This window comes from Anas platyrhynchos, chromosome Z (genome assembly GCF_047663525.1).
Source record: "Anas platyrhynchos isolate ZD024472 breed Pekin duck chromosome Z, IASCAAS_PekinDuck_T2T, whole genome shotgun sequence".
Classification (NCBI taxonomy): domain Eukaryota; kingdom Metazoa; phylum Chordata; class Aves; order Anseriformes; family Anatidae; genus Anas; species Anas platyrhynchos.
Window position 1 is genome coordinate 19401070 of NC_092621.1, and position 106618 is coordinate 19507687.

Consider the following 106618-nt stretch of genomic DNA (forward strand, 5'->3'; position numbering starts at 1 on the left):
ACTTGTGTCAATAATCTTTCATTTACTTTTAGAGGATTTGATAGGAAACCAAATTAGGGAAATTAGGGAAAATCAATAGGGAAATCGATTCCCTAATTAGGTAGTTTTGAGTGATTTGTGTGAGTAAATGGTATGTTATCAACCCCCTTGATCATTTCTTTCACACAGTGAAGTTAGTATCTTTTGTAGACAGGGTCTTCATTCTCACATGCTTATAAACATGTGTTTTGCCTTCATTTTACACTTCCAGGAGAGACACAGCATCCAGTTGACCAATGTTGGTACAGATCATATAGATTTTAGCAGACTTCAAAACTGGTTTAATTTCAAGAGCAAACCCAGAGTGTGCATATCATACAATCATAGAATCTTAAAATCATAGAATCATAGAATGGCTCGTGTTGGAAGGGATCTTAAAGACCATCTAACTCCAACCTCTCTGCCACAGGTATGAATGTCACCCACTAGATCGGGTTGGCCAAGGCCCCATCCAGCCTGGCCTTGAGCACCTCCAGGGATGGGGCATCCACAGATTCTCTGAGCAACCTGTGCCAGGGCCTCACCACCCTATGACTGAAGAATTTCCTCCTAAAGTCTAATCTAAATCTATCCTCTTCTAGTTTAAGAGTATTCCCCCTCCTCCCATCATTATCTACCCAATAAAAGAGTCCTTCTCCATCCTTTTTATAAGCCCCCTTTAGGCACTGGAAGGCTGCAATGAGGTCTCCCCAGAGCCTTCTCTTCTCCAGGCAGAACAACCCCAACTCTTTCAGCCTGTCTCTATAGGAGAGGTGCTTCAGCAATCTGATCATCCTCATGGACCTCCTCTGGACTCACTCTAGCAACCCCACACCCTTCTTGTGCTGGAAGCCCCAGTCCTGGATGCAGCACTCCAGGTGGGGCCTCACAAGGGCAGAGCAGAGGGGCACAATCCCCTCCCTCCACCTGCTGCCCACCCCTCTTGTGTTGCAGCCCAGGATGCAGTTGGCCTTCTGGGCTGTATACCTTTAAACCAATTTAATCTGTGCAGAAACCAGTTATGAGGAGAGGCTGAGGACACTTGTGTTGTCCAGTCTGGAGAAGAGAAGGCTCAGAGGTGGCCTCACTGCTCCCTGTAATTTCCTGAGGAGGGAAAGCAGAGGGGGAAGTGCTGGCCTCTGCTCCCTGGTAACTGATGGCAGAACACAAAGGAATGGCACAAAGCAGCACCAGGGGAGGTATGGACTGGATATTGTGAAAAAATTCTTTACTGTGAGGGTGGCCAAACACTGGAACAGGCTTCCTAGAGAGGTGGTTGATGCCCCATGCATATCAGCATTTGGATAATGCTCCCAGTAACATGATTTGTCTTTTCGTAAACCCTAAAAAAGTCAGGCAGTTGTACTAGATCTTTGAAGGTCCTTTCCAATTGAACAGTTTCCTCTCCTCTCCTCTCCTCTCCTCTCCTCTCCTCTCCTCTCCTCTCCTCTCCTCTCCTCTCCTCTCCTCTCCTCTCCTCTCCTCTCCTCTCCTCTCCTCTCCTCTCCTCTCCTCTCCTCTCCTCTCCTCTCCTCTCCTCTCCTCTCCTCTCCTCTCCTCTCCTCTCCTCTCCTCTCCTCTCCTCTCCTCTCCTCTCCTCTCCTCTCCTCTCCTCTCCTCTCCTCTCCTCTCCTCTCCTCTCCTCTCCTCTCCTCTCCTCTCCTCTCCTCTCCTCTCCTCTCCTCTCCTCTCCTCTCCTCTCTTCAGCTTGCCTACACATGAGAAGTTTCCTTCACACATTACTTTCAAGATACTTATTGTTCTAGGGAACTGTAATATGTATTTCCCATCAGAACTTTAAATTTTGATCTCCAAAAATGTCTCTGGTAGAACCGCTTTTACTTTACAGGTTCTGATAATATTCAAATTGTAACTGAAAGAATATTGAAATTCGGCATGGCCAGTCTGCATTTACAAAACACACAGCTTTCAGAGCTAAATACGTGCAGTGCTGTATCTGTACAGTCATGATTCATCTTCTCTGTCTTCCTCAGAGAAGTCCCTGCCAAGTTTCGCTGCTGGCAGTTTTGTATAATAAAAAGATTTGAAATCAGTATGTGGTTGGCAATAACTACAGAAATAAGTTAAAAGATCCCAGCATGTTATTTATTTTTAAAATGTCTGGACAGTTTTCTTTCTCAAGTCAGTAGCACAGATCACCCTTTTTGTGTCTTGGGCTAGGCTTCTTCCAATTGCTGTTTCACAACTACAGTTTCACAACACTGAGGCAACAGACAAACTTGTCTGCCTTGGAGACAGTCATTGCTACCAGTTTACATTTCCTTTCAAATACTGCTGGAAAATTATGGTACAGGGGGGTTGCTACAAAAATACTTGTTAGTATCATTAGTGTTTAGTTAGAGATGAGACTAAACCTTTGACTGTATTGCAAGAATTGTGTATGAAGCATCATGGTTAAATCTTGATCCTGCTTCAAATGTCTCACCATTTTTTATCAAGTACAGAAAACTTGGGTTTAGCCACTTTGTGGGAGGCAGACAGGATAGCTCAGGTAATGAGGAAAAGCTTAGCTGACAGTGGGCATATCGTTAACATGAAATCCCAAAGAAAGACAGATACTGCTCGAAAACACATATCCTCTGCCTGGTGTATCTGCCCTGCCAAGTGGCTGCATTTTCCTCATGGCTTCCCGGAGTAAAAGAATGGCTGCTGTGCTGTGCTGTCGTACTGGTGTCACAGGCTTGCAGTGGGAGGTGCCTTGGGATGCCTGTTGATGTCAGTATATTTATAGAAAGGACTTGTCCATCCTTTGCCTGTGTCCTGCTGTGCTGCACTGTGCTGGCCCTTACAGTCCTGTTTCTCTTAAGGACAGAGGATTTCCTGTCTCCTCAAAGCAGGCAGGTATGGTGATTTGTCTACAGACATTAAAATGACTGTTTTCTCATTCCTTTTGTTTACAAACGGCAGCATTTAAAGTCACAAATATGAACAGAATTGTGGTGACAGTCATCTGTATTGCCTTCTTCAAGGTCTTTGATGTTGCAGTCCCAGATAATTTAATTTCCTCTGTGCATCATGTCTTCAAGTCAGTAAGACTTTGAACTATATTTAAATGCATGTAGTCACAGAATTTATTTACATGGTTCAGATGATGGGGAAGAAATGCTTCTGGTTTTGAGGGCTCTGTCACTGTGCTATTGCATATACAATATGTTTGTTTTCAGATGGTTCATAAAATGCAAGCAAATTCTGATTCTGTTTTTTACCCCTCTTTACTGGTCCTTGTGGTAGGGTAGAAGGAGGCTTAGAAGAGACTTGGACAGAAATGAGAGTGATGCCTCAGTGTGTCCCACGGTTCTCTTGCAGGTTAAGCTGGGCTGGGCCCAGCCTTTCTGCCAGCCAGTGTTGGCTCTTTTCTCTTCAGAGGCAAGGGACCTAGCTACTTAACATGCTCTGTGCCAGCACACCCTGCTCTCAGCTGCCTTCAAACCCTGCCCATCCAAATTTTCCTAGCAAGGCAGCCACAGCAGGCAGAGCTGGATGTCAGCATTTCCAGGGACAGCCTGGACAGTTTGCCCTGGAGAGTGTATTGATGTGAGGTGAGGAAGGCTATACAGAATGACCAGAAAAATTCCAGGTCCCCTAGGCCTCATCCCAATGGTTTCCTACTGGACTCTGCTGGGGCTTTGTTGTGCCAGGGTCTCCTGCAGTTGCTATCCTTTGCACACACTTGCTGTGGGCAGCAATGAGGATTTCATTGGGAAGATCTGCTGCGGAGGATGGGAAAGCTTGTAGAGCCCATCTGACAGAAGGTGACATTATTACGGTTGGGACAGCAGGGCAGATCTTCCTGTAGATAGCAATGACTGAGTACATATGTAGGCAATAAATAGACCAAATGTCATTGCTGTATTAGAGTCAGGCTGTGGCTGTACATCAGGACCTTGTCAAGAGATAATGCAGCTTTAAAGGTTATCAGCCAATGCCCCTTGTTGCTGCCTCCTGGGCTAGAAGCAGCTGTCCCCTGTGTTGTGCCAGTAGCTGTAGCTGTGGCTGTTCCTTAAATTCAGTATGCTTACAATCTGACTCAAAAAAATATGAAATGAACGAAAAGAGTGACCTTTAAAAAAGGCTCTTATTCACCAGGGGAAAAAAAAAAACAAACCTCAGGACAGCTGACAAGGCATTTATTGACAATCTTATCGGCCCACTCCCCAGTTGTAGGGATGGCTGAGATGCACATGAATGAGCTGCTGAGCCAGTGCAGTATACAGCAAGATTTGAAGGTACATGCCAGTTTGTAATCTGCATTTCTTGGGCAGCCGACCTGTGAGCAGCTCAGTGATCTGTGTATGGAGAGCAGTGGCCTGAGTTGCCATCCTCTGCCATGCCACGTCTGCTTGGGAATGAGCACTCTTGGCAGAGGTTGCTGGGATTTTAAGCAGGGTCATTGCATAACTTCGATTTAGACAAGCCTTAGAGGAGACAGAATAGGCACAACTGTGGGGACAGAAACTTTTGGGATGCTGAGACCAAGCTGCTGGGCTCAGACATTTGGTAATGTCTTGAATAGATCTGCTCCCCACAGATTAGTCATGTGCAATGGGAATCCAGTTTGGACACAGATAACCCAGATCAGAGTGCAGGATGTGAGTATGACACAGCTTGTGATTCAGAAAGCTAAAAGAGAAGAATATATGTATCCTCCAGTGCCAATATTTGGAGGTTTATTCTTCCAAAGCTTTCTGGATTTTATGCTGTGGAAAAACAAAACAAAACAAAACAAAAAAACAACCACCACTGTGCATGGAAAAGAAACAAACACAAAAACAAAACAACGCAAACTAACTAAATAAGTAAGTAAAAGAGACTAATAAGAAACATAAGTTTCTTAAGTTTAAAATGAAAAAAAATATAGCTTTCTTCATGGACAAACACTTAAGGAAATATTAAATGTGAACAGCTACAAACCCATGGCCTATTCCTACAAATACTTATTTGTGGTAAGTTCTTCCTCATGTATATCTGCATTTCCTGCACTGCATTCTTCTTTAAATATACATTGTCACAAAGCCTGCACTTCCTTATCCCTTCTGAAATAATTTCAAAGTATCTTCCAGATGTATCAAGCCATGCCAAATTCATGAGCTGACAGTTTCCAAAGCGTTCTTCATTTGAGGTTACTATGTGCAGTTATGTTAAAAGATTAAATATTATTTTTGTAGCAACAAAATTATTTGACGTACAGTCTTGAAAAAATGCATAATATCTATCTGTTGCTATGTATATCATTTTATTTTTCAGCACAAAAATCCCAGAATTTTGAATGTGTCTTCTTCTTAGCATCTTGCTACTTTTTTATATCTGAGGTGATGACTTCTAGAACTGTAATATAACCACAATGAATCCATGCTTAAGAGGAATTCTGAAGTATGTGTGTTAAAGTTGTCTGCTCCTAACTTTTTGATTATGCACACATATTTCTTCTAGTAAGATATTTTTTCTGTGAATGAGCTTATCAGGAGACACCATTGGCTTTCACTCTAAGCAAAATAATTTTGATAGCTTTGATAAATGTCCATCCTAATTTGGATTTATTTTTGCTCCAACAACTGTTCATCATGCTGACTAAGTGCCCTGGGAAAACTGAGCAATGCACAAAGATTGGTTGCAGTTGTATGGAGACAGATAGAAATGTTTGAAACTGAATATATTTTAGTTGCTTCCAAAGGAGCTCCTCATCTGGTTTAGAATGATTTTGCCCAAAGGTTACTGCTGTGGTCAGAGTAAAAAATCCCTGTGAATTAGAGGGAGCCACGACTTCACTTGTCTGTAAGTGATCTCCAGAATCTTGTGAATGTGACAAGTAACAGACCTGAGAAAAGGTATTCCGCCTGCAGAAGGATTTTCTCATTTCAAAATTGGGCTCACTTTTGAATTTGATTATTTTTTTTTACACTCCATGTGAAAAATCTGAGGAAAAATTCATCTGAAATCAACACAAGTATTTTGTGTGGATGAGATGTTTCATTTCAGGTTTAATTGCTATGTGATTAATTTGCATATTATAATATAAAATAAATAACTATAAATATACAGAAAAAAATAAGTTAGAAGACAGAAGAACAGGAGATTTACACCTCATCAGAATCCTTTAAGGTCTCCTTTACTCAAATGAAATTCAGACAAACAACCATGCCAAACACTATTTTGGATGTGATTAGACTTCTGGTTAGAAAACTTTTCCCTTAGCTCTTTCTGCTGGCTCTAACTAGCAGTAATACATGGTAGGTATATAAAAATGGTGTGGTAGCTACATGTTAGTTATGCCCCACATAGCATATAATGTGGAAATTATGTTTTCTTTTGTTCTTGCTTTTTCCCTTTGAAAAAAAAAAAAAAACAAAAACTGTCTTCCAGTTCCAGTAAGGTATTGATGAAATGAGACTGTGGTTTCTTTCCCATCTTAGGCTCCTTCTGGCAACTTGGTAGCCTTTAAATGCCTTTAAAAGTACTGGACAAGCGGGTAAGACAAAGAAAAAGGTTACAGATCACAGTGCCTGTGCTGATCTGCAATTTCTCCCTTTTTTTTTTTTTTTTTTTTTTCCATATGGGAAATAAGAATACCAGAATCCAGAAAAGGATGAAGTATTATTTATAACAAGAACTCAAAAGAACTCAACCTGTTCATCTGTGAAACTGTGCTAATGACTGTGACCTATCCATAAATTTCTTCAGCATGTCCTTCTATATAATAGTTAATCCCCCCCCCCCCCCTACACATACACACAAAAAAGACACAATATTTTTTCTCCTACTATAACAGACAATATATTGTAACAAATCAAGCATTTCTATTTTTCTGAGATCATGACTTTTACTGACTTGGCATTTATGCAAAATCATCCATTCTCAGGCTCTTTCAGATGTTACAAGCCAACCCAAATGTAAGACCCATTGCATTCACACCAAGTATAAAATTGCAGGACTGCTGAACTGTTGTTTGGAAGGACTCTCTTGAGGTTATCTAGTCCAACCTCCTGCTCAGAGCAGGACTACTGCCAACATTAAATCAGGTCAGCTATGGAGCTGTCTCACTGAGCCTTGGGAACCTCCAAGGATGGAGATTTCACTGCGCCCCTGTATCCTGGTCGAGTGACAGAGGAAGATGGTTTAGCATTAAAAACAAAAATAACAACAACAACAACAACAACAAAAAACCTGCTAGCAGTCCAGTGCCTGATAGCTCAGTGTTAGTACAGCCTCACTGAAAATGTAAGCTAAATTTATCTCTGCATCCTGAAGGCAGGATGGAGAGTGGGGTGATGTTTCTATACTTGCTATGCGATCAATCATTTTTATTGCTTTTTGTTAAATGTGTTGTATGCTCTTAGTTTGTCCTATTTCTATTCTGCTACAGTGCTATGCTTTGGCTGTTGGATGGTATATTGATCATTTGAATGAAGCTTTGGGTTGAATTTTCTGTGGCCTTAATGTGATAGGGGAGAAAGCCTCCAGGAATTTTACAGATGCTTCCAATACCAATTTCACTGGCAAAAAGTAAGTTCTTAGAGATGGAGACTCTATTAGGAGCCATCATTGTGTAAAAACATTTAAAAGTGAATCAAATAAAACATTTTTTTTCTCCAAGTTGATTCTGATTACCTTGTAGTCAGTGTAAATCACTGGTACATCATTACAAGGTTAAAAGAAATGTGATCCTCAAAGCACACCCACAGCAGGACAACTTGGAAAACCCATGTGGCTTTGTGGCTGAAACACTGAATCGGGCAGACACAGATTTTTATTCCCAGCTTTCTATTTGCCCACAGTAGGCAAACCATTTCATCTGTTCTCCATCTGTGAAATAGAGTAAATGGCAGTGACCTACTTTATAAAGTGCTGAGATCTATTGATGAAAAAAAAAATAAACAAGAGACTTTGATGATACTAAATGAAAGTTGTTTTTTTTTTCTTTTTTCTGTTTTTTTTTTCTTTTTTCTTTTGTTCCCCTGGGAATTACTCAGTGATGCTCTGAGTGTTCATGCAAGAGATTGCTCTGATTTAAAAATCCTTTAGAAGCTGATTCAGTTAAATAAGTGCAACTTCTGTGATACAGGCAAGACCAAAGCTCAAGCCTGAAGCAATAAGTACAGGGGAAAGGGAACGTATTTGTAGATAGTTCAGGCAGTGCAAAGCAAAATTATCTGAAGCAAGCACTTCAGTCACAACCAGTTCTCACTGGCCTTGACCACCTCTCAGTTTAATGTGGGATCGTTCCATATAAGTGACTGTAATGGCAAATGAGATCCATTTTTTTCACCTGAAGTTCACCCGTGTGTCATCCTGTGCAGCAATATAAACCATATTTGCAACTTTCAATAGATTGTGCAGGAGGACAAATAAAAAGAACTAAGGAACAACCTGTGCCAGACATGGACTTCCTAGTATATTTTAAAGTAGGGATGATTCATTTTGGCAGCAGTCCAAAGCCTGGGGGGAACTCAGCCTGAAGGATAGATGGTGTTGTCGCTGTCATCCTTCCTCATAGTTTTGTCTGGAACAGCTTAAGAGCCTTTTCAGCAGAGCATGCTGAATCAACTCATTCTTGGCCAGCTCAGTTTGCTTTTTGCTGAGCCCAGTGCCAACAAAGAGGAGGGTGTGACCACCGCAGCCTCTTTATTCTGCAGACTTCCTGCCCCCTTTGTCATGGTTTCTACTACCTGGACCCAGTGAAAATTCAACTATGTCCATTGTCCCATGTCTATTGTGACTGGAGTTGCAATTTCTGTGGATGTTCCCAAAGTGCAAAAAAGCTATGCGATTCACTGTGACATGGTCACAAAACTCCTTCTCTAATCGTGTTATCAAAAATTATTAGGGCTAAAAAATATTAATGTCTTTCTTTTCGGACTGTAACAAGAACAGGAAGAAAGTAAAGTAGAACACAATGGCCTGGGTGAATTAATTCAATTCTGGATGATTTTCTATAAATTTTAAGGGGAAGTGCACGTGCTTGCAACAAAGAGAGTTAAACATATTCTGCATTAGATGAGCCTCTAAGGATTCCAGTAAGATTATTCAAATGCTTGAATCCAAGAGAAACAGTGTCTAGCCAACCTATCTTAACTGCAATCAATGACATTTCAGCTACGAAGCACTGACCAAAACATCAGATCTTTCTTTTCAAAACACTTACTGCTGAGGCAAAGAGGCAGCCCAAGCCATGACATGGAAGCCCCATAATTCGATCATCTCTCCAAAAGGAGATGTGCTTGTTCCTGATGACTAGAGCAGACGGTCTCATCCTATATTCAGCTTAGGCCATGAGTTTTCTGTATGATGGTAAATTGTTATGCTTGGTTGTGCTTTAGAAAGTACTGTCATCCACATAAAGTTTGGATGTTCAAAGAATGGCAGTGTAAAATCTGCAGGTCAGCCTTAAAAGTTTTCCTCAAAATGAACAATTTGGTCAAGTAAATAGATATCCACATCAATGTTAATGCAAAATGCCACATGCTGTCCATTAGACACATGGTATGAAAGACAGTATTTTTATTTTATCTTTGCCTGATTTGGAAAAATACCTTTTTTTTTTTTTTTTTTTTTTTTAAGAGGTTCTTCTAAACTTGAACTTCTTACAGGGTTGAGATCCAGAACCCATAATTTTGGGATCCAGTCAAGAGAGGGCTTTGGGCATATGTTGCCTTCACTGGGCTCAGGAACCTTAGCAGGAAAGGTAACATCCTTCTCCAGGCACCAGACCACAACTGATGCCATAGAAAAGCTTAGCTGAAGATTGCAGTGCTAAGGAGAAGTGGGCAGATTTTGTCTCTTCTCTGCAATTTCAGAAACTTCCTCTTTCCTCTTCTAGACCAATGAATGCCAAAATAAATCATATAGTAAGCTTGGGCTTACTACCAAAATTTTCATTCATATTTTCCCATCTTCTGCAGCTAGACTAGAATGTGAGACATCAGTGGAATTCAGACCTACGACCTTCTGAACATTCACAACAAACCCGCTTTGAAAGCATCATACACATCAGTCTCAGGACAGCTTTTGTTATCTTTGGTGTGGTACCATTACTAAAATAAGGTGGTAGGAATGTCTTTCCATGTACCAACACAGACAACAAACACCCTCAACATCGTTCTGTAACACACATCTGACATCAAATCTACTTTTGGCTATGGTTTTAAATAAATTAATGGCTTGTAAAGGTAGTCCATGTCTCACATATGAACCCTTACTATGCCAAATAGCAGATATCTATCTCATGCCTTGTTGGGGGCAAGGGAAATAGAAATGTTTGCTTTTCATAGCTGCAACTTTGGCTTTCATGACATCATCAAAGTGCATTGGAATTTGTCTTCTCTTCTTTCAGTACTTTAAAAAAAGAGGGAAGGAGGAAGGAGACAGGAGTTTATGTTACATGCCTTTCTAATATGTTGTCATTAGCAATAGTTTTAAAATGAAAAATAAGACCTAAAGAAAATTTTCAGGAAAAAAAAATGTGCAAAGATTTTAGCATTCATTGACCAATTAACAGACCTGCTCACAAAAGTTAGAGAAATAACTTTGTTTTATGTTAGAGATAAATGAGTTGCTTTAACCACTCATTTTAGGGAAAATGCTGGATTTGAAAAGTAAGATTTTTGTCTTCCTACAGATTCTACAAATTGGCCACATTCTTCCTTCATAATTTTTCAGAAGTGGTAATTTTCTTCAATTTCCTTCAAAGACTGGATAGATTAGGATGATGAAAAGATGTGCTGTGATGTTCTTTAATTTTTAGGTTCTAGTATAGCACTTTACTCACAACTCAAATCTTTTAAACTTTAAATGGGAAGCTTCTGGTGGACACAGAAATATATACCTGACCATTGTCTTGAAGCTGAAGATTCCTCAAACCCCAAAACCAAAGCTGAAAATCACAAGAGATTTTTGGAAATGAGGAAAATAACAGGGACTCTACTACTCAGGGAGAGGAATGTCTACTGATCAATGATGCAGTCGATGACTATCTATTAAAATCTAATCTGTAGGATAAAAGAATAAAGGAACCATTAAACAGAACTATAAGGCTGTTCTAATCTATAAAGATAAAAGTATCTTTTCTTAGGATTTAAGTACCTTTTTTATGGTTCAAGGTCTTTAATGTCTCCCTGCAGCTTAACTGACATGGAGAACTGAGCTTTCCTGATACTTAAAATAAAATATTGCTGCAATTATATGAGGGTGCTTTCACTGGATTAAAACCAAATAAATCTGAGTTCACTGAAAAAAAAGGGGGTTGGGGGGAGAGAGAAGGAATATATACTGCCACAATTCACAGTAAACATAGAGAGCTATAACATGTAAAGGAAATTGGGAATAAATCAGGAAGTTTTAGTTTCAGGAAGCTGAAAATAAAAGGAGGCATTATTTTCTTTTTTTAGCTTCTTCATCCCATGTTTTATTTTTACATTTATTATCTTTCCATATTTAAAATGCACATGGTACAATCCACAGGGTGCAAGAAGTTATTTGAAAAGGGCCTCCAGTAGTTCTTACTGTATACTGAAAGGTACGTTACCGCCCTAAGAAGGATCCTTTGTTCTGGTTAAATAAAACAAACAAAAATAATCTCACAACTTCTGTGCCTAATATGTTTATGTCAATACAAGTTCTTATCTAGGATAGAAATTAAAAGGAAGATTGTTCTTTTTAACATAAAGCAGATAGTTCACACAGCTTTATGATTAAGACATTAGAGACTACATAAGAAAGCTAATATAATGAACTTGGTGTTAACATCTGTAAATAAAATCACCTCCAAATCTTGTGTCATGGATGAGAAGCTAGGAGTGGCAGCTCAGTTTTGCTCATTTGCTAACAAAACTCAAGGGAAAATAGTGACATGCATATTTGAAATGATCTGACTTGCAGTGTTAATACCATGCATGATAAACTCAATTAAGGCAATGTTATTGAAAAGCTGTTATACAACTCACAGAAAGTGTTTTACATGGTTAGTACATTCAACAGTGGGTGGTCAGTTATATTCTTGAGACTTGTATGCTTTTGTTCAAAATTTGAAAAGATTTGGCCTAAACCAAAAAAAAAAAAAAGAGGAAGATAGGCAATCTGTCAAAATAAATGATATATCCTACCTCAGCAAGAGCTATGTTAATGCTCTCCCCCAAATCCACACAAACAGCACCTTCTAGGTCATTCCTAGCTTTTGAAGACTTTTCAGAGAGAAAACACCGAGCAAGTAAAGTCAGCTCAGTTTCACACCCTCACAATGTTTCTAGGTTTAATCAGCTAGGTGAAATGAAATCATGAACATCAAAATTGCAAAGTGTATATAATATATAAAATCTATTAGGGAAGAAGCACATATATATTATACATATATCTACAGTATATGCAAATTTATATTACAAGCAAATTAACATTGTGTATGTCAAAGATGATCAACTAGTACATCTATTTTCTGTGATTTCAGTATCTAACAGAAGGAAGGTAAGTATGTAGAAACCAGTGGATTTATTTACTTATGATTTATTGATAGGTGAGATTCATTAGTCTCTATAAACATCATAAAATATGTAAATGAACTGGGTGCAACAAAGGAAGCTATGATATAGGGCAGTAAGAGCTCTATGAATGATAAATGAAACACAGAAACAGCAAACAAATTCAAGAAGTAAGTTTATACCGTGGAATACATAGCATATTTTTTGTAAAATCTTTTTATCAATAAACCAGATCTCATGTCCACATCACCTTTAACTTTAAAGGGTGTTTAATATAGATAGTAGCTTGTGACTCTGTGATCAAGTGGTTCTGGAAGCATTACTCTCAGGGATTGCCACTTGCACACAAACAAGAAAGTAGTGTTGGTCTTACTGTAATTGCTGGAGGGAATAAATTACTGAAGAACTTAGGAAAAATATTAAGTAGCCTTTTCTAAAAGGTGGCTATAATGAAGATTTGGCTGTTTAGACATAAAACTACTTTTAAGGTCTGTAGACTCCTTGCCACCATTACAGCAGAAAGAAATTTGATTTATTTCTGCCATTGTGCCAGAAAATTGACGGGCTTGTCATGGAGGGATCACATGATGAACCAGACACTAATGTCACTGCTGAGTTTTGTTGTTCCCTCTGACAGCTGTGAAGGCCTTGGCAAAGTGTGCTTGCTGGATTTATGAAGAGGAACAGCACTGCCACTGCTGCTAGCCATCATGAATGAAAGCATACAGACAGCATTACTAGAGGGGCCGGGTGGAATGAACAGAAATAAAAAGGCAGGAGAAAATGTGTCAGGCAGGATGCCATTCCTGTACCCAGAAATGATTATTCAGTTATGCCCTGGCTCTGGAGAAAGCAAGCGGGGTACTCTATGGAGGGTGTTCTTGCCAGTTCCTTCCCTGTCTGGTCATTCTTAAGGGAGGCAATTATCCAGAAAGGCAGCTGTCAAGCTGTGTGCCTCTAGTCTCCCTTCGTCTACAGGATCCTCATACAGCTTGTGTGGCATGTGCTGAATATATCCATCATGCAAGACTGTTGGTTCACAGCCCACAGCCATGCTGTGACACACTGAGAAAACTTGGCCTCACTTCTGTGTTTGCTGTTGGTTGGATGTTTATGCTGTTGTCATGTTGCTGTCCTCCAGTAACTGCAGTTTATTGTTGGTACTGTATGATTTGCTGTTGGCAGAATAAGGATGAAAGAACAGCCGGCAGAGGAAAAGAATACCCTCAGGGTCCTCTTTGGTGTGAATGAGGAAGTGGTCCTTCTTCCATCCTGACCTTTACTGCTCCCTTTCAGTAGGTAGCTATATTGACCTTTGAGACAAAAATGTGATTAAAGTTCTTGCATTTGTTCTGTAATAATTTGGAAATCTGTAGCTTCCAACATGGGACAGCTTCTATGGTGTATTAAGAGCTGTGCATATTCCCTGTGCCTTTGCCTCACAGAATGGAAGAAGCGCCCAAACTGAAAGGGTTGTGACCAGCACTAGTAGCTTTAGGGTAAAGGAAAATGAAGCTATTGCTAGAATCCATAATCTGAAATAATGCAGTTGTTTTCCATGGAAGAAGGAACTGATAGTGGTGCTTAAAACCACTCAAAAAAGAGGTAAGTGCTGATCAAGGTGAGAGCTAGGTTGTCAATTCAGTAGTCTGGAAGAATATAAGAAAAAGAGTTGATGGCTGTAATAATTTTGGTAGTTGTTCCCAAGCATTGTATGAGAAGAGGTTTAACAGGTCTTGCCTACTTCATTGTTACACTTCCTGTGAGCAAGGGATCACCTGGAAACTCAATAGTATCAAATCCATCAGCCTTTTGTCACGCCTGAGGCACGTAAATATCTTAGCCTGTTATAGTTGGGAAAATTTGGGCAATTAAAGGGCAGTGACTTATTTGAGGTCAGAAAAATCCTCTATAGCACAGCCAGCAAGAACATCCAAGTCAGATGTCAAATTATTAATATTATAAAAAATAACTGAGACGACAAATATAACTGATTTTAGTAGTTTATGCAAAATGTACTAAATAGCAAGAAAAAAAGTTTAAAGCAGCAGATAGACTTTTGCTGTACAAGGACTGTAGTCTAGATTGGGAATTGTTCCATTTCTCACCTGTCTGTCATATTTAGATTGCAAACTCTTTAGGAACATTTCACCTCTTTGCTTTAGATAGCATGGTGCATAGACCAAAACGTTTGCCAGTTCATGACTAGAACACAGAATCACTTAAAGGTTTGCGTTAGAAGGGGCCTTAAAGATCACCCAGTTCCCCACTGCCATGGGCAGGGACACCCCCTACTAGAAGGTGCAGTAGACGCTACAGCCAGAGAACCGACAACTCTAGTGAACACGGCTAGACAGTACAGGACTGTTAGAAGAAATATTAATTCTCATTCAGAATCAGAGAACTGTGCTTTGGCAGAAAAGGGAGGTTGTATATACAGCTATTTTCATATACAATGTGTTCGACACCTAGGTCAAGATGTAATCTTGTGTCTTGTGGACCCAAACTATTTTTAACAGTTCAGTTGTGTGTGAACGGAAATGTGAGAGAAGAAACCTTTAAATGCATTTTGCATAGAAATCAATGCTGAAATCGATAGGTAAACTAAAAAGAAAAATAAATAACAGTAAGACTAGACATTCCCAGCATCTAAAATGAAGACAGAAACATCCCTGTAACAGATTCTGTTTCTCCCTGGCTTTCTCTCTCTTGAAAAGTGATATAGCATCCTGATTTTCTTAAGTGGAATAGCTTCTAAAAGGCACACCTGTTACATTAGGAAGTGAGCATCAGCAAGATGGCAAAGCATTTCTAAAGGCAAGAGAGATGCCAGCATATTTTCAGCAGGTCTGTGGAAACACGAATGAAAAGGACCTCAGGCTCTATGTCCTCATTTAGTTGCTTGACTTCTCCATTACACAGAGGAATAAACAGGAAAGGATTATGGCTCAGGAGCAGTTCTGCTTTCCCTTTCTCACAATGGAAAGAATGAATGGAAGATCAAGGTGGGGATAAGTATTTCTCCACAGAAGAATAAGGCAGGGAGAATCTAGTCTGTATACAGTATTAGCACTTTCTGCATGTTTAGTCAAGACCAGAAGCTATGGACTGTGTTATCTCTCATATTTATTCTGTTCGTGGATGATGATGCCTACTTTATGTATTCAGAGGCATGGCAGATTCCTATCTCTAGCGTGTTGAAAATTGTTGGTTATTCATGACACTGTTACAGGTTTTATGCAACAAGGAAACTCCTTGGCTTGCAAAAACTTAGTGTGTTCCCAAACAGAACTTTCTTTGTGTACAACGGTTGATGTTCCAAATGTTGCACGATGCTAATTTGAGGCCAAAGGCTTCTGTTTCATAACAAACCCTGAGTGCCGCTACTTACGACTTAGGGGAAATTGGCCCACTGGAAACTGCTAAAAGTCTCATATTACCCTCCACAACTGTATTCTAAATTGGAACCTTGGAACTCAGCACTGTGACAGACTGAGAAAGAATATGTGCAAGAGGTAACTCAATATCTTTCTGGGTTCCTCAGTAAGTTTTATGGTGGTTTGTTTTTTGTTGTTTTGTTTTATTTTCTACAATCAGGTCAACTCCTTCAATAAATGCAAAAAAAAAAAAAAAAAAAAGACATTTAATTTAGAGCAGATCACAGGAAAACACAGACCTCTGAATATTCAATTAATGATTGCAAAATTTAGTACTTCTAACAGAGCACCTGCCACACAGTATCTCTCTATTGTACATAAATCTGTGTTGAATACAGGCCTAACATTATCTAGCATTCTGGAGTGAGGCATGGGAGATGTCTTCTCATTTGCCACTGTGTTCCCCGAATCAAGGCAGAGTGGAGAGACATCCATCTGAAACAATGGGACGAATATAAGTATCAGAGCCAAACGTAATTTATTAGTTGGATTTTAGTCAAAAATCAGGGGATAAACAGACCTTATAAGGCATGCCTTGTATCAATACATAAATAGTAAAGTTTGCTATTTGACTAGCTGCTAGATTGCCTTTTGCTATCCCCAAAAAGTAACTCAAAACCTTGCTAGTGCAGGCCTTACTCAAATGGCAAAGCCATGTCTTAAGAGGAATGGTGACTGCATCTGTTCGCATGCAGGTGCCTCACACTACCCCTGGATTTCATGTTTTGTCCTGTTTTTCTAAGCTGCTTTCCAGAAACCATTTCACCTCAGTGCGCATGCACATTCCTCAGTACCCAAGTCCACTCCGACGTTTTGCCTCAGATTTCCTGTGTTTCCTTCTCCTGTAGGCTTTCTTGGAGCCTTGGCACCTGGGAGAGCTGTGCCCTGTGATTCTGTCAGACCAAAGGATCTCCCAGATCTAGTTTTATAAGAGATTTGCTCTTTTGTTCTTCTCTCTATCCCTTTCTAACCAAGTGATTGCTATTCAAAGCTGCTATTCTCCATGTGACCTGCATTTAGTACATTTGTAAAGTTGTTTTACTTCTTTTCGGAATACTTCAAAAATGCAGTATGTTTATTTTTCTGTGAATGTGATTTTACAGCACAGAGGAATATACAAAAAAGGTATAATTGTGCACTGTTGTTTTATTCCTGTTGAAAACTACTGCACATGTAGGTTACACTGCCAACAACTGGTAATAATTTGAGTTCATTTCAACCATCTGCCTCAGAATTTGCATGCAACTAATCGCCTCCTGCTTCTACAAAACAAATACTTTTCTCTGCTCTTCCCACACTTACTAACATACTGACTGTGACAATATGGCCTGCTTTAGGAATCCTGCAGAAAACCGTCCCTAAGTTACCCACAGTCGAGGCTCTAAACAAGGAAACTATCAAATACTATATTTATGAAATTCAGAATGACTCTTCCTTTAACTGCACAACCCTGAGCTGCACATTACAGGAGGATATTTAGACGACCCGTTTATCCCAGAGGTGCCTTATTTACAAGGTGACAATGAATGCAGCTGACTTTTGCACAGCATCTTTCACTGGGAAAACTTTGGTAAGGACAGTTGCAGCGTGGCATCTGGATGGACCGTCCAAGTGATCCACTGAGCGTGACCTTGAGGCCATGATCGTGCTGATATCAATCTGTAATTACACGGAGCAGCATTTGAAACACTCTCCTCAGGCGTTTTGTCTTGCGTGTTTAGAGGGAAGTAGCTCTTGTACTATGCTTGTGGCAACCTCCAGAGAGGACGCTACGTTTGGGTCAGCATCTGACCGTGTAGGTTAATGCAGATTGTGCTTCTGTTAGGAGCAACTTCTCGTCCAAGCTGCTTAGCGTTGTACTGGGGGGGCACACAGCAAATTCTGCACAGTGTATGTGAGATACTCTAAAGAAGCGTGGTTTAAGTGGTGCTGAGGGCACAACCACCCTGCCTGTGGCTGAGGGGAAAGGCAGCAGCCCGTGAGGGCTCATGGCCGGCAGCAGGTACCCGCCCCTCCCCCCCACCTCCCCTCACGGGGCGCGCCCCGCCAACGGCCGACACCTGCGCGGGGGCGGGCGGGGCGGAGCCACCCGAGGCCCCGCCCCCCCCACCCCGCACCTACCGCCGGCCGCCCCGCCCCCTGGGGGCCAATCGGCGCCCGCTCCCCGCTACGCCGTTTGCGCAGACAGCGCCGTTTGCGCAGCGTGAGGGGAGCGTTGCCCCCCCCCCCCCTCACCCCCCCCGCCCCGTCCCGCTCCCCGTGAGCCCGATGTGACCCGCCAGAGAAAATGGCGGCGGCGGCGGGCACTCGCGCCTCGCCGTCGGGACTGTCCGCCGAAGCGGCCGCCGCCGCCGCCTCCTCCTCCTCCTCCTCCTGCGGGAGCCCGAAGGGCGGCGGGGCAGCGGGGGGGAGCGCGGCCGCCAGCAGCAGCAGCAGTACCAGCACCAGCGGCAGCGGCAGCGGCGGGCCCCTGCGTGAGGCGGGCGGCGGCCGGGAGCAGCGCTCCGACTGGCGGCGGAAGCAGCTGCGCAAAGTGCGGAGCGTGGAGCTCGACCGGCTGCCCGAGGCGCCCCTCTTCCCCGCCTCGCCTTCCTCCTCCTCCTCCTCTTCCTCCTCCTCGCCCTCCTCCTCCTCGCCGGAGCCCCCCGAGGCGCTGCTGCTGCTGCACTACCTGCCCGGGCCGCGCTCCGGCCCCGCCAGCCCGGCCGCCTCCCCCAGCCGCTGCGCCGAGCACAGCGAGCCCAGCGAGCCGCCGGCCGCCGAGAGGAGGAGGAGGAGGGCGGCGATGGAGCCTCCCCTCGCCGCGAGGTGAGGTGACAGCGGCGGCGGGACGGGGACGGGGACAGGGGTTGTGTGTGTGTGTGGAGGGGGGGGGAGAGGCTGTGGGACGCGGAGGTGCGGGGCAGGAGGGTTGGGAGGAGAGGAGGAAGGCTGTGAGGAAGAGGAGGCTGTGAGGAAGGCTGCGAGGAGGGAGGCTGTGAGGCAGTGCCCCCGCAGCTGTCAGCGCCCGGTGCCCCGCGGCTTGCCCGGCAGCTGGCTGCGCAGCGCTGCTGCTCCTTCCCCCCCCCTTTCTTTTTTCCTTTTTTATTCCTTTTTTTTTTTTTAAAGGGACTTCTGGAAGGTCTTGAGGCCGGTTCGCGGCCTCGCGATACTGCCGGACTCTTTTTTTTTTTTTTTTTTTTCTTGAGGCTTAGCCATAGAGAGGGGAAATCCCACCGCACTGCCCGTCCGCGCTGATTTCGGAGTGAAACGACGTGGTAACAGCGAAGCGATAATTAGCGAAGTGATAATTAGCGAAGCAGCGCAGCCTGGGCACTGCCTTCATGCCGTTGCCTTCGCCTGCTGGTCGCCACCAGCCCCGAGCCCTGAGGTGCCTGCCATGTGCCCTCGCCAGCTCGGTGAGGGTGTGAGGCCGATGGTGTGGGGCTGGTGATTCCTTACGGGTGCCTCCTAAGGCGCTGGGTGGCTTAAGGACTCGGGGTGAACATCAAGAGACCTGTTTTAATGAGAGGCCTTACTGCTTGGCTCGTTGTTCAAACCTCGTAAGAAGTGTGCTTCCCGGTTTAACAGATGGCGTGTGTTCTTTATGGTTGTGTCTTATGCCGGTTAAACCTTAAGGATATATTTTAAAGGTTAACTTGCGTGGGAAAAGCTGTAGTCAGAGCTGGCTTCTAGACCAACGTCCTATTTGTATGAATTCTGAGCTACTTGGATGAATTTTGGTCAGCGCCTAGGGCAGTGAGAAAATACTTGATGTGGAGGGGTTCTAGCAGATAAGAAGTCCCTCTGCGGTTATAGAAAGATTAGTGGAAATCTGAAGTGTTTCAGGAAGGTAAAAAATCACGTACAGATTTTAGCAAGTAACTTAATTCTGACTCTTTAGCACCATCTTTTCCTCTGTCAAGTCATGAAGGTATAATGAACTGTATCTTGTAATACAAATTGTTGATTTATGGCAATATAAAGAGGGAGTTAGGCTGAATATTAGAGATTCGGGAAGGTCAATGTATGTCACATCAGTGCAGGAATATTGATTCCATCCTTGCTAGTCAGTCCCAGGGCAGCAATGACAGAGCAGCATTGGAATTTTTCCTTTCGCATGGACAATTTTGCTTACTTTAAAGTACCTACATTTGGACAAGTTAGTGTTTTGAGTGTGCGTGCAAGTTATAACCCTTCTCCCCCACCCAAATGCTCTCTCATGTTTGACTAGGAATGTTCACAAATCACAGAAGATGGTAAATGGCAACTGCTTGTCTCTTATTTATTTATATGTCTCTTCAGAGAGAGGCTATTTTGAATTTATCATGAGTATGGTTGAAAATACATGGCAGCGTTAATTGTAAGTGTCCTTCAGAAATACTCTACACAAGGATTTAAGGAATATCTCAGTAATTCTGTATGTCCTGTTACCAGTAAACAGATGTTAGATAAGTACTATTTTGTCAGGCTATATCAAGAATTTAAAATGTCTCTGCCCTTGTTGTGATTTCAGTAACTTGTTCTAGCCAAAGGAGGGGGTTATTTGTTTGTGAGTTATGTGAGTATGCAGTTAGCATATTACATGTTAAATAAGTCAGTACATGCAGTTGTTACCCAGACACTTATTAAGAGGCAAGCTGAAGGACGTGATCAAAATAATGTGTGGAGGTTTTCTGTTCTGGTTTTAAATAGAGCAGTTATCCTCTCCCATAAGGATCTACTGCTCGTTAAAAGATACTGTACTTGCTCCAAAGTCCCCTTGTCAGTCTTTTTGGTATTACAGTCACTTACTTTCTAAATAGATTTTCTGTTTGTGCGGGAAGACCTGCATGAGCCTTAGAATGAAGCTGAAAAGGGAAACTGACTCTGCTGTTAAGTCATAAATGTAAATATTACCCTTTTTCTTCAGTCTCTCAAGCACTCTGTTTGTCACAAGAGCAGATCACATTTTCACTAAAAGCTGTGACATTGTAAGCTATCTCTTTATATCACTGTAGGAGGAGAAGGGAGTTATTTTACTAGGAAATGCAGCTTCCACATAAAACATTAGAACCTTTTATTCCATGGCAGTGTATTGATTTGGTTTATATAAATAGGTCCTAACAATGAGTTCAGTGGTAACTGTACTAAGATTTCTTGTAACTTAAGCTGTAACTTCTGATTTGGGGGGAAATCCATGAAGGCAAAATGCACCTCCTCCTGTGTGATCTTAACGATGTTCTTTTAAAACGTTCAGACAGTTCAAATGATGTTTATTTTTGTCTAATATTGGTGTTGGTAACTTACTGCATTCCTGGGTGCAGTGTTGGTTATGCTACCATAACCTCATTTTTATAGAAACAAAAAGCAGGAAATGCTGTGATTTGTCTTCTCTTTATACAGTAACCATGCACTGTGTGACTTGCATGAAAATTTCGTGTTCCAATTTCTGAATGTATGTGCTAGATACAGCAAGCTTGTGGGTTCATCTGCAAGAAAACCTGTGTAGATATTTATGCTGTATTATCTGCAATTCCTGTTTGGCGCCTGCTAGAGACAGTAAGAACACAGTGAAAGCAAAGTTTCGACAACAAGTACAGGAGTACTGGTAAAAGCTTGCTGGTCTGGGGTTTGGTTACAAATTGTAGCACCTTTAAAGGAGCGCACGAATGCATTAACAGAGCACTGGTTTGGGCAGCGAGGTGGGAACAGGGTGAGCAAGTTCCGTCAGAGCACAGCCTAGCGAAGGTTTGATTTTTCTTTTTCTTTCCACTGAAATGATACTTGTCTTGGCTTACGTTGTCAGATCGAACTTACAGGTAAAAATATATAGCTGAAAATAGCTACAGTAAATAGGCTAATGTAAAATATAATCGTGTGTTTTATTGCTTTTCATAACTCTTGATATTTTTCACTGGCTGCTTAAATAAGCCACCACATTTTCTGCTTCCAATTTAAGCTGAATCCTCCTGTGAGAGAAATTCCACCTCCTACCTCTTCAGTGCTCTGTGGCTCGAAAGTATTTTTGGAAGAGGGTCACCCTCTCCCATGTCTGATTTTTATCACTCTTAGTTATTGCAAGTGATAGGGTTCTGCTTAAATGGCTTGATCTGCTATGGCAGTTTCTTTGTTCCTATGCAAAGTAAATAGATTGTAACTAACTAATCTGGAGCTTTCTGTCTGGTTGGATTTAGTGATACTAAAGATCCAGTCTTCACTGTCACTGAGGGAAGTCTAGGTGCTGTTACTGAGATGGATACCTGGGGGCAGACATGCAGAACCGGGCCTTTCCCAAAGCTGCGAGATGTTCTGTCAATTACAACACATCTTTGATGATCAGTTTGTCCTTCTGTAGATAGATTTGAACCTCAGAAGATCTTCTGGAGCGCTGATGCATTTGTTATTGTTTGAAGTCAGAGTAAAGGTAATGGTGCAGCTGTGCAAGAGTTTATCCTGGTGCGTGAGAGGATGAGGTGGGAGTAGAAGCAAGCAGCTAGGGGTGGGGTGACTGTGGGAATGCCGCTGTTGGCTTTTGCTGGCTTCCAGTATTCGTGAAACTTGGCTCCAGTTTGCTTAAAATAGAAATTGTGCGCTGCCACGTAATTGTTCTTCAAACAAGCTTTCAGAGGTAGTTCTTAGCAGCGGCTGTGATAAGAGAACGGATCTGTCGTGAGCTCTGGAGTTTCTAATGCTAGTCTCGGTGTTCTCGGAGAGCTCAGTGAAAACCCCAGGGTCGTCTTGTTTTACTGTCTATCTGCTCTGCTCTCACTTAAAACTCTAGAATTACAGCTCATTCTTTTGCTCGAGACAAAGTGGACAGAAACCCTGTAAGAGGAGGGCTTCGTTACTTGTCTCTGGGTGACTAGGCGAATCTTGTTAAATGGTATGTGGCTTTCTGTTGCTTCCCTCCCTTTTTATCTTTATCATGCTGCCTCCAAAAAGCTTACTAGTTCCTGCTTGACCACCGTGCAGAACTTGGGAATCCTGCTCAGTGGTGAATCTTCTTGATTTTTTCTTTTTACCCTGTAAGATAAATGGGGGGGGGGGCGGGTTGTTTTTTTTTGAGGGGATGTGGGAGGGGTTGTTTGCATGGAGTTTTTTGTTTGTGGTTCAGGGATTTTTTTGAAGATTGATTTTTGTCGGATCTTGACTGAAAATTGTCAGGGGAGGGGGAACAGCTCTTTTGACTTGATGCTTAAAAATCATCTGAAATTGGGAATTGTTTACCTTCTGCCTGGAGTCTGACATGGCTTTTGAAATGTATTAATACAACAGTAATGATCCCTCACCCCCCCCCCCCTTAATTTTGCTCAGAAATACTTTCTAATTTTTTGATAGTGCTTGGTGTCCAATGGCGATGGACTTGAAGGTGTTTGCAAAAAGAGTTTTGCTTCTTTTTCTGTAACCTTAGAATATCATTGAGTATTCCTGTTTCTCTGCTATGAGATGAGATGGGAATTGAAGTCACAACCTCAGTTTCACACTTTCTCAGTATATTTCTTTTGTATCCCTTAAGTGTAAATTATTTGTGTCATTGATGGAAATCTTACATAGTCCTGCATGTTCTCATCTCCCTTGTCCTAATATTCTGGGTTGTAATGGAATAGCCACTAATGTACTTATTACACCAGGGGGCTTATGTCCTTCCATAGTGGTTCTCATCAATATATTCCATATCATTTATTGCTGACACAATGCTGTTGATAATTAACCACTTTATCCAGGGTCACTGTGGAAGATGGGAGTGAAACACTGGAGAAATGATTGTGTCTGCTAGTCCACACTGACATCTAACCACATCTGACGTCTTGTTTTCTGTGCTCTTTTTCTTTTTCAGAGCATCCTGTCATCTTGCTTTTGAGCAAACAGAAATGAGCTTTTGCTCAGTTGTCAGCAGTGATGATCAGGTCACTTTGTGAGCTGTTAGTTAACCCTCAGAGGTGTGCAACTAATACTCCTTGTTTTAACCCACAAACACGTATTGCATTTCACTAGTTATTTCTGTCAAATAACACTCTTACATCCTGAGGGCTTTTCTGTATATCCTAGTGACCACTATGCTTGTATCTTCAGAATTGTTCCTCTTGGATACTGTTGAAGAAAAAAATCTAATGTGTGAAAATACTCATTTGAGAAACAAATTTATTTTCTAAACAAATTCAGTGTTACCTCCCTGCTACTACCAGTAAATGTCTGCAGACTTGTTTTAAGTAATTCTGTAAATAGGCAGCTTCAAAGGTTAGTAGGTAATCAGGTCTCCCAATTACCTACAGGTAACATTTACCTGTATTTGAAGAGGCACATGAAATGCAAATATCTGAGTTGTATGATGAATCTTGCAATGACCTCCCATTTGCAGTTCATGTAGAGTTTACTGACCTTGTCAGATTAATACACTCTAGCAGGCAAGTGTTTGTTTATTGTCATGGTTAAGACAATATTCTAATTGTTTTGAATCATGACAGAGTCCTTTAATTTCTGGTTGCTAAATGTGTTCTTTGAAAACTCATTTGTAGTCAGGGACAGTTCTTTCAGTCTATCAACGTCTTGCACTTTTTTTTTTTTAATTTTGTCATGTTTGTAGACTGCTGAGTTGTTTGGTATGATACTAATATTCCTTCCAATTTTTTCCTCTTGTTGTAGGTTAACTTTACAGTCCTGATTACATATCTAATGATAAATGTTCCATTAAAATGCATCTGAAATGTTTGTTTTTTTTCCACTAAAGTAAATATCAGTACAGATGCCTAGCCTATGACTAAAGACTTGTTTGCTTAATCTGCGAAAATATTGAAGTTGTGATTAGTACAGAAACTCACTGAAATAGTGCTAGTATGTTCTTAAAAAAAAAAAAAGGGAAGTATCTGCCATATTAAGGATCCATAGTGCTTATTAATTTTGCTGATTTGTTCGTAAAGTAAAACATATGTGATGGTTCATGGAGTTGTATAAAGTTCATTCTGAGGAATTTCAAACCCCAAATGGAAATGTGAACAGCTGGGTTTTAAACAGAGGGGCTGGATGAAGTTCCTCTTAAAACTCCAACGTAAATATCAATATGCAGAAGTTTGTTTTCAAAAAGTTATTTCAATAACATCTTGTATTTCCAGCAAATGAGGACTTCCGTAAATACAGAACAGACATTACTTTGTTGTATGGGTTTTTTGTTTTGTTTGCTGTGTTGTTGGTTTTGTTTTCAAGCTGTAAGTTCTGCATTTATTTGTAATCACCGTTTCAGCACAGTAGGCTTCCTGTGCTCTGCAGGCACATCAGATGCCCCAGCCGGTCGGGAGGGCAGGGGCAGTGTGCTTTCTGTGAGGGTTTCCTTCACAAGCTATGGAAAGTAGTTCGTCCATGCTGCAGAGGAAAGTGCAGCCACTCTTCCATGCCTGCCCTGCAACTGTGGCCCCAGGCTGCTGGGCAAGCAGAGCTGTCTTTGCCTTCCAGCCTCCAAGGGCAGGGCAGGAATCTCCTGCACCGGTACCTCCTGCTCCACGTGGGCCCGTTCGCGCCCTCAGACGTCTTCCTGAAGTTAACTCAGTTCCCATTTGGTGGCCTGGCAAAAACTTGTTCTGAGTCAGAGCTGTGTGTTTCTTATTCCTCCCAGAGGTGCTAGCGAGGAATAGCAAGGGAAGAGGTGGTGGAGCAATGCAGGTTGCTCTCTGTTTGTTTTAAATCAGCGTTACAGGAAGAGGGAGGGGAAGGATCTCCCTCCCCGCCTTCTGTAGGAGAGCACGGAATGGCCCTCCGTAGGCCACGCGGATCTCAGGCAGAGACCAGCACAGATAATCTTCAGGGCTGTCATTGTGGGAATGCATTGTGCCAAACTGATTCGGAAAAGGTTGGGTGACTGTTTTATGGTTTCTCTCCCTCTGAAAACTGTTACGCAGAGTGACACTGAAACTGCCTCCTTTGTGGAAGGCAGGCAGACAATCCCCATGAAGGGACTGAGTAATGAAACGTTTCGGATTAAGCTAAGAAGCCTTCCATCTGTTAAAAGTTGGAAGGTGCTTTCATGTAAGGATGTGTTAAGTATTATAAACTGACATATGCTGATATCTTCAGCAAGCTGAGGGAGGAGAAATATTAAGGACTGGCAGAGTGTTTAGTTCAGGCGATACAGGGCAATTTAGAATTGGAGTAGTGCCTGGCCATTGCTTTTGCTTTCTGTTGGAGGTCAGCTTGCCTTTCTGTTGTCTCTGACCCTATCAGAGCTCTGTAAAGTGATGGGGGAACAGCAGGTCCAGTAAGAGAGGATCAGCAGGCATTAAGGAAGCGCTCTCTTCTACCCCTGCTTGGAAACACCATCATCTGGCTGCCTTTTCAGAAGCCAAAGGACTTCAGGTCCATTCAAAAGTGTCCGTGTTGTCAGTAATTTCAGCTTTATTGTTGGTAGTGAAGGATTCAGTTCATAACAGAAATAAAGCTTTTTCCTTTTTCATGTATTTCAAAGGCAGGTGGGTCAAGTGACTTTCCTGGAAATGGAAATCATGGAGGAAGGGTTCAAAAGCAGCAGATCAGAAGAATAAACAAACAGAAACTGCTTCCTTGTACCTGAGATACGCATTACTTCACACGCTACTTCAGCCCAAAAGAATTTCTCGGATCAAGCTTTTTTTTTTTATTAGGGATAAAAATGAAATCAGCGCTTGCAGACTGCACTCCTAACATATCCTATGAATCGTGTTTCACCTCTACAGTTGAAGCTAGATGTCGCCTTCTGAAGGGGAAACAAATATTGGAAGGCTTTGAGCTGAAAGCTGCCCTATGAGATGTCCATGAGAAAGGTCTTGATGCCATCTCATTCGAGTACTTTCTGTACCATCAACTGTTGGTGGTGGTACCTTTCCTTGACTGTTCCTGAGATACTTACTGTATGTGATGCAATTTTACTCATAACATCGCTAGCCTTTAGGAAGACTCTAGCATTTCTCAGAAAGGTACTGTATTTACCCAAAACTCTTTCCCATTTTAGATGGTAAACTAATTAAATTGTTTAATGTTCATCTTCCTGAACTCATTTAGAGTATAATTATATTTGGTTTTGAAGTTGCCAAGTATAATTGGTAACTTATGTTGGAAAATTTTGAACTATAGATGAGCTCTTTAGAAAGTTGTTATGTGTACATACTGTAAGAGAAACAGCACTAATGTTTCTTCAGTCTCTTGAGCATGTGTTCCTGCATGTTCAGGTACAATGGTAAGCCATCTTGTCCCAGAAAATATGCTGAAGTATATAATTCCCCTCAATACCTCTGCAGAAAATTAGTATGCTGAAATGTTTGCTTGTTATGACTTGCTCAGCACCACACGTGTGTGGCAGTATTTTAGTTCTGCTACCAGCAGTGAAGGTGCCCGATGAAGCCAGTTGGAGAAGGACAATGGTTTCAGTATTTTGAAATCAACTATGTATGAATTGCATTCCTATATTTTAAAATGTACTGCAAAAGGGAATAGCTATTCAGTGCCAGGGCAGGCCACTTGGAGACCCTGGGAATCTAGTCGGCCAGGAAGAGTGCAGCCAGAGAGTTTAGGTTTTTGGCTTCCTTTCAGCCCACAATGTGGACTGCTGAGGAGCTAAGAGGAACCAGTAGGAAATCTGCCAGCTTTTACCATGTAGACTAAGTTCCATAGGGACTTCATCAAATTGTCTTTGACTTTTTTTGATTTGACAAACGATTTTAAAAAACGAATTTCTTTCCAGGATGCAACTTGTCTGTACTCATAAGTAGTTCCATTACCTTTACTCACAAATGTAGAAACAATTGGGAGCTAAATAACCATAAATAGCTGGGACCTAGGGGAAAACACAGGTTTTAATCTTGTGATTGAATCTCTAGTAAAGCCTCTATGCAATTGTGGTGCCTTATTATCTTGTTGTTCTTTGTAAGCAAGTGTCCACTTTTCATGTATTTCTATTTGTGGTGTTGGTGCCTCAGGCTGAGATAAAGCAATGTGTATCACTAAGTAAGTGACCCTTTGCTAATCTGTGTTTCATTCAAAGCCTGATCCCAACTCAGAGGGAAATCAGAACCAAATTACCACTATGTTCACCTTGGAGTGGCATGTGACTCTTGTAGTGTTCTGGATGAATCTTCTCCGCTCATCAGCCCCACAAAGCTACTGGCAGCGGGGTTATGCTAGCGCAAAGACTGCTGTGCTCACAGTAAGTGCTGTGCATCTTGCAGCACTCAGCTGTGAAAAAGCTTGGTATGGGCCTTACAAGATATGGGTGCTTATCAGAAAGAGACAGACTTTCTGTGATGCTTCAGGTGAGGTGACTGTTGCATATAGCCAGGGCTTTCATGGAAGAACTTTAAGCGTTGAATTTGTGATTCAGACTAGAAAACGGCTGTCAAGAGTAGGGAACCAAAGGCTTGAGGACAGAAGTGTACCTGGAAGAAGATGAAAGGAAGTAGAAGAGGTAACACATTAGATGATGGGATACCAACATGAAGAAAACATGGGGCTGGGTCTGGAAAAAGAGAAGCCGGTAATTGAAAGACAGAGAATAAGTAGATGAATGAGTAAGCTGGAGGACTGGAAGGCAATTAGTTGGAGAGGGTGCAGTAGGAGAAGCCGTTGTCCTGAGAGGAGCTGAAAGTGGAAGAAGGGAGCTAGAGAAGATCAAGCGAAGGCTTAGAGAGAGAGAGAGAGAACACCAATCCACTGAATTTCAGAGAGGGAGATGGGAGTACACACAGAGACACATGCATATATGGCAAAGAAGCTGGGAGAGATCTCAGAGGGTGACTGAAATAAGAAAACTTGGGAGGAAAGCACATGCAGAGCTTGGTGGAATGAAGGGTGTAGGATCTGTTAGCTCAGCATGTGTTAAAAAGTGCAGGACCCCATGCTTTAACAGAATCTCTGCAACCAAATGTGTTTAAATTTAGGTGCATTTATCACTGTAAGGCTGCTTCTGCTAGACTGTGCTGATAGTGTTTTGATATATGCCGATTTGAGAACTTTAAAATTACGTTTCTGCCACACTTAAAACCCTGATTCAAAAGATACAACAGTGAAAGTTGCCAAATGAAGAATATGATTGTTCTTTTTTTTTCTTGTTCTCTTTTTTGTTGTATAATGCACCTAGTACCTCTTCAACTATGCTTTAGAGGCCCTACAGTTTTTGAAAAAAATACTCATTTGCTTTTTTTTTTTTTTTGTTTAATGGGAAATTATTCTACTCTGTTCCAATACAAGTTTATAAGGGAAAGACCACTGTACAAATTAATTCTTCTATTACCATTTGTACAAAGCTCAAATCAAGTTTCTCTGATCTTAAAGCTGAAATGTCTACACATCTCCCTGATTTGCACAACTGGTAAGTAGGTAAATTGGCTTGGAACAAAGCCAAGAATAGATGAAGACCTGATTTATGCAACTGCTGCGTTTTAAGATCTGTGAAACCATCTATGCAAAAGAGCTGTACAGGTTATACTAGTGGGACCAGATGTGCTTTGTCTCCCCTCTGTGGGGAGTATATAGCTTGTGATATAGGAGCTGGTATCTTAAGCGTGACATGCTTTTTTTTTTTTTAACCTAAATAATTCCAGTAAATCTTGTGGGGAGAAGATACCATTGCCTCTAGATTTCAAAACGCTTTCTTGTGCAGCCAACGTGATGACAAATTTATGGTTTGGTGGAGGCACAAAGCAGGCCTATGGATCTTGCCCTAAAGAAATGCTTAAAACTAGTTTTTCTTGCTTGAAACCACAAATATCAAGTGGGTAAGCATAATTACAGTTGAATTTCTCATTGTAGTTAGGATTATTAGCCAAGGTTTACAGCATTTGTCAGTAATAATCAGTCTATCCAATCTTTCTTCATGTTTCTTTACAATCAGTTTCAGAAAATAAAGCAATTACATGGAACTTGTTCTTTTTTACTTGTAAGCTCACTTGAAAGAAGCAACATCATGCTTTCCCTCCTGAAGGTCCAGTGTCTGCTTCATTGGATTTCTGAGCCTTATTGTGGTGAGGTTTGCATTTTGATACCTAAAAGGAAGTGGGAAATGATGCAATCTGGGGCTAGCACTGTTACTCCCTTTCCATGTTCAAATAAATGGCATGTTTTTATAACTGGGAGTGGAAAAAGCTGGCTCTCGTGAGGGAAATGGTCAGTATAGCTAGTTCTTACTATGGCAATTTTTGATAAGGATTTGTTGGGTTACTGTATACTTCTGTGCAGTTGTTAAAATAATCTATAATTACATGAGTAAAAATGTTTAACTCTTTCAGTTTAACTACGTTAGTATTTCAGAAGCTGTGAATGAGCAGTTGGTAGAAGTTGTGAGTACAGTGCTATTCTGTAATCGTACAGCAGTTTTTCTGGTTTTGTGTAGATGAGTGACTCTCTGGCTAACGCTTAACCCAGACATACTATGCAAGTAAGTGGAAAGGCTCTCTTTAGAACACTTTCACCACTGTGCACAGGAAAGGTCAAAGAGATGCAGCTTGAGTCCTTTATTTGAATGTTCACATAGTATGTGTTGTTAGAAGTGTTAACTTAAACCAACTGTGCCAATGTCTTTGGTTTTCCAGGGTAGAATTATTTGACGTTACATCCTTCATTTTTCCTGCATGATCTGGACTGAAATCAGCCAATTGTATTTCAAAGGCTGAATCTTCTGACATCCAAGTGGACTTGGGGGGGGATGCAGTGACTGTAGTCATGGATTCTGCAGCCCATTGCCCGTAAGTTTAGTGTAGCAATTAATCCAGTGAGGGATGCTGGTCTTCAGTGACTAGTTCACAGCCAGGCCAATTCTAGTACCTGGTCTAAGATTAACCTGTTCAGAAAAGTATTTCCATAAACAGTCCATTAGCATGGCACAAGGGCATGATTTGTTTCATGCACAGACTCACTTCCACAGCTAAGGTTCCATCAGTATTTCCTGGAAACTAGCTTTTATTTTTGCTTTCTTGTGTATGTGGTGTATTTTTGTCGTGGTTTGAAAAGCGCTTAATGCACCTATTCAAAGAAATGAGACTGCTGCTTTCTCAGTTAAGTTATTGTCCCATTTCTGAGAGACTGTTATTGTGATATAAGTCCTCATGGTAAGAAGTAAAATGAGTCTAAGCCATCTTAAGTCATCACAAATGTTTGTTTTAGCTTTAAATATTTTGCTAAAACTTAATAAGGAACTTACCTCTGTGTTAAAGCAAATGCTTTTTTTTACATCTACACCAGAATAGCATGCTTTTCAGTGACTTTAAAATCAACATATTTCAAATGTTTCAGTGACAGTAGTTAAACTTCTATGCTTTCTATTTATGCATTGATTTGACAACATCCCTCTTCTACTTGCTTAATACGTGGGAATGCCATTAACCTAATGCAGTAAACCTCCAGAGTTCTAAGGTATGGATTCTTTGCACTTTTTCTTTCATGGTGGAACTTACATTCTGTAGCAAAGTAGGAAGAGTGAAATTGGGTTATGAACACAGCGGGGTGGTCAGAAACAGGACTATAAACCAGTACAGCTGCCAAGTTTGCCAGACTGCTTGGTAATCGTCTGTTTAATTTGTTGCTTCTTTATCCGTTCATACATTGCAGCACAGCTGATGAGTAAAAGCTGTCTTAGTGGCACCTCTAGGAGAACATTCAGATTCAGTTGTTGGTATTGATTTCTTCTGAGTGAAGGAGGACCTCAGAAACGAGGGGGATATTTTCCCCTTTGTAGAGCTGGTGTGCTTCTATTTTCCCACATTTTTGTGGGTGTTATGTTGCTGTAGTAGATATTGCTGCTTCAAGTCACAATCCTTTTTGTAGAGATAAAGAAATATGACTGAAAGAGATCATCAGTAGTGCTTAATTTGTGTGTATGCATATATACTTAAATTATACAATATACATGCGTTCCCCACCCCATGTCATGCATTAGTTGTAGTGGCAGAGAGGGAACATATGCATTATATCTCTGAGGGTTTTATAGAATCATAGACTGGTTTGGGTTGGAAGGGACCTTAAGATCACCCCATTCCACCCCCCTGCTGTGGACAGGGACACCTGCCACCAGAGGTTGCCCAAAGCCCCATGCAGCCTGGCCTTGAGCACCTCCAGGGATGGGGCATCCACAGCTTCTCTGGGCAGCCTGTGCCAGGGCCTCGCTACCCTCTGCGTAAAAAAAATTATTCCTAAAATCTAATCTAAACCTACCTTCTTTCACTTTAAACCCATTCCCCCTTGTCCTGTCGCTCCACTCCCTGACAAAGAGTCCCCAGCTTTCCTGTAGGCCTCCTGTAGGTACTGTGAGGCTGCCGTAAGGTGTCCCTGGAGCCTTCTCTTCCGCAGGCTGAACAACCCTAGCTTTCATACCGGGGGTATGTAACCCCAGGCTTCACACTGTTGAAACAGTTAATCAACTCTTCATGTTAAAAATTTGAATTGTCTGACTCCAAAGCTAAAATTTTAAGTACCTGTTTGATCCTTACTTTAAAGTTATGCATTGTATGTTGTCGCAAACATTCCAACTCTTACTTTTTTTAAAACAAAATGCTAAGTTGTCTTATGCTCCATCAAAATTAAACTAGCTGATAGTACTTCATACTGCTCTTTGAGAAAAGATTTCTGAAGGAAGAGAGCTCATAAGTGGTTTTGCCATGATTGTTACCGTTACCAGTGGAGTGTGCTTCTTTCTCAAACCCTGTGCCTTTTTGAAGTATAATGAACACCACTGATTGTACACATCAGAGTTTGGCTCCTTGCCTAGCGTGTTTTGTAGGAGTTCGGTAACATGAAAGAATCTAGAATGTTCACATGACAAGGTGGAAGAAACGAACATTTCATTTAAGAAATTATTTCAGGTGTTGATAATATTACTATAATTAAATTATCTTCTCAGTTTCAGAAGACTTTTTCCTGACCTTTCTCATACCCTACATAAATATTTTAAAAATACTTAAAAAATATTTTTGGTAATGGTAAATTTGGTAAAAATCAGGTGTATTGTTAACTGAAGGCATTAGAAGGCTGTCTGTTCAGGTGAGATAGTGTTGAACTAGGACATTTTGGGGAAGTCAGAACAACTCTAGCCATACTTTACAGAGAATGAAATGAGCTACAAAAGCCTCAGGTGCCACTTCTGTGAATGTACAAACTACAGTAGTCGTGAAATACTGTCCAGCTTTCTTGAAGGTATGTTCTAAGTACTTGTTCTGGTAACGGGTACTCGGCTTCTTCTACCTGTGAAAGAAGGGGTAGTGGGAAACATGGGTTGCAGGTCTTCCATAAAGTTTCACCATATATTAGGCTCTCAATTTAATTCAGCAGGACAGATACTTATTTAAAGGTAGGGTGGAATATTGTGCGTATTGATGCTGGTTCATTCTGGTTATATAATCATGTACAAAAGGATAGAAAGTTGTTAAGACAAGTGACCTTAGGGCTCTTTTATGGCGGTGGTCCATCCACAGGATATGCATTTGTCTTTCAGTTAAAGTTAGCAGATCTAATTTTAGTACACGATTTGAATGAGAGGAATAATCATCATTAGCTTTGTTCTTTTTCTAAGTACCAGTTCCCTACATTAATATGTCGAAGTTACGTTATAGTCTAGTTCAGTACTGTTTGGATATCAGTAGCTACAACACTTTTTTCATCTGTGTTTTGTTTCCTTTCAGTGGTGATGCACAGAAATTAGTTTCAGGTTTTAGTTGGTATTTCTTAAAGGCAATTGAATAAGTAGCCACTTCAGTAGTCTTCTGTATTGTTGAAATGTCTGTGTTGGAGGTGTTGTGTAAGAGAGACTTTCTTGCCTGTTTCTTATCTTTTAATGCATTGCTTAAAAAAAATAAAATCCTTCTTTGGGGTAATGCTGATCTCAATATGGGTTCCATTTTTAAATCCTCACAGATTGTCAAAGGGTGGACAGCAAGCAATTTAGTGAGGTGTTTTACTTACGGCTATTCCTGAATAAAATATCTATGAAATTTTTGGAGGAAGGCTTATAAGACAGGTATGAAAACCTGATCTTTCCAAATAAGAGTGTGTCTTCTTGAAGATAATCAGTTCTTCATTTTCATTTCACTAAAGTAAAACAACTATGGCTGTTTGCCACTGACTGTTAAAACTTAGTTGTTGACTTAAGGGGACAGTGAGTTAAATGTAGTGAAAATAATGTATGTAACAGTAAATTGTCACTTTAGTAATGGAGGAGATGTATAGGGTTTTCTCCTTCACAGCAAGTAGCAACTGATGAAAATGTTTTGCTTTCATATTACACCTTAATAGATGGAACTGCTGTGAGTTCGTGCTCCTTGTTTAATTTTTCTCATATAGTTTGATTTTCATTCATTGTAGTTTCGTTTTCCCAGTAGCTAGGCTTTTTTCAAAGTAACTGTCATTTCCTTTTCATTTTTTTGTTGAAAAGTTGAAGTTGGAAGTGATTAATGATCTTCCAAGCATAATGCCAAAATTCTCCTCATCTCCGCATATATGACTTTTTTGAGATGCTTTTCATTAAACTCCTGTTTTTGAAGAGAAACTATGTGGCTTCATTCAGCAATTCAAAAACTGGTAAGGCTTTTTTGAATGCACATTAATGTGCCAGAACTTGTTACTGCAGGAAGAAATGATAACGTGACTTCTAAAAGACATAAAAGATTCAGCTGTTACTAGTTTAATGTCCCTTAGACTGTTAAGTTAAAATTAACTAGGGAAGTTCTGGGAACCAGAGTAAGACACGCTTGGAAGCACAGGTGCACTTATTCTTTCTGGCTTTAGGACATCATGGTATTCAAAATTAGTAGAGAATTTTTCATGAGAAACTGTTAATAAAAGGAAATAAAAATCTGCTGCAGGAATGCATGTGTTAGTTTCAGAAATTCCTGCTAAAACCGTAGCACAAGAAGAGTATCTCACTTAGTAAATTTTATGTTTTGAAGTAGATGAGGAGCTCTGTTTTAGCAACGTCTAAAAGTGAAATGTCAAAATCTGCAAATTATCAGGCTTTTGGACTTTTTATAAGAGAACTCCCTGGAAAAACAGGGCTTCAGTCTCCTATCTCAACCTATTTCATTGCTTGTTACTGAACAAGTTTACCAGCAAGCTTGGGTATGCATCCCTATGGAACAAGTGACAGTTATAAGGAACTTAAGAAATGTGAAGACAACTTGCTGTATTTTCTTTCCAGATTCAGTGTTATTTGTTTTCTCATTTAGATAGAATTGCTTAAGTGATTTCTGGGGCTACCATTAACACCAGCATAGCTCTAATGTCTTTTGGTCTGATGGCAAGTGGTCAGTATGTTTTATACTAGAAGCCTTGCTTAATGATAAAAATTTTTTGAATCAATGAAGGGATATACAGTGGAACATCATCTTCGCTTTTAATTATGTTAATTGCTGAATATACAAAGCTAGAAAAAGATGCAGACAAGACAGCTGCTCCCTACCACCCCAAACACTAGTGGCATTTGCGCATTGTGATGAATTAGATCTAGAAAATTTTAAAATTTTTGCTCTCATAGATTCGAATCCTACTGTCCTTCATAAGGAAGAAAAACTACAGACAGCTTAATTCAGTAAACTAAAAGAAAGCCTCCAGATAAATTACTAGCTTAACATATAATTGTCGTTTTTTGTTAGTGACTTTTTCAAACATTGGCTAGCTTTTACATCGCAGAGAAAGTTGCTTTTAAGTTGATGTTGTTACATAGACGTGAATACCTTTTTTTTTTTTTTTTTTTTTTGCTTATGGGTTCCTGAACAAGGAGAGAAAACAGTACGCTGCTCTGTGGATCACTGTAGGTAATTTGCTCCGTGTGCAGTGCCTTATGTACCTGAAGGTGGTAGCTAGCAAGTGGAATAGTCTCCTGCCACTTGCTACTTAGTAACTCTCACTCCCAGATTAAGTAATATTTTCCTTTACCTCTTCAAACTAGATTCATTATATGCAAATGACACAAGGTTTCTTTTGTAAAGAGGATAACTTTATAAGATAAATATTTGCATTTTGTGAACAGTAAAATAACTCCTTTCCCCCCTGACCAAATAGGTCTGAATTTCTTTCTCCTAGATGAGCTTTAAAAAAAACTGCTGTAGAAGTCTCTTGAGACAAACTGTAGATAACACTTGCCTTGTTCTTTTAGCTTAGCTTGTGCATCTGTTTCTTTAGTTGATACTAAGATTGCCACAGATTTAATACAAGGGTACCAAAGGCTTGCTGCAAGAAAAATTCACCATGAACTGTGGTTCAAGAAAACAAAGTACTGATCTCCGAGTTAGTGTTTCCTGTTGTGTTCTTAATGTGTCTGTCATAGTAAGCTGTTTATTATTTAAGCAAATCTTCTAGTCAATACTACAGATCATATGGTATAGCAAAATTCATTTCTGTGCCGATCCTCTGTATTAACTTTACTATTATGTACTTCAAATTGAGCCAGCTGTATACCATGCTATTCATAACAGTTCAGTGTAAAAGTCACGTAACACTGTTTGTCACACACATTTCCCTTCTTATAATTGTTAAAACAAACAGCTGTATTTCTGCATTGTCCAAACCAACTGCTTTGTTTTGTTGTTGTTTTTTTTTTTTTTTGTTTGTTTTTAATCTAAGGATCCATAGAATAGGAACTGCTGCATAAAATGTGCTCAGTTATTAGGACAACAGTTGAAAATAACCTCTGTTTCACAGATTTCTGCCTTCCATTAACTTAGTAACAAAGATTTGATGTGTTACACAGAAGGGAGAAGGGGCTTTTCTTAGTCAGGAGTAACTGAATACATGCAGCTAACTTCTGCAGAATGGTTTTTCATTTCCCACTTTTTGCAAGGGAAGGATTCCTTCTGAAGCCTTCTTTAGCTTCCCCTAATAGCTATTTTTGTCTTCGTACTATGTGTTGTCAGACACAACTTTCCCAAGTGTATTGAAACTTAAGTATTTGTTCTTTTTATTCGTTTCAGAGAGAATAAAATGCATCTTTCTAGATGAATGTCTAACTCTCCTCTGTTCAGACCTTGGGAAGGGATTGCCTTTTGTTATTAATGCCTTCAGGAGTTTGGGTTTATGTTTTTGTTTAATTCTGATGTAAGCTTTCCTTCATAGCTGAGGTACCATTTTCAGTGTGATAATGAAACAGTGTCAACATCCAGCTATGTTAATTTATTCCTGCCTGCCTATTAAATGTTAAGAAGGTGACTTAATAGTTTAGATAGTTTTGCAAAGCAGGAAATTACAGACTTCTTACACTTTGTCACTAACTTCAATGCCTAGAGCAGGAAGAGCTGCGAAGATCCCTAAGAATGTGTTCCAAGATGCAGACACATGGTGTTTCTGTTTTAGCTTCAACACTTATAAGGAAATTGGTTTAAGTGCCTTAAAAGTGCAGAAAAGTTAATTTTGATAGAAGATGATTAACAACTGTTAGTTAAGATATGACTCCCAATTGATTTTTTTCTTAGCCTGGGGATCAGTCAGACCTTATATCTAAGAATTTATTGCTATAGTGTAGTTACCATAGAAAAAAGCCTTAATGAAATAAAGCTTGTCTTGCTTCCTCTGCTGTTTTGGGCTGTATGCATGTGATACACTGACAGATCTGTTTTTGTTGTTGTTTGTTTTCTAAATGTCTTCTTGCATGCACTGCTTCTTTTGGAGTTTTAACATAAACCATAGTTGCATAGTGTCTCCTTTTCCCTCTCCAGAAGGTGAAGTAGGTCGTTCCAAATTCTCCATCTGCCAATTTGGTCTGTTGAGTGAAGCATCCATCGAATTCTGAAAGTGTTTTATTATCAGATGTCCTAATCTCAAGCAGTATTTCTGTCTCCATCCTCCATCCACCTTTACCCGTAAAGGAGAAAAAGTTTTAGGGAAAGCTAAGGTGATAAATTAACATGTATTGCTAGGAAATACTGACTGTAAAACTGACGGTAATATACTGCTAATATGTAACTGTAGTTCTCCACATTGCGAGAACAGTGGTGTTCTGTTTTCTTTTCTTTTGTAGTTTAAATGCATTTGTATATAATGGCTTTTCTGGCATAAGTTTGTCTCAACAAACAGTGAAACAGTGGGATTTTTTATCAGTATTCTTGCGTGTTCGTGCTGATAGTGTCATGTGTAATCAAGAACATGTAATCTCTTCTACCTAGGGCAGCTAACTACCTTCTTAAATTATTAATAGGAAAAATAAGGAACGCAAAGCCCATGCTCTTATGGACCAATTAGTCTTACTCAGTACTCAGGGGGAGCTCGAGGTGCTTGTGCCTTTACAGGAATTCTTCAAGTTACTGTATCCCCAAACTTTCCTTTTCTATTTCTGTCTGTGGGGTTGTTCTCCAACCTTCATTTGTACACAAAATCGGTATATAAGCTGACTGGAATAGACAGTATGCATTTACTTCTGTGTTCCTAGCATGCCTTTTTGTAACTACAGTTAATCTTGGCTAACAGCAACCTTTGCTCTTTTCTTGCATTGTGGTGTGGTAAGTAAACTTTTTTTCCCTGGAGGTTAGCTTAAATTTTTTTAAACACCTTGGGTCATGTCATGTGACATCCCTTGGTTTTCAGCATGCAGCCTACATGCAAAACAGAAGGTAAAAGTTTACAGCAGGTCAAAAACTGGTCAGGCAAACACATGCAGAGACATCCTTCTCCAATTCCACTCTGAGGCCACAAATTGTAGGTGATTGTGAGGAAGAATTTGAGTAGAGGAGTTGCTCCAAAGTTGTCGTTGTAGTTTTACCGTGCTATCCACAGATAGTTGCCATTTGATGTAGGATACTGGGCTAGATGTACTTTGGGTTTGATTTTATAAAAATGATCTTAATAAAGATGCTGTCACGGGAGGGCCTGTGGAGTTGCAGACTGCAGCTGGAAGCCTTATGAATGTGCAGTAGCTGTAGTTAGTTGCCTGTAAGCTGATTCCTATGTTTGTGTTCAAATAGTCCTATCACACTTCCTTTCTGTCCTGAAAATGTTTTTCTTCCTACTGTAACTAGTGAACAAAGGAAGTAGTTATTTTGGGGAGTAACCTCTTGAACAGAAAAATCAAAAAGTAGCATTAATCGCTTTCAGAGCATTAAGTCCTCCAATACAAATAACCTCGTGGCTGCAGGTCCTAGCCCTGATATCTTGCTGAACAAATTCAGGTTGAAAGAAAACAAACTTCAGATTTTGGTGGGGGCTGTAATTCCTACTTCTTCAGCTTCATTTTAGTAATAAAACTTTCTCCATCCTATGAATCAGTATTCATCAGTTTGATAAACTCCATTGCTGTGTTTGGGACATCTTCTCCACTGGAAAGTGTATCACAGTTTATATATACATGCCGAGTGCATATGGAAGACCTAAGTACTGTGTCTGCAGAGAATGACTGAAGCTTGTTGCTCAGAAATGCCATCCTGCCTGTTTTCCAGGGAAACTGTTGTGGGACCGTGCTAGGAATTGCATTGCAGAGCAAATTGAGCTTGATGCTTTTCCATTTTTCCTCCTTCCTCTCCATCTTCAAGTTTGAAAAATGGTTTTTAAAGCCAGATCCACAGCAGTGGGAAGGAATAGAAATGAATAACATAGGTGGGGAGGAGGAACTTCTTAAACTGACATTGCTGCTGAGAAGATGGAGTACGGAACTGTTTCAGCAAGTCACCTACCAAGATTGGGATAGCTTCTGACCCTTTCTTCCTCTCTATTGGTATATGTAGCTGTTTATTCAGGGCCTAGGTATTTAAATTACTTAATATGCTTCCGTGCTCGCTATCACTCCAGTTCTAATGTTAGTACTTGATCTAAGATTATTCTAGTGGCAAATCCAAGATCCTACTTGCATATAATCTTTTATGTACTTTTTGCTGTTTGACTTTAAAAAAAAAAAATCAGTGTAGTTTTTCGTGTTTAAAAGCATCTTAAACACTTTAGAGTTTTGTAGATTATGGCTGGGACTTAGATTTGTAACCAAACTGAAAATCTTGGAGTAATCACAGCATGTGAAACTGAAAGTCAAAGCTGATACTTCACTGCATAAAAATAAAATCATGCAGGGATAATTTGAATAACATCTCTGTAAAGCAGAATCTAAGTTTCTCTTGAGCTATTCTAAATAAAATGCGAAAATCTGGTTAATTCCACTGCTTCGTGAATCACGCTCACTAATTCCTAGTAACGATTATTCTTTTAACCATGCACTAGTGGCATTGGCATCTAAGAAGCTGAGGAAAATAAACAACATATCTGTACTTCTACATCTGTTCAGGTGGCTTCAGGAGGATATCACTTGAGGATGTAGTCATTTTTAGAAATGTAGGAAAACATCAGTTAAGCCAAGAAAGTGTTTCCAGTTGAGTGTGTTTGTTGGTAGTGAACTTCTGTGCTAAAGGTTTCAAGGGTCAAATGCAAACGAATAAAATACAGCCACAGAAGCAAAAGTCATGCTGTTAGTCTCCAAATCTACTTATTGATGGAAGACAACTTTTTTCTTTTTTTTTTTTTTTAAAAAAGGGGGAGGCAGGGGTGAGGTATATGGGAGAGCAATTTAAAAAGTCTGAAAGCATGCTTATGTATTCATGCTTTTTCTTTGAAGCTGTGGACTTCACTGAATGTTGCTATCTCAGCTGAAGCAACGTTTGAGGATACCGTGCAGATGGCTAATAAACATTTCCTATCTGTACCTTTCTGGGTCCTATAGCATGGGTTGACTGCGTGGCCATTCTTAAAACCATGCTTTCCCTTGTGATATCACTGGTCTTAAATGGTAATTAATGACTGATTGGCAACGTATAAGAAATTGGAACCTACTAGCCTGAATGCTGGCAGTCAACTTCTGACAACGTAAGTCTTAATAATTTTGAAATATATTCTTTCAACATGAACATTTTTCTCAATTAAATGTGAAGCCTGGAGAGTACATTTGCTCTTGGACTGTATGCATAAGGCCTGGGATGTAATAAATCCACTGGGTATCTCGATGTTTCAGAATGAGCAAATAAATTAGGTTCTGGAAATTGATGTGTACTGTAAAGATGCCAACAGTGTTTTGAGAAACTCTGAACAGGGAAGTTTGGTGGTGTTGCCATATCAGAGGTTTGGAGTTTGCTCGTTTCATGAGGGTTTGTGTTGTTTGACTGTGGGCTCTGGTAGACAAATTCTTGTAGAGTTTGACTGCAGCAGCTTAAAATGGCACCACTGTCCGCATGCACAGCCATACAGTGTGGGTGGAAAGGGAAGCACATTTGTTTGGGTTGTCCCAGTTTACCCCAGTCTAAGTAATACCCCAGTGTAACCTATATCTGCCAAGTAAAATTGATTTGGTATTGTTATTTGTCCAAAACCCAAGTGGCTGTTCTTTTTGAAGTTATACGAATGCATCGTGTATATATATGTGATTTATTTATGGTATATCTGTATATATAAAAACAGCAAATGCTAAGAGGAGAGAAGGTAGATATAATAAGAAGCTGAAAGTTACAAGGAAAGTTTTGATGCGTTTCTAATGGAAACTAAATATAAGTACTAGGATAGTAGGAAAATGGAAAACAAGTAATGCTAGAGGTAGTATCTGCAGTCACCAATTGCCATGAGCACCTTTTCCAGCACTAATGAATGAGGATCTCCTGTTACTTAAAGCACGAGGTTTCATACTAAGGTGGAGCTCATTCTATCACTGTGCAAACCTTTTAAAATACGGCTTTTTTTTTTTTTTTTTTTAGAATGTTCAAAAATAGTTTAATGCATTTTATATAAGAAACTTAGGGGCAGATAATTCATGAGAAGAATCTGAAGTGAAACACTCTCAAATATTTAATACTGACAAACATCCAAGATGGAATAAATACTGATATTAAGTATTATAAAACAAGCCCTGGTGAAACACAAACTTGAATTTTTAAGTGTATCAAAATCTTTCTATATAAGTTAATTTTTTAAGAGAACATGATGATAGAGAGATAATTGCCATTGAAAATGTCTCCTCTGCCTGATGTAAATAAATATATGCTAGTGCTTTAGATAATTCTTTTATGTTTGGCACGCATCTCACTGAAAACACCTTAGGAGCTTGTCCTATAACCAATGCTGTTTAATGCAGTTCCCTCAATAAGCAACTCAATGCTTTTTTTTTTTTAATAGTGTAGTTTCAGCTGTGTGAGTCTACTTCCTTTTCCAAGACAGAGAGGTTGTTTCTTTTTGTGCTTGTAGGTTAGGATGAATTAAAAAGCTCTCTTATGAGTCACTGTATCCAAGTATCAAATTAAATATGAAATTAAAATTACTTAAGGGCTGCAGTTGAAGTAAGTGTTTTTGAGGTTCCCATAAAAATACTAGTGTCCACAGAACTTGTGTTTTTGATCTGTGCTTATTCCTGTTTACAGATTTCATGCTTTTCACAAGTTTATTTTTTTTCATTCCCAGATTCTTTTAGATCAATAAAAAGATAATATTGGTAAATTCAGATGCTTTGATTTTGTTTAATGATATGTCTGAAAGCGTGAGTTACTGTTGTAACTTCATCCTGGTCAAAACCAATACTGTTACTTTGGGGAGGAGATTTCATAGAAAACCTTGAGGAATGCAGAAAAGAGATTTTTTGGGGTAGTTCGTAGTTCTGCCAAATATAGCTGCAGTTGGCATGATCGGAAGTGTATTACTTATATTAAAATAATATCAGTACTTATTTTCAATGTATTTTATGCCCTTAAAGTCCCAGATGGACCAAATCTGTCTCTAATTTCAACTACCATGTAGGTATATACACCAGAATATTTGGGTAATGTAATACTGGGAAGCAGCTGAAAATCAGGGCAGATTTTTTTGTTCCATGCTGTGGTTTGTTGTCATGTTGGTCATTTCTTTCTGTAGTTCCTTAGATACGAGGTTGCTTTCAGCGTTCAAAATAGTGTGGTGGCTTAATCAGTAGAGTCATGATACTTTACTAAATCTTGCAAAATGATTGCTTTACACAGCCTTGATGGAAGGAAAAGATTTCTTGTAGCTGGGGAGCATGGCAGTCCTGTAAAGTGCTCTCCTTAAGTCAGAAGTTGCTGTTAATTTCAAAAAGAGATTCAAGAAGTGAGAAGCTGGTAGACTGCTGGAAGGCAGAAGTGAAATCACCACCCCCCAGACTCCGATTATTTCCTTGATTTGAATCCAAACCATTATCTGACTTTCTGTAATACATGCATGTTTGCTTTATTATTATTTTTCCCCTGTGCAACTTTCCCTGCACTGGTTACTGAAGCTGTTGATCTAGAGAGTCCCACGTGTAGTCCAAGTGGGATCCAGCATGAAGAGCTGCACGTACTCAGTAGAGGGTTCAGGAAGCAAAGGGTTGACAGAGTTCTTGGTGGCCCACAAACCCTGAAGGAGGCTGGCAGCTGTACATTGGAAGTCAGTCTTAACCCAAGTCTGAAGGTAACGGGGGCACCTCTATTTATACAAATCAGACCAATGCCTTCTTCAAAGTAAGACATAGCACTTTTATATCAAGTAGTGATGCTTTGTTATGAATCTGGACTTAGGACCACATACGTTTTGCTAGATAAAAAGAAATTTTGCTTGATGTATGTATTAGCATTATTTCACAGGGAGGTAAAAGAATGATATCCAGCTGACTGAATAGCTCTTATGTGTTGCATCTTTCCTCAAATATTGTATAAATGTTTAATACTATTTCTAGTTACTGATGCACAGTATTTCTTAAGAGAATTTGACTATTCTTTTATGAGTGTGTTTTTGTAAGTAATATGCCTGTGCTCATACATCTTTCTAGGTATACGTAATGCTATTTGTATCTTTTATGGCAGGGTGCCCATCGTTTTTTGAAACTTTTTTTTCCTAGGTGCTTGCTTGCAGGAGTAATATGTTGTCTGGCATCCTGGGAGAAGGTGGCTGTCCTGAAACCTGGATGTGAGGACTTTTTAATCAAATTCTGTTTTCCTCATGGACACATGAGGGAAACATTTCCCTATGCATCCTTTCTCAAATCTCTGGTGACAAAATAGAGCTGTTGTAAAATGATGTTTCTTTACTGGTATGCATTCACACTACTTACTATATGAACGTGTTTGCAGTTTTTGTCATGTTTTAAACAAATGCTGAAGATATCCCTTTTTCTTGATCTAGACCCACAAGAAAAGGGTGTGAATTCACTGCATTTTTTTTTTACTCTGACAATATGCAATTTAGTATCAATTATATTTCTAAAGAAGTGTGCATGCTATAAGTTAAAAACCTGAAAACATTGTTAAAAATTACATAGAAATGTAGCGAAGTTCCTCTCTGTCTCAGGAATAGACTGAGGATGATAACAAAAAAAGGTATTTTTTTTTAAGGAGCAGTCCATATACTTGCTGTCCCACAGTCAGCTTCCTTGCTTTGTTGTCACAGGTGTATATGTTTACTACTCTTTTTTTTGCAATTGCTTGAGTTACCTTACTAAATATTCTCTTCATCAGGTAAGATAAAATAAGTGACGAATCTTTATATTCTGTGGATTTTAAGGAAACTGGGATATGAGATGCTGAGACCATAACCATTTTTAGCCATATGCTTGCAGAAGTTTTGAATGCCTTTTCCTGCCATTTGTTTTGTCATGCTAGCTTGTTATTATCTTACAAAAATAAACATTTAATAGCAGCAGCCATTGTTAAGAGTGGGTGTAGTTATTGTGTGCTTGGCCTGCGTCTAGACTAGTTGATGGAGATCCCCAGGTAGTCACTCCCAGTTGCACAGAGAGGTAGTGCTCTCCCCATACAGCACACAAAATTTTGGATAGCATGCAAGAGCACTATATGTGCCAGAGCTTAGGAACTAAAGATCCTCAGTCTGTCTGGAAGGCAAGAGCAGAGAGAACCTCTGACTTTCTGCTGATCAGAAATAACCCATCCATGATGGATCTGCCATGAGTGTGCAAAGGGGTTTAGTATGTCTGTATAGGCTGGTGTTTCTTCACCCAGCAGTTACTCAAAATAGATTGGCAAGGATTTTTTTACTTTATTTCTGCGCCCTAGGAAAGATTTTTATGCCGGAGTCAGAAATATATGCAGAGCTGTCTAGTCCTATTTGGCTATTGGAGCAAAGCTCAACGTGTGCATGAGTATTTGCAGGACAGGGACATTTGAATAGTGTCTGGTGACCAGTGTCAGTGAGACAGACCTCTCTTTAGCATGGCTTAGTGCTTCTTTAGTACACCTAATTGAATCTCTATCATAAAGAATCAATCAATGATATTAATTCCAGTGTAACTCAGTTTTTTTCTTCTCACTTTATATAGCTTGTACATACACTTAACAAATAAGAGTGTAAGATTCCAAAAGATGAATACCAAATAATAAAACCAGACACAGGCAAGATACATAAGTAAGAAAATAAATTAAGATGATTAGCATACTAGGGTCCTGCTTCAAGCATCCTAAATGCTGCTTTTGTCCAACTCGTAGATGACAATTTGTTACAATGCCATGAAACATAACCCTGGGGAGAAATCTGATTTTTACCCTGGATGCATAGCATTCAAATCATTCTTCAGAAGCAACCAGAGCAAACTTGTTAAAAGTCTTTCTGTGTCTCTGGTCTCCTTCTGTAAGGCTGTGGATTGGTGGGTTTTATAACTTTTTATGAACTTAGCTCTAGGTCACTTACAGATTTATTATTTGTTTCAAAAAGAATTAAGTTTGGTTCTCCATTTGCCTTGGATACCATTTGTAGTCTAACCAGTTATTTCGACTTAGAAAAAAAAAAATTAGACTGTTATGTTGTTTGCTAGAAATAATGTTTATAACCTCATATTTTTTATTTGCTGTCTTATGTGGCTATTTTTATGATCTTTCGCTTTAAAATTCTCATTCTAGCAGCAACCTTGGACCAGCTAATATCTGCTGATAATTCTAGTTTTGAGCAATGCCAGAATGGTCCAAATTCCTTTTTTTTTTTTTTTTTTAAGTCCTTCAGAAATGATTTAATAGGTTGTAGCTTCAGAAAATCTATGTAGCTAGTCCAGTCCAAGTTACTTCTTTGTATACTTTCTTATTTATCCCATCCATTTTGAGGTGGGGTTGTATTTTGCATGGTTCTGTCTTCTCATCCCTGTCATCTTTAGCTGATTCAGAGTATAACTTTTATTTTAAATGTCTGATATTCTTATCTGTTGAGGCTAGGGGAGCCAAATTGTCTAAGAAAGTTTATCCCATGCATTATGGGTGGAGACAATCACTCAACATGCAGTAGGCAATTTGAAGCAGGACAGACATGAACTCAAAATGGTATGAATGTTCACATTTAATATATGAGTGTGCAATAAATCATCTGCATTGGGAACTTTATGACTTCTGTTTTGGGTTTTATCATACCTTTTTATCCCATTTTTCTGCTAATGATTTTAGACTTCTACATCAGCAAGGATCACATGTATTTTGACCTGACCTCTTCTGAATCTAGGCCAATTACTTTTCACCTAATACTCTTGTTTTGGGGTATGACAGACTTAAAGAAACTGAAGCCGAAGTTCAGTTTGGTGCTTAAGAGATTAAACTGTGTAACACCAGTGAAGAATTTGGTTATTAAAAGAGGAGTTGAGTTAGGTGATGCATGACCAAGCAAATACTTGGTCTTGTACTTCAGTGCGAGACAACAGAGGGCTCAGATGGAGTAACCTATGGAAAAGTCCCTTTCTGATACTCTATGCATGCAATCCTGTGACTTTGTGTAGATGAATTAATTGCATAGTTGTCTGTCAGTGAGCATTTGTATTGCAATCTTTGTTTTTAATGACATTACTGCCATTCTTGGAGTAGTGCCCGGTAGTGTGTCACACAGGGATGGGCGCAGGACACGCGCATTCTCTTCCGTTGCCCCAGTGTGAACTGGGCATGAACTGGATCCTTCTCTCTGGGTATCTGGAGTTTGTCATACAGTAATAAATTTATTGAATCTTTGTGTAAGCTCTGTTATCACACTTAGATATGTTCAAATACATAGCTTTGAGTAAAGAATTAAGCTGCACAATTGTTAGTACCCTTTGGTCTCCATCAATATAAACAATTGTGTATTTCCCATGAGACTGTGCATCCAGAAATTCTACTCAATAATGGAATAATCTTAGCTATATAGAGATGAAATACCACTTTACCTCTGTAAACCTTCTGGTATGAAAGCATAGCGTTTGAGGGATCCTGTAAAAGAACTGCTGTTTTTACATCTTGAAAATAGCATAGCACATGGATACCTTAATGCATTTGAGTTAGTATTGAAAGATTAAGTAACAGCAGGAGGGATTAGAGAGACCTAGGAGCTGCTGTCGTATTTGCTTCAGATGTCTGACTGCTTTCCTAGGAAGCCAGGAGAACAGAAGTGCATGTCATTACTTCTCTGGTAAGCATCTGTTGCAGACAGAGGCCAGCATTTCTAGTCCTGCTTTGTAGGAGAGCTTATTTTCAGTGGTACTAAATAGCCCCTATGGCTAGGTGGCTTCAGAGCAAATAATCCAGCTAACTTCCTAGGAGTTAGAAAATGCAGGCAGATGGTGTATCTTCATAACTTTAGACATCTGTCTTCTGAAGGTCTGAGTCTTTGAGTGGTTCTTCACCAGGACATACGAGGTTCTGCTGGAGCTGGTGGCTCAGCTTGTATGTTTCTATTATGTCCTGTTATTAGTGAAATGTTTTCTTTGACAGATGTACCTTCTGACATGTCAGTCAGATATGCTTGGCTGTAGTGGCCTTTGAGGGCAAACGATGTTATAGGGAGAGAAGATGAGGGATTTAACCAAAATGAGTAAGTAATGAATATTACTAAACTAGCGGAGGATCAGTAGCTTTGGGTTTACAATCAAGTAACAAAATTCTTTTCTGCCATGTTTTCATATTCTGTAGATTTTTTTCCTTTTACAGAAAAATTGTGGAAGAAATAGCGTAGGCTCTAGCTTCTAAAACTCATTTGCCACGAAAATGCACTGACTGTCACCTATAGTGGTGTTTTCCACAATGTTTCTCACACTGTTGTCTGGAATCCAGAGATCAGTGGAGGTTCCACAGAAGCCTTCCTGGTATTGAGTTTTGCCTGTTCCGTTACTTCACAGGCCCCATTTATTCTTTTTCTGTTTTGTTTATTTTTCTCCTAGCATGTAAATGTATATATAATTAGTAAGTACATGTATGTTTCAAAATGTCTGTAGAAGATGCATGTTACTGTGCTTGAGGTAAATAGAAAGGTGTTTGTAATACAAAACATTTTTCAACGATTCATCAAAGTGACATCTTGTTGATGTGAGGGAAAGGCAAACCATAAATGCAGAGCACTGCTCAGTGCATTCTCCTTGTGAGCTTCAGGGGACAGGGTGTTGGTCAAACATCACAGTCTGTGTTCTTCTCAAGGGAAGATGAAGAAGCCAAGGGAGTTAGGAAAAAGGGAATACTATTTATTGTTTCCCCTTTTGTATTTGTCAGCTACTCTAACAGAAGAATGGAACTTAATTTCACACTTACATAACTTTTGGCCGAAATCCCTGTAACTATTTTAGGAAGCCAGATTCATTAGTCTCTGTGAAGTAGTGTGTTTAGTGCTGTCTTTTTGTGGCAGTTGTTGCCATTTAGTGTTAGGTCGAGAGAGTTTCCTGTGAAGGTTTTCATTGTGAAGGAAGGTGTCATACTTCATCTTTTGCTTTGTTAGGATGGACGCAGGTGGTTAGGTGATGGATGCCTGCAGTAGTTGTTCAGGAGGAAAAGGAGCGGAAGACTGTCAGGAGGTCAGACTGTCTTGCCTGTCCATCTTGGTCTGGTTTTAATGATCTTGGTAACAGTACAAATATTTAATTGCAAAAGAAACTCTAAGGACTAATGCAAATGTTAGTGGCCAGAAGTTATCTAAAGCACTGGTAGCTGACCTTCTTAGTCGAGCGAATTTGCACTGAGAAGAATATAGGATTCCTCCCATACTCTTTGCTTCTCATTCACTGCTTTTCCTGTCTAACTCCAGGCTCTCCTCATCACAACCTGCTGTTAAATGCATCAGTTGTTCTCTGATAGAGCTCCTGTGTAACCACTACTTCTTCATCAATATTTTACCATAGCTATGATCATAGTTTGACTGCTGCTGGTATAAAAGTCACCCTTACTAACGTGTTTCAGGCAAATATTTAAAAAAAAAATAAAATTACCCAGCAGTTAATTTTCCCCCCTACAATTGGGTATTTGTGAATATGGTAGACAGAGCTTCCCTTTTACTGATGAATTGATTCTTTCCTATTTCAGAACTTTCAGACCTCTTTCCTGTTTTCCTACTGCTAATAAGAAAATCTGGTTCAATGTGGTTTTTGGATAAAGCTGTTCACCCAAATAAGATAGCAGAGAAGCCAAGAAATTTAACAGTTTCTAAGCATTGAGAAGCTCAGGCAAATGTATTGAAGCTACCATTCAGCTTTTTTTATACTGTTATATGACCTTTGTAAGAAAAATACTTGCAAAGAATTAGTATTGAATTCACTGAGACATTCAGAAGTAAAATTTGTTTGTATTTTTCACAATAGTTTGCTAATTAACATATTTATTGCATACCTGGTATTAAAATGTTAAATCATTGATCCATAGAGATCCAGTTGTTACTAGCCTAACTGTTCAATTACTGTTTGCAAGTCTTTAAAATTCGGACAGAAGCAAAGGACGAGGTTTTGTCTTCTGCATTTCACAAGATTTCATTAGACTTGTATGTTCCCGTACAATGCATTAATCTTAGCATTGTAGTTCATGAAGCGTTGTAGTTCATGGAGCATTCATTCACAGTGAAAAATGCAGTTATTGAGATGCATACCACCGAAATTCATTAAAAGCAGTATTTATCAGCTATGTAGTTGTAAAACTGCTACAAGAATTTAAAGGATGCTTAGTGCCATCTTCCTAGTTTGGCAGGGCAATGACTTCAAAAGTTGCTGTTTTCTTTTTCCTAGAAAAAGCCTTGTATTCTTTTTGGTTGTTTCATGAAAAGCTGAAACATTTAAGAGAAAAGTCCTTGATTCCTGATGAAGCAGGGGGTGGTATGTCAAGAAGTGTCAGGCTCCCTAGTCCAAGCTAGCACATTAACTGAGATTTGTGCTTTGACCTGCTCTTTAGCTTTGAATTACTGTTCAGATGAAGTACCACCAGACAGTCACATCATTACCTTGACTCAACAATGGTTTTTGCTGTATCAAGATCAGGATGCACGGTACCTTGCAGGGTCAAGTCCTCTGTGGTGTGCCCTGTGGGTTTTTTACTATTTTTATTTAGTACTAAGTTACAGCAGTACAGGGACTGACAGCCCAGTCACATGGGCAAACCTAAATTTGACTAGAACAATTTTGTTGTTGTTGTTTTGGATTTAAAAAATAAAAAATAAAATAAAGCCTCTGTAGGTTCGAGCCACAAAATGAGGGTGTCTAGGAGTATACAGGAGACTTAATGGAAACAATATTTTTCCTCTCAATGCACAGACTCAACAGCACAAGAATACATAATAAATTATAATTTTATCCAAGTTTGAGGTAAAATCTGAAGATTTCTGAAACATACTGGAAACTGTTCTAGGAAAACTCACACATTACTTAAAATCTGGAGAGAAAAAAATGGTTTTGCTAAGCAGAAGCTTTCAGACTTGGTTTTTCCACCTGCGTGTAAGAAAAGCACAAGAGTCCTTTGTGCAGGCAAGAGCAGATTGGTTTAACTGTCACATGAGAGGAAGATAGTTGCTTCTACTTTTTAGAGAACAAGTACAAATTGTGAAGCCTTTCCTGTTGTATTACATTGTTCATGAATTTGAGTCCAAGGACCTCTAAAAGACTTTTTAGTATCTGTTGGGAACTCTAATCAGGGTTATATAAGAAATATTGTGTCATTCTTTCACTGCTAGGATAGTTTTCTCTCTTGTATACAAAACAACTGAGTATCTTGTATTCGTACCACTGAAATGGTTTGTGTCATGGAATAGCTAAAACAAAAAACAAACTAACCTATATTCTTAATTTGCACCTATTTTTTTTTGGAGCTCTGTTTTTCTTACGCAGATGAAGATTTTTGTCTTTGGACTTTACATTTTTCCCTAGACAAAAAAAAAAAAAGAAATCAACCCTGTGTAAGAATAGACAACAGGTCTGTCTCTCCCCCTTCTCCCCATTTTAAGCTTCTGGCATATTTGAACTCTTTCTGTTGCTGTCATGTCTTTCTGTGAATGAAGAATCTCTAGTTCTTATGTCTCTTTCTAGAAAATAACAGTATAATTTCAGTGCCAGAACAAAAATAATTTCTATGTCACTTGCTTTAAGTTAAGGCTTAACATCTGAAAAAAAAAAAGAAAAAAACAACAACAAACAAACAAAAACCTTTGGTGGATTGTTTTTCTATTTTTAAACTTTCTTTTTTTCTGAGTCTAATCATTAAACATGGTTCCAAGTATCTAAAATTGGTTATTAATGATAGGTTTAAATGTTGCTTGAAAGAAAATGCATTTTGTTTATAGTATCCATCTGCTTATTACATTTCAGCACTGAACAGGAAGAGTTATTTCCTGTCTCAGAATACTTTGTTTCCTTTGTCTCTACAGTAAGAGAAGAAAAAACAACATGCATTCTCTTTCTGATCAGTGAAATCTCATTAGATGTTTAGATGTAGAGCTTAGGGATATGGTTTAGTGGGGACTGTTAGTGTTAGGTTAGAGGTTGGACTCGATGATCTTGAGGTCTCTTCCAACCTAGAAATTCTGTGATTCTGTGTGATTCCAAGTCCAGATTTGTAATAAATGAACCTCAGTAATGTAGTGCTGGTGAAGATAGATGTTGTAATTCGAACGTCTTTTTATTCCAGGGAATATTGTAGGGAAAGTTGTAGGTCATGCTGTCATGCAGTCATACAGTACGCAAATGCAGTTGTAACTGCATAGCTAAACATTTTATATGTTGAAGACTGCAGGCGTGAAAGCTGCAGCTCTAAATATGTAGTTACTTCTTGTTGAAACTAAGTTATTATCTAGTGGTTATCACCTTCCACTTAGAGTCGTGACTTTATTTTTTTGAAATCAAACTTCATCATGAGAGTTAGCTTAATTACGCTTGCTTATTTTTAAAGACAGCCAACATCAAGAAGGTGGGCGGGGATCATGTGCTGCTGCTTAAGAATGTGGTTTTCTTGGTGATTTAGCAGACAGCTCAACAGAATCAGGAAATCTTCCAGACTGCTCATATTTCTTTTTCAGTGTCTGAGAGGGATTTTTTCTTTCTTTCCTGTTGTTGCCAGCAATCACAGGCAGCTACATTGCTGTAGGTCAAAAAAGTACAAGCCAGATGGATTACACTTTCATTTTACAGATGTGAACTTGCTGTGAATTTTGCTATAATTGTAGCTGACTAGGAGTGCTTTTGAGTCATCAGTCACTCAAAGCAACTCCCAAGGACACTTGCATTACTTTCGTGACTTCTGTGCCTGGTTTAAACATACTCTGTGTATTAGTTTACAAGCCCTTTTTTTGAGGAGTTCACGTATGGGAAGAGGCACTACATAGTTGCATGCTTTTGTGTCCAATGAAGATGTGAGCTTTTCATTTATACTCATTTTGCAAATTGTTTTTGAAATAGAGATGGCAAGCTTTGAATTGCTGATGCATACATGAACAACACTTCTGAAACTTTTGGAGATTGACCTAACATGTAGGGATAATTTTTCTATTGGTTTAATATTTGCCAAGATTTCCATTTTTAGTGGGTGTTCAATACAAGCAATAAATACATCTTAAAGAAATACCCCTCAGAAAATGTATGCTGCAGAGTGAAGAATAGCAAATTAGTTGCAGCAATTCTTAAGAGGGTTGCTGCAATCAGTTGGAATTAATGTTTTAGTAGCTTGATTGTAAGGAGAGGGAGAATAGGATGGTACAAAGATTAAGAATGCTGTAGTATTATACTTAACTAAAAATAGTTGTATGATTTTTTTTTCTTTGCTGTAGTCGTGACATGGAGAATAAAGAAACCTTGAGGGGGCTGCAAAAGATGGATGACCGCCCAGAAGAGCGCATGATCAGGGAGAAACTCAAGGCAACATGTATGCCAGCTTGGAAACATGAATGGCTGGAAAGAAGAAGCAGGAGAGGCCCTGTGGTAAGTAGCATTGAAGGGCATTATCTATAACAACTATTGCAAATAAAACTTCCTTAAGTTTTTCTTTTAGAGACCTATTTATCTCAACAGTTTGCTGGCTTTTAATTGTGATCCTCTTGTTCATTTTTTTTAGTATGTTTAACAGGAAACTGTGGTTCACTTTCTTAAACGTACACATTTATTAAGCTTTTTGAAACAAACATATAGCTGCTCTGCTGGTTTTGTAGTATGGAGTACTGCTGTGGCAATACTGCCCTCTAATGTCAACAACAAAAATAGCTTTTTCATTAGGTAAAAAACTGAGTGCAAAACTGCAATCTAGTAGTATTCTGTACTTTGTTCTTAAAGGTTTTATGGCTTTCTTTCCATAATTTGAGAAAGTTAAATTGAGGTTTTCAGCATGTTATAATGTAAGTATATGGAATTTTTGTTAGATAGGAAAAATGAAACAGCAAACAAAACACTTGAAAGCATACTAGAAACAGAGAAAAGCAAATCTGAGTACCTTCTTCACATAAGTCTTGACTCTGATAAACTGTAGATGCCAGAGAACCTCATTAGTCTTTTTCAGTAATGCTTTTTGTATAAGTGGCTTAGAAATAATTTTAGAATCATAGAGTATTCTGAGCCAGAAGGCACCTACAAGGATCACTGTGTCCAACTCCTGGCTCCACACAGCACCACCCAAAAATAAAATCAGATGTCTGAGAACTGATGTCCTTGAACTCCATCAGGCTCAGTGACCATTGCCCTGGGGAGCCTGTCCCAGAGCCTAACCACCCTCCAGGTGAAGAACTTTTTTCTATCACCCAGCCTGAGCTTTCCTGTCACAGCCCCCATGCTCTTCCCTTGGGTTCTTTATTAAGTACTTTCATTTTTAAGAAATTGCAGACAGATCAAACCCCAAACTTATTAAACTATTTTTACACCAACATTAAGTATAATGCTAGTTAATCAATGGCAATTAGTTGCATCCAAGCGTGGTTGCACTCATCAATGTGACTCCCAGTGTCACTTGATGGGAGTGCTCATTTAAAGCTAAGATCATCTGCTGTAGTACACAAGTGTACTGAAATAAAAGAAATAAATGGTCTATTGGTGAGCTTCTGTAATAAGAAAGAATGCTGAAAATACATAACAGTGCACAAAAAAAGCAACATCTCAAAACCTCTAATACAAAACAGTTCTTGATTTTTTAAACATCTTGGATACTGCATAGCTTGAAATTATGTTTCTCTGTTTAGCTCACTTTCTTTGAGATGTCTGGGTTTTTACTGTAGCTTTCTATGCTCCAGGTTCTCATTTACTAATATTTTAATATTCAACTTCTGTCGAGCAATAGCAGTTGCTAACTGTGACTTGTCCATTTGTCCAAACTCCTCATCGTCATATTTTCCCGCTAGCTTGCTGAAACTCATTGCTTTTCTGGACAGCAGCATGGCTACGGTTAGATTAGTTAAATCCTATTTAAAAAATAGCATCGCTACCTTGTGGTTGCAGTCCAATACAGGAAGAAAGGAAATGGGTCTAGATGTTTTGTTGTACATGCCCTAAGCAGGGAGAACTCCTTCCCCCTGACCTTTTTGGTTTTGACAAAAAAAAAAAAAAAGAGAGAAAAAGAAAAGGAGACCTCTGCAACTGCACGAGAGAGGTCTGCTCTTCTAATCTCAAACGTTGTCTGGACTTCCCTTCAGCTTTGTGTCAAGCCTCTGAGTCAGAGAAACATAGAATTAAAACCGACTCTTACTTGGTGGGATTGCTTTCAATTATGCTCTGCTTTTAAGTATATAATTAAAATTAAAATGTTAATTATTTAATTAATTAAATTTCTTACTATTTAATTATATTTTCTCATAGTTTATATCACTCTTTGGTCCAGACATCTGAAAGTTGTGTTGAAATATTCCATATCTCAGTGCCGAAATTTGGTGTCAACTCAACCTGTATCAGGAGTGTAAATGCTCACTCTGGTTGAGCACATACCTGTGCAGGCAGTGTGGCACTGAGCATGATGATTAGCTCGCTTATTAGAAGTGATGTAGCTGTTCCAGCTGTATTGCAGGGTTCTCAAGGGGCACAGCACACCTTAATTTTGGTGTATTTGGTTCCAGGTTTAAAGTAATCTTATTTTACAACGAGTGGTCATATTGTTCTGTAGAAATAGTAATCCTAATATTTCTCAACTGATACTTAAAGTAGTTGGTAGATAACTAATATAGGTGGTCAGTGTCTGGAGGAAAATATTCCTTCCGATCTTACTGTCCCAATGGGGAAACTGTTGTCCTTTGATATACCATGAATGACTGAGAAGCACTTCAAGAATAAATCTGTTGCTGCAACAATTAACATAAGTGGAACAAAAGGACAGTAAAAATATCCTTTATTTTCTGTTTTGTATATAGACTAACAAGATATAATGCCTATGAGATGTTAATAATGAAGCTTAGGAAATGTGCAAAATCTGTGTCTGAATAATGGCTTAGTTATATAATGCTTGCAAAGCAAGTTTTGATGGATTTGTATTGCTTTAATATAAAATGATTAATTTGTAATTCTAACGTTCATGGTTTAATTCCTGCAAGGTGGTGAAACCTATCCCTGTGAAGGGAGATGGATCTGAAATGAACAAGCTATCTCTAGAACCTCAAGCCGAAGGACAAAGCACTGCTTCTTCACCTACGCAGAAAGGAAGGCGTAGTCCTTCTCCTAGTAGCTCTTCTTCATCATCCTCTAGGACTGTTAAATCTGAGTCACCGGGTGTTAGAAGAAAAAGGGTGTCTCCAGTACCTGTAAGTTGCAAGCTGTGATGTAATTATTGATTTGGATGTATTCTACTCTCTTCTGCTTAAATAGAGAGGCAATAAATGCGTAATTCTCATTAGGTAGGGCAAAGCAAGATGTAGAGGTGTTATGACACAGTATCACTTAAGAGTGAGATATGCAGATAATATCTCATGTTACATTTTTCTCATGTAGAATTTTATTCTATGCTCTTAGGGGTTTCTTCCTTTTAATTCAGTCACGGTATCGATTTTTATATTATTTTTTTAGGAAATAAATGAAGAAGTACAGATCTGAATGTTCTCTTAGCTTGATATGCACAAGGAGATGCCAGGAGTTTGGTTTTACTGTAGTTTTGTATGTTAGCTCTCTAAGCCAGTATACTCCCTTGAGGACAGGATTGATTATTAGAGCAACATTAGGGAATTGCATACCTGGTTCTTGTTACATTACCAGTAACCAGAACAGTTATTGGTAGGCTATTTGTGATCCTTCGTTTCAGGACTAATATTTATCTACAGATTCAGAAAGTTTAGTACGTGCATTCTTAGAAGGTCAGATCTATACCATTACATTTGAGATCAGGAATGGAATGGAACATGTTGAGCATTAAGAATTAGGTTCATCAGACAAGTTTGGGAATGTAATATTTTGAGCAGTAGTGTCTAACAGATTTGTTATTGCAAACATACTCATCCTCATTTAACTCATCTACAGTTTCACAGTGCAATTACAGTAAGAATAAAATCTAATAGCCATCACTGTCCCATTGTTCTAAACAAGGTTTCCAGAATCACTAAAATACATAGTGCCATTCCACTGAACTAGGGATGAATACCACACAGCACAGCATTGTAGAACTCCTTTCCTCCTGATGAGAGAAATTAAAATGTTAAAATATATAAATAAAATAAATAATAGTAATAATAAAATTGTTCAGCTTTTTAAAAATTGTTTGTAATTGTTCTTTTTTCTTTTGTATAAACCTTTCACATGAGAAACCTTGAAGTTCAGAATATCCTTTACTTAACTAATGGGCAGTAAGTCAATTACAGCCTTCTGTAGATGCAAATCAAAGCAGAAGATTTGAAATTGGATAGTCATTAAAGTATTTCATAACATCAGAAATGTGAAATGAAATGTTAAATGTTAATGTTAAATGAAAACAATTCTTATAAAAAGGGCCATTTTCTTGTTTCTCATCATCAAAAATAAATCAAAAGTAAATTCTTATTTCCTTTTGTAAACTCTAGGCATAGAATTTCTTCACTTGTATTAACGTTACAAATTTAATTTAATATTGATCTATTGAGCCATAAGCCAGTGATGATCTGGTTGAATTACACATTCTAATTCAGTAGTAATATAGAAAGTTTATTGATGAAGATTTGAAAATTTAAGCAACTTGAAAGACTTTCCTTTGTAATGTCAGACAAAATTTCAGTTACAAAGTTGCAGTTTTTCTTCTGTCCTCTTGTTCTGATCATAGAAGAGAAAATGAATCCTTTTAAATTCATGAAGTCTAAGCAGGTTGTAGTTTCAGGTCTGTACACCTACTGTATGTCATTCTAAACAAAATACATAGCTGAACTGATAGAACTGGAAACGATGGAACCAATTCTGTAGTTTCAGAGTGGACGTATAACACCACCTCGAAGAGCCCCATCTCCAGATGGCTTCTCTCCATACAGCCCTGAGGAAACAAATCGTCGTGTCAACAAAGTTATGCGAGCCAGGCTATACCTGCTGCAGCAGATAGGACCCAACTCTTTCTTAATCGGAGGAGACAGCCCTGATAATAAATACAGAGTCTTTATTGGGCCTCAGGTAATGAACATGTTTGTGTTGTCTATAGCTTTTATTAACTCATATTTAATCTTGGAAAATTGTGCACAAAACCAAAACAGATTCAGTCACCAACTTATGTTAATGTATCTGCAAAGATACCTAATTGCTTAAAAGGTGCAGTCTGTGCTTAGCTTGTATTTTTGTCAGATATGTCAGATATTTATAGCAAGTACTATTTTTGTCCAGAGCTTCTCTTATGCCTTCTTTAACTACAGTCTTTTTCTTTGTAAATTTATTATTCCTACAAGTGGCTCCCAAGCATGTCTTATTAAGCATTTTTGTCCAAAATTTGGCAGCTTTCCTAGTTTCTCACCGTGAAATATTTCCTTTCATTTTTTTTAATGGAGTATGTATAAATGACAAGCAATGTCACAATAATTCTAATGGAGTGATATTATCATTGATACCCGTAATTATATTGTTTTCAGAGACTTCACTAGTACCTTGATTCTGTATTGGAGAACATTGGGTTTTGTGTAAACAGAAGTATCTCATTTAAGTTTGCTGTTATGATAGAGATATTTTTTTAAGTTTAAATGAATAAATTTCTTTTAGTATGGAGAATAGCTTTCAGTTGACTTTTTAGAAATGAAAGGAGAAAACTGGTATTATAATTGTCTGATTTTTTTATGGGTATTCCTGAACAATGTTTTGGGAATTCACTTTATGAATGTAAGAAGATACTGATACACGCATATAAGATGCTATTTTGCCTTTTTTTTTTTTTTTTTTTGAAAAATAGGAGGGCCTAGTATATACCCTCAGCATGGAAAACCGATGCATGTAATTATCTAGTCAGTAGATCCCTAGCATATATTTTTCTTTGCAGACTTGTAGCTGTGGTCGTGGAACATTTTGTATTCATCTGTTGTTTGTTATGCTGCGAGTGTTCCAGCTTGAACCCTCAGACCCAATGCTATGGAGAAAGACACTGAAGAACTTTGAGGTAATCAATCTCATAAAGATCTAATGGCAATCTAAAATCTGCCAGGTGAAAGTCTTCAGCGCACTATTTTAAAAATGCTGAAAACTGCTGTATTTCAAAGCCACGAGAATTAGTCTTTAATTGTTTTTCATTTAATCTTAAGAGATATGTAGGTAGAAAAAAAATCTGCAAATAAAAGGTGTAACTAAAAGAATTACTGGAGAGTTGCAGTGTAGTGAATGATTCAGATCTTGGATTTTCTAGTCAAACCTATTTATTTGCATCTCTGATTAGTTGAAAGTTAAATAAAACATGGGTCTGCAGAAGGATGTGTGTATACTTAAAGCTATTAGTTATTCTTAATAAATAGGGTTTTGATGTAAACAGTGTTTTCTTGTGATCTGTTTATTAGTAAAACTTCTGAAATTCCTGGTACTTCTGTTGCTAATATATTATTAAGGTCAATAGATCTCTTCTAGTAATAGTTAAGCTCCAGTAATGTTGTCTTTAAATACAAGCTATTCATAGCATAAATGCTACTGTTGCTATCTTTTTCTGATGTTAGGTTGAGAGTTTGTTCCAGAAATATCACAGTAGGCGTAGCTCGAGGATCAAAGCTCCATCTCGTAACACCATCCAGAAGTTTGTCTCACGCATGTCAAATTCTCATACATTGTCATCATCTAGTACTTCTACATCTAGTTCAGAACACAGGTTAGTATTTTTCTAAAGGAATTAAAAGCTTCGTTATGTAGTTGTATATAATTTTGGAGAATTAGAATCACCTACATTCTTTTTGCTTAAAGCTGCTTTCATTTCAAACCATGTTAAATCTCTATATTTGCAAACAATCAATCAAGACTCAAACGTGTGTTAGTCATTGTGGTAAGAAGTGGACATACTTGCTTTATATCTTCCATTTGAGAAATGTTAACTAGACTTGGGAAAAGAATTTATAGTATTAATTAATTTGGGAAACAAATTTTAGAAATGTGATTAAATGCAAGACTGAAGCATATATTAACTTTAGAAACAATATTTGTGTGCATTTGTTCAAATACAGCAGTTGTGTAAATGTTGACAAATGAAGAAACAGGATTTCATGTTTTCTCTTGTCCTAGTAAATTTGTACTACTTTGGAGATATGTTTGTACATAAGAGAGTACACTGAAAATTTTCTGGGTAAACACACTGCTTGTAAACAATACTAAAATATGTGAGCATATGTTTAGATAAATTTTTTAATAACCTTTTTCATGTAAAATGAATGATTAAAATATTTTGAAGGGAGTTACTAAATTAATGTGCTTTTTCTAGTTTATACCATACTAAAATATGTCTTCTGTTTTAAGTGATATTTGATTCTTTGATCTCCTTTCTTTTTTTTTTTTCTACTAACCTCTACTACTCGAGTGCTCTTACATGTTCTTTTCCTGATATTACAAAGATCTTGTTTCTTAAACAAATGAATTGTTCATGAATTAGTGGGCTGAATGAACTGGGCATCCTCTAGAGAACCAAACTGCAATCAGAACTGAGACTTTTCCTGTAAAGTGAAACTCTAATATAAGGTCTACCTTGGTATATTATTTTTGATTATAATCATATGGCTGGATGACTATATTCAGACATTTATAATTCTGATGTACAGACTGTGACCTTGATTTACCATTGTCTTTCCATTGTCTGTTTTTTCCAAATTGTCACTACATAGTAAACTAAGCTTAAAAAAAAAAAAAGAAATACATAATCTACCCTGAAACTACTTAGGTGGCCAGTTCTTTTAATTAGATATCTTGTCTAGAATAATTTTTTTCATCAGGATGGCTTCACTGGATTGTGAACTTCATTATAGTGCTTATCATTTTTGGCAGGATAAAAGATGTTTCCATTGTTTGCCAGTACACCTCATGGTTAGTTTCAAGCATTACTGGTTCAATGGGAGAAGTTACCATTTTGTGCAAGTCTATATTTGTCTTATATGAGTATTGGAGAACACTGAGCATCATATTCATTTGAGATAAAAGTTTAGTCAGTTCTGATACTGTGATTTGCAGTTATTTTTTGGTTTATTACTAATTCTTCAAAAATAATTTTAAAATTAATATTTGCGTATTTATATATACTGTAGAGTTGTTTTTTTTTTTCCTTAAAAAATCCACAAAAACTTAGTGGAAAAAAATTACAGTAGAAAAATCACATCAACAGTTTGCAAGGAAGTGGTAATGAATATATATATATATGTAGAGAAACGTATGTACAAAATAGTTTTATTTTAAAAACTACTGTTGCTGAACAAATACAAGATTCCTTAAAACTTCTAGACATATGCCAACTATAAATTAAGATTTGAATATGAATAATGAATTTTGCACATTTAAGGAATAGTACAGAAGACTATATCTGTTTTTCTTTAAATGCTGTTTAACTTTTTATTTCTTCTGTTGAAATCACCAGTTATATGAATTTAAAACTTAAGGTGTGGGATTGTTGAAATGGAAGCAATGTGCAAAATAGGCAAATGGTATTTTTTTTAAATCTACATGAGATGTGTAGGTATATTCACTTTATTAATGAATCTATTAATCTGTTTCTGTCAATAACAGAAAACGTGAGTGTTACTTTTTTTATTAATTCTTGAGTTTTACTTACATTCATCAAATCGTATTTACAGTTTTCTATAATGCTCTAAACATTCACTCATGACTCAGTACTCTGAAAGGAGTATTATGGGGAAAAAAAGTATGTAGTTTTCAAAATCTGAAAAGCTCCTAGCTTTTCAAAACTAAACAATAAGTAAAAAAGCAAAGCTTGGTTTGTTAAAGAAGCCTTGGGGGGTGGGAGGGGGGGGGGGAATCTAAGTGCCCTAGGCTGGGCCTTTCAGTCTCTAATTGGTATCTGACCTAGTTTGAAAAGATGTCATGCGTTTTGTGACTTTCATTTCAACAAAATGTTGTCTATCCTCAGTGCTTCTAAAAATTTGGTTGCTTATTTATGCAGACCAAGTTTTAGGGAAAGTGATTCCTGAATAGCACATAGTCATTTAGAAGTGATTGTTCCAAACTGGAGCTTATTTTTTTATGGTTAAAGCCTGTTCTGAATTCTGATATGCTGTTTTAATAGTCACAATTACCTATTTTTTTGTAGTATGAAGGATGAAGAAGAACAGATGTGCCCCATTTGTTTGTTAGGCATGCTGGATGAAGAAAGCCTGACTGTGTGTGAAGATGGCTGCAGGAACAAATTACATCACCACTGCATGTCAATATGTACGTTGTCATCTCTGTCTCATTAAATTGTGGTGACTCTCAATATGCAAAAGTATTATAATATAGTGAGTTTCATTATTTTGTTTGTTTTAAAAGATAAAAGTTAACAAGAAAAATGCCCTTATGTGCTAATTGCAACTCTGTGAGACTTTGGTTCCATTCTAGGTACTACTGATATGCTGGGTTTTATCAGTTATTCACAATCAAGCTTTTAATTTTGTATTTTGAGAAGAAGTTAACTGCAATGATAGAAATTTGAATCTCTTTTAACTTTAAGAGTATGTCCAATCAGAGGAAGGTTAGGAACAGACTTTTACTCCTCAATGACTTGCCATTAGAATGCATGAAAATCCTCCACTGTCAGCTTCGATTATGTAAGGAATTGCAGAGTATTCTTGCATGCTACGTTAAAGGAAGTATACAAAGTTTGCTTTAACAAATAGAATTCAGCCATATGTATGTTAATACTTTTTTTAAAAAGTATATGCTTATGTTTGAGGTATAAAAAGACCCGTATTTCAGCTCATTACTTGTAATATTACAGTACTCAAATGAAGCACTTCTGTAAGGAGGAACGTTTAACTACACATTTATTAGGCTGCTGCAGATGACTCAGTTCAGAAGTGTGTGTCCTGAAACTGACATTCTTCAGTAAATCTTGAACATACTAATGCCATCTTCCAGTTACATACACAGTAATACTGAAATATATATCCTGTTGCTTTTTTCCAGGGGCAGAAGAATGTAGAAGGAACAGAGAGCCACTTATATGTCCTCTTTGTAGATCTAAATGGAGATCTCATGATTTCTATAGGTAAGTGGTCAGTCTGAATATAACTGTTTCTGGATCTTTATTTCTGTTCTTAGATGTAGTAAAGTGTTTACTTTGGTTAATGTCTCATTTGTTAATCTGTGCTGTTTGTTGTTAATCTGTAGTCATGAATTGCCTAGCCCTGTGGAGTCATCTGTTCTCCGTGTGGTTCAGCAACAAACTCAACAGCAATCTACGCTTGGATCACAGAGAAGAACCCAAGAGAGCAATTTTAACCTTACTCATTATGGGGTCCAGCAGATTCCTTCTGCTTATAAAGATTTAGCTGAGCCATGGATTCAGGTAATGTTACTTTTTAAATCTCAAGCTTGTTTTACAAAAGCATTTTGAACTGTATCACTAGATTTGCTGCTTTTAGTGAACATTATGTTTGCACAGCACTTATGGAAAACTACTTGCATTTCCTTCAGAAGAAGCTAAGATCATTGTCTTCTGGAAACCATGAAATATGCTTATGTGTATTCACTCTTCTATTCTTAATGACTGAAGGATTTTTTGAAAGAGCTTAGAATAAGAGGAGTAATGTTTTGTTTTATACCTCCAGCTTTGTTTCACATTTAAACTTTGCATTGTTGATGCAATCTGTGGATGCAAATGTGCAGAAAAGAGGAAAGAGTGAGTTTCTAAATACTGTTGATTCTGAAAAAGGTTGTGGTGGTGGTGGTATCTACTGAATTGACCTGGCATAAGAAAACATTAACACAAAGTTAATAGGAATCATTGGTTTGAGTTGGAAGAGACCTTATAGGTCGCTCAGTTCCACTCCTGCCCTCTCCATGGGCAGGGACACCTCCCACCACACCAGGTTGCCCAAAGCCCCATGCAGCCTGGCCTTGAGCACTTCCAGGGATGGGGCATCCACAGCTTCTCTGGGCAGCCTGTGCCTCATAGTAAGGAATTTCTTCCTAATATCCAATCTAACTCTAACTTTTTTAGTTTAAAACCATTACCCCTTGTTCTGTTACTACACTCCCTGATAAAGAGTGTCTCCCCATATTTCCCATAGGCCCATTTTAGGTATTGAAAGGCTGCAATAAAGCTGTACCCAGAGCCTTGTATTCTCAAGGCTAAACAACCCCAGCTCTCTCAGCCTGTCTTTGCAGGAGAGGTGCTCCAGCCCTGTGATCATCTTTGTGGCCCTCCTCTGGCCCTTCTATAACAGGTCCACGTACACCTTAATGTTGGGAGCATCAGCTGAATGCCAGGACTCTGGGTGGGGTCTCACAAGAGCAGAACAGGGGGCGAGAGTCACCTCCCTCACCCTGTTAGTCACTCTTCTTTAGATGCAGCTCAGGATACAGTTGCCTTTCTGGGCTGCAAGTGGTCTTTGCCAGCTTATGTTGAGCTTATCATAGTACCTGGTACCCCCAGGTCCCTCTGTGCAGGGATGCGCTATCCAGTTATCACCCAGCCTGTATTCATGTTTGGGATTGCTCCAAGCCAGCTGTAGGACCTTGCATTTGCAAACATAAATCGCATGTTGTTTGCATGGCATCTTCTCTCTTTGCTTAAAGTGGACAATTTGAGGTAGAGCTACAATAGGATTCTATTGTATGAGTGTCTAATTCTAGAGCACTTGTAACAATTCAAAAACTTGCTCTGAATCCAATCAATTTTATGGTTGGTTATTATTGGGAATAATTATATTTAATTTGCACAAAAAAAAATGTTTCCCAGTCATGTTTTTATTTTTTTTCTTTTTTAGTTTCAGACTTAATCTAAGGTCCATGTAATAAAATGTAATATTCCTAATTCTCATCTTGACTGTGCAGGTATCACATAAGTACAAAGTTGTCAGTTACTGTTACCTACTATGGGTTGCTGGAGCCATATAGGCTAAATACTTCTTACTGGAGGTGGGCTCAACTGAGCAGGGATCACACTCTTTAAAGAAGAATGGTGGAACTTGTTTCACCTTTATTGCTGCTGCAACTTTTGTCTAGTAGAGCTAGAACTCGGGGTTGTTTATACCAACGTATACAAAGAAACTGAATACTGAGTGATTGAAACATAGTGAATGAAACTGGCCACGCCATCTCCCAACTTGTCCTAGCAGAGTTTCTGGAAAACTGATGACACATCGTTTATGAGAATTCATTTCTATCATACAATTTTTTAAGAAATACTGTATACCCTCTGACATATTCTTGCTATTAGACTTATTTAGATGGTATTTCACCAGAAACATTCTCTTTTCTGATTGCTGCTCTTAAGCTGTAGTGTTATTCAATTTGACTCATGCAAGGTTTCTTCTTTGGCAGGTGTTTGGGATGGAGTTAGTTGGCTGCTTGTTTTCTCGAAACTGGAATATAAGAGAGATGGCACTTAGACGTCTTTCCCATGATGTTAGTGGTGCTCTACTACTGGCTAATGGTGAAAGCACTGGAAATTCTGGAAGTAGCAATGGAAACAACACAAGTGCTGGAGCTCTGGGAGCAGCTAGTGGGTCATCTCAGACCAGTATCTCAGGAGATGTTGTGGTGGAATCCTGCTGCAGTGTGCTGTCCATGGTCTGTGCTGACCCTGTCTACAAAGTGTATGTTGCTGCTTTAGTAAGTAGTTGTTTACTCATTGTATTCGGATAATTTCAAAGTTGCTTCACTTCTGAAAGGGAGGGAAAAGGTGTTGGTGTGTGAAGTAGGAAATTGTAAATATTGTTGTTAAGCATCACTGATGACTTGACTATTAAGTATCAAAAAGCAGGATGTATAAAATCCACAGAAAGAATGAGTTGGCATGACTCTGCTGGATAAAAATAAGGAAATGCTTGCTACAGTGCATAGTATTAACAGTAACTATATTGCTGACTTCTTGCCAATCTCAAAGGATACATGACTAATTCTAACAGCTAGTACCTATTAGCCTATTTTTCTTTTTAAAATTTCACTGATATTTTTAATATAATTTATATAAAAATATTTGCAACTTTTATTAAAAAATATATATATATATAACTAAACTAATTTCATATATATTGTTTTTTCTACTTTCTCTTAGAAAACTTTAAGAGCCATGCTGGTATATACTCCTTGTCATACTTTGGCAGAAAGGACTAAACTACAGCGACTTCTCAAGCCAGTTGTAGAGACAATATTAGTTAAATGTGCAGATGCCAACAGGTATGGTGTCCCATGAACATTATGCTTATTGTTATTGAAATGCCTTGAAGCTTCATTTATTGCTATTTTTTGTGAAACTAGAAGACCATTTACAGGTAGTGGTAAAGTATATACAGATCATAAGTATAAACATACCGTGGTATGTTTTTGTTAAAGAGTAGTTGCTACAGACAACTTCAGTCTTGAAAGATACAGGTTTTGAACACATCTGATGCTATTTTTCCAGTGTTTACAGATCTTATGTGATGCTTTGCTTTCATAAAGACTTTTTCCCATAAAATGAAAGAAAATGTCAGGTGCAGTCTTCAGCCTTTCAGCAACCTTTTCAGCCTGTTGGACTGCTTTAGTTTAATTATCCTGACTCTCCTTTGAAACTCTATAGCAAGTACCAATTACCAGGTTTTATGTGTTTAATATATTTGTATGTTTCCTACTTGAGCAAAGTCTGTTGTAGATCTGCTTCCTTAAGTGTTAATATAATAATACTGTTAGTTCTTACTTCGTAGCATAATGATAGAAGATGGCTATTCTCGAATGTTTTCTGGCAGTTCTGGCTTGAGCAGGCTTTGTCCTCCTGTCCCCCTGTCTGCTCTGCCAGAGCAAGCATTTCTTTAGCTGTGTTTTGTACTAGATGCAGAAGACTATCAGCATGATTTTTGTCTTTTGCTTTAGTTCCTAATAAGCCGCGTTGCTTCTGAAACAAGCTGGAGATGTGCCCCACCCCCACTAACAATAGTCTAGCAATAGAGTACCTAAAGTAAAATAAATCTGTTGTTGTTTTTCTGAACTTGTTCTGTTTTTACAAGAGACAGTTCTAATGCATTGTTGAATGATTTCTTTAATAAAGGAGATTATTGCCTAAAAGTATCTCTCTTAAGAATTTGAGAAATGGGGATGTACTGAGAGATGGGGAAGCTGATTCCTATTTATTTTATTTATTTGTTAGTGATAGATACTAAGTTTCTGGAAATGCCCTTGTAAAAATCTCAGTTAGTGGTAGCTTACAAGATAAAGCATTGTACAAGGTGATTGGAATAAAATGATGAGAAGTTGATTTCCAAGCAGAGTTCCAAGCTAATGGTCAGTAAAATGTTTTAATGTTTTCCCTTGAAATCATCAGCTCAAAGAGATAATTTTGTTTTTAATTTCTTGTAGTCGAACGAGTCAACTTTCAGTCTCAACGCTATTGGAGATGTGTAAAGGCCAAGCAGGAGAGCTGGCAGTTGGGAGAGAAATACTTAAGTCTGGTAATAATAGCTCTTCATATATAAATGAATTACAATTACAAGCAAATATACTTGTTTTAAATTAAGTACAAAATTTATCCAAAAACAGCAACAGCGTTGCTCTTTGGAGTTTAGAGTTGGGGTTAGTACCCCATGGAGAGATGGAGTTAGAGATGGGCACAGGTGTATTTGTGTGACATGGTTCTGATCCCTAGGGAATTTAAACAGTGAAAGTATATATCTAATCCTTATTTTTAACTACTTTTTTTTTTTAGGGTCCATTGGTATTGGTGGTGTTGATTATGTCTTAAATTGTATTCTTGGAACCCAAACTGAATCTAGCAACTGGCAAGCACTACTGGGACGACTTTGTCTGATAGACAGACTTCTGTTGGAATTTCCTGGTGAATTTTATCCTCACATTGTCTGTGGAGATGTTTTACAGGCCGATACTGTAGTAGACAGGTACGTGCTTACACTATTTTACTATTACTCTTTGTAGTTGAGCATATTGTTGGTGATCTCTCAAAAAAATGGCAGGTTTAATTCCTGTAGACAAATAATGTTTATTACGGGAAAAAGTGAACCAACTTTAGAGCAAATGGTTGCCATTTGTAAATTTTTCATCTGTTAAGTAATTCTGAAGCATGTCTTTTTGCTACAGCAGAACTGATAGGTAAATACTTTGTCTTGAAATGGCTTTCTTAGCACAAGTTAACTAGAGCATATCATTATATAAAACACTACCTTTTTTTCTTGTCAGGTATAAGAAACTTCTCTCCCTCTTAAATTTCGCCTTGCAGTCAATTGACAATTCCCACTCAATGGTTGGTAAACTGTCACGGAGAGTATTTTTGAGTGCCGCAAGAATGGTGGCAAGAGTGCCTCATGTTTTTGTAAAGCTTTTAGAAATGTTGAGTGTGACAAGCTCAACTCATTATGCAAGGATGCGTCGACGTTTGATGGCAATAGCAGATGAAATGGAAATTGCAGAAGCTATTCAGCTAGGCATGGAAGAAATGCAGTCCGGGGATTGTCGACACGAAGATTTTTTGCAGCTACCTGTACCAGATAACTCTCCAGAAGCTACAGAAAATAATACGCCTAACAATACTGTCCAGTTATCAGGGAAAAGTGGGAAAGGTTTAAGTGACAAAAAAGTGAGTGCCAGTCCAGAGGACATTTCTGAGACACTGGCTGGCCTTGCTGTGGGACTTCCTGTTTCATCAGTAACCACTGAGCAACCAAAGCCAGCTGTTCAAACAAAAGGAAAACCCCACAGTCAGTGTTTGAACTCTTCTTCCTCAGCCAATCATTCCCAGTCACTATTCCCAACACTTCTCTCTCCTTCAAACCCATCTGTACCAGCTGGCACTGTAACAGATGTCTCTAAACTCAGACCTCAGGGATTCGTTCCCTGCAAAATCCCCTCACCTTCTCCTCAAACACAGCGGAAACTATCTCTCCAGTTTCAGAGAAACTGTTCTGAAAATAAAGAAGCAGAGAAACTTTCTCCAGTTTTCACCCAAGCCAGGCCATTGCCATCCAGTCACATACACAGGCCAAAGCCATCACGACCCACTCCATGTGATATGAACAAGCAGGGGGAAACTTCAAAAAATGGTATGACGCTTGACCTGAATGATATTTCACAGTGTGACGGCAATAGTAGTAATAGCAGTGCAGTTATTCCAAGTGAAGAGACGGTGTTCACACCGGTAGATGAGAAATGTCGGTTGGATGTTAATGCAGAGCTTAACTCCAGTATTGAGGACCTACTTGAGGCTTCCATGCCAACAAGTGATGGCACAGTTACGTTCAAGTCCGAAGTTGCAGTTCTTTCTCCTGAGCGGGCGGAAAATGATGATACGTACAAAGATGATGTAAATCATAATCAAAAATGCAAGGAAAAGATGGAAGCTGAAGAAGAGGAAGCTTTAGCTATTGCTATGGCAATGTCAGCATCTCAAGATGCCCTGCCAATAATTCCCCAACTACAGGTTGAAAATGGTGAAGATATCATAATTATTCAGCAGGATGTAAGTATACACATGGAAATTTAGCATAAATGTCTAAATTGAGATTCATGGAATTTAAAGTGGCGTTGCTGTGTTTCAGTTACAGAAACACAAACTCAATATCTTCTCCTAGAAGCCGGAATATAAACATACACCCTCGGTATGCACATTGAGTGTGCAAATAGAAACCTTCTGTGGTTGTTAACAAGTTTAGAGAAGGTGTTTGGAAGAGAGACATTTAATGTGCCAACATTTAAAAAAAGCAAATAAGGAAGTGTAAAAGTGAGGGAGTAGAATATGAGAAAGTTTTCAGGAAGGGGTAGAACTGAACTAGGTCTTAGTGCTGACTTACTGTGAAGGTTACGATGTAATACTAAATCAGTTTCTGTAAAAAAAAAAAAAAAAAAAAGAGGAGTAGGAAGAGATCATGCTGTCAGCACATGTTGAGGCAGAAGCTGCAAGATATTTAGAAGCCAGAAAAACAATGATTGCAAGTGAACAGAAGCACAAGAAATAAGAATAGAGAAAGGAGTGTTTTATGAAAGTTCACCAAAATGATTGAGTGTATTGACTTGATGGAATAAGAGAGGTGCTGGAAGCTTTTGAGGCTACACGTCTAGGAAAGGTGGCAGAATTGGTAGTGCTGCTGGAAAGAAGAAAGAAATCCTTACATTTTTTTTGGCAATCATTTGCATGAAGTAACAACATGTGAAGCACAAATTGCCAGGAGTAAATTAAATAGAAAACATGATTTTGGTTCTTTAAAGTAGATGATAAGTAAAAACCTGACTAGAAATGAGTTCAGAAATACAAAAAAGCCCTGCTCCTATTTGCGGCTTTATATCTTGCCTTTCATCTTTGGTCACTAACACAGAGGAAGCACTCTGTTGCTAGATATTGTAGGAATGTGTGGACTATGGAAAACGTGTGTGCTGGTCTCATCTGAAACATGTCTAACATGCGATATAAATAACTGTATGGGCAAAGAGAGGCATATAAATTTGGAAATTTCATAGCTTTCCAGAAAATGTACATCTTAGATGTGTGCTAAACAAGTAATTGACTTGGAATTTAACTTTTAGACACCAGAAACCCTGCCTGGACATACCAAAGCAAAACACCATTACAGAGAAGATGCAGAATGGCTGAAAGGTCAGCAAATTGGTCTTGGAGCTTTCTCTTCCTGCTACCAAGCTCAAGATGTAGGAACGGGGACATTAATGGCTGTAAAGCAGGTAAATATTTCAGTTCCTTCAATGTATTCTTCTTGTTCTTCAATATTTTTGGGGGGAATTTTTTATATAAAAACCTTCTGTTCTCACAGACTGTTCCCTAGTTCTTTTGCTCCCTGTCATATATACTCACATAACACATAATACAAACTCTTTATACTCATGTTATTAATATAATATTTTCTATTTCTTTCACTTCTTATTAAAGTAAAAAATATTCTACTTTCTAATATACATTTTGAAATATATATTTTATATGGTCTTTTTTCATAGTTTTTCAAATGCATTTTTGCTTTTATCAAGTTTACACATCAGTGACAGAGTTAGAACTGGAGCTCAGATTTCTTGGTTCCAAAGTGATACCCTATTTTCCTAGTTTAAACAGAGCAAAGTGAAGAGGAAAAGTTCTCTACTCCAGAAATTCTGTTAGTGTCTCCCCCTGAAGATCACTCTTATTTTTCTGTGACTGTCTTGCATGGAGATGAATTCTCAGCTGAAGGGACTTGAGATTAAAAGAACAATTGAAGATTTTGGATGGTGAACAGAGATAGAAAGCCATCCATTCTTGTTGCTCTACTGAAAGGGTTTGGGGAGGGGGCATAGTTACAGAACAGATAATTATGTAAGGTAAATCTGAATATCGTATTTCAAAACAGGTGACGTACGTCAGGAATACATCATCTGAGCAAGAAGAGGTAGTTGAAGCACTGAGGGAGGAGATACGTATGATGAGTCATCTGAACCATCCTAATATTATTCGCATGTTGGGTGCTACATGTGAGAAGAGCAACTATAACCTCTTTATTGAATGGATGGCAGGTAATCAACTGCATGTGGAAGAAAATTAAAATATTAGTTGTCTTGGAACTGTAGTTTCTGCAAAAATATACAGCAAAACACTCCCTGTGTTGCTGAGGTTTGCAAACTTCTTTTCATTGATGATGTACGGATTTGTGCTGATTAAAGATTTACTTGCTTACAGAACAGTTCGAGCAGTCATAGCGGTTTTCTTACTGGGATTCTTTTTGGCTTGAAATTTTCCATGTCTGATTTGTTGTACAGCTAGTGCAATTGAAAGCCTTGAACAGAAATTTTAGTACTTTAGTCATATTCTGCATCTAAAGAAGGAGCCAAACTGAGACAGACACCTTCAGCTTTATATGTTTCCAGCATTTTCTGTGTAGCTCCGTTTAAATAAATTAATAATTCAAATAAGTTTAAACAATTATTTAAAATAACTTTGCTAGAAATTTTGCAATAACTGTAACTTTTTTGTGTCGCAAGCATTTTCATAAAAACTGTGTCAGAAGACACACAAAGGCATTTGAAAACTTAAAGTAAATTTCTAATAATATACAGTAAGTAGGATGCTTCAAGGAAAAAGAAAAAAGTAGTTCAAAATCTTTTCAGTTGTAATTTAGTAAATTAAATATTTAGTAAATATACTAATTTAATAACAAATTAAATTTACTAAATTTAGTAAATTTTTAAATGGGATTTTATGTTGTTGTGATCTAGTTATCAAGACTAGATTTAGTGGTTTATACATTCTATTGCATGTTTCCTATGCACGAAAGCATTGCACTTCATGGTCTGTAGCAGAAACTACTTGGTAACACCGGGGTGCTAACAAGCAAAAGCTAAGTTATGTGTTTTTACAATCAGTAATGCAGAAAATCTTTTTTTCTTTATTTCTCTGAAATTATATTACTTAGGTAATAAAATGTTAGGAGATGTCTTTACATCACTCAAGCCCAAGATATATTAATGTACTTTGATAAGCACAGTGTAAAATCCAGATCCTTGAGGATCTATATACCAGTATGTTAAAGTGTTTGTTTGTTTGTATTGTAAGGAAGGTTGATGTTTTTAGGAAGCATAAACATCTATGTCATTATAATATGCATGGTTCCTGGCAGAAAGTAATTAAGTAACCAACTATATTTCTGTTTACCTAGAGAACTGCAATTTTAGGAGGTGGTGCTGCGTTCCACTAATAAGAAATACGAGTGTTGATAAATTCTGTTTTGATCTTCTAGGGGGATCAGTTGCTCATTTGTTAAGTAAATATGGAGCTTTCAAAGAATCGGTTATTATTAATTACACAGAACAACTGTTACGTGGCCTTTCTTACCTCCACGAGAATCAGATAATCCACAGAGATGTTAAAGGTAAGAATTATTTAGAAGGTCTCCTAAAAATTAATATTTGGAAAGCAGCATCTATTGTGTCTAGAGAGTTGTTGCTTCTCTTGGATACCATCTCTAGAGTGGTATCTGTTGAGTATGTCTGATAAATTTAAGAACCTTTGTTCTACATAAATTAATCAAAACATTCATAGCATGCTTGGGGATATTTCCTACTTGTGCCAGTGATATAGAAGAATTTGTTTTCTGTATTGCTAAATTGAAATATAAAGTCACCATACAGCTTTAAATGTTAATTAGTTAAATTTGTGTAAATATTTACTGTGAAGTGATAACTAAATCTGAACAAGACAAAACAAAGAGGTCAGCTTTCTACTGTATAGCAATATTGTGATTTCTTCCTTTATCCTGATCAAACGTAAACGCAGTTGTGCTGTTTGACAAAAACAAAATGTGGACTTTACTGTGAAATTCAAGCCTTATTAAACTTCTGCCTTTAATATCACTATATCTGTCCACAAACAAGAGAGAGATCCAGATAAGTATCAACCTAACTAATAATGGCAAACACTTGTCTTTTAATATTTCTCCTTAAAATTGGAAAACTTTCATTTGCTATGTAATTATTTTTAAAACATTCTTTTTAAAGAAAAAAGTATTCTTAAAAGCTACTAAAGGATGAAATAAGTTTAAATTTCACAGGGAGCTGCAGGCAATGAAAACCTCCAGGGTTTTAGATCACCATTTCTTTTATTGGTAGAGCTCTAAGCATTGTTCCAGAATCCTGTGTTTGGCCTACTTTGAAAGTTTGATTGCTTCTCTAAATCTCTTAGATGGCTTAAACCTATGTACAGTATCATTTGGGCGTAACAAAAGGTGACGTTATTGGACTAGTCCTTGACTTTTTAGATTTCCTTGATAGTGGGGGTGGGAATGTGAACATACGGTTTTGAAATGGAGGGAGGAAAATTGTCTGTTCATCCATTGCCTTTAATAGAAACCCAACTAGCAGTATTTTTATTATGCTGTTGACAGGTGCCAATTTGCTAATTGACAGCACAGGTCATAGATTAAGAATTGCTGATTTTGGAGCTGCAGCCAGGTTGGCATCAAAAGGAACTGGTGCTGGGGAGTTTCAGGGACAGTTGTTGGGAACTATTGCATTTATGGCACCGGAGGTAAGGAAGCAGTTTTGGAAGTTACTTGAAAAATTGTTTGAACTCTGTAAGCTAATTCATACAGCTAAATAACAGGAGACTGCTATAAATACTTCTAATGTATTTTAAATTTAGTTGTTCCAAAGAATAGGAGTGATACCAACATAGAAATAATGACATTTCTGTATTGTTGTCAAAATTGATATATTTAGATTTTTGCAAGATATATCGTGACTGTTGTTACGAAAGTTTTGACTATTTGGTCAAAAGAGTGCAAGATTATTTGATTTGTCCCTTGATCAGGCACTTCCATAGCTCTCCTATATGGCTGTCTAGTGGCATTTATATCACTGATCACTCTGTTAACCAGAAATGTTGATCAGAATGCACTTGATTTTTTTTTTTTTTTTTTGCACAGAATTTATTGTACTTAGAGTTAAGAGACTTTGAAGTGGATAATCTGAGCTTTGTTTTGTCTATCTGTTCAGGTTCTGAGAGGTCAGCAGTATGGTAGGAGCTGCGATGTGTGGAGTGTTGGATGTGTTGTTATAGAAATGGCTTGTGCTAAACCTCCCTGGAATGCAGAGAAACACTCCAATCACCTTGCTCTAATATTTAAGGTGAGGTATTTGTTGCTACAACTATGCTTCAAAAGACGCCAACCAGTTTCATGTATATAGCAGTGTGAATCTTAGAAAAGCATACAGGTAGTAGGAGTTGTTGCAATGGCCCTTTTTAATATGCAGAAAAAGCTCTGTTCTGAGATACAGAATGTAACAGGCCAAAAAAGAAATTGGGATTAGAGTTGATCAAATCATCTTCCTCTAGTCAAGGTTTTGAACTTTCTTACAGTTCTGTAAAATATAGGAGCAAAAGAAAGGTGTTTCCACCATAAAACATTTCTGTGTATTCATATTTCATAGTGGGGAATTTCCTTTGGTAAAACCTGATGTTCCACGACCAGATTTCACTGAAAGATTATCTATCATTATGCCATGCTGTATATAAATATTGTCCCTTCCTTTTCTAAGTCATCAATTTCAGCATTCATGCTTCTTACTAAAATTAATTAGAGATATTTAATTCTAAAAATCTAGTTGAACTGTAGGCATGAATGAAGAAAATACTGCCATGGGTAAAGAAAGTGATTATAGTATTTACTAGCATGACTGAAGAAAGTGTTTCCACAAAACAAAATTAGCACAGTAGTATTCAAGTAAAAAACGTAATTGTCTTATGATTTGATGTCTGTGTGAATCTGGTGGTGTGACCCTAGTGTTCTCAATCATCTTGCCTAGTGAAGTTGAAAACGAATCTGGGGAGTAATCTTCACCTGAAAAGGATTGTCTTGTGGGTTGTTAGCAGAAACACAGTAAAGACAAAGCAAGAGAGCATATCTAGATTTAACTGTGCGATGTTGCATGACAGTATGCCAACCTACATCCGTGCTTTCTTCCATCTCATGGCAGTTAACACCAATGGCAAGTAGTAGACTAAAGAATACCCGCAAATTTTGACATAGAAGCTTTTTCTTATGGCTTGTCCTGCAGTTGATCAGTAAAGAATTTTGCTGCAAGAAGAAAAATTAGAGAAAAGTGCAAATAGAGAAGCTCCGTGAAAAGCAAGTGAGCATACATTAGTGGGGAAAGAGGCATAAAGGGAACTTAAGACCCATTTTATAAAATGGAAGAAATTAATGTAATTCTCAAACTGTAGTGGGAAATGTGCTAAGCGTATTAAAACTATGCATTAAAAGTATGCAGTATAACTTGTCAGCTGAAAATTATCAGCTTGTTGAAGGATTTTGGGGTAGAAGAGTGGGCTTAAGAGTCACTGACTTCTAATTTTTTTATCTTTGTTCAGATTGCTAGTGCAACTACTGCTCCGTCAATCCCTTCACATCTATCTCCTGGTTTGAGGGATGTGACTCTTCGGTGTTTAGAACTTCAACCTCAGGACAGACCCCCATCGAGAGAGCTGCTGAAACACCCAGTCTTCCGTACTACATGGTAGTTAATTATGTGTAAGGCTGATATACTGAAGAAGATGCTACTGAATATGTAATAACTGTCTTTCAGTGCAGTTAAGCACAGCAGCTTGTGTTATTCTGATGGCCTTAATGACAGATACATCAAGGACTTAAGGCCAGTGGAGGACCCTACCTAAGTATGTGATTGACAAATCAAGATCTTTACCTAAGCTTAGTATGCAACATTTCACAACTTGTGCAGAGATTTGTAAACTGTGCCTTTTCAAACATCTGGCTCTGTGTCAACACAAAAGCATTTTGCTTTATGTCTGCGTGATTATTTAGCAGATAAGTGATTTTTACTTTATTTGGAGCACTTTTTCAGCAATATTAGAGGCTGAGGGGCTCAGGATCTATTTTAATATAGCAATCACTGCTCCATCTTACATCATGTACATGTAAGCAGAGGATTCTGCAATTACAGTCAGTTTTCAGCACTGGTTAAAAAGAAGTTATGTATCTGTCCCTTTTGATTATACGAAGTTCTCTGTGTAAGAAATCCAAATGTTGATGGATACTTAAAAAAAAAAAAAAAAAAAAAAAAAGAAAAAATTGCCTTCCTTAAAGTAAGAGCAGGCAGTTGAGGTTCACTGTGCATTTACTGCTGGCTGTGTAATTTCTTTTGAAATTAAAGTTTTGTGCTTTCATTGTATTTTTAACTTTCAGGGAAAGGTGATCTTTTAAAATAGTCTTTAGAAAAAGATGCAAACAAACTGTGTCAATTAATATCTTGCTGACACAAGTTTTAAAAACAGATTTGCTGGAAATACGAAATGAAATAAAATGCCACCTTCAACAAGTCAGTGTTTCAGGCTCTCATAGTATAGTTTACTATAAAAAAAATGCGTAAAACAATTCAGAGTCTGAATCACGCAAAAAGTTGTTGAGCCTTCTTTTCATATAGCTTTTCGTACAATCTATTCTGGCAAATTAAGTAGAGAAACTACAAGTCAAAGGCCTCAAACCCAGTTCACACTGAAGTTTATGGGAGACTTTGTCCCGTACTTCTGTGGGAGCAGGTGCCATCTATGAGTAAATCTCATTCTTTCTGTAGCAAAACTGAGGCCGCATATGTTACTGATAATAAGTTTTACCTGCTGTTTTCCTTCTGCCATACATCATCTATTTACTGTAGCTGTTAGTGATAAGTTAATTTCTAAATGTTTAAAAAAAATTTACCATAAGAAAGGTATTTATTTTAACAAGAAACAAACTTGGACTTGAAAAGCAAGATAAAATGTGAAGTAAAGCTTCACCTATAGTGCAAAACTTTTGTTTTTAGCAGGTGTGTTTTTAAAACATGTTTTTAAAATGATTCTAAACGCAGGTTTTTAGATTCTGATGCATGTAATTCTGAAGGAAAATGGCAGCTTTTCTTTTGCTTTTTTTAATGGGGATATTTTTAAATCATATACTGATTGTGTTTAATCCATTTGATAAAAATACTGTTTGTGTTTTAACTCTTCAGAAGCCAGTTGAGTTGTGGAACTGAAATAGAATTGGTTATTCTCAAAGACTCAGGACAAACTTAATAAGCTATAGTACGTTTAAAAATGTACAATACAAATTGGAAGTAAAACATCTTAAAGATAAGTTTACAGTACTGATAGTGCTCATACTAATACAAAAAAAAGCAGTGTCATTAGTTGTGAATGTGTTTCTTTTGGAAATTTTACATTCCTTTGTCTTGGCAGATTGGCGGACTTTGAAGAGTTAAAAAGATAATACCGAAATGTGAAGTTTGGTAGCTCTAACTGTTTTGTACTTGACTTTTTTTTGACCACTTTAGAATTTCTCATTCTAATAAGATTGTTTCCATGTCTTTCTTATGTGCAAGCTTTAAAGGATGCACTCTTGCCAATTCATGTACTGGAAGATCAGTTGTCAGATTAATACTGTTTCTGGCAGAAATTTAAACTGTATAAACTGATGAACCTCAGCTAATCAGTATTACTTTGTAGATCACCATGCCTACCACATTTCAAACTCAAACTGCCTCTAGATGTCCAAATGCATTTTGTTTGAGTTTGTTTGCGTTTCCCTCAGCTTGCTGGTAATTGTGGTGTTTTTAAAATGCAGATGTGATGTAATATTCTTATTTTCTTTGGATCAAAGCTGGACTGAAAATTGTATTGTGTAATTATTTTTTGTGTTCTTAATGTTATTTGGTACTTAAGTTGTAAATAACGTCTACTGCTGTTTATTCCAGTTTCTACTACCTCAGGTGTCCTATAGAGTTTCTTCTACCAAAGTTCACTTTCACAATGAAATTATATTTGCTATGTGACTGATTCCTAAGATTTCCAGGGCTTAAGGGCTAACTTCTATTAGCACCTTACTGTGCAAGCAAATTTTACAGAAATCTCTGGGTTAAGAAATTTGGCTTCATTATATCCTTTGTTATTTTAAATATATCAAGATATTTTAATTAAAAGTTTTTACCCCATTGAACCAATTTTATATAGTATAATTTGTACCTATTTTGGTGTTTTTGTCTTTATAGTAAATAAAAGTTTTTGAACAAATACTGTCCTTTGCTTATTGTCAATACGCTCAGTTTACCAGTGTGCTCCAGGTCCTCACAACCCTCATCATGATGGATTTCTTCATTATATCTAATCTAAACCCTCCCCATGTGTAGTTTAGAAGAGTTACTAAATATCCTGGAAGTTAATTCTCTCTTGTCTGATTTTCAGTGAAGTGGTTCTGCTGCTTCTGATTTAAGTAGCAAACATAAATTCTTTTTTTCCACCAGACAGCCTGAATATGTATTGCAAACCTAGGGCATGTGTTTGAGGTGATTGCCTCTTTTTTTTGTTTTTGTTTTTTTTTGGAGGGGTGGTGGGGAGGAATGAAGGGGGAATATTTTTATTTAAAAAATTATTAAAATTAAAGTGTTGTTTTGTGACTACTAAAATCCACATTTTGCAGGATCAACCCCTTTATTTCCTTTGTTACTTACGTGGTTTTCTGAAAATGGCAGTTAATGCAAAGGTATAACAGCAAAACTTGGCAGCAGCAATCTGCAGTTAAATTATGATCTTTAAAAGATGGAAAACACACTGTAATGTCGAGAAGGCAAATACATGACAAAACTTAGATAAATGGGGTATAAATATTCCTGTTTAAGAACAAGGGATGGCAGAGAGCACCTGTCCTCAGCATTGGGCAGTAAAAGTCAAGACACCTGTTTTAGGAAATACCTTTTCAAATGAAGACACATTTGGTTCTTCCACAGGCAAATAGTAAGTTACCCTAATTTTGATTTCCTTTGGTGAGAACAATACTAAATTTCTATTTTTAACTAAAGTTCTGCGTGATGGTCATAGGTCAAGGTTTGACAGTCTTTCAGCTTTGCAAGATCTCACAAAGTTAACAATTGCTTTCAGAGCACATGGGAATGTCAGGAGGATCGTGCATCAGAGTGGCTGTTCTGTCCTTACTGTGCCTACCTTGCAAGGACCTCCCCTTGTTTACCTTTATATCCATCCCCTTATTTTTTCTCATGGCTTAGTGTTCCTTGCTGAGCTGAGTCATGACAGTCGTCCTTTTAAGAGCCACAATATACTGTGGCAAACGTGTATCTTATTTTCTAATGAAGGCACACTGCTGTTTGAATTCAGAATTTCAGTTGTGAATGTTTCTTCAGTGTCATTACCCAGAAAGTCCCGAAGAGGGCAGGAAAGCACTTTGATGGAGCCAAAACCTAAGGCTTATGCTGACACGCTGTGCTGCTTCCCATCATTTCCCTGGGCTATTTTATATCAGTTTGCAGTGTTATCATCGTTCAGTTCCTGCACTTTGAAGAAATGTACAGGGCCAATAATAGAATTAAAGCAAATATGGAACAAATTAAGAGGCATTTGCAAGGCTCTGAGGTGTGAAGGGAATTCTGTTCATATCATAGCACTGCTGGGCATGGCGCGCAGAATCCCAAACTCTTGTCAAGAGCTCAGATGCACAGTTAGGAGTAAAATAAGCCTTGATAATTTGCTTTTGGTACAGCAGAGAAAGCAATTCCCAAACACTAGCTCCTTATGGTTATTTTTGGAATTGGTTTCCTAAGAAAGCGAGATCTGTGCTGCCATAGTTCTTTGCAGAACTACGAGATGCCTCAAGATCAACTCCCCTTGTCTTTATGGGGGATTTCAACTTGCCAGATGTCAACTGGGATCACCACACAGCTGACACGAGCAAGTCCAGGAGGTTCATAAAGCACCTAGATGATAACTTCTTGGTGCAGGTGCTAGGAAAGGTGCCCCCATAGATCCATCTGTTGCTGGAGAACAGAGAGGGTCTTGTGGGGGGAAGACGTGGCAATTGGCGGCCGTCTCAGTCACAGTGACCGTGAACTGGTTGAGTTTGGAATTTATGGCAACATAAGGAAAACTGCCACCAAAACTTGAGCCCTGGGTATAGGAAAAGCAGACTTCAGGCTGCTCAGGAACTAGTCAGCAAGGTCAATCTTTAAGCACTGCCTCCTAACAGCACAGGATCAGGCAATTCCAGAATAGCGGAAGGCAGGCAGGTGGGGCAGAAGGCCGGCCTGGCTGACCAGGGATCTTCTTCTGGAGTTTAGGCATAAAAAGAAAGTGTACAGCTGCTGGAAGTAGGGTCAGACTATGAGGAAGGAATACAGGGATGCTGTTTGTGTTTGTAGGGAGAAAATTCATGTGGCCAAAGCCCAACTAGAGATGAAGCTGACCATGTCTGTGGGAGACAATAAAAAAGGTTTTTTTTAGATATGTGAACAGAAAAAGGAGAAGCAAAGAAAATATAGGTCTGCTACTTGATGGGGAAGGTCTCCTCACAGACAAGCACATGGGCAAAGCAGAGATGTTTAATGCCTTCTTTGCCTCTGTCTTCAACGCTGAAGATGGCCTTTGGGACCCCGCGTGCCCTGATCTGGAGGACCATGACAGTGGGAATGACAAACTCCCAACCAACCCTGAACGTGTGAGGGGTTTGCTGTTCAAACCTGGATCCACGCAAGCCCATGGGTCTGGATGGGATTCATCCCAGGGTGCTTAGAGAGTTGGCTGACATCATTGCGGGACCTCTCTCCATCATTTTTCAATGGTCTTGGGAATCGGGAGAGGTCCCAGTACACTGGAAGCTGGCAAATGTTGTACCAATTTTCAGGAAGGGTTAGAAAGAGGACCCTGGCAACTACATGCCTGTCAGTCTCATGTCAGTGCCTGGTAAGATTATGGAGAAGATTATCCTTGAAGTTACTGAAGAGCACTTGAGGGACAATGCCGTCATTGGTCCCAGCCAACGTGGTTTCACGATGGGTAGGTCCTGTTTGACTAACTTGATTTCCTTTTATGATGAGATCACCCACCCAGTTGATCAAGGCAAACCAGCTGATGGGATCTTCTTGAATTTCAGCAGAGTTTTTGACCCAGTTTCCCACAGGATCCTACTGGACAAAATGTCCAGCACACAGCTAAACAAAAACATCACACGATAGGCGAACGATTGGCTGACAAATACAGCTCAAAGGGTTGTGGCAAATGGGTCCACATCAGGCTGGCACCCAGTCACTAGTGGGGTCTTCCAAGGCTCCATTTTAAGGACAATTCTCCTCCAGATCTTTAGAAATGATTTGGATGTAGAACTAGAAGGTGTTTTGAGCAAATGTGCTGATGCTACTAAGCTTGGAGGAGCTGTTGACTCTCTTGAGGTTGGAAAGGCCTCACAGAGGGATCTGGACAGACTGGAGAGCTGGGCAATCACCAGCCGCATGTAGTTTAACAAGAGCAAGTGCCGGGGCCTGCACCTGCAAAGGGGCAACCCTGCCTATACGTACAGACTGGGCAACAAGACACAGGGCAGCAGCCCCACAGAGAGGGATCTGGAGGTTGTGGTTGGCAGCAAGCTGAATATGAGCCAGCATGGCAGCCAGGAGGGTCAGCTGTATCCTGGGGTGCATCAGGCCCGGCATTGCCAGTCAGTCCAGGGATGTGTTGTCCCTGTCTGCTCTGCACCGGTGCAGCCTCACTTGGAGTACTGTGTGCAGTTCTGGGCACCACAGTACAAAAAGGACATGAAACTACTGGAGAGTGTCTGGAGGAGGGCTACAAAGATGGTGAAGGGCCTAGAGGGGAAGATGTATGAGGAGCAGCTGAGGTCACTTGGCCTGTTCAGCCTGGAAAAGAGGGGAGACCTCCTTGTGGCCTACAGCTTCCTCACGAGGAGGAGTGCAGGCGCACGCACTGATCTATTCTCTTTAGTGACCCGATCTATTCTCTTATAGGACCCGAGGGAATGGTGTCAAGCTGTGACAGGGGAGGTTTAGGCTAGGCATCAGGAAGAGGTTCTTCACCAAGAGGGTTGTCACACACTGGAGCAGGCACCCCACAGGGACATAGTCACAGCACCAAGCCTGTCGCAGTTTAAGAAGTGTTCGGACTGTGGACAGAGTCACATGGTCTGAATCTTTGGGTAGACCTATGTGGAGCCAGGAGTTGGACTCGATGGGCCTTGCGGGTCCCTTCCAACTTGGAATATTCTATGATTCTTTACTGTGGGGGTGACTGAGCAACAGAACAACTTGCCCACAGGGACTTTCCCACCAGCAACAAGGGATGAGCCCTTCTGGTGAGTCCCATTGACAGCCCTCAGAGGAGCCGAGTCAGTGCGCTCTGTTTGCACCCAGGGCATCACCAGGGTTCCCTGCCTGCATTGCTGGAGCATGGAGCTCCGCAGCCTGCCACCACAGGACCCGACATGTGGGAGGTTAGACAACGCCCCTAGGCTGTGACAAGATGGCAAATGCCCAGCAAAGCAGCAGGCTTTCCCCTTTGGAGGGGCTGCTGTCCTCACTGGGCAGCGTTTGGGGGCAGCCCCAGAGGCCTCCGTGATGTCACAGAGCAGCATCTGTGACTGCTCCAACCTCACCGCTCTGCCGCGAGGTGCATTTGGTTCAGGACTCCTAAGAGTTCAGACGCGTGGCGTGCAGGCTCCAGGAGCATCCCGGGCTATTCTGAGTTGCGCCTTTGTGCATTCTCGTGTGGTGGGGTACTGCAGGTCCCCACAGCACCTGTCCCGGAGCTGCGGGCACAGCGAAGGTGCCAGGGTCCTTGGCACCATCGACAGCGCCCAGACAGCTCCTCTGCGTTCTTGGACCTCCTCCTTCAGGTACCATCTGCTAACTCCAGCCGTGCTGCTGGCCTGGGAGAGTGAATGGGGGGCTGAGATTAGGGAGCCAAGGCAGGTGCCGAGAGCAGCCCTTGTGACGGCTGGCCCACGTGGCTGAACCTGGTGATGATGATGATGAGGAAGAAGAATTTCAGCCCACAAGAAGGCCCTTCAGGAGGCCCTCACCTCCCTGCAACCTCCACTCTCCTGGGCTCTCTGTGCTTTCCCACTCCTCCTAGCATGACTCTCTTGACAGGCAGGACACTCCATCCCGTGCCGAGCAGGACCGGGAGCAGAGCGGCTCTACAGCAACAGCCGGCAGTGGCCAGATGCAGCAGGCGGGGCCATCCGAGACAGCGGCAAGGGAACGGTGCCCCATCTGCCTGGGCACCACCAGAAACACCGCCTACACCGACACCTGCTTCCACGCCTTCTGCTTCCGCTGCATCCGGCGGTGGGCTGCCACCAGCTCCGCGTGCCCACTCTGCAGGCAGCCCATCGACCGCATCCTGCACACGGTGCGAGCGGACGACGACTACCAGCAGTACGTGTGCAGGCCGTCCGCTCACGGCCGCAGGAACGCCGCCAGGGAGAGGGTCCGCAGCAGATCCCCTCAGCGCCGCTACAACCTGCGCCCACGGCCCACCAACAACGGCCCCGCAGCTGGGAGAAGGGGGCCACAGGGGAACGCATGAGCAGACGGGACCGGCGCAGCTCCTGGGCCCATCAACGCCGCCCCCCAGCAGGCTGCAGGGCAGCGCCTCACCAGCCCCGCCAACGGACCCATCCTCCGCATCGGCTCGCTGCTGCTGCGGCCCCGGCGCATCCAGCTCCCTGACACCAGCGGACGATGAAAAGCAGGGCCCTCACAAGCACCCGTGTGGGCCCTGCTTTTCCCTTTCCTTCAAATATTGAGTTAGCGATTTTCCCTCAAGAATTTCTTTTCCAATTACTATTCCTTTAAATAAATTATCCTTATCTCAACCCATCGGTTGTTTCTTTCCTTTTCTTCTTCCTCTCCTCTTCCTAGTGAGGTAAAACCACCCTCATTGAGTTTGCCCATGACACCAGCTTGGGCGGGACTGTTGATCTGGCTGAGGCTAGGAAGGCCCCGCAGAGGGATCTCGATAGGCTAGATCGATGAGCTGTGTCCAGCTGTATGGCATTCAACAGGGCCAAATGCTGAGTACAACACTTGGAGCATAACGACCCCTTGCAGCTAAACAGGCTTGGGGAACAGTGGCTGGAAAGCTGTCTGGCAGAAAAGGACCTGGGGGTGCTGGTCAACTGCCCGATGGACACAAGACAGCTGTGTGTCCGGCTGGCCAAGAGAGCCAGCAGCCTCCTGGCCTGCACCAGAAGCAGTCTGGCCAGCAGGAGGAGGAAAGGGATCATCCCCTTGTCTGCAGCACTGGTGACGCACAACGCACCTTGCGTTCTCTGGTCACTTTGGTGCTCCTCGCTACAGGAAGAACACTGAGTTGCTGAAATGCATTGCAAGAAGAGCAGCAAAGCTGCTGAAGGGCCTAGAAAACAAGACCAATGAGGAGAGGCTGAGGAACTGGGGTTGTCTCGTCTGCTGAAAAGAAGGCTGAGGGGGACACCTCATCGCTCTCTGCAACGACCTGAAAGGGAGTGGTAGCAAGGTGGGTGACCCTTAGGTGACAAGTGAGAGGATTTGAGGCGACAGCTTCAAGATTCTCCAGGGGAGGTTTACATTCAGTATCAGGAAGAATTTCTTGACAGACGGGCTGCTTAGGCATTGCAATGAGCTGCCCAGCAAAGTGGTGGAGTCACCATCCCTGGAAGTACTTGCAACATGTACGAGGTGGTGCTTAGCGACAAGGTTTTGCGGGCGACTTGGCAGTGTTAAGTTAATGCTTGGACTTGATGATCCTCAGAGTCTTTTCCAACATACGTCATTCTAAGAAAAGGCCGCAAAGGGGATGCAAGAACTGGAGCATATCTCCTCTGAGGAAAGGCTGAGAGAGCTGGCACTGTCCAGCCAGAAGAGCAGAAGGCTCAGGGGATCTCATCAAGGTCTACAAATATCTCAATGGAGGGCGCAAAGAGGACAGAGCCCGGCCCTTTTCAGTGGTGCCCACTGACAGAAGGAGAGCCAGTGGTCACAACTGGAACACAACACATTCTGTATGAACATCAGCAAATGCTTCTGCCCTCCTCCATCTGTTGCCGGAGAACAGAGGGAGGAAGACATAGCAATTGGCGACCGTCTTGGTCATAGTGATCATGAAGTGGTTGAGTTTAAAGTTTTTGTTGACAAGAGTTCAATTGCCACCAAATCTTCAGCCCTGAATATGGGGAGAGCAGACTTCAGGCTGCTCAGGAACTAGTCAGCAAGGTTCCCTGGGAAACTGCTTTTGAAAACATTGGTGTCCATCAGTGCTGGTCAGTCTTTAAGCGCTGCCTCCTAACAGCACAGGATCAGGCAATTCCAGAATATCAGAAGTCAAGCGGGCAGGGCAGAAGGCTGGCTTGGCTGACCAGGGATCTTCTTCTGGCGTTTAGGCATAAAAAGAAAGTGTATGGCTGCTAAAAGCAGCATCAGGCAACGGGGAAGGAATACAGGGACACCGTTCACATTTACAGGGAGAAAATTCGTGTGCCCAAAGCCCAATTAGAGTTGAAGCTGGCCAGCTCTGAGGGAGACAATAAGAAGTTTGCTTGTTTGGTTGTTTGTTTAGTTTGTCAATAGAAAATGGAGGACCAGAGAAAACATAGGTCCGCTATTGATGAGGAAGGTCACCTCACAGACAAGCACATGGGCAAAGCAGAGATGTTTAATGCCTTCTTTGCCTCTGTCTTCAACGCTGAAGATGGCCTTTGGGACCCCGCGTGCCCTGATCTGGAGGACCATGACAGTGGGAATGACAAACTCCCAACCAACCCTGAACGTGTGAGGGGTTTGCTGTTCAAACCTGGATCCACGCAAGCCCATGGGTCTGGATGGGATTCATCCCAGGGTGCTTAGAGAGTTGGCTGACATCATTGCGGGACCTCTCTCCATCATTTTTCAATGGTCTTGGGAATCGGGAGAGGTCCCAGTACACTGGAAGCTGGCAAATGTTGTACCAATTTTCAGGAAGGGTTAGAAAGAGGACCCTGGCAACTACATGCCTGTCAGTCTCATGTCAGTGCCTGGTAAGATTATGGAGAAGATTATCCTTGAAGTTACTGAAGAGCACTTGAGGGACAATGCCGTCATTGGTCCCAGCCAACGTGGTTTCACGATGGGTAGGTCCTGTTTGACTAACTTGATTTCCTTTTATGATGAGATCACCCACCCAGTTGATCAAGGCAAACCAGCTGATGGGATCTTCTTGAATTTCAGCAGAGTTTTTGACCCAGTTTCCCACAGGATCCTACTGGACAAAATGTCCAGCACACAGCTAAACAAAAACATCACACGATAGGCGAACGATTGGCTGACAAATACGGCTCAAAGGGTTGTGGCAAATGGGTCCACATCAGGCTGGCACCCAGTCACTAGTGGGGTCTTCCAAGGCTCCATTTTAAGGACAATTCTCCTCCAGATCTTTAGAAATGATTTGGATGTAGAACTAGAAGGTGTTTTGAGCAAATGTGCTGATGCTACTAAGCTTGGAGGAGCTGTTGACTCTCTTGAGGTTGGAAAGGCCTCACAGAGGGATCTGGACAGACTGGAGAGCTGGGCAATCACCAGCCGCATGTAGTTTAACAAGAGCAAGTGCCGGGGCCTGCACCTGCAAAGGGGCAACCCTGCCTATACGTACAGACTGGGCAACAAGACACAGGGCAGCAGCCCCACAGAGAGGGATCTGGAGGTTGTGGTTGGCAGCAAGCTGAATATGAGCCAGCATGGCAGCCAGGAGGGTCAGCTGTATCCTGGGGTGCATCAGGCCCGGCATTGCCAGTCAGTCCAGGGATGTGTTGTCCCTGTCTGCTCTGCACCGGTGCAGCCTCACTTGGAGTACTGTGTGCAGTTCTGGGCACCACAGTACAAAAAGGACATGAAACTACTGGAGAGTGTCTGGAGGAGGGCTACAAAGATGGTGAAGGGCCTAGAGGGGAAGATGTATGAGGAGCAGCTGAGGTCACTTGGCCTGTTCAGCCTGGAAAAGAGGGGAGACCTCCTTGTGGCCTACAGCTTCCTCACGAGGAGGAGTGCAGGCGCACGCACTGATCTATTCTCTTTAGTGACCCGATCTATTCTCTTATAGGACCCGAGGGAATGGTGTCAAGCTGTGACAGGGGAGGTTTAGGCTAGGCATCAGGAAGAGGTTCTTCACCAAGAGGGTTGTCACACACTGGAGCAGGCACCCCACAGGGACATAGTCACAGCACCAAGCCTGTCGCAGTTTAAGAAGTGTTCGGACTGTGGACAGAGTCACATGGTCTGAATCTTTGGGTAGACCTATGTGGAGCCAGGAGTTGGACTCGATGGGCCTTGCGGGTCCCTTCCAACTTGGAATATTCTATGATTCTTTACTGTGGGGGTGACTGAGCAACAGAACAACTTGCCCACAGGGACTTTCCCACCAGCAACAAGGGATGAGCCCTTCTGGTGAGTCCCATTGACAGCCCTCAGAGGAGCCGAGTCAGTGCGCTCTGTTTGCACCCAGGGCATCACCAGGGTTCCCTGCCTGCATTGCTGGAGCATGGAGCTCCGCAGCCTGCCACCACAGGACCCGACATGTGGGAGGTTAGACAACGCCCCTAGGCTGTGACAAGATGGCAAATGCCCAGCAAAGCAGCAGGCTTTCCCCTTTGGAGGGGCTGCTGTCCTCACTGGGCAGCGTTTGGGGGCAGCCCCAGAGGCCTCCGTGATGTCACAGAGCAGCATCTGTGACTGCTCCAACCTCACCGCTCTGCCGCGAGGTGCATTTGGTTCAGGACTCCTAAGAGTTCAGACGCGTGGCGTGCAGGCTCCAGGAGCATCCCGGGCTATTCTGAGTTGCGCCTTTGTGCATTCTCGTGTGGTGGGGTACTGCAGGTCCCCACAGCACCTGTCCCGGAGCTGCGGGCACAGCGAAGGTGCCAGGGTCCTTGGCACCATCGACAGCGCCCAGACAGCTCCTCTGCGTTCTTGGACCTCCTCCTTCAGGTACCATCTGCTAACTCCAGCCGTGCTGCTGGCCTGGGAGAGTGAATGGGGGGCTGAGATTAGGGAGCCAAGGCAGGTGCCGAGAGCAGCCCTTGTGACGGCTGGCCCACGTGGCTGAACCTGGTGATGATGATGATGAGGAAGAAGAATTTCAGCCCACAAGAAGGCCCTTCAGGAGGCCCTCACCTCCCTGCAACCTCCACTCTCCTGGGCTCTCTGTGCTTTCCCACTCCTCCTAGCATGACTCTCTTGACAGGCAGGACACTCCATCCCGTGCCGAGCAGGACCGGGAGCAGAGCGGCTCTACAGCAACAGCCGGCAGTGGCCAGATGCAGCAGGCGGGGCCATCCGAGACAGCGGCAAGGGAACGGTGCCCCATCTGCCTGGGCACCACCAGAAACACCGCCTACACCGACACCTGCTTCCACGCCTTCTGCTTCCGCTGCATCCGGCGGTGGGCTGCCACCAGCTCCGCGTGCCCACTCTGCAGGCAGCCCATCGACCGCATCCTGCACACGGTGCGAGCGGACGACGACTACCAGCAGTACGTGTGCAGGCCGTCCGCTCACGGCCGCAGGAACGCCGCCAGGGAGAGGGTCCGCAGCAGATCCCCTCAGCGCCGCTACAACCTGCGCCCACGGCCCACCAACAACGGCCCCGCAGCTGGGAGAAGGGGGCCACAGGGGAACGCATGAGCAGACGGGACCGGCGCAGCTCCTGGGCCCATCAACGCCGCCCCCCAGCAGGCTGCAGGGCAGCGCCTCACCAGCCCCGCCAACGGACCCATCCTCCGCATCGGCTCGCTGCTGCTGCGGCCCCGGCGCATCCAGCTCCCTGACACCAGCGGACGATGAAAAGCAGGGCCCTCACAAGCACCCGTGTGGGCCCTGCTTTTCCCTTTCCTTCAAATATTGAGTTAGCGATTTTCCCTCAAGAATTTCTTTTCCAATTACTATTCCTTTAAATAAATTATCCTTATCTCAACCCATCGGTTGTTTCTTTCCTTTTCTTCTTCCTCTCCTCTTCCTAGTGAGGTAAAACCACCCTCATTGAGTTTGCCCATGACACCAGCTTGGGCGGGACTGTTGATCTGGCTGAGGCTAGGAAGGCCCCGCAGAGGGATCTCGATAGGCTAGATCGATGAGCTGTGTCCAGCTGTATGGCATTCAACAGGGCCAAATGCTGAGTACAACACTTGGAGCATAACGACCCCTTGCAGCTAAACAGGCTTGGGGAACAGTGGCTGGAAAGCTGTCTGGCAGAAAAGGACCTGGGGGTGCTGGTCAACTGCCCGATGGACACAAGACAGCTGTGTGTCCGGCTGGCCAAGAGAGCCAGCAGCCTCCTGGCCTGCACCAGAAGCAGTCTGGCCAGCAGGAGGAGGAAAGGGATCATCCCCTTGTCTGCAGCACTGGTGACGCACAACGCACCTTGCGTTCTCTGGTCACTTTGGTGCTCCTCGCTACAGGAAGAACACTGAGTTGCTGAAATGCATTGCAAGAAGAGCAGCAAAGCTGCTGAAGGGCCTAGAAAACAAGACCAATGAGGAGAGGCTGAGGAACTGGGGTTGTCTCGTCTGCTGAAAAGAAGGCTGAGGGGGACACCTCATCGCTCTCTGCAACGACCTGAAAGGGAGTGGTAGCAAGGTGGGTGACCCTTAGGTGACAAGTGAGAGGATTTGAGGCGACAGCTTCAAGATTCTCCAGGGGAGGTTTACATTCAGTATCAGGAAGAATTTCTTGACAGACGGGCTGCTTAGGCATTGCAATGAGCTGCCCAGCAAAGTGGTGGAGTCACCATCCCTGGAAGTACTTGCAACATGTACGAGGTGGTGCTTAGCGACAAGGTTTTGCGGGCGACTTGGCAGTGTTAAGTTAATGCTTGGACTTGATGATCCTCAGAGTCTTTTCCAACATACGTCATTCTAAGAAAAGGCCGCAAAGGGGATGCAAGAACTGGAGCATATCTCCTCTGAGGAAAGGCTGAGAGAGCTGGCACTGTCCAGCCAGAAGAGCAGAAGGCTCAGGGGATCTCATCAAGGTCTACAAATATCTCAATGGAGGGCGCAAAGAGGACAGAGCCCGGCCCTTTTCAGTGGTGCCCACTGACAGAAGGAGAGCCAGTGGTCACAACTGGAACACAACACATTCTGTATGAACATCAGCAAATGCTTCTGCCCTCCTCCATCTGTTGCCGGAGAACAGAGGGAGGAAGACATAGCAATTGGCGACCGTCTTGGTCATAGTGATCATGAAGTGGTTGAGTTTAAAGTTTTTGTTGACAAGAGTTCAATTGCCACCAAATCTTCAGCCCTGAATATGGGGAGAGCAGACTTCAGGCTGCTCAGGAACTAGTCAGCAAGGTTCCCTGGGAAACTGCTTTTGAAAACATTGGTGTCCATCAGTGCTGGTCAGTCTTTAAGCGCTGCCTCCTAACAGCACAGGATCAGGCAATTCCAGAATATCAGAAGTCAAGCGGGCAGGGCAGAAGGCTGGCTTGGCTGACCAGGGATCTTCTTCTGGCGTTTAGGCATAAAAAGAAAGTGTATGGCTGCTAAAAGCAGCATCAGGCAACGGGGAAGGAATACAGGGACACCGTTCACATTTACAGGGAGAAAATTCGTGTGCCCAAAGCCCAATTAGAGTTGAAGCTGGCCAGCTCTGAGGGAGACAATAAGAAGTTTGCTTGTTTGGTTGTTTGTTTAGTTTGTCAATAGAAAATGGAGGACCAGAGAAAACATAGGTCCGCTATTGATGAGGAAGGTCACCTCACAGACAAGCACATGGGCAAAGCAGAGATGTTTAATGCCTTCTTTGCCTCTGTCTTCAACGCTGAAGATGGCCTTTGGGACCCCGCGTGCCCTGATCTGGAGGACCATGACAGTGGGAATGACAAACTCCCAACCAACCCTGAACGTGTGAGGGGTTTGCTGTTCAAACCTGGATCCACGCAAGCCCATGGGTCTGGATGGGATTCATCCCAGGGTGCTTAGAGAGTTGGCTGACATCATTGCGGGACCTCTCTCCATCATTTTTCAATGGTCTTGGGAATCGGGAGAGGTCCCAGTACACTGGAAGCTGGCAAATGTTGTACCAATTTTCAGGAAGGGTTAGAAAGAGGACCCTGGCAACTACATGCCTGTCAGTCTCATGTCAGTGCCTGGTAAGATTATGGAGAAGATTATCCTTGAAGTTACTGAAGAGCACTTGAGGGACAATGCCGTCATTGGTCCCAGCCAACGTGGTTTCACGATGGGTAGGTCCTGTTTGACTAACTTGATTTCCTTTTATGATGAGATCACCCACCCAGTTGATCAAGGCAAACCAGCTGATGGGATCTTCTTGAATTTCAGCAGAGTTTTTGACCCAGTTTCCCACAGGATCCTACTGGACAAAATGTCCAGCACACAGCTAAACAAAAACATCACACGATAGGCGAACGATTGGCTGACAAATACGGCTCAAAGGGTTGTGGCAAATGGGTCCACATCAGGCTGGCACCCAGTCACTAGTGGGGTCTTCCAAGGCTCCATTTTAAGGACAATTCTCCTCCAGATCTTTAGAAATGATTTGGATGTAGAACTAGAAGGTGTTTTGAGCAAATGTGCTGATGCTACTAAGCTTGGAGGAGCTGTTGACTCTCTTGAGGTTGGAAAGGCCTCACAGAGGGATCTGGACAGACTGGAGAGCTGGGCAATCACCAGCCGCATGTAGTTTAACAAGAGCAAGTGCCGGGGCCTGCACCTGCAAAGGGGCAACCCTGCCTATACGTACAGACTGGGCAACAAGACACAGGGCAGCAGCCCCACAGAGAGGGATCTGGAGGTTGTGGTTGGCAGCAAGCTGAATATGAGCCAGCATGGCAGCCAGGAGGGTCAGCTGTATCCTGGGGTGCATCAGGCCCGGCATTGCCAGTCAGTCCAGGGATGTGTTGTCCCTGTCTGCTCTGCACCGGTGCAGCCTCACTTGGAGTACTGTGTGCAGTTCTGGGCACCACAGTACAAAAAGGACATGAAACTACTGGAGAGTGTCTGGAGGAGGGCTACAAAGATGGTGAAGGGCCTAGAGGGGAAGATGTATGAGGAGCAGCTGAGGTCACTTGGCCTGTTCAGCCTGGAAAAGAGGGGAGACCTCCTTGTGGCCTACAGCTTCCTCACGAGGAGGAGTGCAGGCGCACGCACTGATCTATTCTCTTTAGTGACCCGATCTATTCTCTTATAGGACCCGAGGGAATGGTGTCAAGCTGTGACAGGGGAGGTTTAGGCTAGGCATCAGGAAGAGGTTCTTCACCAAGAGGGTTGTCACACACTGGAGCAGGCACCCCACAGGGACATAGTCACAGCACCAAGCCTGTCGCAGTTTAAGAAGTGTTCGGACTGTGGACAGAGTCACATGGTCTGAATCTTTGGGTAGACCTATGTGGAGCCAGGAGTTGGACTCGATGGGCCTTGCGGGTCCCTTCCAACTTGGAATATTCTATGATTCTTTACTGTGGGGGTGACTGAGCAACAGAACAACTTGCCCACAGGGACTTTCCCACCAGCAACAAGGGATGAGCCCTTCTGGTGAGTCCCATTGACAGCCCTCAGAGGAGCCGAGTCAGTGCGCTCTGTTTGCACCCAGGGCATCACCAGGGTTCCCTGCCTGCATTGCTGGAGCATGGAGCTCTGCAGCCTGCCACCACAGGACCCGACATGTGGGAGGTTAGACAACGCCCCTAGGCTGTGACAAGATGGCAAATGCCCAGCAAAGCAGCAGGCTTTCCCCTTTGGAGGGGCTGCTGTCCTCACTGGGCAGCGTTTGGGGGCAGCCCCAGAGGCCTCCGTGATGTCACAGAGCAGCATCTGTGACTGCTCCAACCTCACCGCTCTGCCGCGAGGTGCATTTGGTTCAGGACTCCTAAGAGTTCAGACGCGTGGCGTGCAGGCTCCAGGAGCATCCCGGGCTATTCTGAGTTGCGCCTTTGTGCATTCTCGTGTGGTGGGGTACTGCAGGTCCCCACAGCACCTGTCCCGGAGCTGCGGGCACAGCGAAGGTGCCAGGGTCCTTGGCACCATCGACAGCGCCCAGACAGCTCCTCTGCGTTCTTGGACCTCCTCCTTCAGGTACCATCTGCTAACTCCAGCCGTGCTGCTGGCCTGGGAGAGTGAATGGGGGGCTGAGATTAGGGAGCCAAGGCAGGTGCCGAGAGCAGCCCTTGTGACGGCTGGCCCACGTGGCTGAACCTGGTGATGATGATGATGAGGAAGAAGAATTTCAGCCCACAAGAAGGCCCTTCAGGAGGCCCTCACCTCCCTGCAACCTCCACTCTCCTGGGCTCTCTGTGCTTTCCCACTCCTCCTAGCATGACTCTCTTGACAGGCAGGACACTCCATCCCGTGCCGAGCAGGACCGGGAGCAGAGCGGCTCTACAGCAACAGCCGGCAGTGGCCAGATGCAGCAGGCGGGGCCATCCGAGACAGCGGCAAGGGAACGGTGCCCCATCTGCCTGGGCACCACCAGAAACACCGCCTACACCGACACCTGCTTCCACGCCTTCTGCTTCCGCTGCATCCGGCGGTGGGCTGCCACCAGCTCCGCGTGCCCACTCTGCAGGCAGCCCATCGACCGCATCCTGCACACGGTGCGAGCGGACGACGACTACCAGCAGTACGTGTGCAGGCCGTCCGCTCACGGCCGCAGGAACGCCGCCAGGGAGAGGGTCCGCAGCAGATCCCCTCAGCGCCGCTACAACCTGCGCCCACGGCCCACCAACAACGGCCCCGCAGCTGGGAGAAGGGGGCCGCAGGGGAACGCATGAGCAGACGGGACCGGCGCAGCTCCTGGGCCCATCAACGCCGCCCCCCAGCAGGCTGCAGGGCAGCGCCTCACCAGCCCCGCCAACGGACCCATCCTCCGCATCGGCTCGCTGCTGCTGCGGCCCCGGCGCATCCAGCTCCCTGACACCAGCGGACGATGAAAAGCAGGGCCCTCACAAGCACCCGTGTGGGCCCTGCTTTTCCCTTTCCTTCAAATATTGAGTTAGCGATTTTCCCTCAAGAATTTCTTTTCCAATTACTATTCCTTTAAATAAATTATCCTTATCTCAACCCATCGGTTGTTTCTTTCCTTTTCTTCTTCCTCTCCTCTTCCTAGTGAGGTAAAACCACCCTCATTGAGTTTGCCCATGACACCAGCTTGGGCGGGACTGTTGATCTGGCTGAGGCTAGGAAGGCCCCGCAGAGGGATCTCGATAGGCTAGATCGATGAGCTGTGTCCAGCTGTATGGCATTCAACAGGGCCAAATGCTGAGTACAACACTTGGAGCATAACGACCCCTTGCAGCTAAACAGGCTTGGGGAACAGTGGCTGGAAAGCTGTCTGGCAGAAAAGGACCTGGGGGTGCTGGTCAACTGCCCGATGGACACAAGACAGCTGTGTGTCCGGCTGGCCAAGAGAGCCAGCAGCCTCCTGGCCTGCACCAGAAGCAGTCTGGCCAGCAGGAGGAGGAAAGGGATCATCCCCTTGTCTGCAGCACTGGTGACACACAACGCACCTTGCGTTCTCTGGTCACTTTGGTGCTCCTCGCTACAGGAAGAACACTGAGCTGCTGAAATGCATTGCAAGAAGAGCAGCAAAGCTGCTGAAGGGCCTAGAAAACAAGACCAATGAGGAGAGGCTGAGGAACTGGGGTTGTCTCGTCTGCTGAAAAGAAGGCTGAGGGGGACACCTCATCGCTCTCTGCAACGACCTGAAAGGGAGTGGTAGCAAGGTGGGTGACCCTTAGGTGACAAGTGAGAGGATTTGAGGCGACAGCTTCAAGATTCTCCAGGGGAGGTTTACATTCAGTATCAGGAAGAATTTCTTGACAGACGGGCTGCTTAGGCATTGCAATGAGCTGCCCAGCAAAGTGGTGGAGTCACCATCCCTGGAAGTACTTGCAACATGTACGAGGTGGTGCTTAGCGACAAGGTTTTGCGGGCGACTTGGCAGTGTTAAGTTAATGCTTGGACTTGATGATCCTCAGAGTCTTTTCCAACATACGTCATTCTAAGAAAAGGCCGCAAAGGGGATGCAAGAACTGGAGCATATCTCCTCTGAGGAAAGGCTGAGAGAGCTGGCACTGTCCAGCCAGAAGAGCAGAAGGCTCAGGGGATCTCATCAAGGTCTACAAATATCTCAATGGAGGGCGCAAAGAGGACAGAGCCCGGCCCTTTTCAGTGGTGCCCACTGACAGAAGGAGAGCCAGTGGTCACAACTGGAACACAACACATTCTGTATGAACATCAGCAAATGCTTCTGCCCTCCTCCATCTGTTGCTGGAGAACAGAGGGAGGAAGACATAGCAATTGGCGACCGTCTTGGTCATAGTGATCATGAAGTGGTTGAGTTTAAAGTTTTTGTTGACAAGAGTTCAATTGCCACCAAATCTTCAGCCCTGAATATGGGGAGAGCAGACTTCAGGCTGCTCAGGAACTAGTCAGCAAGGTTCCCTGGGAAACTGCTTTTGAAAACATTGGTGTCCATCAGTGCTGGTCAGTCTTTAAGCGCTGCCTCCTAACAGCACAGGATCAGGCAATTCCAGAATATCAGAAGTCAAGCGGGCAGGGCAGAAGGCTGGCTTGGCTGACCAGGGATCTTCTTCTGGCGTTTAGGCATAAAAAGAAAGTGTATGGCTGCTAAAAGCAGCATCAGGCAACGGGGAAGGAATACAGGGACACCGTTCACATTTACAGGGAGAAAATTCGTGTGCCCAAAGCCCAATTAGAGTTGAAGCTGGCCAGCTCTGAGGGAGACAATAAGAAGTTTGCTTGTTTGGTTGTTTGTTTAGTTTGTCAATAGAAAATGGAGGACCAGAGAAAACATAGGTCCGCTATTGATGAGGAAGGTCACCTCACAGACAAGCACATGGGCAAAGCAGAGATGTTTAATGCCTTCTTTGCCTCTGTCTTCAACGCTGAAGATGGCCTTTGGGACCCCGCGTGCCCTGATCTGGAGGACCATGACAGTGGGAATGACAAACTCCCAACCAACCCTGAACGTGTGAGGGGTTTGCTGTTCAAACCTGGATCCACGCAAGCCCATGGGTCTGGATGGGATTCATCCCAGGGTGCTTAGAGAGTTGGCTGACATCATTGCGGGACCTCTCTCCATCATTTTTCAATGGTCTTGGGAATCGGGAGAGGTCCCAGTACACTGGAAGCTGGCAAATGTTGTACCAATTTTCAGGAAGGGTTAGAAAGAGGACCCTGGCAACTACATGCCTGTCAGTCTCATGTCAGTGCCTGGTAAGATTATGGAGAAGATTATCCTTGAAGTTACTGAAGAGCACTTGAGGGACAATGCCGTCATTGGTCCCAGCCAACGTGGTTTCACGATGGGTAGGTCCTGTTTGACTAACTTGATTTCCTTTTATGATGAGATCACCCACCCAGTTGATCAAGGCAAACCAGCTGATGGGATCTTCTTGAATTTCAGCAGAGTTTTTGACCCAGTTTCCCACAGGATCCTACTGGACAAAATGTCCAGCACACAGCTAAACAAAAACATCACACGATAGGCGAACGATTGGCTGACAAATACGGCTCAAAGGGTTGTGGCAAATGGGTCCACATCAGGCTGGCACCCAGTCACTAGTGGGGTCTTCCAAGGCTCCATTTTAAGGACAATTCTCCTCCAGATCTTTAGAAATGATTTGGATGTAGAACTAGAAGGTGTTTTGAGCAAATGTGCTGATGCTACTAAGCTTGGAGGAGCTGTTGACTCTCTTGAGGTTGGAAAGGCCTCACAGAGGGATCTGGACAGACTGGAGAGCTGGGCAATCACCAGCCACATGTAGTTTAACAAGAGCAAGTGCCGGGGCCTGCACCTGCAAAGGGGCAACCCTGCCTATACGTACAGACTGGGCAACAAGACACAGGGCAGCAGCCCCACAGAGAGGGATCTGGAGGTTGTGGTTGGCAGCAAGCTGAATATGAGCCAGCATGGCAGCCAGGAGGGTCAGCTGTATCCTGGGGTGCATCAGGCCCGGCATTGCCAGTCAGTCCAGGGATGTGTTGTCCCTGTCTGCTCTGCACCGGTGCAGCCTCACTTGGAGTACTGTGTGCAGTTCTGGACACCACAGTACAAAAAGGACATGAAACTACTGGAGAGTGTCTGGAGGAGGGCTACAAAGATGGTGAAGGGCCTAGAGGGGAAGATGTATGAGGAGCAGCTGAGGTCACTTGGCCTGTTCAGCCTGGAAAAGAGGGGAGACCTCCTTGTGGCCTACAGCTTCCTCACGAGGAGGAGTGCAGGCGCACGCACTGATCTATTCTCTTTAGTGACCCGATCTATTCTCTTATAGGACCCGAGGGAATGGTGTCAAGCTGTGACAGGGGAGGTTTAGGCTAGGCATCAGGAAGAGGTTCTTCACCAAGAGGGTTGTCACACACTGGAGCAGGCACCCCACAGGGACATAGTCACAGCACCAAGCCTGTCGCAGTTTAAGAAGTGTTCGGACTGTGGACAGAGTCACATGGTCTGAATCTTTGGGTAGACCTATGTGGAGCCAGGAGTTGGACTCGATGGGCCTTGCGGGTCCCTTCCAACTTGGAATATTCTATGATTCTTTACTGTGGGGGTGACTGAGCAACAGAACAACTTGCCCACAGGGACTTTCCCACCAGCAACAAGGGATGAGCCCTTCTGGTGAGTCCCATTGACAGCCCTCAGAGGAGCCGAGACAGTGCGCTCTGTTTGCACCCAGGGCATCACCAGGGTTCCCTGCCTGCATTGCTGGAGCATGGAGCTCCGCAGCCTGCCACCACAGGACCCGACATGTGGGAGGTTAGACAACGCCCCTAGGCTGTGACAAGATGGCAAATGCCCAGCAAAGCAGCAGGCTTTCCCCTTTGGAGGGGCTGCTGTCCTCACTGGGCAGCGTTTGGGGGCAGCCCCAGAGGCCTCCGTGATGTCACAGAGCAGCATCTGTGACTGCTCCAACCTCACCGCTCTGCCGCGAGGTGCATTTGGTTCAGGACTCCTAAGAGTTCAGACGCGTGGCGTGCAGGCTCCAGGAGCATCCCGGGCTATTCTGAGTTGCGCCTTTGTGCATTCTCGTGTGGTGGGGTACTGCAGGTCCCCACAGCACCTGTCCCGGAGCTGCGGGCACAGCGAAGGTGCCAGGGTCCTTGGCACCATCGACAGCGCCCAGACAGCTCCTCTGCGTTCTTGGACCTCCTCCTTCAGGTACCATCTGCTAACTCCAGCCGTGCTGCTGGCCTGGGAGAGTGAATGGGGGGCTGAGATTAGGGAGCCAAGGCAGGTGCCGAGAGCAGCCCTTGTGACGGCTGGCCCACGTGGCTGAACCTGGTGATGATGATGATGAGGAAGAAGAATTTCAGCCTACAAGAAGGCCCTTCAGGAGGCCCTCACCTCCCTGCAACCTCCACTCTCCTGGGCTCTCTGTGCTTTCCCACTCCTCCTAGCATGACTCTCTTGACAGGCAGGACACTCCATCCCGTGCCGAGCAGGACCGGGAGCAGAGCGGCTCTACAGCAACAGCCGGCAGTGGCCAGATGCAGCAGGCGGGGCCATCCGAGACAGCGGCAAGGGAACGGTGCCCCATCTGCCTGGGCACCACCAGAAACACCGCCTACACCGACACCTGCTTCCACGCCTTCTGCTTCCGCTGCATCCGGCGGTGGGCTGCCACCAGCTCCGCGTGCCCACTCTGCAGGCAGCCCATCGACCGCATCCTGCACACGGTGCGAGCGGACGACGACTACCAGCAGTACGTGTGCAGGCCGTCCGCTCACGGCCGCAGGAACGCCGCCAGGGAGAGGGTCCGCAGCAGATCCCCTCAGCGCCGCTACAACCTGCGCCCACGGCCCACCAACAACGGCCCCGCAGCTGGGAGAAGGGGGCCACAGGGGAACGCATGAGCAGACGGGACCGGCGCAGCTCCTGGGCCCATCAACGCCGCCCCCCAGCAGGCTGCAGGGCAGCGCCTCACCAGCCCCGCCAACGGACCCATCCTCCGCATCGGCTCGCTGCTGCTGCGGCCCCGGCGCATCCAGCTCCCTGACACCAGCGGACGATGAAAAGCAGGGCCCTCACAAGCACCCGTGTGGGCCCTGCTTTTCCCTTTCCTTCAAATATTGAGTTAGCGATTTTCCCTCAAGAATTTCTTTTCCAATTACTATTCCTTTAAATAAATTATCCTTATCTCAACCCATCAGTTGTTTCTTTCCTTTTCTTCTTCCTCTCCTCTTCCTAGTGAGGTAAAACCACCCTCATTGAGTTTGCCCATGACACCAGCTTGGGCGGGACTGTTGATCTGGCTGAGGCTAGGAAGGCCCCGCAGAGGGATCTCGATAGGCTAGATCGATGAGCTGTGTCCAGCTGTATGGCATTCAACAGGGCCAAATGCTGAGTACAACACTTGGAGCATAACGACCCCTTGCAGCTAAACAGGCTTGGGGAACAGTGGCTGGAAAGCTGTCTGGCAGAAAAGGACCTGGGGGTGCTGGTCAACTGCCCGATGGACACAAGACAGCTGTGTGTCCGGCTGGCCAAGAGAGCCAGCAGCCTCCTGGCCTGCACCAGAAGCAGTCTGGCCAGCAGGAGGAGGAAAGGGATCATCCCCTTGTCTGCAGCACTGGTGACACACAACGCACCTTGCGTTCTCTGGTCACTTTGGTGCTCCTCGCTACAGGAAGAACACTGAGCTGCTGAAATGCATTGCAAGAAGAGCAGCAAAGCTGCTGAAGGGCCTAGAAAACAAGACCAATGAGGAGAGGCTGAGGAACTGGGGTTGTCTCGTCTGCTGAAAAGAAGGCTGAGGGGGACACCTCATCGCTCTCTGCAACGACCTGAAAGGGAGTGGTAGCAAGGTGGGTGACCCTTAGGTGACAAGTGAGAGGATTTGAGGCGACAGCTTCAAGATTCTCCAGGGGAGGTTTACATTCAGTATCAGGAAGAATTTCTTGACAGACGGGCTGCTTAGGCATTGCAATGAGCTGCCCAGCAAAGTGGTGGAGTCACCATCCCTGGAAGTACTTGCAACATGTACGAGGTGGTGCTTAGCGACAAGGTTTTGCGGGCGACTTGGCAGTGTTAAGTTAATGCTTGGACTTGATGATCCTCAGAGTCTTTTCCAACATACGTCATTCTAAGAAAAGGCCGCAAAGGGGATGCAAGAACTGGAGCATATCTCCTCTGAGGAAAGGCTGAGAGAGCTGGCACTGTCCAGCCAGAAGAGCAGAAGGCTCAGGGGATCTCATCAAGGTCTACAAATATCTCAATGGAGGGCGCAAAGAGGACAGAGCCCGGCCCTTTTCAGTGGTGCCCACTGACAGAAGGAGAGCCAGTGGTCACAACTGGAACACAACACATTCTGTATGAACATCAGCAAATGCTTCTGCCCTCCTCCATCTGTTGCTGGAGAACAGAGGGAGGAAGACATAGCAATTGGCGACCGTCTTGGTCATAGTGATCATGAAGTGGTTGAGTTTAAAGTTTTTGTTGACAAGAGTTCAATTGCCACCAAATCTTCAGCCCTGAATATGGGGAGAGCAGACTTCAGGCTGCTCAGGAACTAGTCAGCAAGGTTCCCTGGGAAACTGCTTTTGAAAACATTGGTGTCCATCAGTGCTGGTCAGTCTTTAAGCGCTGCCTCCTAACAGCACAGGATCAGGCAATTCCAGAATATCAGAAGTCAAGCGGGCAGGGCAGAAGGCTGGCTTGGCTGACCAGGGATCTTCTTCTGGCGTTTAGGCATAAAAAGAAAGTGTATGGCTGCTAAAAGCAGCATCAGGCAACGGGGAAGGAATACAGGGACACCGTTCACATTTACAGGGAGAAAATTCGTGTGCCCAAAGCCCAATTAGAGTTGAAGCTGGCCAGCTCTGAGGGAGACAATAAGAAGTTTGCTTGTTTGGTTGTTTGTTTAGTTTGTCAATAGAAAATGGAGGACCAGAGAAAACATAGGTCCGCTATTGATGAGGAAGGTCACCTCACAGACAAGCACATGGGCAAAGCAGAGATGTTTAATGCCTTCTTTGCCTCTGTCTTCAACGCTGAAGATGGCCTTTGGGACCCCGCGTGCCCTGATCTGGAGGACCATGACAGTGGGAATGACAAACTCCCAACCAACCCTGAACGTGTGAGGGGTTTGCTGTTCAAACCTGGATCCACGCAAGCCCATGGGTCTGGATGGGATTCATCCCAGGGTGCTTAGAGAGTTGGCTGACATCATTGCGGGACCTCTCTCCATCATTTTTCAATGGTCTTGGGAATCGGGAGAGGTCCCAGTACACTGGAAGCTGGCAAATGTTGTACCAATTTTCAGGAAGGGTTAGAAAGAGGACCCTGGCAACTACATGCCTGTCAGTCTCATGTCAGTGCCTGGTAAGATTATGGAGAAGATTATCCTTGAAGTTACTGAAGAGCACTTGAGGGACAATGCCGTCATTGGTCCCAGCCAACGTGGTTTCACGATGGGTAGGTCCTGTTTGACTAACTTGATTTCCTTTTATGATGAGATCACCCACCCAGTTGATCAAGGCAAACCAGCTGATGGGATCTTCTTGAATTTCAGCAGAGTTTTTGACCCAGTTTCCCACAGGATCCTACTGGACAAAATGTCCAGCACACAGCTAAACAAAAACATCACACGATAGGCGAACGATTGGCTGACAAATACGGCTCAAAGGGTTGTGGCAAATGGGTCCACATCAGGCTGGCACCCAGTCACTAGTGGGGTCTTCCAAGGCTCCATTTTAAGGACAATTCTCCTCCAGATCTTTAGAAATGATTTGGATGTAGAACTAGAAGGTGTTTTGAGCAAATGTGCTGATGCTACTAAGCTTGGAGGAGCTGTTGACTCTCTTGAGGTTGGAAAGGCCTCACAGAGGGATCTGGACAGACTGGAGAGCTGGGCAATCACCAGCCACATGTAGTTTAACAAGAGCAAGTGCCGGGGCCTGCACCTGCAAAGGGGCAACCCTGCCTATACGTACAGACTGGGCAACAAGACACAGGGCAGCAGCCCCACAGAGAGGGATCTGGAGGTTGTGGTTGGCAGCAAGCTGAATATGAGCCAGCATGGCAGCCAGGAGGGTCAGCTGTATCCTGGGGTGCATCAGGCCCGGCATTGCCAGTCAGTCCAGGGATGTGTTGTCCCTGTCTGCTCTGCACCGGTGCAGCCTCACTTGGAGTACTGTGTGCAGTTCTGGACACCACAGTACAAAAAGGACATGAAACTACTGGAGAGTGTCTGGAGGAGGGCTACAAAGATGGTGAAGGGCCTAGAGGGGAAGATGTATGAGGAGCAGCTGAGGTCACTTGGCCTGTTCAGCCTGGAAAAGAGGGGAGACCTCCTTGTGGCCTACAGCTTCCTCACGAGGAGGAGTGCAGGCGCACGCACTGATCTATTCTCTTTAGTGACCCGATCTATTCTCTTATAGGACCCGAGGGAATGGTGTCAAGCTGTGACAGGGGAGGTTTAGGCTAGGCATCAGGAAGAGGTTCTTCACCAAGAGGGTTGTCACACACTGGAGCAGGCACCCCACAGGGACATAGTCACAGCACCAAGCCTGTCGCAGTTTAAGAAGTGTTCGGACTGTGGACAGAGTCACATGGTCTGAATCTTTGGGTAGACCTATGTGGAGCCAGGAGTTGGACTCGATGGGCCTTGCGGGTCCCTTCCAACTTGGAATATTCTATGATTCTTTACTGTGGGGGTGACTGAGCAACAGAACAACTTGCCCACAGGGACTTTCCCACCAGCAACAAGGGATGAGCCCTTCTGGTGAGTCCCATTGACAGCCCTCAGAGGAGCCGAGTCAGTGCGCTCTGTTTGCACCCAGGGCATCACCAGGGTTCCCTGCCTGCATTGCTGGAGCATGGAGCTCCGCAGCCTGCCACCACAGGACCCGACATGTGGGAGGTTAGACAACGCCCCTAGGCTGTGACAAGATGGCAAATGCCCAGCAAAGCAGCAGGCTTTCCCCTTTGGAGGGGCTGCTGTCCTCACTGGGCAGCGTTTGGGGGCAGCCCCAGAGGCCTCCGTGATGTCACAGAGCAGCATCTGTGACTGCTCCAACCTCACCGCTCTGCCGCGAGGTGCATTTGGTTCAGGACTCCTAAGAGTTCAGACGCGTGGCGTGCAGGCTCCAGGAGCATCCCGGGCTATTCTGAGTTGCGCCTTTGTGCATTCTCGTGTGGTGGGGTACTGCAGGTCCCCACAGCACCTGTCCCGGAGCTGCGGGCACAGCGAAGGTGCCAGGGTCCTTGGCACCATCGACAGCGCCCAGACAGCTCCTCTGCGTTCTTGGACCTCCTCCTTCAGGTACCATCTGCTAACTCCAGCCGTGCTGCTGGCCTGGGAGAGTGAATGGGGGGCTGAGATTAGGGAGCCAAGGCAGGTGCCGAGAGCAGCCCTTGTGACGGCTGGCCCACGTGGCTGAACCTGGTGATGATGATGATGAGGAAGAAGAATTTCAGCCCACAAGAAGGCCCTTCAGGAGGCCCTCACCTCCCTGCAACCTCCACTCTCCTGGGCTCTCTGTGCTTTCCCACTCCTCCTAGCATGACTCTCTTGACAGGCAGGACACTCCATCCCGTGCCGAGCAGGACCGGGAGCAGAGCGGCTCTACAGCAACAGCCGGCAGTGGCCAGATGCAGCAGGCGGGGCCATCCGAGACAGCGGCAAGGGAACGGTGCCCCATCTGCCTGGGCACCACCAGAAACACCGCCTACACCGACACCTGCTTCCACGCCTTCTGCTTCCGCTGCATCCGGCGGTGGGCTGCCACCAGCTCCGCGTGCCCACTCTGCAGGCAGCCCATCGACCGCATCCTGCACACGGTGCGAGCGGACGACGACTACCAGCAGTACGTGTGCAGGCCGTCCGCTCACGGCCGCAGGAACGCCGCCAGGGAGAGGGTCCGCAGCAGATCCCCTCAGCGCCGCTACAACCTGCGCCCACGGCCCACCAACAACGGCCCCGCAGCTGGGAGAAGGGGGCCACAGGGGAACGCATGAGCAGACGGGACCGGCGCAGCTCCTGGGCCCATCAACGCCGCCCCCCAGCAGGCTGCAGGGCAGCGCCTCACCAGCCCCGCCAACGGACCCATCCTCCGCATCGGCTCGCTGCTGCTGCGGCCCCGGCGCATCCAGCTCCCTGACACCAGCGGACGATGAAAAGCAGGGCCCTCACAAGCACCCGTGTGGGCCCTGCTTTTCCCTTTCCTTCAAATATTGAGTTAGCGATTTTCCCTCAAGAATTTCTTTTCCAATTACTATTCCTTTAAATAAATTATCCTTATCTCAACCCATCAGTTGTTTCTTTCCTTTTCTTCTTCCTCTCCTCTTCCTAGTGAGGTAAAACCACCCTCATTGAGTTTGCCCATGACACCAGCTTGGGCGGGACTGTTGATCTGGCTGAGGCTAGGAAGGCCCCGCAGAGGGATCTCGATAGGCTAGATCGATGAGCTGTGTCCAGCTGTATGGCATTCAACAGGGCCAAATGCTGAGTACAACACTTGGAGCATAACGACCCCTTGCAGCTAAACAGGCTTGGGGAACAGTGGCTGGAAAGCTGTCTGGCAGAAAAGGACCTGGGGGTGCTGGTCAACTGCCCGATGGACACAAGACAGCTGTGTGTCCGGCTGGCCAAGAGAGCCAGCAGCCTCCTGGCCTGCACCAGAAGCAGTCTGGCCAGCAGGAGGAGGAAAGGGATCATCCCCTTGTCTGCAGCACTGGTGACACACAACGCACCTTGCGTTCTCTGGTCACTTTGGTGCTCCTCGCTACAGGAAGAACACTGAGCTGCTGAAATGCATTGCAAGAAGAGCAGCAAAGCTGCTGAAGGGCCTAGAAAACAAGACCAATGAGGAGAGGCTGAGGAACTGGGGTTGTCTCGTCTGCTGAAAAGAAGGCTGAGGGGGACACCTCATCGCTCTCTGCAACGACCTGAAAGGGAGTGGTAGCAAGGTGGGTGACCCTTAGGTGACAAGTGAGAGGATTTGAGGCGACAGCTTCAAGATTCTCCAGGGGAGGTTTACATTCAGTATCAGGAAGAATTTCTTGACAGACGGGCTGCTTAGGCATTGCAATGAGCTGCCCAGCAAAGTGGTGGAGTCACCATCCCTGGAAGTACTTGCAACATGTACGAGGTGGTGCTTAGCGACAAGGTTTTGCGGGCGACTTGGCAGTGTTAAGTTAATGCTTGGACTTGATGATCCTCAGAGTCTTTTCCAACATACGTCATTCTAAGAAAAGGCCGCAAAGGGGATGCAAGAACTGGAGCATATCTCCTCTGAGGAAAGGCTGAGAGAGCTGGCACTGTCCAGCCAGAAGAGCAGAAGGCTCAGGGGATCTCATCAAGGTCTACAAATATCTCAATGGAGGGCGCAAAGAGGACAGAGCCCGGCCCTTTTCAGTGGTGCCCACTGACAGAAGGAGAGCCAGTGGTCACAACTGGAACACAACACATTCTGTATGAACATCAGCAAATGCTTCTGCCCTCCTCCATCTGTTGCTGGAGAACAGAGGGAGGAAGACATAGCAATTGGCGACCGTCTTGGTCATAGTGATCATGAAGTGGTTGAGTTTAAAGTTTTTGTTGACAAGAGTTCAATTGCCACCAAATCTTCAGCCCTGAATATGGGGAGAGCAGACTTCAGGCTGCTCAGGAACTAGTCAGCAAGGTTCCCTGGGAAACTGCTTTTGAAAACATTGGTGTCCATCAGTGCTGGTCAGTCTTTAAGCGCTGCCTCCTAACAGCACAGGATCAGGCAATTCCAGAATATCAGAAGTCAAGCGGGCAGGGCAGAAGGCTGGCTTGGCTGACCAGGGATCTTCTTCTGGCGTTTAGGCATAAAAAGAAAGTGTATGGCTGCTAAAAGCAGCATCAGGCAACGGGGAAGGAATACAGGGACACCGTTCACATTTACAGGGAGAAAATTCGTGTGCCCAAAGCCCAATTAGAGTTGAAGCTGGCCAGCTCTGAGGGAGACAATAAGAAGTTTGCTTGTTTGGTTGTTTGTTTAGTTTGTCAATAGAAAATGGAGGACCAGAGAAAACATAGGTCCGCTATTGATGAGGAAGGTCACCTCACAGACAAGCACATGGGCAAAGCAGAGATGTTTAATGCCTTCTTTGCCTCTGTCTTCAACGCTGAAGATGGCCTTTGGGACCCCGCGTGCCCTGATCTGGAGGACCATGACAGTGGGAATGACAAACTCCCAACCAACCCTGAACGTGTGAGGGGTTTGCTGTTCAAACCTGGATCCACGCAAGCCCATGGGTCTGGATGGGATTCATCCCAGGGTGCTTAGAGAGTTGGCTGACATCATTGCGGGACCTCTCTCCATCATTTTTCAATGGTCTTGGGAATCGGGAGAGGTCCCAGTACACTGGAAGCTGGCAAATGTTGTACCAATTTTCAGGAAGGGTTAGAAAGAGGACCCTGGCAACTACATGCCTGTCAGTCTCATGTCAGTGCCTGGTAAGATTATGGAGAAGATTATCCTTGAAGTTACTGAAGAGCACTTGAGGGACAATGCCGTCATTGGTCCCAGCCAACGTGGTTTCACGATGGGTAGGTCCTGTTTGACTAACTTGATTTCCTTTTATGATGAGATCACCCACCCAGTTGATCAAGGCAAACCAGCTGATGGGATCTTCTTGAATTTCAGCAGAGTTTTTGACCCAGTTTCCCACAGGATCCTACTGGACAAAATGTCCAGCACACAGCTAAACAAAAACATCACACGATAGGCGAACGTTTGGCTGACAAATACGGCTCAAAGGGTTGTGGCAAATGGGTCCACATCAGGCTGGCACCCAGTCACTAGTGGGGTCTTCCAAGGC

The 106618-nt window shown here is 42.3% G+C and overlaps 1 protein-coding gene across 6 annotated transcripts; it reads left to right on the forward strand.

The window, feature by feature from the left end:
- Nucleotides 1-18177: 18177 nt before the first annotated feature.
- Nucleotides 18178-78059, forward strand: MAP3K1 (mitogen-activated protein kinase kinase kinase 1). 6 transcript variants are annotated; one of them, XM_027446667.3, is made up of 20 exons: nt 18178-18748; nt 52799-52949; nt 55532-55738; nt 57357-57557; nt 58408-58524; nt 59069-59217; nt 61651-61772; nt 62505-62586; nt 62709-62886; nt 64866-65156; nt 65602-65723; nt 66879-66970; nt 67225-67414; nt 67713-68988; nt 70050-70202; nt 70856-71018; nt 72239-72370; nt 73382-73524; nt 73992-74123; nt 75367-78059. In XM_027446667.3, the coding sequence occupies exons 1-20, from the start codon at nt 18228-18230 to the stop codon at nt 75514-75516; spliced, it is 4572 nt and encodes a 1523-aa protein (XP_027302468.3). In that variant the 5' UTR covers nt 18178-18227; the 3' UTR covers nt 75517-78059. The 6 variants fall into 6 exon arrangements, with proteins under 6 accessions (XP_027302468.3, XP_038026263.1, XP_038026260.1 ...); XM_038170335.2 differs by lacking the exon at nt 18178-18748 and adding an exon at nt 19054-19338; XM_038170332.2 differs by lacking the exon at nt 18178-18748 and adding an exon at nt 19152-19310.
- Nucleotides 78060-106618: the final 28559 nt, after the last annotated feature.

Excerpts from the sequence above, each read along its gene's own strand:
- MAP3K1 (XM_027446667.3), top strand. The coding sequence starts at position 18,228 with ATGGCGGCGGCGGCGGGCACTCGCGCCTCGCCGTCGGGACTGTCCGCC. Across the intron at positions 59,218-61,650 it reads ACATCTAGTTCAGAACACAG|TATGAAGGATGAAGAAGAAC; the intron begins GTTAGTATTTTT and ends ATTTTTTTGTAG. Across the intron at positions 61,773-62,504 it reads TCACCACTGCATGTCAATAT|GGGCAGAAGAATGTAGAAGG; the intron begins GTACGTTGTCAT and ends GCTTTTTTCCAG.